The sequence below is a fragment of the Mirounga leonina genome, unplaced genomic scaffold, assembly GCF_011800145.1.
Source record: "Mirounga leonina isolate KUSES-001 unplaced genomic scaffold, KU_Mleo_1.0 Mir_55, whole genome shotgun sequence".
Lineage (NCBI taxonomy): Eukaryota > Metazoa > Chordata > Mammalia > Carnivora > Phocidae > Mirounga > Mirounga leonina.
In genome coordinates, this window is record NW_023270816.1 from 11512872 (window position 1) to 11635964 (window position 123093).

The 123093-nt window shown below is 43.6% G+C and overlaps 3 protein-coding genes and 1 pseudogene across 4 annotated transcripts; 2 read left to right on the forward strand and 2 right to left on the reverse strand.

The window, feature by feature from the left end:
- Nucleotides 1-52429: 52429 nt before the first annotated feature.
- PSMB1 (proteasome 20S subunit beta 1) lies at nucleotides 52430-68739 on the reverse strand. Its single transcript, XM_034992056.1, has 6 exons — nucleotides 68544-68739; nucleotides 65274-65381; nucleotides 61454-61535; nucleotides 58857-58986; nucleotides 53710-53816; nucleotides 52430-52719 (listed from the first exon to the last, which is right to left on the reverse strand). The coding sequence occupies exons 1-6, from the start codon at nucleotides 68654-68656 to the stop codon at nucleotides 52534-52536; spliced, it is 726 nt and encodes a 241-aa protein (XP_034847947.1). The 5' UTR covers nucleotides 68657-68739; the 3' UTR covers nucleotides 52430-52533.
- On the forward strand, nucleotides 68703-75171 carry LOC118001933 (annotated as a pseudogene).
- Nucleotides 75172-78722: 3551 nt separating this feature from the next.
- TBP (TATA-box binding protein) lies at nucleotides 78723-101109 on the forward strand. 2 transcript variants are annotated; one of them, XM_034992187.1, is made up of 8 exons: nucleotides 78723-78894; nucleotides 81507-81709; nucleotides 85537-85928; nucleotides 90525-90612; nucleotides 96272-96363; nucleotides 98079-98246; nucleotides 99450-99544; nucleotides 100030-101109. In XM_034992187.1, exons 2-8 carry the CDS (start codon nucleotides 81656-81658, stop codon nucleotides 100107-100109), a joined length of 969 nt encoding a protein of 322 aa, XP_034848078.1. In that variant the 5' UTR covers nucleotides 78723-78894; nucleotides 81507-81655; the 3' UTR covers nucleotides 100110-101109. The 2 variants fall into 2 exon arrangements, with proteins under 2 accessions (XP_034848078.1, XP_034848079.1); XM_034992188.1 differs by having other exon boundaries at nucleotides 78782-78894; nucleotides 81504-81709.
- Nucleotides 101110-104180: 3071 nt separating this feature from the next.
- On the reverse strand, nucleotides 104181-110095 carry PDCD2 (programmed cell death 2). Its single transcript, XM_034992186.1, has 6 exons — nucleotides 109775-110095; nucleotides 109049-109288; nucleotides 108568-108699; nucleotides 107126-107229; nucleotides 105582-105695; nucleotides 104181-104795 (listed from the first exon to the last, which is right to left on the reverse strand). Exons 1-6 carry the CDS (start codon nucleotides 110055-110057, stop codon nucleotides 104637-104639), a joined length of 1032 nt encoding a protein of 343 aa, XP_034848077.1. The 5' UTR covers nucleotides 110058-110095; the 3' UTR covers nucleotides 104181-104636.
- Between the last annotated feature and the right edge of the window lie 12998 nt (nucleotides 110096-123093).

A 123093-nucleotide genomic window follows, 5' to 3' on the forward strand; every position in this document is an offset into this window, starting at 1 on the left:
ACACACGCAGAAGGCCGGTCTGGCCCACGCGGCCCAGCCCACACGCAGAAGGCCGGTCTGGAGCCTGGAGCCCAGCATGCTCCCTTCCATGCAGCAGCTGGGTAGCCAGGGGGTCTCCAGCCGCCACTACTCAGCGAAGCAGGGCTGCACCTCAGTGTCCTGCCTCCCCCTCCATTGGCAGGCAGCCATCTGTCCTGGAAACTTCTAGGTGTGGTCCTGCCTAGAGGCAGGGAGCTGGATCAAATGAGCTTTTGAGGTTCCTTCCCTCACAAATCCCTGAAGTCTATTCAGTGGAGCCCATGAAAGGTTAAAAATCAAAGCTGCACAGAGTCAGGTTTCCTCATAAAACAAGCGTGAATATAAAAGTGTCAAATGGAAGATTTGGCCTTCACCCCGCCTGCTCCCTGCTCACACCCCTGCCGGCTGCTCTGTGCTTCAGAGGGCTACTCCCTGTTCACACTTCTGTAAACTGCAGAGTTCAATGGAAGGGAGCCATCAACACTTGGCTGAGAAGTGCAGCTTCGCCTCCTCCCGCCCTCTCTCAGCCACAAATGACCCTGAAGAGTGTCTGAGATCAAAGGAGCCAGGGCCCCCTCCCTGTCTCCTGCTCAGTCCCGCAACCACCCCCAGAGGACAGGAATTCACACCTGCTTGGGGCTGGAGTCCAAGGTGTGGATGACTGAGTTGGCTGGGAGGCATCACCTGCAAAGGTGGGTGAGCTTAAGCTTTCAAAGGGTGGCCACCTCCAGGGGTAACAGTGAAGGGGGCCTTCCCACACTTCGGAAGCTGGTCGTGTGGGATTTGCATCCCAGCAGCCCGTTCACAGGGCCTTGGTCCTGCTTTCCACTAACTGTGACCTGAGGTCTGCCCTCCCAGCCAGGAAGATTGCTGCAGTCAGACAGGGAGGAGGCAAGGGCAGCTGGGGGCGCAGGTGCGTCAGCCACCCTGATCCAGAAGAGCTTAGATCTAGTAGCTGCCGGGAAGCCACGTGGACTTCTGCAGACAACACATTTTCTTGAGCTTTTCCCACTCAGCTGGCTTGAGTAACCAGAGCAAGTGAACTGGCCACGTGTGTGTAGCTGAAAGGAAAGCATTCACTCAAAAAAGTGTCTGGGACGGTCCTTGTGGCTCGTGGTGCATCAACCCACAGGTGGATTGCTCTCTTATGAGAGCGTGCCCACACTTGATGCTCAGTAAGTGTTGCATAAATGATTTGATACTTGATATAATGATTCCTGTGGTTTGGCCTCAGTCATGGAACAATAATTTACTAGAAACTCCTGAAAGGGTATTTTATTAGTTGTTTCTGTTAATTTCGGTCACTGCTTTGCAATAGCGTCCGAGTAGCTGGGTCCTTTGCCCCTACAGCTCCACTGGGTGTGGAAACGCCAGCCTCAGTCTTCAAGCTGTTTTCCCAGGGCATACCATTTCAGGAACAACTTGATTTTTGTCCACGCCAAGTGCCCCAGTAAGAGTTGGCATGTGCCACTGACTAGTGACAGAGTTCTTAGAATAAACAATTTTCTATTCAAAATTTGCTACATGGAGGGGCGCCTGGGTGGCTCAGTCGTTAAGCGTCTGCCTTCGGCTCAGGTCGTGATCCCAGGGTCCTGGGATCGAGCCCCACATCGGGCTCCCTGCTCCACGGGAAGCCTGCCTCTCCCACTCCCCCTGCTTGTGTTCCCTCTCTTGCTGTATCTCTGTCAAATAAATAAAATCTTAAAATAAAAATTTTTTAAAAAAATTGGCTACATGGAAAAGTACATACACAGATTGCTTGTTTCTGAGTTTTTCTACACCCTGACTCATGGCTACACCATTGACTTTCTAGCCCATCACAGATGGTCTTAGTGGTTTGAGAGTCAGCTTTCAAACAACTGCCCCAGTAGTCGTGGGTGGGGCAAACGAGCATCTCTCAGTCAGTCACCAAACACGCACCACACGCAGAAGACCCCTGGCCCACGCTTCCATGCCTGGGCCTGGACTCCACTCCACAGACAGAAGGAGAGAGTGTGGCCTCCCCAGTGGTGCCAATCCCCAAGAGGTGCATCGAGGGCTCCCGATGTGTCCCGAAGCCCCATTCCTGCCATGGATGGAGCGAACTGTTCACTCAGACACTTGTCCTCTCATCTCCGTCCCTGGCACAGAGTAGGTGCTCAAAGACTGTTCATTCGAGAAGTGAATGGAAAAATTCATGGATTTTTCCTGCCTGGCCCCTTGACCAGAGGGAAGGACCAAGAGCGGACCGTGGTCGGGTCACAGCTGTCCCTGTGTGTCAACCCGAGACCCTCTTGTGCCGCACTCCTCACCCTGCAGCTGTTGGGCATCAGTGGCCTTTGGTCCCTGTGTGCAGCCAGCCAGACTCGAACAGGTGGGCTGTCGGGCAGAAAATTCCCTTTCCTGCTCCTGGTTCCCAGTGCTATTGTTTCTCCTTCCTTCTGGGAGAACTTGGCTGTGAGCAGAAGCCCTGGACTGCCTCCTCTTTGCTTTCTTCCCGTGGTCCCCAGCCCACAAGAAGAGCCAGAGCCGACACAGGAGGAGCCTCTCCTGTGGGCTAATGACGGGAATCTGACAAGAGGGCCGGCTCCAGCCGACAGAGATGTCCACCCACAGCCACCTGACCAAATACCAGTCCTCTTTGGCAGCTCAGGCATCTACTTTCCAACCCACAAATCAGAAAACAAAAACAAAAACAAAACTGAGATGAGGGGTAGACCATCCTGAAGGCCCTTGGTTCAAAGATCAACACCTTCTCAGGCTACCACTGGGCCCACAGCCCCACCCACATGCTGGCCCTTCAAGGAGGGGCCTGGGGAAAGCCAGGGCTTGGCGTGAGCAGGCTGTGTGACCCCAGACAAACTCCTTGACCTCTCTGATCCTCGGCGGCATTGACACCACAGCTCTCGCCCTTCTGTCCACTTCCTCCACGCCACCACAGCCCGATCACTCTCCTCTACTCGCCATTTGTTATTTCTGTAAGAATTCATTGTCTCCCCAGAGCTACTGAAGTTCTTGGAAGAGGCCTTGGCAAACCCCGCTCAGTCCTGTGAGGTGAACCGACAGGGTGGAGGCCAGGGGCCCTGGGGCGCTCCCGGTGAGAGATTCACCCAAGGCAAACAAAAGAGAGGGAAGTAGATTGTCTACACAGCAGGGGGGCAGCAGGCAGGACAGCAGACGAGAGGCTGGTGGGGGGCTGCGCTGAGGGGGCAGTGAGGAGGTACCGGGACGCATGCGAGCCTCCTTCTTTGGTGCCTGCGCCCCAGTGTCAGTAGCCCCTTGGTCCGCTGGGGTTTATGGCTGTTCTGAGGTGGGTCGCCCGATGGGGCTGTTTGCGTCCAGCCCTGTGGCCACTGTGGGTCCTCCTGCCTTTCTCAGGGTTCCACTGCTCAAACCTCTGCCTAAAAGCGGCTCTGCAAGTCCCCTCAGTTAAAAAAGGGGAGTGATCATTTCAACAACCTGCTCCACTAAGGTTATTAGGGAGTCGAATGGGAATGTACGTCAACGTCCTTCACTGGTGTAAGCCCTGATACAAATGCTGAGTATTTAATGAGACACACATCAGGGCAACTGAGTCCCTGCGGGCTTCATATATTCAATACCATGTGGATTTTGCCCCAAATCCTTATAATTCAGAGAAGTCCTTCTCATGGGTTTTCAAAGGTGGTAGAGAAAAGACCTTTATCTGATAAATGGAAAAAAAGAAAAGTAGATATTTGACTTTGGTGTTTTTCTTGTCATTTTTAATTGTTTTGGCTTATCTGTTCTGTTTTTTCTCCTCTCACATGACCACGTCTGAATAAATTCTGTGATCCGCAGCAACAGGATGGTCAGGTCTGTTCCAGAGGAGCCGGTCCCCCCTTGTCTTCACCAGCCAGGCAGGCCCACCCAGCGCTACAGTCTGGATTGCAGGGTGCCCAGAGTGAAAGCAGTCCCCTCCCTCCTTTTGTTATTCTTCGAAACACCACTGGGAGCTGAGCAGGCCCATCTTGCTGATGGATGACCAGTGCCTGGGACAGAAAAAAAGGAAAAGAACTATTTCCTCTTGTCCCTCATCCTATCCAGAGAGGTTCGGGGGAGCCTCGTATGGTGACCAGACATGGTTTGGGCTTTCTGGGAGACTCCAGCTCAGCCAGAAAGGAAAGTCAGGAGTCTCAGATGGACCTCCCACCTGCCCTTCTGTCAGGCAAGGTCTCACTGGTCACCCTCAAGCTTTAGCTGAGGTTTGAGACAAAGCCAGTGATGTGGTCAAAGAAAGAAAGACTGTGACATGTCAGTTCAGAGCCCAGCTCTGGGGGGTTGGGTCTTGTCCCCGGGTACGGAAAAGGTGACCCAGATAGTCGGTAAACTCGTGGTGGATGGAGGAGAAAAGCATTCTTGCCGAATTCAACCTAACACTCCACCCTTGAACACCCTCTACCTGGTAGAGCACCTGCCATATTCCATTCTTCCGTGACTAAAGACCCTCCCGAGCAGCACTAGCAAAGCCAGTGAGTCCTACACAAGCCATGTTCGTTTGGCATCTTACTGCTGGTATGTCATCTGTTCTTCATGATAAGCTCATGAAATGAGCATCAGTCAAGAATTGAGTTCAGCTGGGGCGCCTGGGTGGCTCAGATGGTTAAGCGTCTGCCTTCGGCTCAGGTCATGGTCCCAGCGTCCTGGGATCGAGTCCCGCATCGGGCCCCCTGCTCCTTGGGAGCCTGCTTCTCCCTCTGCCTCTCTCTCTCTCTCTGTCTCTCATGAATAAATAAATAAAATCTTAAAAAAAAAAAAAAAAAAGAATTGAGTTCAGCGGGCGCCTGGGTGGCTCAGTTGGTTGGGTGACTGCCTTTGGCTCGGGTCATGATCCGGGAGTCCCAGGATCAAGTCCCACATCGGGCTCCCTGCTCAGCGGGGAGTCTGCTTCTCCCTCTGACCCTCTCTCCTCTCATGCTCTCTCTCACTCTCTCTCTCTTAAATAAATAAAAATCTTAAAAAAAAAAAGAATTGAGTTCAGCTGCCCGGAGCAGAAAAGCTAAGTAAACATGAGGGTGTGACTTCTCTTGCACAAGAAGGAAGTGAGCAGAGATAGTGCACATGATGGCCCCAGGGACACAGGTGGGATCTCATCTCCTTTAGAATTCCCCTGTGGGGGAGGATGCTACTTATCAGGGGCCTCTTGGAACGCCAACAGTGTCCTCCCATGTCCATGGGGCGATTCTAAGATCCGTGTGCAGTAGACCTGAGCAGCGGTGTGCCTGGAATCCTTGAACAGGTGATTGAACAGACGTTTGGGAAGCTGTCACTCGGCCCCAAACCATACAGCCAGTGAGGGTGTCCAAGCCAGAATTCCAACCCAGGCCTGTCTGACCCAAAGTCTGTGCTTTTTCATTGTCTGTAAGTGGATACCCATGTGCATACACTCACGCACACCACGGCCCACGCAGACAAAGTCACCTCGGAGACTCTGGATGGCCCTAAAGACCATCAAACATGGCACATCAGCCTCCGGAATCTCAGTTTCTAGACTTTTCTCACTGTTGGGTTGGGCAAGATGCTCTGTTTCTAGCCACTACATGCAGTGGGGCTTGGAAGTCCTCAAAGACCCCCTTTTGTGGTTTAAAGACCCGCCAACACCCGACTTTGAGAGTCCTGGGAGGTCTGTCTCCTGAGGTCTGCTTGGCTTACATGATGTCTTTGATTGTCTTGAATTCTACCCCTTGAGCCCAGACATGTGCTCTGCCTTGCCCTGGCCATTTGAGGTGGCAACCCCTAGTCTAACCCCACAGTCTGCTCTGTGCCCCTTCCAAGTAGCCATCCAACCCAAGAACACCTGCAGGGTTAGGAAGGCTCTGGTAACTTCTGTGATATTGCCCAAAGCATATCCTTTCTCTCCCTTTCCCAGAACTCCTGGAAATATCTGCAATGCAGCAAACTCCTTTCCACAAAGTCGTTTTAAGAAGTAAAACCCACAGAAAATCTTATATAAACCCCCCTCTGCCAAAACGGTGTGGGTGTGTGCGTGCGTGCACGCGTGCAGACACACGTGTGCATGTAGATCCTGTGACTTCCACCTGCTCTACTTCCTGGCCAGGCTGGCAGGTGATACGTAGGGTTGCACCTGCTTCTGCATTCAGGTATCCAGTTTTCTGAGACTCCATTTCAGGTCCCGTCTTGTCCCAGAGCTCGTCTTTGCTAGGCTAGATGGCTCCCTCTGTCCCAGAGCTTTCACAAAGCTAAACAGATCTTTTTAAACTTGATTAAAGCCATACTCCCCATCTCTTCACTAGCAGCCTTGCCTGCCCCCCTCAATGCTGAGTCTCTTTCAAGGAGTCACAAGTAACCTGCAGCTGCTGCCTCCCCTGCACTCCCCCGAGCAGCCACCGCCAGACAGACAAGGACAAGGACAAGGACACTGGCTCCCCTTCTCCCACCCTGTGCTCTGGCCTCTCACTGTGGAATGTGACAACATCCTTTTCAGTCTCGATTTACTTTTTTACATCTAATTTCCAGTGTCCCTTTCCTATGGGAGCAACCACAGCCATGGCATGGCCCACAGGTGGTCAGGAAGGGTGGGTTTAGCTAGAGAATGAATGGGCACAGCATCCCAGGATTCAGCTGAGGGCAGGGAAGATGCTCCCAGGCTGTGAGCATTCCTAAGTCCTCCAGAACAGCACAAAATAAAGCTTTTTGCATAAAAGTTTTTAAAGAATTTTTTATTTTTATTATTTTTTAAAGATTTTATTTATTTATTTGACAGAGAGAGACACAGCAAGAGAGGGAACACAAGCAGGGGGAGTGGGAGAGGCAGGCTTCCCACTGAGCAGGGAGCCCGATGTGGGACTCGATCCCAGGACCCTGGGATCATGACCTGAGCCGAAGGCAGATGCTGAACGACTGAGCCACCCAGGTGCCCCTAAAGAACTTTTTTAAACTGTGAACCCCTTACACCAGGGCTCATGGGTGACTTAGTCGGTTAAGCATCTGACTTCAGCTTAGGTCATGATCTCAGGGTCCTGAGATCAAGTCCACATCGGGCTCCCCACTTAAATAAGTTCTTTTAAAAAAAGTTTATACTTAAAATTTTTATCATGTGTTAAAATAGTTGCAAAGACTATTGTTTCTGGTCTACGGTAAAAATTTATATTTAAAAATAAAACCAGGGGCGCCTGGGTGACTCAGTCGGTTAAGCATCTGCCTTTGGCTCAGGTCATGGTCTCAGGGTCCTGGAATGGAGCCCCACATCGGGCTCCCCCTGCTCAGTGGGGAGTCTGCCTCTCTCTCTTACTCATGCCCCTCCCCCTTACTCGTGCTCTCTCTTTCTCTCTCTCTCTGTCGGAAATAAGTAAGATCTTTTAAAAAATAAAAATAAAACTACTATATCATTATATTAAATGGATCCAATAGATTCTAAAGAAAATATTTGAAACCCAACAGAATTTCCCATTGCTCTTCTTTGTCCTTGAATTCATATTCTCAGTCTCTCCCCAGTGGAGTTTTATCCTAAAGTAATATACTCTTAAGGTTTACAAGTTTGTTTGTTTGTCTTACTAATCACCCCATCTTATTTTCTGTGATTAAAAATATATATAAAATAAAAGTTGATGTTTAAGAATCTGTTATCCGGGGACTTTTGGGAGGTGATGAGAATATTTGGGAAATAGAACTGATGGTTGCACAATAGTGTAGACATGGTAAATGCTGTTGCATTGTTCACTTTGGAAAGGTCAGTATTATGTTACATGCATTTCTCCTCAATAAAAATTAATTAATTTTAAAATTCCCTTGTCACCATCAGCCACTAATTCAGAGGCTTCTCATCTTTCTTTGACTTGGACCTCTTTGGTGGTCTGGTAAACCCTGTAGACCCCTTCTCAAAGTAATGTTTTTAAATGCAGAAAATAAAATACAGAGGATTAAAAAGGAAGCCAACTATATTAGAATGCAAGTTTTGAAAATAGTTTTGTGATATAGTAATGCATGTAATTATTACCACATTAACAATATCTAGCTGCAAGGGGTGCCTGGGTGGCTCAGTCCGTTGAGCATCCAACTCTGAATTTCACCTCAGGTCATGGTCTCAGGGTCCTGGGATCAAGCCCCAATAGGGCTCCCTGCTGAGTGTGGAGTCTGCTTGTCTCCTTCTCCCTTTGCCCATCCTGCCTCTCACATACTCTATCTCTGAAATAAATAAATAAACAAATCTTTTTTTAAAAAGATCTAGCTGTAAGTTCAATAACTATTGTAACTTTGAAGCAGTGATAAGTAGAAACAATGTTTCAAGTTATGTGATAAACGAAGTTCTTTCTGATTTCTCCTGGTGACGAAGTTATAGACACCAATACCACTATCATTTGTTGTTTGTGTATGTGATGCGGGAAATGCTAAATGTCACTTAGAGGTTAGTGACACAAAAATGTAATTTTTTTCACCTGAGTTCATGAACACACTAAGCTAAGAACCCCTATTCTAAGTATAAGAAATTTACTGTCTGGGACTACACCAAAATAAAAAGCTTGTGTATAGTGAAGGAAACCATCAAAAAACAAAAAGGTAACCTACTCAATAGGAAATGATATTTGTAAATGATATATCTGATAAAAGTTAATATCCAAAATACATAAAGAACTAATACAACTCAACACCAAAAAACAATCTTATTAAAAAATGGGCAGAAGACCTGAATAGACATTTCTCCAAAGAAGACATCCAGATGGCCAACAGACACATGAAAAGATGCTCAACATCACTTATCATCAGGGAAATACAAATCAAAACTACGATGAGACCAGGGCACCTGGGTGGATCAGTCGGTTAATGACTGACTCTTGATTTCGGCTCAGGTTATGATCTCAGGGTTGTAAGATCAAGCCCACATCGGGCTCCACGCTGGGCATAGAACCTGCTTAAGATTCTCTCTCTCCCTCTGCCCCTCCTCCACACCCCCCATGCACTCGTGCTCTCTCTCTTTCTCTCTCTCTCAAAAACTACAATGAGATACCACCTCACACCTGTCAGAATGGCGAAAATCAACAAGCAAGAAACAACAGATGTTGGCGAGGAGCAGAAAAAGGGGAACCCTCTTACACTGCTGGTGGGAATGCAAGCTGGTGCAGCCACTCTGGAAACCAGTATGGAGATTCCTCAAAAACTTAAAAATAGGGGAGCCTGGGTGGCTCAGTCATTAAGTGTCTGCCTTCAGCTCAGATCATCATCCCAGGGTCCTTGGATGGAGCCCCGCATTGGGTTCCCTGCTCGGTGGGAAGCCTGCTTCTCCCTCTCCCACTCCCCCTGCTTGTGCTCCCTCTTCTGCTGTGTATCTTTCTGTCAAATAAATAAATAAAATCTTTAAAAAAACCTTAAAAATAGAATTGCTGTACAATCCAGTAATTTCACTTCTGAGTATTTGCTTGAAGAAAACAAAAACAGTAATTCAAAAAAGTGTATACATCCCATGTTTATTGCAGCATTATTTACAATAGTCAAGACTGGAAGCAGCCCAGGTGTCCATTGATAGATGAATGGGTAAAGAAGATGTGGCATATACATACAATGGAATATTACTCAGCCATCAAAAAGAAGACGAGCTTGCCATTTGCAACAATGTGGATGGACCTACAAGGCATTATGCTCAGTGAAATAAACCAGACAGAGAAAGACAAATACAATGTGATTTTACATATGTGGAATCTAAAAAGCAAAACAAACAACTAAAGGCAGAAGTAGACTCATAAATACAGAGAACCACTGGTGGTTGCCAGAGACAGGGGAGTGGGGGGATTGGGTGGAATAGGGGAACAGGATTAAGAAGCACAAACTTCCAGTTATGCAACAAACGTCCCGGGGATGAAAGTACAGCGTCGGGAAAGTAGCCAGTGATCCTGTGGCAATGTCGACTCGTGACTGATGCTGGTGAACACTGCGTCACCATGCTACACGCCTGCGGCTGATGGAACCCTGTGTGTAAACTGTACTTCAGTTAAAGAGAAACAGATCCACTCCGGGTAAAGCTATCATCATATCTGTTAGTACTACATAATTGATCACAACAGCATAAATATGTTATAAATCTTGATAAATAACTGCCATTCAAGATAACATGTTAAAATGTCTGTCTTAATAACATGGCTGAGGCTGGGCATTTTCCAGTTAGTTCCCCTTCGGGGGACTAATACTTATTTCTAAACCGATAGAGGGTTCCCAGCATCAGTTCTCATTTTAGGGATATAATTTTTGAGGCATATAAAGGCATATAAAGAGTGTTACTATAGCAACAGTACTCAATTATTTGAGCCCCTCCAGAGTTATACGTCAAAAATCACATGATAACATACGGGGCGCCTGGAGGGCTCAGCTGGTTGGGCGTCTGCCTTCGGCTCAGGTCCTGATCCCGGGGTCCTGGGTTCAAGCCCCGCATCAGGCTCCTTGCTCCATGGGGAGCCTGCTTCTCCCTCTGCCTCTGCCCCTCCCCCTGCTCATACGCTCTCTGTCTGTCAAATAAATAAATAAAAATCTTTTTTAAAAATCACATGAAAATGTATTATCAAAAATTATTTGTGGGGCGCCTGGGTGGCTCAGTTGGTTAAGTGACTGCCTTCGGCTCAGGTCATGATCCTGGAGTCCCTGGATCGAGTCCCGCATCGGGCTCCCTGCTCGGCAGGGAGCCTGCTTCTGCCTCTGACCCTCCCCTCTCTCATGTGCTCTCTCTCTCTCATTCTCTGTCTCAAATAAATAAAAATTTAAAAAAAAAATTATTTGTAATGCTCTGTCAGTCAATATCAATTGGACCTCCTTCAATTGGATAAAAGAATAGGAAGCCAACTCTTCTCTGACATATTTGTATTTAGACATTAAATACCCAAAGATACAGCAAATGTCTGTTTCTTCCACCTGCTACTCTTTCACTTAGAGGCACTAGGGTCCCCTCCATGGCTCTTGGGGTGGAAAGTGGAGCTCAGGAGTCTGTTTCGCTGGCGCAGATTGTGGAAGATGCCAGGTGATCTTGGGGCCACAGTCTGGAGACACCTTGCCTAGCTCTGAGGTGGTGTAGGGGTTGTTTCTTGAAGGTCAACCTAGAGCCTGCTCCTCTGTACATGTCAATGGTTCTGGAAGTGCCTCTTCCCTGTATTAAACTTTTTTTTTGCTTGAACTGCTTCGGTTACATGTGATGAATATCTGCAGCTGAGCTGACAAAAAAAAACCCTACATTTGCCCACCGTTGGGCCTATTGTGCTCCTACTGGAGGTGATGCCCCACAGAAGGTAAGAATGCTACTGTGAAAAAATGCACTGCTGAGCCTTATCTTTTCTTACCTATAAGACAAAATGCTCAGTGAAAACTCACTCCCAGTGCTCCCCTTTTTGGGAGGGGCATATTCCATGTCCGCTAGCGTTGGGCTGGCTGCTGGCGTGCTTGGATCTGTGGGACCACACCACACCTGAGCCCGGCCACAAAGGCACTGTGTTTCTGCTCTGAGCTCTCTCACCCTCACCCCATGGGAAGAACTTGCTTGGTCTCCGGATGAAACACATTGTAGCCACAGCCTGAACCTGAGCGGACCTAAGAAACCCACAGACTCAGTGAGAAATGATGCTATTGTTGCATGTCAACAAGCACTGGGTGCTACTTAACTGTAGCAACAGTTGGTAAACCCCTCCAAGGATTGTTTTGAGAATAAAACAAGAATGTAGACAGGAAGTACTTACCATCATCATGTATCACAGAGTAAGCACTCAACTATTGTTCTGTGGAAGTTCCCACTGGTTTCTAGCATGGAGCTGTGTGCTCGCTGTTCTCGCTTCCTTTACCAATGTCAGAACTGAGTGTGGGATCTGGCTGCAGGAGCTCTCCTACGTGGTTCCTCTCCTTTTTCTCTCCCACTCTTACACGCCCTCCATCAGGCACACACGTGGCTCAGGCAGCGCCTCAGACACCAAGCACAGAGGAGAGAGCCCCTAGCCCACCGTGCAGTGTCCTACTGCACCTAAGGGGCGGGTCACTTCCAGGAAGGTGCTGGCCCCAATTCTGATGGAGTCTGGAGCCCCGTCAACAGCCCCCGTGAAGTCTTTCTCTGTCCCCATCCCTGCCCTCCGCCAATCCTTCCCGAATGTGTGATCCCTCCTCCTCAGCCGCCCTGTCGCTGATTTTATTTATTTGTTTGCTGAGCTCTGCCACTGCCCAGCTGCTGAGGCTGCTCCAGCTGGGTTCCCAGCCAGGCCTCCGTGAAACGCTCTTAGGGAATCTCTTCCACACCAGCGAGCCCTGCTCTACCCTCCCTCCCTCCCTCTCCAGACCCCGCTGTGTGATTTAATAAACACAGACACCGTCTTGCCTTCTCGCCTCCCTCCCAGGGAAGTTAATATATTTGCCGCCATGGCCTAGCTCACATTTGCCAGTCGACTTCTAATTGATTTAGGAACACACAGCCTCTTTCCACTGTCTGGATAAGCATTTCTATCTTTGGCAAACTGGCCCCAGACATAGGCAAATACGTTAATAGGACTTTGCCTCTCACTCTCTTCCTTCTAAATTTCTCCTGCAACCTCTCTAAGAATAAGGACTTAGAGGTTTGGAATCAGACAAGCTGTGCAAACCCAGACAAGCTCCTGAACCTCCCTGAACATCCATTTCCTCATCCATAAAATGAGGGAAGTCATATGGCCCCTTCAGCGTGGCAGTGAGGACTGACTCAGATGAAGCTGTGAAGAGGGGACTGTGTTTCCTCTCCTCTTCCCTCTCCTTCCTCCCTGCATCTCTCTCTGCCTCCCACCTCTCCCTAGATGGGTGTCTCTGTCTCTCTTTCTGTCTCTCTGCCTTTCCATCTCTGTCTGTCTTTCTCTGTCTTTGTCTGTGTCTCTGTCTCTCTCTCTGACTTCCAACCCTAATAGTCATGCCCCAGGTACCTGCCCCCCATGCGATGGTCTTGACATCCAGAAGATCACATGAAGATCACTGTTCTTACCTCACTCTAGTTCAAGGGCAGACTCCTTTGAATCTGTCCTTGGCCCAAGAGGAGCTGATGGGAACCTAAGGGGACAGCCAGCTTCTCTGCAGGAGCTGGACTGCAAGACAGACAGACAGAGCTAGCTGCTGACAACAGGAATGGAAGCAAAGAAGAGAACACAGCACAGGAACCAGGCACAAGCAGCTGCTTCTGAAGGGTTGCCATCTCCCCTCCTGAGGGTCACCTGACTGCCAAGACTAAGGCCAGGACATCCTCCCACTCCTTCCCTTCCCTGAACCCTTAGAATCTGAAGGCTGCCCCTTTCGCTGGCGATCTGAATGAGCCCCAGTGCTGCAGGTGAGAGGTGTAGACCATTCTGTGCACGGCGGTTTTGTTTCCTCTTCAGCCAGGCATTCGAGGGTCCAGCCTCACTTTGATGTGCTGACACACTCTCTTCTGCACGATCTCTGACACTTGGCTCTCCCTGGAAAGACTCCCCTTCAAAACAGCCATACACATTAGCTTGATGAGATAAGGCCCAAACTTGGAAGAAACGGGATGCCACTTGAAGGCAGTCAGAGAGGCTAGACTTAGATAAATAGCTTGTCCTCTCCATTCAAAGGCTGGTTCGTTGGGACCTCAGAAATGTTTGGGCGACCAGCATTGATTGGATGAAACCACTGTACTTCCTCCTCATTGACTTCTCATCTAGAACAGAATTCGAGAATCTATCAAGAAGCCCCTCTGACCCCAACAGCAAAGGCAATAGAATCATCCATACTCTTCAACATCATTCTGAAGTTACATCTTTCTTTCTAAGGAGAGGGTCCCCAGATGCATATGCACTGCTAGGAATTTTATGCCCGTTGGTAAGATGAGACATTGGGTGGGTGCCTTTCACTGACATAGTAAATGAACAATCTTCAGACTACCTTCCCACCGTCAGGAGGGAGGACAAAGACTCTCAGAGCCTCCCCACCATCAGAAGGGAGGACAGTGCCTAAGCAGGTACACTTTGACCCCCTTTAGCTCTCTGTCCTTTGGTCAGTAACCTAAAGGAATTTTGGGAGAACCCCTCCAGAAACACCCTGACCTGCCTTTCCTGCTGCTGGCTGTCCTTGTGGCTCCTGGCTTCCCACACAGGCTGCCTTGCTTCTTGTCTATTTTCAAAACTTCTCGTGAGTTCCTGGAGCTCCTCACAGCCTTAGAGTATATCTTTGTGTAAATTGCCAGAATTGGTTTCTTTGCTCACAAACTAAAGAATAGAAGCGAATCACACTCTCTTTCTTCCCACACTTCTTGGTCAGGGCATGGAGCGCGTTGTTCATCAGCTTCATTTTCACAGGAGCCTGGAGAAGAGTGTCGTTCACAGCACGGCCTGACAAAGTGCTGCTGGCCTACATCCACCTGCAGTTGCCACCACCGCCCCACTGGAGGGGCGTCTCCTCCAAGTGGCCTGCGGCGCGGGTTGGCATGCACTCGCCTCTCAGGCCCTGCTGCTTGCTGCCATCGAAGGCCATGTGGTCGGGACTTTTCCCTGGGCTGGTTTGGGGAGGCCCTGATATACCACATCCCTTCATGGGGATGGGCATCTGCGCATCCAGAACTTTAAACTAGGAGGCACCCTATAAAATTAAACCAATCTGTCTTTCTGAGAAGTTGGAAGACTAGAGAAGAAACTGGGGAAGTTGAATCTTAACTGGGTTTGGGAGTGAAAGGACATTTGTTTCTCCTTTTTCCATAAAAACTCTTGAAAGATACATTGCCAGCTCCCTCAATATCCTTCTACGAGGTGGAGGGACCAGGACACAGGAGGGCAGAGCAGTCTGGGACCAAGGAACGTGATCTGTGTGTGTGTGTGTGCATGCCCGCATGCATGTGCTCATGCTTGTACGTGTGTGTGCATGTGTGCGAGCACATGTGCACTGCATGTGCACGTATGTGTTTTGTGTTGTGTGCATGTGTATACACATGTCCTTGTATTAACATATTCACACACCTGGCCTGGAGCCATAGAAAACAGTACAGCCTGCAAACAAATTAATAACCCAACTGCAAAATCACTGGGGGGTTTTGTAGCTACATCAACCGATTGTTTTGTAGTTGAAGAATCTCACAGCGAACCAACAGGAAGAGAAGAGGCCCTTAGGCTTGAGGCAGAAGAGAAGGACAGAACAAGACCCAGAGAGAAATATCTCAAATGTGAAATGAATCTATGGCTTCAGCACAGCCTCCTGGAAGTAGCATCCTCATATGGAATGCATGGCAGCTGAGCAGGGCTCTGGCCGGCAGTGCTCATGCCTGCGACCTGGACAGTCAACCATGCTCCTGCTCTTCACGGCAGACTTTCCACGCAGGGACATTTGATGGAACTGATCCATAACCTGAGAGGAGCCACCAGGTTTTTCTGATTTGAGAAGCCTCCTGCACTGCCTTCCACTTCAAAACCAATCATCACATTAAAACGGACAAGCCACTTATTCATGAAAGACCCCCTAAAAATCCTGAAGGCAGTCCAGGACTGGGGGACTCAGAATGCCCAGGGTAGCTGGAGCTGACTTGAATCCTGCCAGGACTCGATCTCTTTACTTCTGAAACATGGACACGCACATGGAGCGCATGCACACATGCTGATCCCGCCCAGGTACCAAGCTTAGGGTCTCCCACTGTATCCAGCCCTCAGAAGCATCTACTGTGTTGAATGATGGCCTAACTCGGTTACAGCCCTATTCAGCTGAAAACACCCAATAAATATTTTCGTTTGAGTGGTCTCCTACAGGAACCAGTAACCAAAATATGGTGCTCTCCCTTCCATAGCCAGAGTCCAGGAATCAAAGAACGGAAGCGAACCATTGTACTTGATAACCCATGTGAGCACTTTTGCTGTCTGTCCCCTCAACTTTGCACTCTGCTGGTTTACAGGGTTTCGTTTTCAAGAGAAGACACAATAATTGTTCTAATGAATTGGAAACTGAAGCTGCCCCCTGGCCCTTGTGTCCTCCTCATGCCTTTGAATCAACAGGCAAAGAAAGAGGCGCTGCATGGGCTGGGTGACTGACCACCAGAGGGAAACTCAGCTGCTGCTGTGGGACAGCAGAGGTGATGTCTGGACCCAGGGGACTTGCCTTGCCCAACGGTAAAGGTCAGTGGAAAACCAAGCAATGCAAAGAAGGCAGGCTCACTGGAGATCTGGACTCTTCAGAAATGGATGTTTGGGTCACCTCATCATGGAAAGAACCCCATCAGGAGTTGAGGGCAGGGCACCTGGGGGGCTCAGTCGGTGAAGCGTCTGCCTTCGGCTCAGGTCATGATCCTGGAGTCCCAGGATCGAGCCCCACATCGGGCTCCCTGCTCAGCGGGAAGCGTGCTTCTCCCTCTCCCACTCCCCCCTGCTTATGTTCTCTCTCTCACTGTCTCTCTCTCTCTCTCTCAAATAAATAAATAAAATCTTAAAAAAAATTAAAGAGTTGAGGGCAAATGGAACACAGGGGGAAAAGTAGAAAAAGAAAATTATTCTGAAAAAATAAATCTGGACACAGACCTTACGCCATCACAAAATTAACTCAAAATGGGTTGTAGGAATAAATGTAAAACATTTAACTATACAGCTTCTAGAAGATGATGCAGGAGGAAATCCAAGTGGCCTTGAGCTTGGAAATGAGTTTTTAGATATTTCACCTAAAGTGTGACCCATGAAAGAAAAAATGGATGAATTGGACTTTATTAAAATTAAAAACTCCTGCTCTATGAAAGATACTGTTCAAGGAATAAAAAATCAGGTTATGGACTAGAAACAAGTATTTGCAAAACACATCTGATAAAGAACTTGTATCTGAAATATACAAAGAACCTGATTTTAAAAGAGGCAAAAGGTCTGAAAACACACTTTACCAAAGTAGATATATATAGACGTCCAATAAGCATATGAGAAGATGTTCAACATCATATGTTAGTGGGGGATTGCAGATGAAAACAACCATAAAATGCCACTACACACCTGTAAGAATGGCTAAAAAATTTTTTTTAGTTGACAACACCAAATGCTGGTGAGGGTATAGAACGAGAACTCTCATTCTTTGCTGGTGGGAGTGCAAAATGGATTAGCCACTCTGGAAGACAATCTGGAAGTTTCTTACAAGGCTAAACATAGTCTTTCCATATAATCCAGCATACGAACTCCCAGGTATTTACTCAATTGAGTTGGAAACTACATCCATTCAAAAACCTGCACACAAATCTTTATGGAAGCTTTATTCATATTACCAAAAACTGGAAGCAACCAAAATGTCCTTCAGTCAGTGAATGGATAAGCACACCGTGACACATCCAGACAATGGAATAGAACTTGGTGTTCAAAGGACATGAACTGTCACACGACAAAAAGCCATGGAGAAACATTAATTGCATATCACTAAGTGAAAGAAGCCAAACTGAAAAGGCTGCATACTGTATGATTCCATCGACATGACATTCTGGAAAATGTAAAACTGTAGAGACAGTGAAAAGATCAGTCGTTGCCAGGGTTAGTAGGAGAGGGAGAGATGAACAGGCAGAGCACAGAGGATTTTAGGGCAGTGAAACTACTCTTTATGATGTAATGGAAGACACATGACATTGTGAATTTGTCAAAACCCCTTAGAATGTACAACACAAAGAGTGAATCTTAATGTAAATAATGGACTTTAGTTAATGATAATGTATTGCTTCATTAATTGTAACAATATGCACACTCATTCAAGATGTTAATAATGGGGAAATTGAGTGGGTGGTGGTGGCAGGGGTGGGGGGAGTTACATGGGAACTTTCTGTTTTATCTGCTCAGTTTTTCTGTAAATCTAAAACTGTTCTAAAAAATAAAGTCTATTAATTTTTTAAATGAGTAGAGCATTGGTGAGCTGTAGAAAAACTTCCCAAATCTGATGAAAACTGTAAGCCACAGATTCATGCAACTCAACAAATTCTAACCATAAGAAGTGTGAACAAACTACACGTTGGAGACATAAATTGCTTAAAACCAATTATAAAGAGGTAATCTTAAAAACGGTCAAGAAAGACCCATAATGTACAGAGGAAGAAAGAATGGCAGGCAACCTCTCATCAGGAACAACGTGAGCCAGAAGACAGCTGGTCAACATCTTTAAAATTTTCCAATAACATTGGCCACCTAGAATCCCTTGCCTCATGAGAACATTTTACAAAAGCAAAGGGCTTTGTAAAATGTTTTTGGATTCTACGAAAACAATGGATTGTGGATCACCACATTGAAAACTAATGATGTACGGTGACTAACATAACATAATAAAATAAAATAAAAAATAAAAAGCAAAGGCAAAATAAATATTTAGACATACAAAAGATGAAAGAATTCATCAGCAGGGGACCTGTGTATGTAAAACCTGCATACCCTTTATTCTTCTGCATGTCTCCATGCTCGTATAATCTCACACAAATACACGTACAGATCTATGTTTGGCCTCTTGTGTGTGTCATTCATTAGCAGTCATGCAATAATTTTCTCCCTTTTCCAAACCCTGCCTTTCTCATTCAGTAATACCAGTGGACATCCTTCACTGTCAACTTTTTCAAGGGTACACAATATTCCATGATACATGCATTCCATCAATTATTCAATTCCTCCTAAAAGAGGAAATCACTATAGTTAACTGTGGCCTAGAGATAAATCACAGAAGAAAAAGAACTATCAAAACTTTGCATTTTCTTCCTTGTTGTTTATACATATGCTTGTATATATTAATTATTTTCCCCTTCTCTTCCACTATTATTTTCCATAAGAATTATTGATAGTGGTTAACTTTAAAAGTTATTTTTCAGATAACAGAATATTTGGGTGGGATTTTGCTCACATTCAAGTGAGAGTATCACCCAGTTGGGACTAGTAACTAATGGGACTTCTTGTCTCACCTTTCTGGGAAGAGGATAGAACAACAGCTTTGGTACAAAAGTTATAGTTCTTGTGCAAAAATGCGCAAAGGGAGTGAATGGAAGTTAAGTGGAAAGGTATGTGCTAATTGCTGACCTGTGTCTCAAAACTCATTCTTTGGCATTCTGTTCTGAAATTGTGTGGCTAAAACTCTACACACTGCACTTCCCAAGACTCCTTTGACAACGAGCCTCTTACAGGGCCCAGCTCTGCTGATGGGAGATCCTAAGGGGTCTGACAGATGGAGCAGGAGAGGAGGGACTCCCCTTGTTTTCCTGTTTGGGTCGGTGCTGCTCCAGACCCAGCTCCATTCACCTCTGCCAGAGGCCTGAGCACCAACCCCAGGGCCCTGCTCTGGGCTCTGCTGTGTCTGGCTGCCTCACCTTCTGCCTCACCCTCTGGAACAGCAGTAGGTTCTTCTTTTAGTTCTTAATCTCTGGGTTAGTTCAGCTTTCCAACACCTATGCAATCAATTCATCTGAATTCCCTGTTTGAATCACCCAGGGATTCACATCACTTCCTATCTGGAACCTGACTAACACAAATCCCACCTCACTTAAAGGAACAACGTAAGACCTGGAGTCTGAGTAGCACAAGCCTATCTAACAAACAGCTTGCATCCCAACCTCAATCAGAGAGCCCCAAGTTCCTTAGCACTGTCTTCCAGCCCGTGGAAGAGTGAAGGAGCATTCACAGGGCCTCCCTAGCCCAGCGCTGGTTGCTGTGGTCCCACCGAGCACTGCCTGCCCATCACAAGACTGTTGTCACTTGAGAATGTGGCCATCCCTGCTCACCTCCAACACTCGTAACAGGTGAGTCTATTGTACTCCAGGTAGGGCAGGTACACTCCAGAGGTGTTGCTAAGAATTTATTGGGGAATAAGGAGAAAAGATTCAAAGTACCTCTGCATTAGCACTCACTTCCCCTCCCCTGCTCTAGTTTCTCCTAGCACTTAGCATCCTGACACACAGTACTTCATTTACTGTCACTGCCAATTAAAATATAAAGTAGGCGAAGGAACACATTTTGTCTGTTTCACTCACTAATGAATTCCCAATGCCTAGAAGAGTGACTGACAGATAGTAGATACTGAATAAAAACTTATAAAATGAGTAAATGGGATTTCCAAACAGGAGAGCAAAGAGAGGCTCACTGCAACATCTATGTTATATCAACAAGGTGTAAACAACATAAATAACAAGATAAGATACATTGAATAAGCTTTGGTAAATAGATTGAGATGCCATGCACCCAATAAAAATAATACTCTGAGCCTGAGTGGCTCAGTTGGTTAAGAACCTGACTCTTGATTTCGTCTCGTCACTATCTTAGGGTCATGAGATCCAGCCCAGAGTCTGGCTCCCTGTTCAACAGGGAATCAGCTGGAAATTCTCCCTCTCCCTCTGCCCCTCCCCCCACTCACACTCCATCTCTCTCTAAAATAAATAAATAAAATCTTTTTTAAAATATTCTGAAAGTTTGCTTGTTCACACAAAATGAGTGGTTCATGATGTACCATTAAATAAAATTTAAAAATTTTTTAAAAAGTGTAAAAGAAAATGTTTCCTGTCCATGATTTATTCTTTTTTTTCCCTAGGAATATCACCCATATTTGCTTTGAGAACCATCTCTGTTCCATTTGAGCTATGTGTTTGGATGGATTGACTCATCATCTGGAGTGGCCCCTTCACTTGAACCACTTGGCATGTCCCTTCCAACCGGCCACAGGGTGGGCACCATACCCAATTACAGGAAATAAGAAAGTGTCCCAAGGCTACTGTGAAAGGGACTTCTCTTTTCCTCAAAAGGAGCCCTTCATTCAGACCCTCTCTACTACGCCAAATGGTATGCGTAATGATGTGGCCACTTTCCTGGCACACTTGGGGGAGGACCATCTCCACTCAGATGGCAGTGTGGAGAAATGAAGAGAAACCAGTTCATTCCAACCACTTGGTCAAGTGAACTCTACCTCTGGATGTTCAGTTTGATAAGCTAATAAATTCCATTACTGCTTAGTTGAATTAGGTTTTCTGTCACTTGGAATCAAAAGAATCTCAAATGATATGTAGGGTTTGATCCCGTTTTGGTTTTCTAAGTATATTTTAAAATATTCAGTCATCTAAACATGCTGTCTTCCCTTCCAACCCACTCCTCAATGTCTTCAAACAGGCATCTGGTTTCATCCCTCTAAAGAAAAAGTTCTGGCTAGGGTGAGCAGTGAGGTCCATTCAAACACAGCTGGAAAGGCGCTCTCCAGGGTTTTGTTACCAGGAGTCGAGTGTGTGTGTGTGTATGTGTGTGTGCATGCACAGAATGTTGAGAGGAGCATAAAGGAAAAAGTTAAAAGTGGTTATCTTTGGTTAGTATATTGCATGTATTTTCTAACCTTTCTAGATAAGCTTGTATTTTCCAGGTCATATTTCTGGTTCTCTGTCCAAAAATATCATTGGGCAGATATCAATATTGATATCAATATATCAAAAGTTTAAAAAGGAGTACATTGACCATACTTTAACCTCAAGAGGACGGTGGAGTACTTCCAGTTTCCAATTCTGTTTGCTTGGAATCCAAATGTACAGAAATCGTAACCTGATTACTGTGGTACTTGGCTGAGCTAACAGACGAGAGCCCAGACTCTGGTTCCAGGTTTTATCTTCCATTTTAGCCTCAGAATTTATGACTAAATTTTACTATTGTGAACAATCTGAGAATCAGGGAAAGAAAATTCCTTTCTTAGAAGGGTGACAATGTCTTCTGAATCAGAAATAGGGACACATGGGGGGCACCTGGCTGGCTCAGTCGGTAGAGCATGCAACTCTTGATCTTGGGGTTGTAACTTCGAGCCGCACGCTGGGTGCAGAGAGTAGTTAAAAAAAAAAAAAACTAAACAACAACAACAAAAAAGAAATAGGGACACATTTTCTCACTAGTTTCATTACACTTGCAAAAATCATGGGGAAAGAGTCTACATCACGGCTCCCCTTGGCTCCCTGTGTTTGGGGGGCACTGGGAGAGACAGAGGGGTTCCAAGGGAAGGCCTGGGGGCTGGGGGTCGCAGGCATCGTAAGCAACAATGACAGCAACATGAACGTGCAGAAATCAATAAGCCGAGCAGGTCTCTCTCAGTAAGAGGAGCTGGGCGGTGCCCGAGACCAGGCTGAACATCTGTCAGGCAAACAAAAAGCCATGAGAAGAACAAAGGGAGGATTATATTCACTCAAGTTCTTCCCGAGGCCCAGCAGGCGACACCCAAGCTGCCTGGCCCTCCTTCCTTCAGATACTGGACATCCATGGAGGGCGTGCTGCCGGGCAAAACCCAACCACAGGGTGCACAGAGGAGGGAGGGGAAAAAAAAGTATAGATGGAAAATTCAGGCAGATCCACACTGTTGGGATGTCAAAGCTTCCCACATGCTTGCTGATTAGGAGTCAAAATTTCCACAGGACCTTTTGCTTTGCGTGTGAGAACATTGATCCCCAAGGACCTTATTATAATCCAGTTAGTTAAACTCTTACCGCACCTCTCTTCTATCCTGAAGGCCAGGAGTGGGGCAGAGGTGGGAAGTGGAGGACCCAGGGTGGGGCTGCTTTAAATGGACAGACCTCTGAGATGGCCCAGGGCCGCAGCCTTAGTAACCAAATGGCTCTCTGCTACCAGGCTCCCTGGCTGCCCTGAGAGGTTCATTCTGCTGTGACCAGGGTGGCTGTGTGCTCTGGAGGCCCGATCTGTCCCCTGCAGCTGGGAGGGTGGCAGCCACCAGCCTCCTGATTGGACAGACATCAAGCCTGAGTCACAAAGCAGCTCAGTAATGAGCCCAAAGTCCCACCACTGGCGTGTAGCCGAGGTATACTGCATTACAGATCTACCAACGATATTAGACCAAATGACATTTATTAGGTGGCTTTGGGGGTCAAGTCTTTACGGATCAAGTTGAGACATACCGCCACAGTGATTTTAAAATACGCCCGCAAATTCCTTGATATCCCTTCTGTGAAAAGGTCGAGTCTAATTCCTCTCCCCCTGAGTGCGGCAGGACTTAGCCACTCATTTCTTATGAACAGAAGGTGGAGCAGTGAAGCTGTGTCACCTCCACGTCGGTCACCCTCTTGGGGAGCGCCAGCTGCCGGGCCATGAGGGCACCCAGGCAGCACTGACCAGCAGCCGCCAGCAGCCAGCGCGGCCGGCAGCACAGGGTTCAGCCACACCAGCCTCGGGCTTCCCACCCCAGTGAAGCCTTCAGAAGACACCAGCCAGCTGACAGCTTGGCTGCCACCTCGTGAGAAACCTGGAGCCAGAACCACCCAGTGAAGCCACATGTGGAGACCTCGAGAGCAAACTGCTTATTATTTAAAACCACGAAGTTTTAGGGTAATTGATTACCCATCAAAACATAACTAATGTATTTGCCTATCTTGAGGTTCAGTGACCGTTCAAGGTAAACTTAGATGCCACCTCCCTTTTGTTGTGACAGGTTTGGCAGAGACTCCGTTTCCTTTCTTCGTAGGTACAGCCTCTCTTGCAGTGAAGGGGGCACAAGACAGCTCTGGCCAGGGACACCATATGTTGAAGGTGCTTGGGTGCCTGAATGAGTATGTGGATCAGGGGCCCACCCTCTTTGTTACAGCCCCCCATTGGGTGCTCCCATTGTGAACCTCACATGGACAAGAAGGGTGCTCCTCTGGTGCTGACAGCCGCTCGCGCCACCTTTTACGGAGGCGCTAGAGCAGAGTTCCCTTTATGTGTGCGCTCCCAGCCGGAAATCTCTATCCCATTATTCAGTCCACTCAGCTGTGGTTTCAACGCTTGCACACTCAGAAAATAATAATAATGTACAATTGCCTTGGGTGAGGCCAGCTTCTCTTTCAGTATCAAGCATCCCGGTGCCTCTGTATGAGCCCTGGCCGTGACTTTGGGGGCATCTGTTGAGTGGATGAATACCCTCAGGCAGCTTCTGGTTATTCTGATCACAGCTTGAGAAGATCTTCACGTTTCAGTGACGTCTCTGAATGCTGGATCAGAGGTAAGGCAAAGGCAAGCTTTTCTAACGGTGACTAGGTAAGCTCTCTCTTTCTTCCTGAAAGGCTCTGATCTCTTCCCCTGTCTTGATCAGGACACATGAGAACACTCCCTCAAATTCTCCCTTCCCCTGCTCACTGGGGCAGCTCCCACAGAAGCGTGCCAGGTTTGCATGCAGGTTTACAGTGCTTATCATGCCCTAGCAGGCCAAAACTTCAGGTGGTCATGAATGACTTCCCTGAGCTCTGTGCCTCAGTGTCCTCATTCGAAACTGGGGGTAAGAACAGCACCCGCCTTGAGGGGCATTGTGAAGACTGGCTCACAGGAGGCACGTACAGCACACAGCACAGAGCCCAGTCCTTAGCAGTCCATCTGCGATCAGTGCTGGTGTTGTCGTTATGATGGTGGGGGCGATTGCTACTGCCCCACCAAGGGACAGAGGGACTTGGGGAGTGCCATTCTCATTTCTCGTGTGAACCCCTCCTGCCTCTTGGCCCATGCAACCCTTCAGCCTGAGTGGTGGGCACAGCTGGCTGGGGCCTTCTTCCCACTCTCCTGTCTGGCTGCCACCTGTGGAGGCCACCTCTGACTTCTGGCCTAGGAAAGGACAGCTGCCCTCCCCCTGGTCACTGCTCCACCCACAGATAGATCCCGAAGCGACAAGGCCCCTCAAAGCTCACTCTCTTTGAGACCGTGGAGTCCCAATAAATGGACCTGGCCAGCTTCAGGGACTTTGGGGGCCCACCCACCCTGTTCCCACTCCACTGCTTGCCCTGGGCTCTAGGCCCTGCCCTTTGTACACATGTCCAATGTGGATGGGAGGGTGGGCAGAAGGAGGACAGATGAGAAGGCCAGTGGAGAGTGAGAGTGCATTGGGTCCAGGCATCTCAGACTTCCGGGAAGATGGGGCTCACTGCCCCTCCTCCTCCACAGCCTGCCCATGGCCACAGTTTCTGCTCTGCTATCTGAACACCTCTCCAGTCTACCCACCACTCTCCACTAACACCCTCTCCACTGGAGCCCACCCCACACTCTGAATCCCTAACGGCTGCTGGGGTGATTGGTCAAAATCACAAATCTCACTCCTCATCCTCCTACTGAAAATGGGTGGTCAGCTTCACAAAGCCTTCAGAATGAGGTCGGCCTTCTTGAAAATGGAGCCCTGGGCCCTCCAACCACTCTCTCCTGATGCTCCTTGGCAGCTCGCCAACAGCCACATGTTCATGGCCTTTTCGTACATCGCCACTCCTTCAGACGCCTCCACTGAGCCCCCGGGTGTTTCGTTTCTTCTCTCTCTTTCCCACGCTTTAAATCCATGCAGGACCTACATGGTTGTTTTCAGTCTATTAATTTTCATTCATTCCTTCATTCATGTATTCAGTCAATCACCATACATTTATCTGGTCCCTTCATACCAGGAAAGAAAGGGGAGAAAAAACAGGCCTCATGTCGAGCATTGTATAGTCTAATGAAGACATCAAGACAAGCATAGAAACAAGCATAGAAAGGAGGCAAAAACCTAGTGCCATAAGCAAACTCTGAACAGATTCTGTAGGAGCTGGGAGAAGGCAGAAAATATGTTTAATTGGCAACATCAGGAAAAGTTTGATGAGGCAGGCATTTCACTCAATCATTCAGTACATATGCACTGAAGACGTGCTAAGTGCCAGGCACATAGGCATTTGGGATGGACCTAAAACAATGAACAGATTTTGACTAGGTGGGGGTCTAGGGGAGAAGCTTGGCAGGGAGGGGTAGAGAGGGAATACCAGGTGGGGTGACCAGTAGGAGCAGAATGAGCCCAACATCAGTTCTCTCCATCGGCTGACCACAGTGCCCTGGCTTTCCTGTCAGCAACTACTACTTCCCTGGACTACTATCCAAGTACTACTACCTCCCTAGAGTACTATCCAAGTACTACTACGCACTTGGATAAAACCGACCCCTGCCTCCAGCTCCAGGGACCAGCCCACATCAGCTTCAGTCAGCCAGCGTAGCTCGTCTTCCTGGTCAGAGTGACAGGTCCCAGGGTGGGCCTATAAGCCAGGTGGGGCCGTGGGGCCAGACACACAAAGGGCAAAACAGAGGTAAAGGGAAACTATCTGAGTGGCTGGATCAAGACTTGCTGGATGTCCCTCTGTTGTTTAAGCTGGGTTTTTCTATAACCTGTCATCCAAAAAGTCCTAACAGATCCAGACAATTTATGGATAAGGCTGATTGATGAAGGCACAGAACTTCTGGTGGAAGTTTCCAGAGGCTGATTGTCTATAGCTGGAGTGGCCCAGGTGCTGACCTGGGCTGAGATTCCCAAGTTCCCCTCCTGTGAGGATGTTCATGCATACTGCTCCCTACCTTGTCTGAAGCGCCCCTAGACACCAGGAAGCCCAGGGCCTGGGCCCACAGCTCTTGTGTGGGAATCTGAAGGGGCAGCTGAGAGTAGGGCAAGGCAGGAGGAGCAGGGGTGAGGCGGTGGACAGAGACAGGGATAACCAGACTCCATGGACTGGTGTGGTGGGAGCAGTCCCAGGCTGAAGCAAACTTACAAAGGCTTTTTCTTTTTTTACTTTTTGTTTTGGTATAATTTCAGATTTACAGAGAGTTTCCAAATACTCTTCACGCAGCTTGCCCTAATGTGAAAAGCATTTCTCAGAACTGAGCCTCCACATTAGCACAACACGTTACCTAAGGGTTGTGTGGTATCTCCTCATGGTTAGACTGGGGCCCTGGGCTTTGGCAGGAACGTGAGGGTTGTGTGATATCTCCTCATGGTTAGACGGAGGCCCTCGGCTTTGGCAGGAACGTGACGTGACCGTGCTGCCTTCTTCTGGCTGAGACGCTGCCTACCAGGTTGTTCCATCTGAGTGAGTCTTTGAAGCTCTACCGTCCCGGGCAGGCAGAGTATCTACTTGCAGTATTTAGTGAGCAGAGGCTTTTAAATTAACCGCAGCCTTGCTTGAGGGAGCCCTCTGGCTCAGACTGCTGCTTCTTGGAGAGAAGTTCTCATGGAACTGGGCCACCCTACACGCTCACCATTCTTCAGAGCCACTTTGGTGCTGCAGAAGAGCTGACAAGAGACAGACCTGGAGAACTGGATCCAGCACCCTGCCCCCAGTATGGTGCAATAGGATGTTCAGTGAAGAAGCTGAGAGAGCCCCAGCCCACCCAAGATCCCCCTGCTGGGATTCCCCCAAATCCTACCTGATCATCAACCCCTCAGGAAGGTGGTCCTTCCCCACATGACCCCAAAGACTCCTTCCCTGACCCTCAGTCTTCTAAGAAGCTCTCAGCCTGTGGACCCATCCTCTCTATTCTGTTCGGTTTTCTGACTTCACTGTTCTCTCAGTTACTGTTATGGAGCCATCGTGCACAGCAGACATGCCCCTCCCAGTCAGAACCAAAGCTCCAGCCTGAGAGGGGGCTGTCTGGGGCAGGATGAGGTACTCCCCTGACACTATCCCTTTTAGGGTTTCCAGACCCAATTCAAACATGGGGGAGGAGGTCCCCCCCACACAGTAACAAGCAATTCTCAGACATCACCACGGTGTCTGAGAATTCAAGCTAATTCTGACACTGTTTATCCAGAGCCAACATCAAATCTCACAGGTTAGGGCTCAGTCCTATAAGACTGTTTTCCACCCCCGACTTCAGATGCCGGACGCAAGCCCCAGGCTCTTACCTATGCCTTTGACTGGCTATAAATCAGAGGTTCCCAGGACCTCCTTCTTAGGTTCTTTTAATTTGCTAGAGCAACTCACAGAACTCAGGAAACACGTTTACCAAAGTATTCAAGGGTGTGATAAAGGATATGAATCAACAGTCAGATGAAGAGATAGGTAGTGATTCAAAGTACAGTGAAGGGGCACGGAGCTTCCACCCCCTCTGCAGGGCACCACTCTTGAAGCCTCTCCATGTGTTTGCCAACCCAAAGCTCTCTGAAGCCAGTCCTTTGGGTTTTTATAGAGGCTTTAGTACATGGTCATATGGACCAAGTCATTGGCCATTGGCTAATTCAACCCCCAGCCCCTGCCCATCCCTGGAGGTTAGGGGTGGCGTGGGGGATGGGCAAAAGTTCCAACCCTCTGATCGATGACTGGTCCACCTGGCCGCAGGCCCTGCCCTAAGGCGGGGTCCAAAAGTCCCCTTCATTAGTAACAAGACACCCACGTCACCTTTATGACTCTGCAGGAACTATGGATGAAGACCAAGTATGTCTGAGAACTTATATTTTGGTCATCTGAGTGACCAAATATATATTTCTCATGAATTATTATATCACAGGTACCAATAGGGGAGGGAGTCTGAAGTACACTCCTGCAGCCAGAGTTTTCCTCTAGCCTCTGGTGGCACTTGTCTACTTGAGTATCCTCCCTATCCATTTCTGTTCCACAACAACTCTCCAGCTAGAGGCTCACTGATAGCCCAAAGACTGCATTTCCTGTCTGCTAGCTCCCATAGAATCACAAATTCCCCTCAAAACCCATGTTGTCTAAGGAGCTGAGGTAGTCTGTCCGTGTCCCAGGCTGTGTAGTACAGACAGTTCCCTGTGAAAGCAGGTGGGGCTGGACCCACTCCAAAACCAACAAGCATTTGCTGAACACCCTGCATGCCAGGCACCGGTCTAAGCGAACAAGACAGACAAAGTCCTGCCCTCTTGACTACAGTCGACAAGGGGACAAGATTATAACCAACAGACATGTGAATAAGGGGCCAGGTGTTGACCACGCAGGCTATGAGCGTAGTGAGGAGGTGGTGTGGAGAGACCAGAAGAAATGAAGGGCATACCACGCAGCACCCTAACAAAGGAGTGAGTCCTTGTAACACCTAAGCCAACACCTCTCCCTCCCCATCTTCTAAGCAAGTCACACGTGCACAGTGTCCCACAGGCCCTGGGGTCCCTGGTGGGAAGGAATGCCCAGTTTCCAGGCTGCTCTCAGTGGGCCTTGCTTCCCTGGGTGGCCCTGGACACAGCTTCCCGCTGGGTGAGAGGGAGCCACACTGCCCCTCTGGCCCAGGTCCTCCAAGCCCTCACTACTGACAACAGCAAAGGGGAAGAGTGTGGGTCCTCCCCATTGAGGCACGACAGCTGGGAGGACCAGCTCGGGCTCTGGACAGAAGGCTCCACACAGACCTGAATACCCCTGAACACTGAGCAACACAGGTTAGAAGAGCGCAGGTCCACTTACACGTGGATTTTTGTTGGTAAGTACAGTACAGTACTACAAATGTAATTTTTCTTCCGTAACATTTTCTTTCCTTTCTCCAGCTTAATTTATTGTAAGCACATAGTACATAACACATAGGACATACACAATATGTGTTAATCGACTCTTTATATTATCAACAAGTAGGCTTTTAAGTAGTTCCGTTGTTGGGAAATCAGAAGTTATACACAGGCTTTTTTATTGCACTAGGGGTGGGCAACCCTAACGCTCACTTTGTTTAAGGGTCACCTGTATTTGGAAATAGTTGGCTAACCCATGTACCACAGAAAGGGAACATGTCAGCTTCCAGAAGCATCCAGGTGGTAAAGCCTCCTGGGCCGCAGCACCAACCCCACAGCCTACTGGAAGGGTGATGTGTGAGGGGCTCAGAGTTCCCCAGAAACAGAAGAAGCAAGCATCTCTCTCCTGTTACCTTTGAAGGCCTTTTCTTTGCCTTCACCATCACCATCACCATGTTTGTGACTCTCTGGATTGCCAGAAAAGCATGGCACCGGATTAGATCTCTAGTAGCCAGATTCTTTAGGAAAAAGTTTTTTCTTTAAACAAATTAAGTTTATTAAAGAGTATGAAAAACAGCAAATGGTTCTGGACACAGGGTCTGTTGAGGCTGAAAGAAATATTTCCGCCGGAGAAAGATTTAGGGGTCTTCACAACAGAAAATAGAGCATAGCTAATATCTGCAAAAAAAGACTCTCATGCTCTGGTATTTCGAATGTTGGTAACTGTTCGGTTGAGTTGGGTTTTGCTTACTTGGTGTCATTCCTGCAAAGCTGTATGTCTCTGATCTGCTCGTCCCCTGGAACTGAGACTGATGAGGAAAAAATCTAAGCATTTGCAAGTTCTTTTCTATCCATTCCTCAGCTTTACTGAGTTAGAAGACACAAAGGATAAGGAGATGGAAGCAGGAGGTAGTCTGTACACATTAACTTCTTACCCAACCAAGGCCCAAAGACAGTGGTTCATCAGCACCAATGTAGGGAGACCTCATTTCAGCCTCGAGGTTCCTTGGCCAGCAGAGAGGGCAGAAAGGGCTTTGTGTCACTCTGGTGGGTGATCCTGCCATACGTGTCCAGCCTGGCAGCTACTGGCAGGTGCCTCACTTACATGACATGACCAGATGCCCGAAGATCCAAGGCCAGGCTCCAAGCTCCCACTCCCAGTTGGCTACAGCCTGGCCTTCTGCATGAGGAGCTGTCACACAGCCAGTAAGGAAGTTCAGGGACAGTGGGTGCTGTAGAAAAGAGGCAAACACCCATCTTGGTGAAGTCAGGACTCTCTGCTCTTCTACTCTCATCAGAGGGGGTTTTTTAAATTTTTTTAAAGATTTTATTTATTTATTTGACAGAGAGAGAGTGAGCACAAGCAGTGGGGAGGGGCAGAGGGAGAGGAAGAAGCAGGCTTCCCGCCGAGCAGGGAGCCCGACACGGGGCTCGATCCCAGGACCCCGGGATCATGGCCTGAGCCGAAGGCAGACGCTTAACCAGCTGAGCCACCCAGGCGCCCCTCTCTTCAGAGGCTTTAAAAAGGTCTCTGGCCTGGGGCACCTGGCCGGCTCGGTTGGAAGAGTGTGTGTGACTCTTGATCTCAGGGTCGTGAGTTTGAGCCCATGATGGGTGTAGAGATTACTAAATAAAATAAATAAACGTAAGGCACAAATAAATAAACAGGTCTCTGGCCATTAAGGTCTTCTTTAAAGTATGGACTTTAGGCTGTACTTATACACAAATATCTTTTAAAGACTTCCTTAAGCATAAAGGATAACTGGAAACATAAGGACTTACTGCAAGAAGCGGGCTGGGGTGGAGGCTCTTGAGGAAAGTAGAGCTGCTGTGCCAGGACCAACTGGTGTCACCAGACGGTGAGCCTGAGCCCACCTCAGACTGACAGGCAGCTGGGGGGCAAAGCTGGGAGAGGAAGAGTGTGGATGGAGTAAGACACACAGGCAGAGGCTCCTCACTTAGGAGGCAATCAGTCAATTCTGATCATGGGTCATTAACTGAAAATAAGGCTAGGAAAAGAGGGAAGAAGAAAGCTAAGCAGCTGCTAATTCAGCAGTTTCCCACCTTAAAATGTTGAAAATAGCCAGATGAAGTAGAAGGCTCCCTTCCTTCAAAAACATAGTAGAAAACAGGGAAGTCTATTTTATCAATATACGTTGAAGAAGGCCGTCCGATGAAAAAAACAAACCCAGAAGCCACAAAGGAAAAGACTGGCAGATTTAACATTAAACATTTGAGACTTCCTTGTGTGAAAAGACCACATAAGTGAAGTTTAAAGAGTGGCAACTGGAATAAACTGTTTGCAAAGTATGTAAGAGATAAAGAATTAACATGCATAATAGATAAATTATTTATATTGGTAGGAAAAAGACAATTAATAGAAAAATGAACAAAGATGGGGTGCCTGGGTGGCTCAGCCATTAAGCGTCTGCCTTCGGCTCAGGTCATGATCCCAGAGTCCTGGGATCAAGCCCCACATCGGGCTCCCTGCTCCATGGGAAGCCTGCTTCTCCATCTCCCACTCCCCCTGCTTGTGTTCCCTCTCTCGCTGTGTCTCTCTCTGTCAAATAAATAAATAAAATTTTTAAAAAAAAAAAGAAAAGAAAAATGAACAAAGAAAATAAACAGGCAATTCATAGAAGACAGACAAAATACAAACACACACACAAGTGTGTGTGTGTGTATACACACACATTTTTTTCCAACTTCCCCCACAACTGACAACTGAGGGAAACAAACTGGAGAAATGTATATGCATTTTTACCATCGAGTCTTGTTGTTTGCAGTAATTATGTTCTATAAAGTCACCACAAACTCTGAATTAGTGAAGACTAAATCATTGTTCCCAGCAGAAATACCAGGGTCAGGTTCCTGTGACCCTCTGGTCACAATATTTTCAACAACCAATCAATATGTCACCCTGTCTTAGGTGCATTTCTATTCAAGACATCTTATTTAATATTTATTGTTGACTCGTGAACATTGAGCTCACAACCAGCAGACCTCTAACTCAGGCCTGGATGAACCATCTACACACGTATTTTCTCCACGAGGCTCATCACAGTCTTTTTGTACTTAGGATCGCTAGACAGCACTTCAGCACTAGGCTTGAGGGCCACTTTAAATGATCACCAATAAACGCACAATCACCAATAAAAAGCACAAAAATGTGAAAACGTGGCACTAACTAGGTGGCAAAAAGGATCCTTCTTTACAGCGAGAGCTGAAACAGGAAGGCAGAGTGTCACCTGGTTCCACCTCAGCTGGGAGCATGCACACGGCTGACTCACTTTCCCCAGCTCTGCTCTTGTCCCTTGCGACCACGGGGTTACAAAGAAGTCTTAGCAAGCAAGCAAATGCACAAATACAGCATCAGTGAGTAATGAGAATTGCCTGTACTCATGAGTATGTGTACACGTAGTCTCTTTGCGTGTAAATATGAATTTGTACACAAATGCAGGCTTCACTGGTTTTTAGTGTATTGCTCTACACTGGTGTTTGTTCCAAACACTGGGACAGAGTTGCTGCCTCCAAACGGTTTAATCTAATGGGAGAGACTGATTATCCTCAAGTGGTATGAACAAATAATTGCAGATGGTGCTAATTACTAGGAACACAATAATCAGTTTGCTGTGAAAAAGAATACTCAGACAGGGTAGCTGAGAGAGATAGAAGCTGATACCTGCGGAGCTGAGGGAAGCTTTTCTAACAGCATGAATACATCCCATCTCAGAAGGGAGACAAGCCTGGGAAGCCAGGAGCCTGGAGATATGGGGTGGCCTGAGAGCTACAGACCCAGCATGCAGTTAGTTCTGGAGAGAATAAGGCTGTATGTGAGTGGTTAGTAGAATTTTGACTCATCATATAATCATGGACTCCTTTTCGGTGAAAAGATATCTCCATGCAGTGTAATATAACATAAAAGCCAAGTATTTCCAGCTTTCTTCAAGAGTAGCCTTCTGATCCCTGAGAATCATCCACAGCTAGAAGATGGAGAAAAAAGGGGAAGGTACACAGGAGCAGCTAGTGAAACAGGAGAAACACAAGGGAATATGGCATCACCAAAGCTAAGACCAGAGGTTGCTTCAAAACAGAAGGCAGTGGTCAAGCAAGAGATTTCTTCATTAGATTTTGCCCAAGTAGATCAAAAGTGCCCTGACGAAAACACTTCAGGGGTTAGAGGCAAGAAAGAAGGAACAGGAAAGGAAGAAGTGGGACCAGCATTTATAGAAAATGTGTTTGGGAAATTTGACTATAAAGAGGATTAGTGTAAGGAAATAGTAGCTGGAAGGGAATTGGGGGCAAGAGAGGTTCTCTTGTTTCCTTGTGATGGGATATACAAGAGCACATTAGTTTACTGGTAAGAATGATCAAGTGCTGGGGCGCCTGGGTGGCTCAGTCGTTAAGCATCTGCCTTCGGCTCAGGTCATGATACCAGGGTCCTGGGATTGAGCCCTGCATCGAGCCCCGCATCGGGCTCCCTGCTCAGCGGGAAGCCTGCTTCTCCCTCTCCCACTCCCCCTGCTTGTGTTTCCTCTCTCGCTGTGTCTCTCTCTGTCAAATAAATAAAATCTTAAAAAAAAAAAAAAAAAGAATGATCAAGTGCTAATGAAAGATCAATTGTACATGACAGAAAAGGGAATAATGGAAGGAAAGACATCCTAGACAATGTGAGAGGGAATGGGATCAAAAACTTCTGTAAAAGGATTGATCTTTGTTAGGAGGAAAGACACTTCTCCAGTTATATTAGGATGGCATAAAGAGTGACAGGTGTAGATAGGGTTATAGATTTGGGAGTAGGAATATGAAGGAAGTCTACTGTGATCTTATAATATTTTTTCAATCATGAGTGAGGCCATCAAGGCAATACTCAACTGGAAGATGAAGTTGGAAATACAGGCAGGGGTCATATTATACAGGACCCCATATGTCATGCCAACGATTGTTCTAGATGCTAGGGAGCTTTTTAAAAACTAATGAAGATGCAATAATAAGAAAATAAACAATTTATTATAAAAATAAGCAAAAGATTTTCAACATTATTAGTCATTAGTAAAATGCAAATTAAAACTACAATGTGATACCACTACACACTTAGCAGAATGGCTTAAAAAAAAATAGTGTGACAATATCATATGTTGGTGAGATACTGAAACAACAAGGATTTTTTCTACCACTGACAGAGATGTTAGAATCATCTGACAATGATTTTTAAATCATCATAAAAATGCTTCAGCAAGCAATATAAATGCACTAAAAATAAATGGAAAAAATACAAAATCTCAGCAAAAAAATAGAAGATATAAGAAGAATCAAATGGAAATTTTAGAACTGAAAAAATACATTAAAGAAATAAAAAATTCAACGGATGGATCCAAGGGCAGAATGGAGGGGATAAAAGAAAGAATCACTGAACAAGAATATAGAAAAATAGAAATTATCCAATCGTGGCACCTGGGTGGCTCAGTCGTTAAGCATCTGCCTTTGGCTCAGGTCATGATCCCAGGATCCTGGGATCAAGCCCCACATCGGGCTCCCTGCTCCACGGGAAGCCTGCTTCTCCCTCTCCCACTCACCGTGCTTGTGTTCCCTCTCTCGCTGTCTCTCTCTCTCCCTGTCAAAATAAATAAATAAAATCTTTAAAAAAAAAAAAAAAAAGGAAATTATCCAATCTGAACAACAGAAAGAAAATAAGTTTTTTTTTAAAAAACAACAACAACAACAACAACAGAGCCTCAGGGACCTGTAGGACCATAGTCAAAGATCTAACATTCATATCATTGGAGTGTCAAAGAGAGAGAAGAAAGAGGGTGGGACATAAAGTACTAAATGATGATGATGATGATGATGATGATGGTTGTTTCCCAAATTTAGCAAAAGATATGTAAATCTATAGATTCAAAAAGTTAAGTGAACCCCAGACAGGATTACCCCAAAGAAATACACATCAGGACACACCATAACTCAACTTCTGAAAATTAAAGAATAGGAAAAAATGTTGAAAGCAGCAAGAGAAATGACACCTTACCTATAGGGGAAAACATTTCAAATGACAGTAGATTTCTCATCAGAAATCAAGAAAGCAACACATTTTTCAAGTTCTGAAAGAAAAGAACTATCAACCAAGAATCACATATCCAGAGAAAATATGAAGGGGAAATAAAGACATGCTCAGATGAAGGACCATTAAGAGAATTTGTTGCCAGCTGACCTATCCTAAATTAATGGCTAAGGGAAGTTCTCTAAACAGATAGGAATGAAGAAAAGAAGGAATCTTGGATCGTTATATAAATAATGTAATAAGTAGAAACACTATATAAAGAGACAATTTAAAAAATTTATATAGACTAATCAAAATGGAATTGTAAAAAAAATGGTAATCTACAAAAAGTTAAGAAAAAAAAGCAAAGAGACAAAACACAGAGAGAACAAACAGAAAATAAAAAATAAGCCGGCAACTTAAACCCTAACATCAACAATTTAATTACTTATAAATGGTCTAAACACTCCAATTAAAAGAAAGATTGGTAGAGAGGATTAAAATGCATAACCTCACATTATGCTGTTTATAAGTACTTCAAATATAATGAAATAGGCAGAAAGTAGAAAAGTTGAAATATATATATTGTGCAAATAGTAATCAAAGGAAAGCAGAAGTGGTTATATTACTATCAAATAAAGTAGACTTCAGAGCAAAGAAATTACCAGAGCCCAAATAAGTCATATATATATAATGATAAAAGGGCCAGTCCACCAAGAAGACATAGCAATCCTAAACTGGTATGTACCAAACAACAAAGCTTCAAACTATATGATGCAAAACTTTTAGAACTGAAAGGAGAAACAGACAAATCAACTATTACAGTTGGAGTTGAGAACATCCCTCTCTCAACAACTGAAAACCAGCCAAGAAGGTTTAATCAATATTTATACAACAGTCCCACCAACAACAAGAGAATACATGTTCTTTTCAAGTGCCCATGGAAGATATACCAAGATATCTGGGAGGGAAAAAAGAAAGAAAAGAAAAGACCTCAAGAAATTTAACAGATTTAGTTAGAAGCATACACATAAATATGGCATGCTGTACATCATTTTTATTTAGATCAATGTATTTGGTTTATTTTCCTTATGGCTTCATCTTTGAGATTTTCCTGTTATTTTTCTTTTTTCTGTTATTGATTTCTAGTTTGAGTCTACTGTGTTTGGAGAACACGTTCTGTATGTCTCAAATCAATCATCTAAGCTCCCATTTCAAGAACCTAGAAAAGAATAAAATAAACACAAAGCAAGCAGGAAGAAGAAAATAATAAAGAGCAGAAATCAATGAAATTTAAAACACTAGGAAAAAAACCATTAAGACAGAAACTTATTCTTTGAAAAGATCAATAAAATTGTCAAACCTTTAGCAAAACAGAGAGAGACACACAAATTACCAATATCAGGAATGAAACAGGCAATGTCACTAAAGACATCAGACATCACATAGATCAAAAGTAACACTATGGACAACTCTACACACATAAATTTGACAATTTAGATGAAATAGACCAATTCTTAAAAAACACAACCTCCCACAACCCATTCAATATGAAATCAATCATTTGAATAGCCCCATAACTCTTTTTTTTAGATTTTATTATTATGTTCAGATAGCCAACATATAGTACATCATTAGTTTTTGATGTAGTGTTCAATGATTCATTAGTTGCATAACGATTAGCTCTATAACTCTTAACTTTGAATTCATAATTTAAAAACTCCCAAAGAAATCCCCAGGCCCAGATGGTTTCACTGGATAATTCTACCAAATGTTTAAAGAAGAGCTAACACCAAATCTGTTCAATATCTTTCAGAGAATAGAAGAGGAGGGAACACTTCCCAATTAATTTTATGAATCTAGTATTTCCCTTATTCAAAAGCAGATAAAGACAGTACTCAAAAAATGAAAATCATAAACAAATATCCCTCATGAATATAGGTGCAAAAAGCCTTAACAAAATATTAACAAATAGAATTCAGCAATACATGAAAAGAATTATACACCATGACCAAGTGAGGTTTATTCCAGAAATGTAAGGCTGGTTCAATACTAAAAAATTAATAATTTAAAAATATAATTTAAATTATATCAATTATATCAAATTATATCATTTTTAATTTGAAATAATTCACCAAATTAACAGGTTCAGAAGAAAAGTCATACTCTCATATCAAATGATGTGGAAAAGCATTTGAAAAAATCCAACACCCATTCATGATTAAAAGGTCTCAGAAAAATAAGAATAGAGGGGTCTTCCTCAACTTTAAAGAACATCTACAAAAAAACCTATAGCTAACCTACTTCATGGTGAAAGACTAAATGCTTTCCCTCTAAGATTGGAAATAAGGCAAGAATGTTTGTTCTCACTACTCTTACTCTACACAGTACTGGAAGTTCTAGCCAGTGCAATAAACCCAGAAAAGGAAATAAAAGGTATACAGGTTGAAAAGGAAGAAATAAAACTATCTGTACTTACAGACAACATGACTGTTTACATAGAAAGTATCAAGGAACCTGTAAAAAGAAACACCTAAAACTAATATGGGAATTCAGGAAGGTTGCAGGATACAAGACAAATACACAGAAACCAATAATAAGTTCTATATACCAGATATGAATACTTGGACACCAAAAGTAAAAATACAGTACCATTTGCAATCACTTAAAAAAATTAAATACTTAGGTGTATGATTCCATTTATATGATATTGTGGAAAAGGTGAAATTAAAGGAATGGAAAATAGATCCATGGTTGAGGGAGAGGTCGCAGGGGATTTTTGTGAGGAGAAGCAACTCTTCTGTATCTGGATTGTGGTGGTGGTTGTTACTAAGTGTATGCATTTGTCAAAACACATACAAGTGCACATAAAAGAGTTAATTCTATTGTATGTAAATATTTTAAAGTGAGTAAAAACAAGAGCCACGAAGAATTTCAAGGAGGGAAATGGTAGGTCAGATTTGCATTTAAGCAAGAACACACCTGTTGCCCTGTGGGGAGCAGAAGGGGTGAGGCAAAGATGTGAAGGCCAGGAGATTGGTGAGGAGATTACTGGAGTCATCCAGGTTCAAGACAAGCAGGGTCTGCACTAGAACTAAAGTAGCAGTGGAGACAAGGAAGAGAAAATTGTTCCCATAACTCCTCGGACCATTGTAGGACTGGGAATAGAAAGATGGATTCCAAGAAAGTGGATTTTTTTTTGTAGGGGTGTGTGTGCATGTGTGTGCGTGCGTGTGCGTGTGTGCGTGTGTGTGAGAGAGAAGCCTCTCATCTAGCAAACCAGTATGCAAAATGGTAACTTACACATGGTGGGTAAAACTGGAGAAGACATGGGGCTCCTGGGTGGTTCAGTTAGGGGTCCGACCCTTGGTTTCAGCCCAGGTCATGATTTCAGGGTTGTGAGATCGAGACCTGTAGGCTCTGTGCTGAGCGTGGATTCTTTCCCCTCCCTCTCTCTCCCCCTGCTTATGCTCACACTCCCCACCTCCTTTCTCAAATAAATAAATAAATGAAATCTTTAAAAAAAACAAAACGAAAAAGCCATATGCTTGGGAAAACTGATTTCATGAGATACTGAAGGATAAGGACCCACAACTAGGATTTTATCATTTTAGTTCAAATACAAGATTATTAAACACCAATTAAAAATGAAGTTTTGGGGTCTAAAAACAGTCACCATATCATACTGGATCATTTACTCCATTTTACACATATGGAATTTTAACTGCTAAACAGAGGCAGAAGGTTGAGAGGAGCTGTTCCCAAATCTCAAGACTGTAGGCAACAAAGTGACCCCAAGGGACCTTAGGGAGTGGCCAGGGGCTGGAGGCCAGCTCAGAGAAAGCCAACAGGGGCGCACGCCTGCTGGAGGGGGGACGCTGATTCAGGAAGGGTACTGGTCAGCTGCAAAGCCCTGTATCCTAACCTTCTGTAGCAGCTGCTGCTCCCTAAGCTCAGAAACAAATGCTTAATTTGGAGATCAAGCTTCTGCTGGGATGGGAGGAGATGCTAGCTCAGTAGTTCCTCAAACTTTCTACACCAAGAATTCTTTTTATCTTTTCCACCCCACCCCCACTGATCCACACAGTGTTGGGTAGGGTTTTCCTACAGAACTGGATTTAGTAACAATGAATTCTTCAAGAATCAAAGACATTTATAGTTGCCAGCCAAAGCTTTATCCAAGAAACCACTAAATTGATGTGATTAACTGGTTCAACAGTATTTATTAAGCAATAATGGTGGACATGGATCTAGAGCCAGGAGTGCAAAGCAGGTGAGGTCCTTGCCCTCTGGGCTGATGGTGGACAACACATGCAGAGTCACCATCTGCAGAGCATCTGCACAGGAGGAGAGAGGCAAGTGAATTAGGAGGTGGGGAGGGGTCAGAGGTGGCTGCCCTGAGCCACAACTTGAGGGATTTGAAGGGTACATAAGAGTTTCCAGGCAGGTTGGGGTGGGGAGGGCTGTAGTCCCCTCTGGAGGGCAGGAATACTATTGAGGTCCTAATCATAATAAATGTAATTCCCCGAGTATGTACTACCATGTGTCAGGCCCCGGGCCGAGCACTTACACACATTAGTTCATTTACTCCTCACTCTGAAGAAGTACCCAGAGATATGGGGATATAACCCCATTTCACAGGCGAGGAAACCACAGCTTCCCCACGTCCAGTACTTTGCCCAAGGCCACCCAGCTGGGAAGTGATAGGATTGGACTCCAGAGCCTACAGCCAGCAACCCTGCAGGTGTCTCTGGGCAACAATAAGCACGGTGTTGCCAGAAAAGTGAGTGGGAGAAAAGGCACCACAAGGTGAGCTTGGCTGCAGCACAGCAGTTCTCAGTGTTCAATGTGGCAAGTGTGTGAGGGGCAGACCACAGCGCAAACCTGAGGAGAGGAGCCCCAGGGGGACTGACTCCACCACAGTTCTTGGGCCCTATTTCATGTAAGTGTCCAATCTCTGTTAGATTTTACAAAATATTGCCTGGACCCCACTCTAACCTGATAGCTTATAAACACCCAGGAGCTCATTGGACACCTTGAGCTCCTCTTGTCGTCCAAGCCTGCCCAGGCTGCTGAGTGAGCCCAGCTCAGACTCTCTGGATGGAAATTCGCATAAATTCACTTCCAATCTGAAACTTTTCTTTGTATCCTCCCTAATTTGACCTCCTGCCACATGCATTTGTCACAGCTATAGTGTGGTAGAGAAATGGAGTGTGGCTGTGGCCCAGCCCAGGTCATTGGCCACATTTGCATGGAATATTCTCCCTATAAAAGCTTATTTTGGACTGTAGTCATGAAAGTGGGATAACAATTCTTTGAGATGGAACTACTCCAAAAGGCAAGATACTTAGTTTCTGCCCATACACTGAGGTCTCATGGGTGACCTGTGTTCCCCTCCAGTACACCAACTGAAGGTGTCTGTGACAGTGAATGGTCACCCTCAATGTCAGCTGGACCCTCCGAGGTACATTCACAAGTTGATGGGACTCATGACATTCCATGTAGTCCCAGGTCATAGAGGCAAGAGGACAGCCCTAAAAGTTAAAGACAGCTTTAGTTTTAGGAAAACAAGGGAGAAGAAGAACAAAATGGCTCAGGAATGATAGTTTGAATTCATCGGCTCTTCCTGGTGGCACCAAGATAAAATATAAATAGGTTTTCAGTGGCTTTACATAGATTGTGGGTGATTGATTCATGGCAGGCTATTAGGGAAGTTCAGGACAGCCAGGCTATTTTGAGGCCAGGCTCTGGGAGGATGCCCTCTCGCGCCCATGAACCGTTCCCTTGGCACTGCCCTCAGGGAGAAGCGCCGGCCTGTGCAGCCCGCGGTCTGACTCAGGGCAGCATTTCCCAAGTCCTTTCCTTTTAAGGCCGTCAGGGATCCGAGTCACCGCCGCCAGCAGGGAGCAGGCGTGGCAGCTGGAGTGTGAGGAGTCATCACTACGAATAGCTTGACTCTGAAGTCTCTAAAAGGGAATCTGGACCACCTGAGCCTCCCAGAAGAGGTACCAGTCACACTTACCCTGTTGCCACTTGTGCCCAGGCAGAGCCACATACAGAAGCTGGAACATGAAGGGCGTTCTGTCAGACATTTCAGCAGGTTAAATGTGTCCCACAGCTGTCACTGAGGCACTCTCCCAGAAATAGTCCCAACACAGCGGTAATACAAATAATGGCAGAGCTGAGATGAGACTAACGGGGCCTTATTACTACCACCCCTTAGGAATAAAACGTGTAAATAAAGGTGCTAACCAAAAGCAAGCTCAGGAAACACTGTCGAATAGAGGGGCTGAACTGTAAGAGGACTCACAAGATCAGGCAAGTGGATCAGATAGGCTGGAAAGTTTGCTATTTGAGAAAGCAAGTGACTTTTTTTTAAATTTTATTTTATTATGTTATGTTAAAGGGACATTTATATTATTGACACCGAGCAGGGTAACAAGATAGAGTAGAAACCATGTTTAAGAGCAAAAAGCAAGAAACCTTGGAAGGAAAGGCCCTGCTGGGAAGCAGCAGCTGAAGGGCTTCCTGCGTAGCGCGGGGGACTGGCGCAGCGAGGAACTGCTCCTGCAGAGGCCGAGTGCCCCCCCAGCCCCCCTCCCCCACGAGGGAAGGGGCATCCGCCCTGCCTGCGGGGGGTGCCACCTGAGAAGGAACCGAAGGCTATCTTATCATGGCATAAACTGAAAAATCAGTAGTACTCTGAGATATGTGTCATATCACTTGTTATAATGAAGATAATGGAAAGTTGAATACTTCAGTAAGTCACTACAGGAGGAAGAGGGGCTGTTTTTCAGTAGCGCCTGTATGTTCACTACGAGATCTTTCAGAAAGCCTGGTAAACTCAGCAGCTGGAGAGAACAGGTCTTATGTTCCAATATTAAGAACAAACATACGTGCTCCTCTCGTTTCTGTGATGTCCCTTTGGTCCTGGGCTTTTGAATCCTCCCCCTCCTTGGCTGATGAGCCACCCTACTAAGAGGTCAGAGTCTCCTGAGTAGTGCTGGAAACTTGTTGATCCATTTCTGCCAAAATTGCCTGGAAAAGTGACCAGTGGCCCAGGTACACTGGTGCATTAGTTTAATAGAAACATCTAATTTGCTCATCTAAGCAATAGTAAGACTCATAAGCGTCTATTGCTCTGTTAGTGGAAAATTGAACTGAATCTGATCAAGCCTCTAAATGTACCAATTTACAAGAAAAGACATTTATAGAAACTACAGAATTGCAATCAGTAATGTCCAGAGAGCAGGGAAGTCAGCAGGACAAACCACCCGGCCTCTTTGACATCTAAATTTCAGGTGAATGAGAGAGAGAGATGTATTTCGCTCCTGACTTGAATGAACTATAAATAGACATTTATGAAACAATCAAGGAAATTTGAACATAGACTGGAAATTTGATTGAGGAATCAGTTAATTTTTAAAGCTCTGATTGTGATACTGTGGTTATATTTTAATATATGGTCATTATCTTTTTACCTTTTTCAGGGCTGAAATATTTACAGATGAAGTTTTATAGAATTTCTGAGATTTGCCTCAAAATAATCTGGGGGGTGGGAAGGATGAAATAGGCTGGCCATGAGGAGTTATTGAAGTGGGTGAGGGGCACATAAGGTTTCACCGTACTGGTCTCTCAACCTCTTTTGTGTGCATTTGAAATGTTCCGTAATAAAATCCATGGATGAATGGATGAAGCAGTGGAGGAATTCAAGGAAAATATAGCTTGTACTTCATAATAAACCAAAGCATGCAGTCACTTCAGATCATAAACAAAGATAAGACCTTGCCCTCTAGGAAAGTTCCTAATTTAGGACAGACACATCAGCACCCAGGCCCACAGCAAAGGCAGTGTCAGAATGAGAGGGGTTGAAGTATCAGGAGGGCCTAGCTCCAAACTGGGTGTAAATTTTGAGCCACTGAACAGCTACTTAGGTTTTCTCTGCTGTAAAATTCCAAAATTATTTTTCTTATAGCATTATGAGGGACACGGAACGATGGAAATTTATTACAGGGATAAGAGAAAGTAAAAGTGCCTCCAAACCTACACCAAACTTCCTGATAAGTTTTGACTGGTCAATGTTTCTGTCCAATTTGTGAAAACTGTAAGAAGGAATGTGACATTACTCCAGGCTTCCAATGGAGCAATTTCTGAGGGAAATTCTCCACCCTTCAGCATCATTTGCCTTGTCAGAATTTTGTAATGTGCGTATAGGTTAAAACTCCTTTCACCTTCATGAAGCCCAAGGGAAGTCATAATTCTCTGTGGTTTTCTCCAAACAACCCAAAGACTGTGTGCACATCTGTCTAGAAAGTCTGGGGTTTGAGGGGCACCTGGGTGGCTCAGTCGGTTGACCGTCCAATTCTTGGTTTTGGCTCAGGTCATGATCTCGGGGCCATGAGATCAAGCCCCCATGGAGTCTGCTTGAGATTCTCTCTCCCCCTCCCTCCACCCCTCCCCACAAGCACACACGTGCTCTCTAAATATGTAAGTAAAATCTTAAAAAATAATAAAATAAAAAGCCTGGGGTTTCAGTTTCACAGTCCGGCAGACAGTTGCTCTGGCCAAGCCACCATCTAGCTGTTCCACAGTCTTTACACACAGTAGGCAGCGCCAGCTGGGCTCATGCCCTCTGCGGGGAGCAAGTCAACACAGCTCCTCCCAACCTTGTCCATGCATTGCCTGAAAATACTTGTGGCTTATGGAGACAGTACTCACTTTATTTCTTACTAATTAGGAGATGATCAGGTATATGTATTGACGTCATCATGGCTGGTTAAAAGTGAGATACTCTGTCAAACAAACTGATTTTTTACTAACTCAAACCAAGTTACCCCTTAGATCTTTTTTTCTATTAAGTTGATTACTATGTTGCATCTACAATCAAAATAAAATATTTTGAGAAGTTTGACAAAAAGGGAAGAGGAGTGGGGCACCTGGCTTGGCTCAGTCAATGGAGCATGCGACTCTCAATCTCAGGGTCCTGAGATCAAGCCCCAGGTTCAGCATAGAGATTCCTTAAAAAAAAAAAAAAGGCAGGGGAGAGGAGAGAAGAGTTATTAAACTAGAATTCTAAACTACAAAGCTTTGTCCTAAAATTAAAGATAAATAAATAATAAAAGTCCATTATGGAGATCCATAAAATAAAGAAAACCACACATATCAGGCTACCCTGCTGTGTTAACGTGGATGTTTTTTCTTCTGCATTATGACATTCATTTTTTCACACACCCATAGTGTGATGCACAAACAATGCTGTATTCTGTTGATTTTCAGTTAGTGTTCTGTCCTGATATTCTGCCATGTTACTTACAAGGACTTCATAGTTACCACTTTTTTTCTTTTTAAGATTTTATTTATTTGACAGAGAGAGACACAGCGAGAGAGGGAACACAAGCAGGGGGAGTGGGAGAGGGAGAAGCAGGCCTCCCGCCGAGCAGGGAGCCCAATGTGGGGCTCGATCCCAGGACCCTGGGACCACGACCTGAGCCGAAGGCAGATGCTTAATGACTGAGCCACCCAGGCGCCCCTGAATAAATAAAATCTTTATTTTTTAATTTTTTTTTAAAGATTTTATTTATTTAACTGACAGAGAGAGACACAGCGAGAGAAGGAACACAAGCAGGGGGAGTGGGGGAGGGAGAAGCAGGCTCCCCGCGGAGCAGGGAGCCTGATGCGGGGCTCGATCCCAGGACCCTGGGACCACAACCTGAGCCAAAGGCAGATGCTTAATGACTGAGCCACCCAGGTGCCCCCATAGTTACCACTTTTAATGGCAGGGTAATATCCGATGTACTGAGTATTTCAAAAACTGCCTAACCATTTCCCAATTGTTGGTTATTTAAGGAATTTGAAACTAAAACACCCTCTCTTGTGACAAGTTTTTATTTACCCAGATGTGCTGCATGTCACCACCAGCGACAGCGCTGCTAACTGATGAGCCCCACACAGGCTGTGTCCATGCCCTTTCGTCAAAGAGAACCAGGAGCACAGCAAGGAGCCTAAGGCAAGGAACGGTTTCAGTGTCAAGACTTCAATCTCTTCTGAGCTACGCTTCTGTCTCAGAAAGAATCAGAAGCACCGTCTCATTTCTGTTCAGCTGGAGGAAGTTCCTTCCCCAGATACCTGCCCTACCCACCCCCACCCCACAAGACCCCTGCCTGTTTTGTCTTTCTCCCCAGCACGCATCACCTGGTAAGTACAACACACTAGAACTCTGTGAGATACACTTTCTCTTGTGCTGATTGTCACACTTTCCCCACTATAACACGAGCTTCCCGACAAGAGGTTTGGAGTCCATTCTGTTCAGGTCCGGACCCCAGGGCCTGGCACAGAGACGGTACTCAGCTGGTATTTAGGGAACAAATGTGTGTTGCAAGCTCATCCCCACGACCCTCAATTCCTTGGCTTGTTCTTGTTATCAAGCCTCAGTTTGCATGTCACCTCCTCCATAACCCCTCTAAAGTAGACACCTGCCCACTCTGTTACCTCACAATTTTGGTTTTCCTCATAGACACCTGAAGTGTTCTGGCTATTTGTTATCTACCTCAAGAGAGCAGGGACTTCATATTTCTATTCACAGCTATATCCCCAGGACTTAGAAAGTGCCTGGAACATGATAGGAGCTTGAAGACTACGGTCAAAATAATGGATAGATTGAGCACAGTGAGTGTCTCAACAAATATCCTAACCCCACCTCTAATAAACAATAAATAAGCAAATTCTGATTTCTCAGAAAAATCATACTTTAGTGTCTATGCTCTCATAATGTATCAGTGCCAGCCCTAATGCTGACTTATATTCTTTTGAGAGCCTACAGAAAGGATAGTTGCGAAGCACACGGGCTCCTCAACACTACCCAGGTTATCCCCGGCCCTGTTCTTGTCCTCTGTGCCTTTCTAGGCCCACATCTTCCCCTCAGAAATGCTGGCCTTGCTAGTGATGTTGTAAATAGCTTTCACAGGGAAACCACAAATGGGGAGGGAATACTTTATGACATGTAAGGCTTTCAGAGTCTCAGTGTCCAGGATCAAGACTTCCCTAAGCCTGACAAGGTTTCAGAGAAACTGTAAATAGCAGCACTCCCAGGAAGCAGGAAGAACAGAGCAGGTACAGTCCAACAGGTTGGCTTCCCGAGAAGCTCACCAACATCTTGGTGTTTGTAGATGATTATTCTTAAAATTGTAAATGAGAAGAAAAGCAGCAACACCAACACAGATGGACCAGCAGTGTCCTCACCTTCTAGGCCACTCCTATGGTTCTCAACAATCAATTCTAATAGTAAATGAAAAACTGCCAATATGAGAGAGTCAAGAACATAAAGGAAATCATAATCCAGTTGTAGCTTTTGAAATAATTAAAAATAAACATTTAGAAAGAAAAACAAAATTAAATAGGGACTCCTAACAAGTCTCTTACAACAGTTAATATTTCAAAGGCAGACTTAAATTCAAATATTTGGTCAGATCCTGTATTATAGCATGTTTCAAACTTTGGTGTAGGAAATACAGTCATAAATAAGGACTTTCCGTTTATCTCCAAGTACGGTAGGTCTGTCTTGGACTTACTTGATTTCTATTCTGAGCAAAAGAGAAAAAAGGCAGAATTACCCGTGAGACACAAGAAAAATACATTTACGTCTTGCCAGTGGTAAATGAAAGCAGTACAGACCATATCCTTTTGAGTCAAAAGGCATTGAGTTAAATGCGAGAAAAGCAAGTCTTCTCTTGGGAGACAAACCATAAGAGACTCTTAACTACAGAGATCAGGCTGAGGGTTTGCTGGAGGGGAGGCGGGCAGGGGGATGCGCTTGATGGGGGATGGGCATTAAGGTGGGCCCTTGCTGGGATGAGCACTGGGTATGTGGGTGATGAATCACTGGATTCTGCTCCTGAAACCAGTGCTGCACTGTATGTCAACTAACTTGAATTTAAATTAAAAAAAAAAAAAAAAAGCAAGTCTTCTCTTGCATTTTCTTGGAGTGTAACAGAACACTACATGAAGCAAGCAGCCTGCTCGCTGGACTCAGAACTCCGTTAATCAGAGATTAAGCCTCATGATTTGTGGATAAATTCGACTATAGCATCCATACAAAATCCTCAACCAAGAATCTCAATGGCATTCATAGACTTGAGTCCTCAGCTCTTCATATGATCAAGATTCATTTGAAAGGAATTTACCAAAGTACAAGAAACAAGAAGCCTTGCTGGTAGAAAACAAAGAAAACCCAGAGAGAGAGAGAGACCAGTAGAATAAAATGAATACTGAGTCTTAAGCTCATCTCTGCTGCCAGTCAGTCGCCTGGGAAAACCCCATAAATTTCTCTTCCAAAGAAATTGTTTTGATTTTTGTTTCTCCAAACCACAACCCTTCTCCCCCCTTTCTCTTTCTCCCCCCACCTCATTACCCCGATCCCATGCACACACCCAGGATCTCCAACATGGATTACCACTTACCAACTTTTTGGTTTATCCCCTCTAGTGTAGATTACTACCAATTTTGCTGGGTTTACCCCCTGTCCTTTCCACTTTGATATGAGGATGATCTGAGATTTAGAACACCAACAAGGCATCCCTCCTTCCAGGTATGAAAGAGGATTTACAGTTAGGCTCAGGGCTCCTTCAAAAGCTCAGCAAAGTCTGTGCACTGGCAGAGCACGGACCAGCAACCTGCTTCCTTACAGATCAGATCTACGGCGGGTTGGCTAGCCTGGGCAAGCCAACACTGCCACCTGGCGGCCCCTGAGAGAGTGATCTCCGCTGAAGAACGTGTGTTGGACCTCTCTCTTCCCTGGACCACAGCCAGCTCCTCTTCCAACCCCACAAGCTTCCAGCAGAATGCTCTCCAGAAGCAGTTCACCACAGAAGAGGCACAAGTTGTAGGTCTGCTTGAGGACAAAGTGGTATGAGATCACACTCTGGATCACCTATACTTCCTAAGTCAGTCCCATGAACATCAATCCACACCACGTTGTGTTTTGAACATTTATTTCAATGAGAGAAAGAGAGCGAGCACGCAGGGGGGGAAGACAAAGAGAGAATCTCAAGCAGACTCCCCATTCAGTGTGGAGCCTGACGTGGGGCTCAATCTCAGGACCCTGAGATGAGACCTGAGCCAAAACAAAGAGTCAGACGCTTAACCAACTGCACCACCCAGGCACCGCCCCCCATGTTGTGTTTTGAATGGAGATTTTCCCATTATCGAAAAAATGCTTTTCAAAGATGATTCCAAGCTCCAAGAAGCCACTCAGACACGAGAACCACATGGACACTAATCTAGTGCTACAGGATAGAGGACAGCACATGCCTGGGAAGCACCTTCAGGACAGAGACGATAGGCACCTGTTCAGAGAGGGTGATCATGGTCCAGGCAGGCAGGGTCTCTCCCTTCGTTGGACATACCCAGACTCATCACCTCCGAAATGCACACACATGCTGTAAGCCCTTCCCTGTCGAAGACAGAAAACAAGCCCCAGGATGTTTAGACAAACCCTAGTGATCCTGTGGGTGAAACTTCCCTTCAAGCCATTTTCATATCCTCTGTCCTGGTGACAAACGAGCTAACTAGCAGAATGCAGGAATGAAGTTCCTGTAACTCCAAGTCACCCTGCCTTCAGGCTCCAGCAGCAGTCCAAATTACCCACGGAATGAGCTACCACCACCTCTGTAGAAGCAACAACATGGGAAGGAACCTGAAGCTCCTTCCCAAGTTTAGGTGGGGCCTGCTGCTGGGAACCCTGGAGGAGGGCTGGCAGGTGAGGGAGCTGAGGCATCAGCCATCCTGCTTTTGTGCCCGCCTGGAGGGGGCATGGGCAGTGCCTGGGCTCACAGCACCTTCAGCTCCTGCCTTACTCTAGCTTCTCCCCAGCTGCTGGGCCAGGTGAGTGTTTAGCCCGGTCCCTTGTCCCCATCCCTGAAGTGGGCTATCTGGAGGTAGTGAGGCTGGCACAAGTGTCCTCATGGCCCAAAGTCACAAATTCCAGTGCTCCTGCAACCTCCGTTTCACACCTGTCATCCCTTCCCAACAGCCTGCACTGTGGAGTTTAGGCTCCAGCACCACACACAGACCAGATCCAGCTCCTCTTAATCGTACCAGGTCAAACCCTGTAATAATTCCCTTATTATTTGTCTCCTAGAAGTTGTTTCCCTGATTGAACCTGTCTGAAAAGGAGTTAAGGGAGTTTTTTAAATTGTGTATGCATCACCTGGGTATTTGATTTAAAATATTTTTAGGGCTCAGTTCAGAGACTACAGTATGTCTGGGGTGCGCCCAGGAATTAGTTTTTAACCAGTGTTCTATGTAATTCTGATACAGGAGATTCCACCAGTCATACTCTGAAAGTCACAAATAGAGGGAATGCAGACCTCAAGTCCGAGAGCAAATTCGTAAATGCTGTTGGCCATGAGGGGCGCTTCTAGGTATTAGGTACAGAAAGGCAGGGTCAAGACATTTTGGTAATAAGGACACTGTCCTGGTAACTGGTCCATATTACTCTCAAGTAGGCTTGCAGTTGGTCTCGTAGCCTGTTCTTTCTGCAATTCGAGCAGAAAACGAGGCTGTGTGTGAATCATGGAGGCCTGCGTGGCACCTGCCAGTCACAGGCTCAGGCAAGCCAGCACAGCCCCACTCGGGAGTTCCATGGAGCAGACTTCAGAGAAGTATTTCTGCCCTTTCTGATTATTAAAGAGAAAACAAAGAGGGGTGCCCGGGTGGCTCAGCCATTGGCATCTGCCTTCGGCTCAGGTCGTGATCCCCGGGTCCTGGGATCGAGCCCCGCGTCGGGCTCCCTGCTCCGCGGGAGGCCTGCTTCTCCCTCTCCCGCTCCCGCTGTTTGTGTTCCCTCTCTCGCTGTATCTCTCTCTGTCAAATAAATAAAATCTTTAAAAGAAAAAGATCAGACACATACACAGCACTCCAACTCACTGTGTGTAAATCCAGTGACAGCTACATCCACAGAGTAAGCACTGGTTTCCCAGCACTTCTAGTAGCATCAAATTCTCAGTCCCTTTCATTCTGTGCAGCAGGTGCAGCAGGCAGAGATGCAAATCTGACATAGGAAGGGAAGTCTTAACGTAATGGCCGTTTTTCAACCAAAAACCAAAGGCTAACCAGAAATTAAACCTCTAATCTACCAAAGTGCTAAAGGGCTGCCTTGTTCAGGATGGGAACTGTGGTTAAATGATCTATAAAAGCCACCCAAATAACTAGAGTCAGAGTCAGCTCTGAAAGGACCCACATGACAGTGTGTCCTGGACAAGGCGGTATTGACCCCAGCCTCCTGCAGATACAGGCCTACAAATGAGACCACACCCAAGGTCTAGAAACACCAGGTTACAAGAATTCATACCTGAAGCTGAGAAAGAGACATCATGAATTTGTAAAACTTCCCTAGCAATCTTTGGAGGTGGGGACCTTACAGAAAATTCTAGACTGATTTATATAATTTTTAAATAGAAAGTTGAATCCCAAAATCAATGGAACATCCTTTGAAGAAAAAATATACCTAGCTTATAAAACTGTAATGATTAATTTAATGTCAACTTTCCCGGATCACAGGGTGCTCAGATATCTAGCTAAATATTATTTTGGGGTGTCTGCAGGGATTTCTGGGTGAGATTAGCATTTGAATTGGTGCACTGAGTAAAGCAGGTTGCCCCTCCCAGTGTGGGCATCATCTAATCTGCTAGGGGCATGAATAGAAAAGGTACAAAGGAAAATGTGCTCTCTGACCAACTGTTGAGCTGGGACAGAAGTCTTCTCCTGTCCTTGGAGACAGGGCCTTACACATCCTCTCCTGGGTCTCCAGCTTTCAGGTGACAGATCAATGGACTTCTCACCAAATTTTAAAATACGTATCTCGGGGCACCTGGGTGGCTCAGTCGTTAAGCGTCTGCCTTCGGCTCGGGTCATGATACCAGGGTCCTGGGATCGAGCCCCGCATCGGGCTGCCTGCTCGGCGGGAAGCCTGCTTCTCCCTCTTCCACTCACCCTGCTTGTGTTCCCTCTCTCGCTGTGTCTCTGTCAATTAAATAAAATCTTTTAAAAAAAATAAAAATAAATAAATAAATAAAATAAAATACATCTCTCTTAGGGTTTTGGTAATTTTAATTAAATTAACAGTAAGACAACAGGAAAACCCCACTGTTATTAATATGCCACAAAACCAATCACACCCTCTAGGTCACACTGTATCATCTGACTTGTTCGACATCAAGGAAATTGCTCCACCATTTTATGGAGTGGAGATAAAATGTATTTAATAGTCATAAAACAGAAACTACTTTAGCTCTATCAAAATTTACGTCTTGAGTATTTTTTTTTTTTCAAAGATTTTATTTATTTATTTGACAGAGACACAGCAAGAGAGGGAACACAAGCAGGGGGAGTGGGAGAGGGAGAAGCAGGCCTCCCGCCAAGCAGGGAGCCCGAAGCGGGGCTCGATCCCAGGAGCCTGAGATCATGACCTGAGCCGAAGGCAGACGTTTAACGACTGAGCCACCCAGGCGCCCCTGTCTTGAGTATTTTTTAAGTAAGCTCCACCCCACATGGAGCCCAACACAGGGCTCGATCTCACGACCCTGAGATCGAGACCCGAGCTGAGATCAAGACCTGAGCTGAGATCAAGAATCAGACACTTAACCAACTGGGCCACCCAGGCGCCCTCGGATTTAATATTCTTCAAGTGTTTATAAAAATTCTTCCTGCTGATGTCTGGCTAAAGCCGATCTAAAGGGCTATTTCCTTTTGTAATTTTCTTCTATTCTGGTTGATGTGAACATTTTTCTCCCAAACAACCATTTCAGACTGCTTAGCAACTCCAAGGATGAGAAATTTTAAGACAGTCCATTCACATTCGTTAATAAAACTGAAATGGTTTTAAAGTTAAAAGTGGTAATACTCCACCCTTCAATATAATCTGGGTGGACTTAATAAATTCCAAAAACACTCCTCCTAAGATGGGCTGGCAATCATGCAACGAGAAGCTGACCGAAACAGTCATCTTTTCCAGATAAATTTCTTGCTCATAAATATAAGGAAAAGGGGCGCCTGGGTGGATCGGTCAGTTAAGCGTCTGCCTTCGGCTCAGGTCATGATCCCAGGGTCCCACATCGGGCTCCCTGCTCAGTGGGGAGTCTGCTTCTCCCTCTCCCCCTGCTCATGCTCTCTCTCTCTTTCAAATAAATAAATAAAATCTTAAAAAAAAAGAAAAAGAAAAAAGACAAGAAAATGAAAGGAAAAAGAAATTCTACTTTCTAGATCTGTCCTGCTTAGAGAACACAAGTTGTAACAAATGATTACTTCAGCCTTTATTTTTTAATAAAACACATTAGTCAAATAGTTCCAAGATACAAAATTAACCAATTCTGAAGTGATTAATGATAACAGCACACAAATCAATCCTTCCTCAGGGGAACAGTCTCCTCCCTGATGCCCTCCTTGGTCACAATGCAGATTCTGAGTGCATCCCCAGTGTATACATCCCTCTCAGCCGCAGAAACGAAGACATCTTTCACAAGCCGCATGGCTCTGTCCAAAGACAGTGGGACATGCTCCACGTTCTGCATGTTCTTAAAACCAACCTGGCGGGACAGGAAACTTGGATGAGGCATCATGTGACAGTACAAAGGTGGTTCCAGCCTCCCCAAGGCCTTCACATGTCTGAGGATTCGTAATGAATAGCTCACACAAATTTGAAATGTCTCCTAACTGAAAAGCTTCCAGACCTGGATGAATTACACATTCCTAAAACCAGACAAACATGCACTGAGACAAAGCTCCCGATCCTGAGAAGCATGCATCATCTAGAGAGGAGAACATACGAAAGCAGAGTACCATTACACAATGTGCTACCATTAAGAAGAAAAAAGAGCCAGGAGAGCCCCTAGCGGGCATAACTAAGTCTACCTGAAGAGAAAGGCTTTGGCAGAAGACACACTTGAGTATAGGAGTGTGAAGGATGAGCCAGAGTCAGAGGGGAGTAACGCTGCAGACCAAGGGTGTGCTATGACCCCAGGCCTGGTGACAGGACAGGCACACCACACTGGAGGTTTGGGTGTGAAGGAGAGTGACGGGAGAGGAGGCAGATAAGCAATACACACAAGTTGACTACACATATATAATACATTTCAGAAACACAAGGAAGGAAGCTTGGAGGCAGAAAGGATGTTGGGAAATACAAGGCCTGAATGCAGGCAATAGTAACAGAAAAGGGGGTAAATTAAAAATGTACTGGGAAGTTAGAATACAAAATTAGATGACAGAAAAATGGTGAAAATGGGGAGAATTCAGGTAAAGATGGCAAGAGAACTGAAAACATGGACCAACCATTGTAGACACGAGAGGCCTGGACATCGCGAGGACACAGGAAGATGCTAGAGCCATGGGAGCAGGTGAGAGGCCACAAGACAGCCAGCAGAACACAGACAGACCAGAAGATTGGGGTAGGGAAAATCAGCAGGGACATACAAGAAAGCCTGGATTTCTCCACTCTCCTCAGCGGGTGAATAGGAGAACTCAGAGGAAAGCACTTTATGCCAATGTCACAGCCAGCGTGGATGCAGTCTCATTACCTGGTTGTCAAGCAGGGGCTGGAGCATGGCACTTGCTGAGCCTCCGGCCTTGAAAGAGTCTCTCTGGTAGGACCCTACCGGGTCAAAGCTATACACAGCTCCCTTCCCTGAAAGAATAAAACAATCTCCATAAGGATGCATCCTGACCACAATCCCAAATCACAGTAAAAATAAATCAAGTTGAAGTGTGACACAGAAGAGACTATGAGCTAAAATTTCAGCCAAATTTCACTGTTCTACCCAGCAGTCTGCTCACCTCCTCTCAGAATTTGATCAGAGGCACACCTGCCCACTCCTGTCTCCTTACATGCTTTTGCCACCTGGAGCTTCATGCTCTCATCAGGCTGACATCGACCACCACCCAGTGGCCTCACAGGCACACTGGTTAGCAGTCACAGGTTCTGCTCTGAGTTCTGCACCAAGCTCCTCACAACATTCCTAAAAAATGAACTAGTGTAGTTCTAGCATAGACTTGAGTTTAAAATTCTCCTACTGCTGAATGTGAACAGTCACAAGGAAGATTTACTGTGTGTTTTTAAACTTAACAGTAAGCACGCTCTTTAGCATCAACACCATAAAAAAACCAACTGATTTAATAAAGGTAAAATTCCAGAAAAACACAAATGCCACATGCAAAAGGTTAGTTCTGCCTAAAATGTAATCACTTGCTTTGTACTACCAGAGTTAAGAATCACTATTGCAAAAACAAAAAATAACAACAACAAAAAAACCCACCAAACCAGAATCTGAATGTACCCATTCTTTTTCTTTTTTTTTAAATATATTATTTATTTGAGAGAGAGAAGAGAGCACATGCACATGAGCAGGAGGGAGGGGCAGAGGGAGAAGCAGGCACCCCACTGAGCAGGGAACCTGATGTGGGACTCGATCCCAGGACTCTGGGATCATGACCTGGGCTGAAGGCAGATGCTTAACCAACTGAGCCACCTAGGTGCCCCTGAATGTACCCATTCTGAACAGTTACAGAGCACCATGAGGAGAAGGATAAATGGGCCTCTCAGGCTCTCCTGAAGGGTGCATACATTGCTATGCCTTTTTCAAGAACAATCTAGCAGTATAATCTATCAAAATGTAAAGGTACAAACCCTATAACCCAGTAATAATCTCACTTGTAGATTAGATCTACCTATAAGGCTTATTTTCACCAGCACAAACTGGAAGGGAAGAGGAAGATGGGACTGCCCCCAGTCCCACAACCACAAGACAATATAAAATGAAGAGCTCTGTAATATGTATGACACAGTTCTATACTGTTCAAAAGCATAAGAAAAAACATACATATTTGTATAAGCACACAAAAAAGTATGGCAAGATAAACTGCAAACACAGTTATCTCTGCGGGACTGGAGGCAAGAAAAGGGAATTGCTTTGTAGGCTTTGGTACTGAATCTGTTACAAAGCACACATGCCACTGTAATTTTTTAAAAAACAAGTGTGTTTTGGGTGTGAGAAATCATGGGTCATTTATGACACAGGTCTTAAAAGTGATATAACTCATCTTGAAAACATATTATATCATAACTCAAACACCTCAGTAGTTAACCTGGGAGATGTGAGATGAGGACAGTTGTCTTCCTATCCATGGACCTCTGCTACCCTTAGCTGTGTGTGCTTCTTCTATTGCAGAATTACTTAACAATTCTCTGCTGAGAAGGCAGCATCTAAGGTGCTGAGGCTGCCCAGGAGAATCCAGGGAAGTGTTTTTGTTGGAAGCAACTATGGGACAAGATCGAGATCCCAGTGCGCAGTTCACTAACCTCAACACACAGAAAAGGGACAGGCAGTACAAAGTGAAAAGAACAAGTGATCTCTCAGGATGCCAACAGGCCACAAGTAAAACGAGGCCCAAGTTTTAACCAAAGGCAGAACCAATCTTAGAAAAACCACACACAATACATTTGAGGAAAAGAAGAGTGGAATAAATTGAAGACCAGAGCTTCAAAGACCTTCCCCTCACTTAGCAAAGGGAAAAGAGACATTTGTAACATCAGAGCAGAATGGCATGAATCTTGACTGTAGACATAGAGTGCTTTTCCTCACCAAAATAACTTTTTTTTTTTTTTAAGATTTTATTTATTTACCTGACAGAGACATAGCAAGAGAGGGAACACAAGCAGGGGGAGTGGGAGAGGGAGAAGCAGGCCTCCCGCCGAGCAGGGAGCCCGATGTGGGGCTCAATCCCAGGACCCCGGGACCATGACCCGAGCCGAAGGCAGACGCCCAACAACTGAGCCACCCAGGTGCCCCAAGAATTCTTAATTTTAAAAAAGCACAATGGCTTCAATGTAAAAAATAAAGTCAAAACAAGTCCTAGAAAGAAATACAGGTAAACCCTGGATGGGAGAGTCCTTTCTAACAAAGTAGGACACTCAATGTCATAAAGAAAAGACCATTAGCCTGGACCCTATGCAATTCAGAAAATTCTGCCATAGCTAGACACCCCCCAAAATGTAAGAAACAAAAAACATTCCTGGGAGGCATCCACTGCATACATTACAGAGTTAACACAGTTAGATGGCATTCTTATAAATTTTTAAAAAAGACTAATGTGCAGATAAGGAAATGAGCAAAGGTCAGCACATAGGTCAGTCTCCAAAAAACTGAAAAGGTCAATAAACACAAAAAAATGCCCAACTGGAGTATACAAAAACTATACGTAAATTAAAACCACAAAATATTAACTGGGTAAAGATCTTTAAAATGTGTTAATTCTGATAGTGGTAAAGGATGCAAAAAAGCCCAGGTACTCATACCCCAGCTAGGAGGCCCTTTCTGAAGGGCAAGCCAGCGATGGAATCAATATGCCAAAATTATATATTCTCTGACACAGCAACTCAACTTCTGGGAATGTTTACCAGGGAGGTACACATGGTTGAAGAAGTATACAAAATTGTATGTACAAGAATGTTCATCATATTGTTTCTATTAAGGAAACTACAAACAACCTAAATGACCTTCAGAGGACTGCTAGGCAAACTATGGTGTAACTACATCCTATGCAAGTCAGTCACTGAATCGTTATGCATCTTTACTCACTGGCATGAAACTACCTCCGTGACAATACATCCCATGTAAAGATGCATACACTATACATTCTACTTACATAGCGCACAAGCACGTATGACCACCAAGATACTTGTAAGCATGTTCACCAGAAGTTTAATAGTAATTATCTCGAAGTAGAAGGTTGGGGTGATTACTACTTTCATTTTTGTATCTTCTTGTACTATTTGAAACTTCTACAGTACTACTGTTTTTGTTACAGAAAAACTAAAGCCATTATTAACGGGGGGCGGGGGGGGATTTTTTAAAGCATGACTGTAAGTAGAGAGTTAAAGGCACAGAGGTCAAAGCAGACAGCTACTTAACCGGCTACCCTGAAAGGCAGCTGTTGGACCCACTGTTCTAAGGATAACCAATGATCCCAGTGTCCTGAAGGACAGCTATTGACCCAACTACCCTGAAGATCTCAATAAGGAGCACTGCTCTCCAGGTCTCCATTTCCACAAGGGAGGAAAAGAGGAAACAAGGTCTCTTGAGACATCAGTGGAGACTCTGGATTTGGGGACACCAGGCTTATGTATAGGCTGTGTAAAGAGCAGGAATGAAAACAGAAGCATAAGATCTGAAAAGTCTCAAAAAAAGGCCTCCTGATTTCTTTTCCAGAAATATCTTGAGAGATGTACACCACCAAAGCAAGGAAATAAACCAAGAAAGAGGAAAGCACAGGTAAAAGCTGGAGTATCTTGGGGAACAGACAAAAAGGACTGCTTTATTATAGGAATTTATAAATTCCTCTAAGAAATAAAAATAAACCTAAAGGATAATCAAAGCAGACCAGAGAAGATCTAAAAAGACAGTTGGAAATGCCTGAGAATACCACCAGAATATCAAAGAACAGGGCTTTGAACTCAAAACAGATCCAAACCCAAACCTGAGGTTTGCCCTTTAGCAGATGTGAGCATTCCTAAATTGGTGTCTCTGTCTCTCAGTAAAACTCAAAGGACATTGTCTGGCCTCCTAAAATTCAATTGTAGCTATTATTAATGTTGCTAAACCTGACTTTATTTATCTGACATTCAAGTCAGACATAATTTAAGTGAAAAAAACGTGACCAGCATGCTGGGTTAGGCAAGGTAATCTTACCTTATCAAGGGTAATTAATTTCTTTTGACTATTTCCATGCTTTACAAAATTTTCTCTTAGTTTTCAAGTAAGGTTGAAAGCCTCAAAATACACTGTGTCAACCTAATTTGTCTACATCTAAATCACTGTAGATAAAATGACTGGAATGCTCCCAGAGGCCCATTAAGACAGAGAGAAAGAACAAAGGAAAAGCCTATGGAACAGAAGGGACAGCAGTAAAAAGTGGAGAGAGGAGATGAGAGGAGCCCAACTCCTTACTATCCAGAAATTTTCCCTCTCAGTTGATATATTTCAATATATTGTTATCAGCCAGACATTTCTATAACTTCTTTTTTCAATGGGCTACTGTAAATGGTGGCACAGATCTGTCCTGAGACAGAGTATCTGGTTTTTGGAAGCAACTGAAAATCAATCCAAATGAGACCCAGTGAAAACCATCAGTGTCCCTGCTCCATTAACAGAGCTTGGATCAAAAATAGGATGGGCATGTCAAGTAACAAGACTGATTTTCTTAGGCCCTCCTGGTTTGACTCTGACAGGAATTCAAAGAGGTGCTTCAGAATGTCCTGAATACACTGTTGGAAATGCATACCTTTCTTTTAAGGCATCGCTTTTTAAAAACATAAGTCAAATACGTTTGTTATGTAGAATGATAATTAGGCTAAGCTTCTCCAAGTCAGCTTTCTTTCCATAAGATTGAAATGCTATTTATCTACTACTGAACTCATGCAAGATCTTCAGAAAATAGTAAAATAACAGCCTGCCCATCAGTCATTATTAGAGCTTTAGTATACAACTTGCAGCGTGCCTTTGGATCATCTCTTTACTTCCCTTTTAGCTTCAGTTTCTTATTGTTTTAATTAACAAATATAAGACTGTTGGGCAAGACAGTGTTTATGGTTCTTTTCAACTGTAGATGGAAACACACATATCTAAAATATGCCACCCCTCCTTCATTTTCCAGAAAGAAAGAATTCTACCTTCTTCATCCAGTCCCCCGATGATGTTGTAAACGTAGTAGGGAAAGAAGCGTCTTGAATAGAGGATTGTAGACAGCATTGCAGCAATCGCCCCGGTAGTCATGGTTTTGTTATTAGAATGCTTATACATCTGCAAGTATTAATGAAAGTAACAGGCATTGAGAGGCAGAATATATTACAGACTAGAATAAGGAACAGTAAAGTTAAAGGGTGAGCAGCTATCTTGGTGAAAGGATGCCTACTTCTTTCGTGATCACACAAATAATACTACCATACCATTTGGGGGGCTATAAAAAATTTTTAAGGGAAAGAATGTTAAATTTGCCCTCAGCTCTCTATTTTCCATGCTACCTTTATCTCAAGAACTGCTCATTCAAGAGCAAATGCACACACATCAGGCATAAGTGTGGTGACCTGGGAGGATGATTTAAGTCCAGCTCTCCTTTACCTCCGCCTCTAGACCAGGGTCAGCACACTAGAGCTCATGGACCAAAACCAGCCCATCAACTGTTTCTGCAAAAAAAGCTTTATTAGAACATAGTCTTATTCATTCATTACATATATCTACATCTGCTTATATATTACAACAGCAGAGTAAATGGCCCATAAAGCTGAAAGTAATTACTCTCTGGCCCTTTACAGGTAAAGTGTGCTGACTCTTGATCAGACCCAGATACAAGCCCTTCTCTTTGCACAGTAGATACCTGTGAGAACAGAAGGTTTGAGGACAGGACCCTTATTCTGGGAAGTGGTCTTGCTCCTTAAAGCATCTATAGTGGAGAACAGAAGTATCCAAAGCAAACCTTATTATGATTTTTGAATCCTAGATTTACTGCAGCCTTAGGGAATCCTAAATTATCCAACAGAGAAATTCTACAAAAATTACAAACATAAAATAAATTTAAGTTCACCAATTTATCAGCCACAGAGCAAGCATCTCTAAAGATTTACTTAAGAATACAGGCTAAAATGATTAGTCAAAATACCAAAAAAAAAGATTAGGAAAAAAATCTTCATTTCATTTCAAAACCAAGCATCAACACTTTAATAACCACACCATTTATGTGATAATGTATGAAAGAAAAATTTCAAGGATTGTGTAATTATGTTGAATTCACTGTTTCTTGCTATATTTTATTAACACAGTACTATTCTGTTGGTCGTGTACTTTTATACTGTAACTTTCATTTACAAAATATGTACCAGGAATCGTATAAATATGTCAATAAATGTATGTCAATGAAGCTTTCAATGTAAAGATTTTAAATAACTATTAACAAGTGATAACTATTGAATGAAATCATTTTTACATTCTAACAAGCAATTTCAAAATTATTCAGAAACAGATGTCAGTTAAATTTATTAAATATTCCAGTACCTACAACATCATTAATAAGTGCATATAATCTCAAGTGTTATTCACAAACAGGCAAAGACAGAATGTGACCACCTCTGCTAACTTCTTCACATTTTAGGTGTCTTTACCAACTATATAAAAATGTGACACATACCGTATAAAATTAAATCCTACTCCAGCCTTGTATTTTTGCCAGCTAAGAGTATGTATTTACTAGTTATTATTACAGATAAAATCCATTTTATTTATTTTTTTTAGAGAAAAAGAGAGCATGCACACACATGCGGGGTGGAGGGGTTGGGGGTGGGGAGGGGAAGGGTCGGGGAGAGAGAAACTTAAGCAGACTCCCTGCTGAGTGTGATCTCATGACCCTGAGATCATGACCCGAGCTGAGTCAGACACTTAACCAACTGCACCACCCAGGGGCCCCTAAAATTCCATTTCAATACAGTCTACATTACTCCTAGCCTACCTCCTTGAAATTACTGGAAGTTACATTATGCTTAATATACACAGGCCACAATAAAAATCCAGATGTGCCTCTGCTTTCATTAAAAGTTGGTATTCCTTTATTCCTCATGCCTACCCATCTAGCACAAAAGACATGCAGGCAGTGACACTGTCAGCCCCTTTAAAAACTGCAGAACAGGTGAGAACGGCTCTTCCTCTCACTTCCTCCTCATACCACCCTTTCCTGCTGTTCCAAGCCCACCCATCACGGGTCAAAACTTCCTCAGCTGGCAGTCAACCAAAGCCTACCAAGGTGTTAGGTGATGACAGCTTCGGTTGTGCCTCTCATCCAAACTCCTGCCTTATCTATTCTGGTTGCTGCCCACGTGTCCTGTTGACTAAGAATGCAATGCTGTAAAGAGGGAAAGCATGTCAGCTGGTGGTATTCCAAACCAAGCACCTGTCTAAAAGTTTGCCTCCTCCACAGAATTTTTGTTTTTGAAGGAAGATTATCTTCAGAAGAAACCCTTTGCATGCTACCTTGAAAAGGGTAGAGAACCTTTATATTGTACGGAGATTTTAACAAAGGGAATATCCTGCAGTTTCACATTATGCTACTTTCATATAGCTGTATTAACAGTATCATTTCATTTCTAGAATGGGCTGTAGTTTCATCAGCTAACCTAGAGCTTCTCCAGCTATTCTGTACAACAGTTCTGCTATATGCTTCAAACAATCTATGAATTGTTATTAACTTTCCATAGCACAGACATGTAACAAAAGCATCTACCTTTAGTCTTGCTTCAATAATCTTTGTCAGGGTCAGACAGTCTCCATGAAAACCGCTGCATCCAATGACTGTTTGGTCTGTTCTGTAAAAAGCACATTTCGGGAAACTGAGCTGGTTAGACAATAAAGTAAAACATGCCTTGGGCAATTTTAAATTTAAAACTCCTATTCCCATTATTTACCCAATGGTAATGGGACCAGTTAGCCCTTTGTTGGCAGGGGCGGGGGGGGGGCATCACTTTATTCCCAATACTAAATGAATTATAGGCAAGATCAAAGACTTACAGAAAAATGAAAGAATGAATGGCCTAAAGAAAACACAGTTGAGACAATCTTGGGTTAAGAGCCACCTATTTAAATATGATACAACCCAATGCCCACATAGAAAAGTTTCATAAATTTGACTATGTACCAATTTAAAACCTTTCTTTTTAAAGATTTACTTATTTGAGAGAGCGAGCGAGCGAGCGAGCAGAGGGAGGGGCAGAAAGAAAGGGAGAGAGAATCTCTGGTAGGCTTCCTACTGAGCATGGAGCCTGATGTAGGGCTTGATCTAATGACTCCGAGATCATGACCTGAACGAAAACCAAAAGTTGGACACTAAACCCACTGAGCCACCCAGGCACCCCCCAGATTAAAACTTACATAGAGAAAAATGATAAAAAAAACCCACAAAACTGTAGTAGATATAACCAAAGTCTAATTTTAACTTCCTTAGTCTAAAAGGGCTCTTATAACGATGGACTCTGAAAAACAAACAGGGTTCTAGGGGGGAGGGGGGTGGGAGGATGGGTTAGCCTGGTGGTGGGTATTGAGGAGGGCACATTCTGCATGGAGCACTGGGTGTTGTGCACAAACAATGAATCATGGAACACTTCATCTAAAACTAATGTTGTAATGTATGGGGATTAACATAAGAATAAAAAAAAATAATAAAAAAAAAAAAGTACATAAAAGGGCTCTTATAAATACCAAAAGCATTAACACAGTGTATCATGGGATGTAATGTATAACATGATAACTACAATTAATAATACTGTATCAAATGTTTAAAAGTTGCTAGGAACAGATCTTAGAAGTCTTCCACAGGGGGGTGGGAGGATGGGTTAGCCTGGTGATGGGTATTAAAGAGGGCACGTTCTGCATGGAGCACTGGGTGTTATGCACAAACAATGAATCATGGAACACTACATCAAAAACTAATGATATAATGTATGGTAATCAACATAACAATAAAAAATTTAAAAAAAAAGTCCTCCACAAAGAAAAAATTTTGTAATTACATATGGTGACAGATGTTAACTGGACTTGTTGTGGTGATCACTTTGCAATACACACAAATACGGAATCATTATGTTGCACACCTGAAACCACTGTTATATGTCACTTATACCTCAGTTTAAAAAAAAAAAAAAACCCACAATGGAAAGACTAATACAGTTATATGAGTCCATAAAAAGAGACACAAGTCACCATAAACATGAAGAGCCTTCATGTTGTTCACAAATCCAAATCTACATTTCAATATATTAGACTGGTTAATAATGCCTAATGCTGGTGAGGTTGTGGAAAATGGATATTCTTAATAAATAACTGGGCAAGAGTATACATCCATTTAACTTTTTAGAAGGGTCATTTGGCAGTATCCAGTAACATCACTTTTACTCCATAATTCCACTGCTAGAAATTCACCCTGTAAATATACTCACTTAAGTTTGCAAAAATATACTATAGGCTTACTTGTGAAAGTGTATGTATTATGTTAATGGCTCCCTAAAACAAAACAAACAAAAAGCACTTAAATGCCCACCATTGCAGAACTGATTAAATTTTGGTATAGCCAAACAAACTGAATTAGGTCTCAAAGATTTCTAAACTTTAATACCAATCTATAAGGAAACCTACACCAATCTCATCAAGAAACATAGCAGAAGTCACATGATAAACTCTTCCTTTCAGAAATTTATGATTCACACAAACCATACCTGTCCAACTAGGGGGACCACTGACAGCTCTGGGAGCATCACCAGCATTTCCTGACCTATCCCTACAACCAATCTCACTGCACTGAGTTAAAGAGCTCCGATCTCCCATAAGGCTGCAGTGCCTTTAGTACCAAGATGGGTGAATAATACCAATAGGGAGCTTTAAGATGCTCTTCCCAAATATTCAGGTGTACATATAAGGAAGAGGAGTTTGCATGCAAAGAACAAAGACTAAATGTAGAGTCTCAAACAGGTGGGGAGGAGGCAAGTTTGGCTCTAAGTCAGCCCCAAAGGGTTTGGGATTAGGTGTATATAGGCAGCTTCAACTCTATGTATGGTTTAGTGCCGAAGATGGATGATAAGGACAGAGGAAGTTATTAATTTGCTATCTATATGCCTATAATGTTTCATAATAAGAAAAAAGAACAGGTACTCCCTTCAGAAACACACACACTAAAGTAGAACATTACAAAGATGAGCAGAACCTTGCGTAAGAATAGTATTTGTAAAGTTATGTTCTTAAATTTTATCTGTGACATTTACTACTTCCAAATTATGAAACCCATGAAATAATTTTTCTTCTCCTAAGAAGAAAAAAGGTAGCATCCATGCACTGTGAAGCAGAGAGAAGGGGGTATCGAAAGATGGAAGAAGAGTACGTAAAGAGGGGCGTCTGGGTGGCTCAGTCGGTTAAGCGTCTGCCTCCAGCTCAGGTCATGATCCCGGGGTCCTGGGATGGAGTCCTGAATCTGGTTCCCTGCTCAGTGGGGAGCCTGCTTCTCCCTCTGCCCCTTTTGTGTATGCTCTCTCTCATGCGCACATGTGCACGCGCTCTCTCAAATAAATAAAATCTTAGAAGGAGAAAAAAGAGCATATGAAGAGAACTGGGAAGATGACAAACATCAACTGTACTCTAGGGTAGGGTGTGGGCTAGCCCAGGACCAGGAAAGAAGACAGAGCCCTCTTCTTTACCTACTCATAACACAGGGCCCTGTCCAAGGGACTTGAACCCCATCAATCCACTCCTATTACAATTCAGGTTTAATAGGCTCTTGTGGACTAATTTAGGAATTAACCACCATTTGCAACTCTTTCCAAAAATGTTAACTACAAACCATCACTTATCAGTGCATATTTCATTTTCATGTTTTAGAAAAAATACAGCTAGCCCATTAAGACTGTGGCTCACAGATATAGCTGCTTAGGTGATGGCTAAATGTTTTGGGTAAAAAAAAAAAAAAAAGTGGGAGATTAAAAAAAATGCAATGGGGCGCCTGGGTGGCTCAGTTGGTTAAGCGACTGCCTTCGGCTCAGGTCATGATCCTGGAGTCCCTGGATCGAGTCCCACATCGGGCTCCCTGCTCGGCAGGGAGTCTGCTTCTCCCTCTGACCCTCCCCCCTCTCATGTGCTCTCTCTCTCATTCTGTCAAATAAATAAATAAAAAATCTTTAAAAAAAAAAAAATGCAATGGATTAACAGATAAAAGAATGCAAAGCTATGTGGTAACATAATTATAGTAAATGCTAACAAGAGCCACGTGATAGCATATAGGTGTTCACTACAAAATTCTTTTACCTTTGTTATATATTTGAAAATTTTCATGATAAAATGTTAAGGTAAAAATATTTCCTGCCAGTACAGCAAATATCATCAAGACAACATATTGAATTATTAGGAAATACTAATTCAGAAAACAGTTTTCTAACAAAAAGGCAAACTAAGCTCAAATACTCAATCTAAAAACTCATGAAATAAACTGTTTAGAAGTGAAATCTCTTACAGCAGTAAGTCATCACAAGATACTGGGAAATGTATCCCTAGAAATATTTACTTACAATTTGTAACACTTGGGGCTATCCCGGGTGTGAACTGAATACCCTTCACTCAATCGAGTGTCAGAAGCAACAATCGAAAAATCTTCTCCAGCGATTGCCAATACAGTACTGAGGAAAAAGAATAAAAAAAAGGAGACACAAAAATGGTCAATAGCACCTCTCTCTAGGGGAGAGTTATCTATAGCATATATTGGAATAAAACCCACTAGATTTAAGCAAGAGCAGGACTCAGATGAAAGATGAAAGATCAAAGGGAAAGGATCCCTGGCCACAAGTCAGCTGGGGGAAAAAATTTAAGTACTCCCTAAAAAACACAAGCCTAAGTCAGAGCAAAGGTCACTTAGCAGAAAGTAACAGAAAAACCACGGAATTATCATAACATCACCAAAAAATTAAATACTGACATTGTGCAAGGTACTGAGATCACAAAACTGGACCATACCCTGCCCATGGGGATCAGGTATAGACAGGGGTACCACAACCAAAGCTCTCTGAGCTCAAAGAAGGGTTTAATGTTTTTCATTTCTTTATATCCAAGTCCTTATCTACCACTCAGTAAACACCCAAACAGCTGTTGGAAATGAATGAATAAAAACCAACTTTTTCTTTTGTTGTTGTATGATTTATGCTAACAGTGTACTGAAAAGGCTTAAAGCATGAATTCCCAAAGAAGTTCGTCCAGTTCTAAATTTGAGTCTCTCACTTACTAGATATGAGACTGTAGGTAAGCTGTTTAACTTCCCAAGATCTCAATGTCCTTATGTATAGATCGGAGATCCTAACAGTAACTACTTTATTAGAATTTTACAAGAATTAAATGAGCTAATAATTGTAAAGCCCTTTTACTTGTGCCTGAAACATATCTGGTCCTCCAGTATTAGCTTGATCGTCGTGGCACAGGTTCAAGACAGCAGAGTGTGATCACTGAGAACCTGGGCTCTGGAGTTACTGGAGACCTGTCCTTGCGCCACTTCCCAGCTCTGTGACCGCAAATTATCCAAATTCACGTTATTGGTAGTAACAGTTCCTGTGTTACAGGATGACCGATAGAGCTGAATGACATAGATCACAAAAGCACCTAGCACAATGCCTCACAGAACACAAGCATTCAGAAAACTTTATCCATTATTTTTACTGAGGTGGGACGTGCACTAAAGCTCTGCAGTGCAAAAGGATGGCACTCCAGTTAATATGGACAATGAATAAAAGGAAACAGGTAATAACCCAAATAATACATTCAAACAACTTATTAAGGTGTTCCTTTCCGTGTAAGCTAATGGAGGAACATAAGGCTAATGTGATGGACAGGGGTCTGACTCCGAAAACCCCTAACTAAAGATTTTGGAATGAGAACAGTTCCATATGCAAAGTGGAGTGGAGTTTTAAGAAGGCTACTCTGACAATAACACAGTATGTGAAATGGGATCAAAGCACTGTTCCAGTAAGATTAATGTAGTAGCACAGCGGCAGTGTGAACTGCAAGAAACGGGGATTGAAAAAAAACACAAACACACAAACTGTAGAAGTTTTTGTAACTACCAAAATGTGACAGAAGTGGGAAGAGCCAATTGTGATGTCCAAGATTTTAAACCTGGTTAAGCAGGATGATGGCATTAATTATGAATGCAAAGAAGAAAAGATGATTGAGGAATAATTAGCTTGATTTTTGTTTTCGTATCTTGAGTTATAGTGACAGCAGAAAATCCAGGCAGAAATGTTTCATTTAAGAAGCCCAGAAGGAGGAACTCATGAGAGGTAAAATTGAACAAACACATCTGGGAATTATCCTCCCATGAATGAGATGTGAGAATGTTTATAATGGGGTTTAGCTACATTTAAAGAGACAGAGTAGAAGATACGGAATTAAGCCTTGCTTTGTAGAAGCAAAGGCTGCCCAAGAGCCAGCAGCAACAAGAACTGAAGAAAACGAAGAAAAGACTGAAGAAAGGTAACTTAATAATCACAAAATCATAACTCACTAACGGTTAAGGCAGTAATGGCTTAAACTGGATTACAAAGGGTTAAAGAGTAATGAGTACTGAATACCCAACACCCTGAAAAGTCTTATACTTTATAACTGCCTCATGAATTGGGTCTAACAACCCACCTTGTCACAGAAAGTGTTTAGAAGTGCAATGGTAAATGCATACATAAAATCAGTGCAAAGAAACGACAGATTCAAGTCTTGGCTCAACCCCACATCTGCTCTATGACTCGAGCAATGTACCTTCTAAGAGCCCTGGCTCCTTTGTAAAAATGGAGCGAATACCACCTAACACTCAGTTATCCTGAGAATTGAAAAAGCTAACTGCTTACAATGTACAGAACGCTTCTCTACTGCTGACTAGCTAGGGAAGATAATGAAATCTGGGTTCAAGAAGTTGAAAGGTACCTGAACTTCAGTGGCAGAAACAAGGCTAAAATCGGAGCCTTCCCCTCTCTTTCCAACATACTTAAAAAGTCTGCATTAAAGTTTCCAATCCATAGGACATGATTACTTAACCTGGTTATCTCAAAGAGCCATCTGTTTGTTTGACCTGGGTGTGCATGTTTTAATGTACAAAGTTTGGGTGGTAAGCTACAACCACTGCTTCAAGAGGCTCTGACCTCTCCATTGGTCCGAAGTCCTAAATGCACGGTCTTCTTACATAACCACCTCTTTCAGTGCACTATGAAGGAAAGTGTTAAAGATAAAACTGCTAGTTTAAAAAAAAAAAGACAACTTGAGTGTAACATGCAAGAACACACATATTAAAAGGTCTCTCTTCTGCCTACTTTCTCCCTGAACTTAAGCTAAACCTTGAAAACAAGCACTGATGTACGAAACTAAATCTGGCCAACTAACGCTGCCTTCTATTTAAACTAACAGAAAATGATTACGTTGATCAGACGTTCTAGCTGCAGACACAAACGTGATCAAGCACCTAACGACACTAACCAATCAATCCTAACTTTTTAACACCAGATGCTAACCCTGTGCCCGCGCCTTCTGGCAAGAGAAACCTACTCAGACCGTACGGAAAGGTTAGGTCTCCCCTAAAGCTCCTCCACACCGGAGCCCAGGTCTCAATGTCCATCTACTGTCTCACTGCAACAAAGAGCAGCCCACGCGCAAGTGACGGGCCTGTGCGGTGAAGCGCTTAAGACCGAAGCTGCCCCCGCAACCCACGGAAAGGGAGGCCTGCGGCTGGAGGGCCAGCGCGGGCTCCGCCGCGACCCCCAACAGACTTCAGCAGGGACGAACGACAGCCGAGGCTCTCTGCTCGTTACCCTCCGTTGAAAGCGTAGGGCGAGAAGCGCAGCCGCAAAGGGCCCGCGGTGCTGTGAGGCTCCATCGCCAGGTCTCGGCCGGGTACCCAGCAGCCCACGACGGTCGACGACATCGCACTGCTGCGGCTTCGGCTGCGGCTGCTGCTGTCTCACGGCGAGATGGCGCCCGGCCGGAAGTCCCGCCACTTCCGGCTTCTGGAGACGCTCCTTCCGGCGCTCTATCTCGCGCCTGTCGTTGCTCCTGTTGTTGGCTAGCGCCCCCTATTGCAAGGAGACTGACAGATTTTTTTTTTTGCCTAAGAAAGGTTCTGCTTTCCTAAGAAAACATTCGAATTCACGCCTGACGGACAAAAATTTTAAAGTCTGACCATATAAAAAAATTGGCAGAACTGTGGAGTAACGGAAACTCTATGGGAGTCGCCTAGCATAGTTGAAGATGCATGCAGTTTATGACCCAGCAATTCCCTGCCGAGGTTTGTATCCTAGCCAGAAGACAAGTGCAAGAATGTTCATATAGCATTGTTCTTCATGGCCCCGAGCTGGAAATGAGCCAAATGTCCGTAAACAGCAGAAGGGATAAACCAATTGAGGGATATGTCACAGCCAAGAGAATTGACTGACTTCACCTAGAGGGGGGACGCAGCAACGTGGATGTGTCTTACAAGGCTGTGCATAAGATACATGTTCCATAACTTACGAGTACACGGTGAGTAGGAAGAGCCTGTTTGGCTGGACTATGGAAGGGAGGTTCTGGCGCTGCAGCACTAGGTTTCTTGATGTATAATCATCTGTTAATCTCCACATGTGTTTATGCACTTCCTTATATGAATATTATATTCTATGATCTTAAAAATAACATTTGAAAAAACAAGCTAACAAGCAATTGGCTCACATAGAGTGGACCACCGGATGCATGTAATTTGGGGACCAGAAAAGATTTTTTGAAAAGTATTCGTTTAATTAAAAGTTTCCCCATGTTTTACTGTAAACAAGGGATAAAACAGGATTTTCTTTTTTGCTATGGACAGAAAATTATTATACTTATTTAGATGCTGTCCTGAATACAAAACATGTATACAACATTTTTTATCCTTAAGGAGTTCACATCCTTACTGATTATATAAAATAGAGTTGATGCTTAAACAACACAGGTTTGAACTGCACAGGTCCACTTAGATGCAGTTTTTTTCGATAGATATAGTACTGTAATGTATTTTCTCTTATGATTTTCTTTTTTTTTTTTCTTTTTTTTTTTAAGATTTTATTTATTTATTTGACAGAGATAGAGACATCGAGAGCAGGAACACAAGCAGGGGGAGCGGGAGAGGGAGAAGCAGGCCTCCCGCCGAGCAGGGAGCCCGATGCGGGGCTCGATCCCAGGACCCTGGGATCATGGCCTGAGCCGAAGGCAGACGCTTAACGACTGAGCCACCCAGGCGCCCTCTTATGATTTTCTTAATAACATTTTCTTTTCTCCATCTCACTTAATTGTAAGAATCCAGCATATAGTACATATAACATAGAAAATATGTGTTAATCAACTGTTCATGTTATCAGCAAAGCTTCCAGTCGACAATAGGCTGAACGGAGTCAAAAGTTATGTGTGCATTTTCATCTCTGTGGAGGTTGGCGCTTCTAGCCCCTACCTCGTTCAAGGGCTAACACTGCAAATGGAGCCAATTACAAAAGAATACGTAATTGTGCTTAAATGAACCATAGGAGAGATGGAGATACTCGGGTCCCACCAGGCATCGGGAAGTGAACGGAAGGAGAAGAAACGAGATGGAGATACTCGGGTCCCACCAGGCATCAGGAAGTGAACGGAAGGAGAAGAACCTACTGATGCTCTTGAAGGCACCTGGGCCCTCCTGGGCAACCTAGTACTCGGAGCTTTAGCAAGCACCCTCAGCCCGCGGGATTAACCTTTCTTTGTATATCTACACACCGTGCATCCTTTTTTAGAAAGAAAAGAGCACCTCTGCACGCCAGTAAAGAGAAACCAGACCCTCTTGCACAATCCCGGCCACTGGAACCAGACCCCCTTGTGCAAACTCTGAGCACTGCGATATTGTCGGCAGCCAGCAGCATCGAGTCTGCACCTAACCAAGAAAGGTTACGGACCACTGCCCTCCCTTTACTGATTACCTGCTCTAAACTCCTTTAAAAATCCCTGGGCCAGGCAGAAACCTTGGAGTTGGCCTTTGGACAGGAGTCTTCTCCCCAGGTGGCGGGCCTCCTGCATAAAGCTCATATTCCTTTCCAATCAAAGCTCCTCTCTTGAGTATTGGTTTTTTTTTTTTTTTTACTAGGCTCCACACCCGATTGGGGCTTGAATTCACAACCCCAAGATTAAAGGTCGGATGCTCTACACTCTACCGACTGAGCCAGCCAAGTGCCTCTTGGGTATTGGCTTTTCAAGCCAGGGGCAGCCAACCCTGGTGTTTGGTGGCAAATTTTGGTGAGCCACCCAGGAGCCAATGCTCCTGTGGCATCCAGATCCCCTGGGGAATCACAAGGCAGAGCAGTTTGGCCTTGGCAATGTGCCATGGCTTCCTTGGTAGTTTCCTGGGCTAGTAACTTGGAGGACTGCAGGAAGTTAGCTGCTTGGGGCTAGCTGGTCTCCAGGAGGAAATCTGAGGGATCTGTCCCTGCAGCTGAGGAGACTATTTTTGTCTCAGGGAAACTCCCTGCTGATTCCCTAACAGTCTAGTAGCCAAGTTCATTTTTTGTTTTGAGTGGAAAGGGAAGGAGCATTTGGGGAAGCTTACAAACTTCTGGACCAGTAAATCCATCGAAGTGCATGCTGATGCAAGTTTCTCATTTGCGAAGCACAGAGTGCTTCTGTTTCATTGTCCATGCTTTTTCCTTTTAGAAAGGCATGGCTTTCGGGAGAAACTAAAAGGGACTTGAATAACAGTCAATTTATTAGGAATTTGGAATAGATCTGATTTGGTGTGTGTTGGTGGGTTGTGTTGTGTTGTGTTATGTCAACTTTGTGTATAATGGGAAGTTCCATCTCTATCCCACCAAATAGCCCACTGGGCCAAATTTTGAGTAAGTGAAAGGAGTATAGCCAGGAACTATGACTGTGAAAAAGATTATCTTTTACTGTAACACAGTTTGGCCAATGTACCATTTAGAGATGAAAGATGGTCACTAAATGGCTCCCTTGGATTCCTTCCTCCCATTCAGTTGCCTCTAAATAAAGGGTCTTGGTTTGGCTCTCTTAGGAAGCTGTTTGGTTCAGTTGGTGAAACTCCAACTTTGGGGAGAAACCAGAAACTAGGAAGCATTCAGTTCAATTGGTGAAGCCAACTTTTAGGGAAGAACAAATGCTGACGGAGGTACTCTAGGCTTCATTTAGTCATAGTCTTGTTTCTTCTGTGTTCTTTCTGAACTTTTGCCCAGGAAGATGGGGAATACTCCTTCTGTTCCCCAAGAAGGCCCACGAGAGCATATTTTATTTATTTTATTATTTTTTTAAAGAGTTTATTTATTTGAGAGAGAGAGAGAGTGCGTGTGCATGCTCTCACACAAGCAGGGGGAGGGGCAGAGAGAGAGGGAGAAGCAGACTCCCCACTGAGCAGGGAGCTGGATCCCAGGACCCTGGTATCCTGATCTGAGCCCAAGGCAACCATTTAAGCAACTGAGCCACCCAGGCGCCCATAAGGACATATTTTAAATAAATGGTGCAGAGAGCTGAAAAGCAACCAGAGAAAAAACCTGTTTTGCAGGAGAGAGAGACCCAGAGACAGACGGGGGTGGGTGGGTGGGGGGGGTGTTACTCTAAGCTTTGAATCTGCCTCCAGCCTTTCTGGTGACACCCTTGCACCTCTGCCTTCACCTCCTGCTCCTCCTGTTTCTGCACCTCCATGGGCACCGCTCACATAGCTAGCTCCTCTACCATCCTCGGTGCCTGGGGTGCCATTGGCTTCTGCTCCTCCTACCCGCATTATCAAGGAGCGAAAAGCGCCCCAAATTGTTGGGTCCCCTCCTTATGAGGTTCAAGATAAAGCACCTCCCAAATCAACATGAAGGGATCCAGGGGCTCTCTGGACTTAAACTGCTTGCCTCAGATTTCCCCCACAGGTGCCCCAGGTAAAAAGTGACAGTGGGCAACAAATTAATGGTCTTTTAGCAGACACAGATGTAACATGTTCGGTATTAAAGCTAATTCATTGTTGTTGGTTTAATTAAAATAAACATGTTTTTGGAGTTATCTACATGGAATATGATACAGATAATCAGCTTTTATTCTACCTGAATTTATTACTTAAAATCATGTTGTGTCTGTTGCAATTTGTCAAAAAAAAAATGACTTAAAAGGATGGTTGCTTTTGTCTGTCTCATAAAGTTTTCATAGGTAACTGTTAAGAACAAGTAGGTTGAATAAATAAAAAGGCATGTAGCTTTCAAAGTCTTTGGTAACCTGAAACTTTTGCTAAGTTAAATGATAAATTGGGTTGAACTCATTCGATATCTAATTCTTTTCCAAATAACATAAAATACTGAAATATTAATTGCTAAACATAGGCTTATCTGTTTCTGGCTTCTTAATGTGGAGAAACTAAAGATATTTGGGTCTGCTAATAAACACAGTTAACTGAAAGATTGTGGTATAAAACATATGTTTTTAGAAATTATGAAATGTACTCAAAAATTTGCCTCCTACAGAATCCTGGTGTAACAGACAGTTCACAGTTGGTTACTACTTAATTTTCACTGGAGACTAAGGTTTCTAAGAGTTAAAATTCTGCTAAATGTAATTAAGACTGATGGAAATAAGGAAAGCAACTCTGTATGTAGGAAAGAAAGAGATGTATAAGAAAGGTATAAGAAATGAGAATAGGGGTGCCTGGGTGGCTCAGTCGGTTAAGCATCTGCCTTCGGCTCAGGTCATGATCCCGGAGTCCTGGGATCGAGCCCAAAGTCGGGCTCCCTGCTCAGCGGGGAGTCTGCTTCTTCCTCATCCTGCTAGTGCTATCTCCCTCTCTCTCAAATAAATAAATAAAATCTTTTAAAAAAGAAGAAATGAGAATATGTTTTTGTTGAGGTAAAAGAAATTAATTTTGTCCTAAAATGAGACTGGTTATTTAGAAAGAAAAGGCTTAGGACAAAATCTGAATGAAAAAGAAAGTTGTAGAAGGTTTGTGAAGGGAAAACTTTGGGAAAGAATTTTACGTGTGCTCAAAACTAAGATGGAAATGAATTCTGCTTTTCTCTCTGTTAAAAAGACAGTTTTCTGGGATTGTTGGTCAGTTCTTGATAAGAAAGTATAAACAAAGTTTTTTTTTTTCTTTTTCTATGCAGAAAACCAAAGTTTCTATGTTTTCCCTTTATCAGGTCTTTGATTACTTAAGAGAACTAAAACTTCTCAAATATTGGACTCTGACTACTGGCTAGCAAAGGGTTGCGAGGGAGGAATAATCCCCAAGAGACACGAACTGGTGAGGGGGCCGAAGAAGGTTGAGAAGGTTGACAAAGATGATGGATTAGAGGCCCAATGGAACTATTGTACTCTAAGTCAAGAAATATTAGGGCGACCAATAGTTGCCTGTGCTTGGCAGACTTTACAACAAAGATGCCCTCATCGAGTTTCTATTGGACAAGTCTTCCAAAAAGGCTCTTGGGAAGGCAGCATCTCACATTAAAAGCAGTAAGAATGTGACAGAACTAAGGCTTTCTGATAATGCTGCCTGGGAAGGGGACAAAGGAAACACAAAAGGTGACAAACACGATGGCCTCCAGCGGGCACGTTTCACCTGCCCCGTTGCGGGCTTGGGGATGCAAGGCCGGCACAGGTTTTGCTTCCTGCGGTGCTGTGGTTGTGCGTTCTCTGAACGAACCTTGGAAGAGATCAGAGCCGAAGTTTGTCGCACATGTGGGGCTGCCTTCCAAGAGGACGACGTCATCGTGCTCAACGGCACCGAGGAGGACGCGGGAATCGCCGAAGAGGAGGGTGGAGGAGGCCGAGGGCGAAGCTGGGGAAGAAAGCAAAGAAACCCAAGGCGGCAGAGCGTCTCAAAGCCGGGTGTCAGTGAAGAATCTCCAGGGCCCTCAAAAATGAAGACGGGCAAGCCGAAGAAACCAGCCTTGATTCCAGAGAGAAGAAAGCCAGCGCGGCTCCCAGACGCGCAGCGGCAGACGGGAGCTCTCCCGGGAAAGTCGGGAAGCCTCTGCGCGGAACCCCAAAGAGGTCCGTGGCCGACAGCGAAGAACCGGAAGCTCACCAGCGCCTTTTCACGACTCACAGCTCCGCCCGGCGCTCCGAGGAGTCCGCTCCTGGGCCACCCAGCCGTCCTACTGTTCCGGAAGCCCTGCGGCGCTCCACGCGCGCCGGCGCCGCCCGGCTTCCGCGGGCAGGTGGCGTGGGCGTGGCTGTGCCCTGCTGGCCGCCGCCTCTCCCTTTGCGTGCTCCCAAACCTGCAGCTTGCTTGTGAGGCGCGGGGGTTCCCGCGGCGCAGCGCCGGCCCTGCCGCCCCTCCCACGGGCTCATGCCCGCCCCACGGCCCGGAAGACGCGTTGGCTGCGCTTTTTGTGCTTGACCTAAAGACTCCAGATTCCTTGGGAAAACAAAACAAAACCAAAAAGCTTCTTAAACATTAAAGGAGCTGAGTTTTGCTAACTATATAACCTTGTGTAGCATCTCTTGTTGCCACCTTGGTTAAGTAGGTAATTAAATATTAAGTGTCATGATAATGCTCCTATTTAGGCCTGTGCTTTAGAACTTTCTGAGGTTTTTAATTTATTTTTATTTACTTTTTTATTTTATTTTATTTTAAGATTTTATTTATTTATTTGAGAGAGAGAATGAGAGAAAGCACATGAGAGGGGGAAAGGTCAGAGGGAGAAGCAGACTCCCCGCTGAGCAGGGAGCCCGATGCGGGACTCGATCCCGGGACTCCAGGATCATGACCTGAGCCGAAGGCAGTCGCTTAACCGACTGAGCCACCCAGGCGCCCCTGAGGTTTTTTAAAACAAGCTTTCCCAGATTCAATTTCTAAGTGAAGTCTTTTCGACTAATTAGGCTTTTTTATTTGGTATGTTAAGTTACTGATAAGCCTGGTTTGAAACACTGCTAGTTCTCTAATGTTTGCTCTTCCAAATTTAAGGAAATTTTCTCTTAAGATATCTGTGAATTACGGAAATATGGTAAAATATCCCTTTGTGAACAAATTTAAACATTTAACTTTTCTCCCTACCCAAACCCTCGTGAATTCAGAAACTCTCAGTATTCTTTTTTTTCATGGCAATTATAATTATTTGCATAAGTTTGATAAAAATCTGTTCTCCTTGTAACAGGACACCATTGGAAATATTGGTTATACTACCAAGGGTTTGACTGGAATGTCATATTTGAGAGAGACATGCACAGAATCAGATATGACTGGGCAGCTTTAAGGAACTAAGGTTAACTTTATAGAGTCAATAAAGCTCCTTAGAGAGGTCAATGGGATACCCTGCTTACAAAGTCCCCAGCAGCCTTACCAGATGAGTCAAGAATGTCACTTTCTGGCAGGTGCAGGAAACCTCAGGATATTTGGGGGACCTCAAGAAGAGGAATTCACCCAAATCTACAGGTATTACAGGCAAATCTGATGACAAGTATTTGGCTTGGCTTCTGGCCTCAAGAGGCTATTAAAAGTTCAATCTAGGAGTGCTTTGGTGTCTCAGTGGCTCAGGTCATGATCTCAGGGTCCTGGGATCGAGCCCTGCATTAGGCTCTCCGCTCAGCGGGGAGTCTGCTTCTCCCTCTCACTCTTACTCTGTGCTCTCTCTCTCAAATAAATAAATAAAAATAAAAGTTCAATCTAGAGATTCCTTATAAAGAGTTCTAGCAAAGCAAGTATTAAAGAATTTATATGGTCAGTCACTATTCTTGCTCAGCTTATGTAAATAATTAGGCCAAGGTTTTTAAAATTGGACTTGTTTTTCAAATGAATTAGTCTCAATTTGGCTATCTTTAGAAATAAGGGTGACTTTAGGGAGAAAAATTATGTTCCAGTAACACACTTTTGTGGATGTTAAATTCTAGTAATGATTATCTTTGAGTGTTTGTTGTTTGCCTATGCTAGACAACTTAAGGTACACTTCAGAGAAACTGTCACAAGAGCTCATGTATAGATAGTCTTCATGCTTGCTTCTCTGTGGGGATAATAACAGGACCCCATAGGACTACTTGAACAGTTGGACAATGGGATGGATTCCCCAACAATTGTATAATTCAACTATCACCTTGACCAATTCTATGTGGTTGGGATGACAAAATTGTTCCTTTAAAGCTGGAGCATACCCCATTCCATGGGATTAACTATGGGCTTGTGTAGCAATAATGGATCAGCCCACTTTCCTTATGATAGGATCGGATGATGCACTTGGGGATACCCTTATTTCCTGGAACAAGTCATCTCCCACTTCCCAGCAATTCCTCCTAATTAGGGTATTATTAAGGCTAGACATCCAACAAAGAAGGCTTCTTGATGCTTTTATCCCCTTAGCTATATTTGTCCCAGGAGCTGCCTCTATTGAATTAAAATTTCAAGTAGAGGCTTTAGCCAAGCATACAGCATCACCTTTAAGCAAACCTCACGCTCAGTCACTCACAAATTCAGAAGGTGGCTCTCTAAAACCAAATGGTTTTTCTTGATAGTTGACTGCAGCTCAAGGAGAACCTGTGCTCTCATTAAAAGAGTATTTGTTGTGTATATGTCCCAAATTACTCAAAAAATGTAACTGATGTTATGAAAGAGTTAAACACATCACCACCATAGATGCCCTAGCTGTAGATCCTTTTACAAATTGGCTAAATTTAACTCCTAAATGGAAACATACCCTATTAAGTACTGCTATATTTCTTGTTCTCCTTGTCTTTGGTTGTTTGACTTTTTGCATCTGTCAAGCAGGAGCTCACCCTATTCATACTAACTTGGAGACACCTTTAGTGTTCCCCTAAGTGGAAATGCCAGAAACAAGATCCCCCCACTCTGTAAAAAAGTCTTTACTCCAAAATCCTTACGTGGTCCCCAATCAGGAGGAAGTAGCTACAGAAGACGACCTTGACCTTTAATCCCACAGATATGGAATGATGAAATTGACAGTGGGGAACTGAAGCCTCCTCTGCCAGTCTGGCCAAACTACTACTCTTTGAGCTTTAGCAAGCGCCCTTAGCCTCATACCCCATGCATTCTTTTTTTTTTTTTTTTTTTTTTTTAAGATTTTATTTATTTATTTGAGAGAGGGAGAGTGAGAGCAAGAGAGCACAAGCAGGGGGCAGGGCAGAGGGAATGGGAGAAGCAAACTCCCCACTGAGCAGGGAGCCCGATGCCAGACTCAATCCCAGGACCGTGGGATCACAATCCCAGCGGAAGGCAGATGCTTAATCGACTGAGCCACCCAGGTACCCCATACACCGTGCATTCTTCACTAGAAATAACAGAGCATCTCTGCACGTCAGGAAACAAACCAGACCCTGGTGCACAATCCCGGCCACTAAGGAACCAGACCTCCTTGTGCAACTTCTGAGTAGCTGGTATCATCGGTCTGCACCTAACCAAGAAAGGTTACGGACCACTGCCCTCCCTTTACTGATTAACTGCCCTAAACTCCTTTAAAAATCCCTGGGCCAGGCAGAAACCTTGGAGTTGGCCTTTGGACAGGAATCCGCCTTCTCCCCGGGTGACGGGCCTCCTGAATAAAGCTCCTCTCTTGAGTGTTGGCTTTTCCGGCCACGGGCAGCTTAACTTGAGGTTCCCTAGCAGTCTCATTGTGGCAAGCGTGAAAAGAGTGCCTACGATGGTAGCAGCGTAAGTAAAATGTAATTGAATTTGTAAACCAGGCTCATTCTTCACTGAGAGCTTACCACGAGCCAGGCACTGCTCAAGCATTTCCTTAATCCATCTCGCAACTTCCTTAGAGGGTAACCGCTATTAGCGTTCCTTTCTACTGACTGAGGCAGAGAGGTCAGGTAACTTGCCAAGGGTTACACCGCTAGACAGTTTAAAAAGTCACCGTTTGAAAGTCCTTATCTTGCCTCCCCGCAGCAAGGACCAATTAGAAAATGCGCCGGTCAGGCGGCCTCCGCCCGGAACTCATGAAAAGCTCCGCCCGCCCCTTCTTCCCCTTAAGCCGAGTACCAAGGAGACAGCGGAAGTGCCCGGGCGCCCGCACTTCCCATGGCCGCCGCTCCGGTGTGGGTAGCTTGTTGAGGCCGAGGCTGGAACTGGCGGAAGTGACGCTATCAACGCGCGCCAGAAGTTTAGTCGGGTCGGGAAGGGGCGCCGGGGCGGGCGCTTAGGCCGCCTGCGGCTTAACTTCGTTTTCGCGGGCCAGCGGTGGTCTGCAGGGACTCCAGGTAACAGCCCCTTTTGCTTTTCCTCTTCTCTGAGGATTCGCGCAGGGGCGACCCCCTCAGCGAGGCCTTGGGGCCATGGCGGGGGAGACGCCGAGTGGGCGCAGGCCGCGGGGGGAGGGGAGCGGGGACGTTCCTCTGGCTCGTGCCGCCGCTCGGGCCTGTACCGGCCGCCCACCCAGCCCGGCCTCCTGCCCGACGCCCGGTGCCCTCGGCGGGTGTGCTTCGGAAGCGGCTTTCCACCCTTGGAGGGCCCGGGACAGAACAGCCCCGCACATCCCAGAGCCGGAGTCGCCCTGTCCTGCCGTCCTTGTCTCCTTGTCGATGTTGGAGGGCAGGTTCAACGTGGCCGGTGTCCACCTGCTTTGCTACCAGCCGGGGTGGTTTTATTACAGAGCTGTGCTTGAGACTTGCACGTTTTGTCAGAGGCCAGAGATTTCAGGCACGATAGAGCGTAAGGTGTAAATACCCAGCTCTCTGTCTACCAGGCCCTAGGTTTCTAATTTAAAAGCCTAGATAGGCTTCCGTGCGAAGAAGAATGTGCTTGGAGGCGATACAGAGTTGATGGATTCTTTTCCCTTATCAGCGATTGCCTTTTAAAAATACCAGATTTGGTGCTTCAGTTTCCAAAATGGGAACACACTCTGCAAGCAACTCTCTTTTTGACGGATAAGTTAGTTTTATAGGATAAGTTCCGAGTAATAACTAAGTATAGTAACTGCGGTTTAATGGCGAGGAAAGATGGTCCGTCCCATCACTGGGAGTGAGAGATGAGCTCTGAACAACCATAACATCAGGCCCCAACCTAGTGCCTCTACACCTAGTGTAGACTTGAGTTTGCCAAATGGGGTCTGGAGCCACCAGTTTCTGGATAAATCTCTTGTCATGTTTATGAGTGCTTTAAACCCCACTCTCCTTTCTTGCCTCAACCGTAGCAGCGACTGCTTTAAGCTGAACTTCCAGCCTCCAGTTTTATCTCTTCGAATTCATCCACACTCTTGCCAAAGTAGATCTGTTCACGCTGCACTTCAAAATCTTGTCACTGCTCTTTTGCCAGTGTAAGAATGGGTAAAACTCAAAAGCAGTGTGACCGCACTGGTACTTGGTATCTCCTCTCTTAAGCTTGTTGCTTGCATACTGCATGCTCTTTCAGTCTTTGTCCTCTTACGATTGATCTTTTGCCTGAAATTCTGATTTGTAAATTTCTGCTTACCTTGCTAGACCCAAGTTAGACAGTGCGTGCTTTGTGAAAATATTCCCCTTCAGAAACACTTGGCAGTTATTCTCTTTCCATAGCATGTATACGAACATGCTATGGAAAGAGAATGCGTTTATTGTATGCGTTTATTCATGTATGTGTTTATTCTTGATTACGTGCTATATGCAAATAGAGATTGCGAAGATATTTGCTGGATTCTGCATTCAAGAACTTAGCATAGTACACCTCTGTTATTATAGCACTTCAGTTTGGCAGTAATTATTTGCATACCCTTCAAATTGAACTCTGATGCTAATGACTATATCCTCATCATTTTCATATTTGTAGCACTTCTGTTATAGGATAACAATTTTAAAAATATACTTTTTTTATATCTGACATTTTCTGAAACAGACTGTTCATTTTTTCTCTCTCTCTCTTTTTTGGTCTTTTACAGTGATGGGTATGTAGGATATATGATTTCTCTCATTCATCCAACAAATATCTGAGTGCTTGCTTTGTACCAATACATGCTTGAAGATCATATGTGTCTTTGATATATCAGCAAGTTCTATATGTGACAATATCTTAGATGATAATGTTTAAACTGAAATCTAATAATAATAGCAGCTAACATTTATCCTGTGCTTAGTATGTGATAACTAGATGCTGATCTTGATGTGTTAATCAGCCGGTCCTATTTGATTCAGTCAGTTCTTATAGCAATCCTCAGCAAGTTAAGGATCCATCTGAACGAAACTCAACAAAAGGTCTATCAGTAGTCACTTGGTTTTTTGGTCTAAAAGAAATAAAAAATGTGTAGCCAGTAAAGAGCTGATGAGTTAAGGAAAACTAGATAGAGCACAGTTTATATTTACAGGTTTTAAAGAGATCAACTAATAAAACATGTTTTATTTATTTTGGGGTCTGTAAAGCTTCTATCACAGTGTTCTATTAAATTAGTAGATCAAAAAATGATCACAACAAAGTGTATTGGATCCAATTCAATATTTATTGAACTTACACCCAAGACATTGTGGAGGATATAAAATATCTAATAGCACTGTGTATACAGTGCCCAATAAATATTTCTACTCAGATATGACAGTTTGCTTAGGAATTTGTTTTCCCTGAGTGTTTTTCCCCAAAGGTTTTTAACGTTGATTATGACACCTTAATTTTGAACATTCTAAGTATTTAAATATGTAATGAAACAATTTTTGTTCTATTGACAGTTTTACGTGCAGTCACAATAAACATGGAAAGAATAACATTTCAGCATTATAAGGTTAAAAAAATATATTCCTAAATAGCTTCATTGTTTTTTTTTCCAGTTTTTGTGTAATCATGGAACTGGTTTATAAGACTACAGCCTGCCTGTGTTCTTATATTAAACTTTGAACTTTTTTCAAAGCAGATTGCTGTTTCTTGGTGTACATGAAGATAACGCAAACAGTTGAGGAAGTTGCTAAGAAGCGTGTACTGGGGATGCTCTAGGAAAAGACTGAATGCCGAGGCGAGTTCTAGTCCAAAGGTATTTGATTTACCAAGAAGAAAGTGAACATCATGGATCAGAACAACAGCCTGCCGCCTTATGCTCAGGGCCTGGCCTCCCCTCAGGTAATACAGCTGGAGGGAGGGTGTAGATGGCACAGAATCTGCATTGTTAGAGACAGTGTAAAAAGGAAGGAAGGGAATTTAACCATTTATTGTTGAAAATGGATTTATATGGTTTCAAGTTTCTCTTATTCTGTTGAGAAGTTCTGTTAGGCTTTGAGTAGGCATGATAGTGTTAAATTTTGGGAGTTTATTTGGAAGTTAAAATATGTATTTGTCTATAAATCTTAATCTTTCCATAAATGTTTATGAAACGTTGATTATCGGTTCTCTGATTTTGAAAGTAACTCTAACCAAATTATTTTCTGGTTTTATCTTTTTTATGTTTAAGGTTCCAAATAACATGCCTACTTTTATTTTTTATTTTTCTTAAGATTTTACTTATTTATTTGAGAGAGAGAGGTGGGGGAGCGAGAGGAAGAGAATGTCCAGCAGACTCTGCACTGAGTGCAGAGCCCGACACGGGGCTCGATCCCTTGACCCTGAGATCATGACCTGCGCCGAAACCAAGAGTTGGCTGCACAACTGACAGCTCATACCCAGGTGCCCCAAAACGTTACATTTTTTTTTTTTTTTTAAGTAGATATGGTATTTGTGGGGTGCCTCGGTGGCTCAGTCAGTTGGGCATCTGACTCTTGGTTTCGGCTCAGGTCATGATCTCATGGGTCGTGGGGTGGAGCCTTATGTTGGACTCTGGGCTTGGCGTGGAGTCTGCTTGGGATCCGCTCTCCCTCTCCATCTGCCCCTCCCACTCGTGCTCTCTCTCTCTGATAAATAAATCTAAAAAAATATATAGCCTATAAGTCAGAGAAAGGCAATTATCATATGGTTTCACTCATGTGGAATTTAAGAAACAAAATAGAGGATCATAGGGGAAGGGAGGGAAAAATAAAATAAGATGAAATCAGAGAGGGAGACAAACCAAGAGATTCTTAACTCTAGGAAACACAACTGAGGGTTGCTGGAGGGGAGGTGGGTCAGGGGATGGGGTAATTGGGTGATGGGCATTAAGGAGGACACTTGATGTGGGGCGCCTGGGTGGCTCAGTCAGTTAAGTGGCTGCCTTTAGCTCAGGTCATGGTCCCAGGGTCCTGGGATCAAACCCCACATCGGGCTCACTGCTTGTTGGGAAGCCTGCTTTTCCCTCTTCCACTCCCCCTGCTTGTGTTCCCTCTGTCGCTGTGTCTCTCTCTGGCAAATGAATAATAAAATCTTAATCCCCCCAAAAAAGGAGGGCATTTGATGTAATGAGCACTGTGTGTTATATGCAACTGACAAATCATTAAACTCTGCCTCTGAAACTAATAATAAACTATATATTAATTGAATTAATTGAAACTAATAATACACTATATATATAATTAATAGAATTTAAATGAAAGTTTTAAATAACCTTTAGATATAATTTTCATAAAATGAAAACACCCATTTTAAGTGTTTCAATAATTGTATGTATCTGTTTGTATACACCTGATCTGCTAATCCATAGCTAAAGATAGTTTTGCCTTGCCTAGAATTTCATACAAACTGAATATCAGTATGTGCTTTTTTGTGTCTGTCTTCTTTCCCCAATATTACATTTGTATGTCTGCAGATTCCTTTTTTTTGCCAAGTAGTACTCAGTTGTATGGATGTACCACATTTTGTGTATCCATTCTCCAGTTGCTGACATTAGGGGGGTTTCTAGTTTTGGGCTATTATGAATAAAGTTGCTGTAAACATTTGTGAACAGGCTTTGTGTATACGGTTTCTGTCTCTCGGGTAAATACTTAGGAGTGGGATTGCTAGGTCCTATGGTAAGTGTATGTTTCACTTTACAAGAAACAGTCAAACCATATTCTAGTTCCCCCAGCAGCATGTGAGAGTTCTGGTTGGTCCACATCCTCACTAACACTTGCGGCCTTAACTTTTAGCCATTCTAGTGGTTGCTTAGTAGTATTTCTTCGTGATTTGAATTTGCATTTTCCTGATGACTAATGATCTTGAGCATCTTATCAAGTGCTTATTGGCCAATTACATGTCTTCATTTGTAGAATGTCCTTCTCATCTTTTGCCCATTTGTTTATTGGATTATTTGTCTATCTTTTATTGAAGTGGAATTGCTCTTCATGTATTGTGGATACAGGTTTTTTCTCAGGTGTAGGTACTGTAGATGATTTCCCTCAGTCTGTGGTGTGCCTCACTTTTTAATTTTCTTTACTGATGTCTTTCAGAAAGTAGAAGCTCTTATTTTTTTTCTGAAGTCCATTCATCAGTTTTACTTCATCGTTAAGTGCTTTTGTGTTCTAAGAAATCTTGGCTTACCCAAAGTCTTAAGGATTTTTTTCTTCATAGTTTTAGCTTTTACATGTATGTCTGTGATCCATTTTGAGTTCATTTGTATATGTGACATAAAGAAAGGCAGACTTTTCAAAGTAACACAACCTGAATGTTTTCTAGCCAATATTTTATAGACCTGTTACATGCAGTAGAATAATGCCTATAATCTTAGGGCTGCAGTATACTTTTGATCCTCCTCCTCTCACATTCTTTCTGCCACTATGTTGGTTAAACAATTTAACGTAAATATCTTAGACAGTTTTGGTTTCTGCTTTCTGCCAGATAAAGTGGGAAAGGATCATGGCTCTCTTTTGGATCTTGCACCCATTTGAGAATCTAATGAAAACTATGGATTCCTTCATGCAGAAATATTGGATATAATTTTTTTTTTTAAAGATTTCATTTATTTATTTGACAGAGAGACAGCGAGAGAGGGAACACAAGCAGGGGGAGCAGGAGAGGGAGAAGCAGGCTTCCTGTGGAGCAGGGAGCTTGATATGGGGCTCGATCCCAGGACCCTGGGACCATGACCTGAGCCGAAGGTAGATGCTTAATGACTGAGCCACCTAGGCACCCCAATATTGGATATAATTTTCAGAGGTCCACAAAGTCACTGCAAGCTCTGCAAGCTCCATTGGCTCCATGGATTTTGGTGTTGGGTGAGAGCACTGGACTGGGTCTCAGGAAAACTTAGCTGTGATTGTGGCTTCTCTACTAGTGAGATCTGTGGTCTTAGGAAAGTCATTTAGCTTCTTCTGCTGGTGTCAGTTTTCTTGTTCTTAATGTGGGATGAACAGCATCTATTTTTCCCTTTACCAAAGGGCTATTTTGAGACTCATAAGTTAATAAATGTAACAGTGTCTGGAAAAGTTAAGCATTTGGAAAAATAAATTGATATTGTTCTGATAGATGCGTTGGATTTTCTTGATTTAAACTTTTTGGAGAGCAAATGATCCACCTTTTTGAATAGTAGTCTAATAATTGTCGTTATTGTTATTAACACTTCAGTGTTTTCTAGTGCCTGTCATTGCGTTGAATGAGTTAAGTGACATCTCTAGGGTAAGCATATATATCATCCAAACTTGGACAGATCCGTTGAGAGTGAACAGGGAACTCCCCAGGCAGTATACTAGGGTAATAGTTTAAACACGGACGGGCAGTCACTCCAACTATTTCCTTTATTCTAACGGTATTAGAACATTATTATCCTGTAGATATGCCTGAAGGGCTAAGCAACTTTCTCGAGTTTTCACATGTAGTAAGTCGCAGGGTTGGATTTCACACCTAGGTATGTATAACCCCACATACTGAGGTTTTACCTACTATGTTATGGTGAAGAGGAAAGTGATATGTGTAAGAACAGCAAATGCCTTTCTATTAAGGCGTCATAACGCCATTTATATTGGGAAGGCATCTGTCCTCATGCCTCTCACCTCCTCTTCTACCACACAAGTGCCAGAAACACCCAATACCAGCTGGCCTAACTATACTGTTCTCCTGACTTTGCACAGGGTGCCATGACTCCTGGAATCCCTATCTTCAGTCCAATGATGCCTTACGGCACGGGACTGACTCCACAGCCTATCCAGAACACCAGCAGCCTGTCTCTGCTGGAGGAGCAGCAAAGGCAGCAGCAGGCCCAGCAGCAGGCACAGCAGCAGGCCCAGCAGCAGGCCCAGCAGCAGGCCCAGCAGCAGGCCGTGGTGGCGGTTCAGCAGTCGACATCCCAGCAGGCAGCCCAGGGGGCCTCGGGCCAGACACCACAGCTCTTCCATTCACAGACTCTCACCACTGCACCCCTGCCAGGCACCACTCCCCTGTATCCCTCCCCCATGACCCCCATGACCCCCATCACCCCTGCCACACCAGCCTCCGAGAGCTCGGGGATCGTGCCGCAGCTGCAGTGAGTACTGTGTGTTGTGTCTTCCCCCTCGCCCTGGAGGGGTGCCTCGACTGGGTGCTGCTCTTCTTTGTTTTCAGGTGGATTGGTTTGTTTCAGGGTGTAGTACCAGTGGTAATTGTGTGTCAGCATCTGCTCTCTCTCTCGCATGAGAAGGGGATGCTAAGCTGCCTGAGGGATTGGGTCCCCTCAGTAAAAGGCTCTCATAACATCTTCAGACATTTGGTGGCTTGTGTTTATAATTGGGGCCAAATACGTAGACACAAGCTACCAAATTGTTACAGACATTTTCCTGAAGCTGATTTGCTGACTCAAGCCTTATGTAGTCTCCTTCCCTTGTGAAGTTTCCGGTTTGGGGGGAGGGAAAATTAGTTACTTAGTCTTTGTTAGTTCATAGTGGTCCTTGTTTGTCTTCATCGGTTATTATGAGGGCTGCTTATAACTCTTTGGAGAGCTGTGTCCTTTCCACAAGCTGAGGATGTCTGTTCTTGTCCTAAATGGACTTTTCTCCATAAATGAAATGGGTTCTCTATGTGACAGCATTGGGTGCTGGGTGGGTGGGATGGGAAAACAATTCTGGAAAACATAAAATATTCTCATGCGATGAGAAGTACATAGCTTTTGCTTTTAGGAAACGGCCAAATGGAAGGGTCATTTGCAATAACTACATCATCCAGTTTTCTTTTAAGCCACCTCTGGTCATTTTTAGGACTAATAATATTTAATTGTGGATCCTGTTATCCAAATCTGGCCTTGGGTGTTTGACCTGACACAGTTTTAAGAATCAAACAGTTTTCATTTTACTGATTTAGAGAGATAATCACTTGTGAATTCACCTTTGTCAACACCACTCCCTGTTTTGCACGCTTGTCTGGGTCTTATGGGCATTTAAGTTTGCACCTTTGTTTAAATCATCAGTTATAACCACTTGTGATGGGGTGTTTGTTTCTTGCTGGCACCTTAAACTTTCTGGTATTCTACAAAGCATCTAGTCAGCCACATTACTGAGTTTCCATATCCACTAAGAGCCCTTCTGGGTGGGAATTTCAGTGGCCTCTAAATCTTACAGGCTTATGAAGATTTGGGTAAATAATTAATGTATAAGAATACATTTTTAAGGGGCTGGCTGGCTCAGTTGGAAGAACATGTGACTCGATCTCAGGATTGTGAGTTCGAGCCCATGTTTGGTATAGAGATGACTTAAATAAATAAACTTAGAAAAGAAAAGAAAGAAAAGGATTCTGGGGAGATGGCAGAGCAGGGGAAATGCCCTGGACCAAATGGCTTTGGTGAATTCTTCCAGACATTTAAAGAAGAACTAACACCAATCCTCAAACTTTTCCAAAAAAATTGAGGAGGGAATGCTTCCTAACTCATTCAATGACTATGCTGACACCAAAGCCAAAGACACTGTAAAAAAAAAAAATCTACAGACCAATATCCCCATGATCATTGATGGAGAAGTCCTCAACAAAATACTAGGAAACATCATTAAGCAGCATATTATACACCATGACCAAGTGGGATTTTTATTCTTAGAATGCAAGGGTGGGTCCGCATACAAAAATCAACCAGTGTAATATGCCACAACAATAAAATGAAGAAGAAAAGTGATCATCTCGATTGATGCAGAAAAAGAATGGACAAAATTCAACACCCTTTCGTGATAAGAACATAACAAAATAAGAAAAGATGGAGACTACCTTAACATAGTAAAAGCCATATGTAAAAAATCATAGCAAGCCTAATATTCAATGTTGAAAGATTTAATGCTTTTCCTGTAAGATCAGGAACAAGGCAGGGATGACCTCTTTCTCCACTTACATTCAACATAGTACTGGAAGGTCTAGTCAGAGCAATACTAAGAAATAAAAAGCATCCAGAGTAGAAAGGAAGAAGTAAAATTACCTCTCTTTGCAGGTGTTATGATCTTATACATAGAAAATCATAAAGACTCCACCAAAAAAAAAAAAATGTATTAGATATAATAAGGAAATTTATTTAGAAAAGTGGCAGGATACAAAGTTAACACTCAAAAATCAGTTGCATTTCTGTACACAAACAGTGAATAATATAAAAAGGAAATTACAAAAGCAATTCCCTTAACAACATGAACAAAAAGAATAAACCAAGATTAACTGAGGATGTGAAAGATTTAGAATGAGAACTATAAAACATTGCTGAAAGAATTAAGACCTAAATAAGTGGAAACACATCTCATGTTCATAGATTGGAAGATTTAATATTGTCCAAATCTTAATACTACCCAAAATGATCTATGTTTTCAGTGCTATCCCTATCAAAATCCCAATGATGTTTTTTGCAGAAATGGAAAAACTCACTCTGCAATTCATATGGAATCCTAAGGGACCCTGAATAGTCAAAACAATCCTTAAAAAGAAGAGCAAACCAGAGGACTGACACTTCCTGATTTCGGAGCTTACTACAAAGTTACAGTAATCAAACAGCATGGTCTTGGCATTGACACACACATATAGACCAATACAGTAGAACAGAGAATCCAGAAATAACCTTTGCATATATGGTCAATTGATTTTTGTCAAGGGTGCCAAGACTGTTCAATGGAGGAAAGATAATCTTTCAACAAATGGTGCTGGGACAACTCGATATCCGCATACAAAAGAATGAAGTTGGGCCCTTAACTAACACCACATACAAAAACTAACTCAAAATAGCTCTCTGGTGGTGACGACCTCCCCATGAAAGCATGCCTCTTGCGAAGGACCTCCTTTACCCGTTCCCGGAAGAGGAGAAGAGGAAGTACAAGAAGAAGCACCTGGTGCAGGCCCCAACTCCTCCTTGATGGACGTGGAGTACCTGGGATGCTACACAATCACCACTGTCCTTAGCCATGCACAAATGGTGGTTTGGTGTGTGTGTTGGCTGCTCCACTGTCAGCCCACAGGAGGAAAAGCAAGGCTTCCTTTAGGTGGAAGCAGCACCAAAAGCACCAGGAATCAAGACGAGTGGGAAACTATCCCAATAAACGGGGCACCTGGGTGGCTCAGTTGTTGAGCGTCTGCCTTCAGCTCAGGTCGTGATCCCAGGGTCCTGGGATCGAGCCCCGCGTCGGGCTCCCTGCTCTGCGGGAAGCCTGCTTCTCCCCTCCCACTCCCCCTGCCTGTGTTCCCTCTCTCCCTGTCTCTCTCTCCGTGTCGAATAAATAAATAAGATCTTTAAAAAAAAGAAACTGTCCCAATAAACAGATTTTGGATATAAAAAAATAAAATAAAAACTAACTCAAAATAGATGAAAGACTTAAATGTAAGACCCAAAACAAAACTCTGGAAGAAAACAGGACAAAGGCTTCACGACATTGGACTTGGCAGTGTTTCCTTGGATGGGACACCAAAGGCACAGGTAACAACAGAAAGAAACAGATCAGTTGGGCTACATGAAAATTTTAAAAACTTGTGTATCAAAAGACACTGTTCACAGAGTAAAAATGCAACCCTCAAGGTGGGAGAAAATGCTTGCAAATCATGTAACTGATAAAGGATTATTATCTAGATATTTAGAGAACTACTAAAAACTCAACAACAAAAAAAGAGCCTGATTCCAAAATGGGCAAAGGACTTGAATACACATTTCTCCAAAGAAAATACATGACTGACCAATAAGCACATGAAAGGATGCTTGACATCACTAAACATGTAAATGCAAATCAAAACTGCAGAGAGATACCACCTCATACCCGTTAGGATGGCTACTGTCAAAAACAGCATATAGTAAGTGTTGGGGATGTGGAGAAATTTGAACCCTTATGTACTATTGGTTAAAAAAAGAGAAGAAGAATACCTGTAGCAATTATATGACTAAATTTGTGGTAGATGTACCACAACTTACTTGATTCAGTTTGTAAGGAGAGAAATGCTAAAGGTAGGTGTGTATATAAAATTGATTGGGAGAAGACAGATGATATAGAAATGAAAACATTCATTGGGTTGATCATTCTAATTGGTCTTACCGTTGTGTATTGAGGTACACAGCTATCCTCTTACCCAACCAAATTGTGAGCCATCAAGTTTTCAGAGTATTGCATTTTGACAGGACAGGAAAAGAATCAAAAGCAGCAATGAACTAGAAACAATTGGGGATGTATTTGCAGTCTGGAATCAGTATTTACAGGACAGTGATGTTCCGTGCCCATCCATGATGGTTTATGGGCAATTAGTTTCATTCAAAGGGCATATAAGGGCTTCACAAAAGGCTAAGGCATGGCTCTAGGGATAGATGGGTGTAAATCCTGACTCTACCACTTAGGAACCATGATTATCTGGAGCAAGTTAACTGTCCCATTTAAGCCTCAGCTTCATCTGAAAATGTGAGTATTAATAGTTACTACTTCATAGTACATTGTTAAGTATCAAGTGGGATAACCTGTGTAAGATGCTCACCGTGGTGTGTGGTAAACAATAAATGTCAACAAATTAAAAAAATTTAAAACTTAAATTGGTTTAAATTAAACTAATGTAATTAAATTTGTTCTAGTAAAAGAATCAGATTTCTAGATAATTATCTAACATCTCAACCTATAAAAGTTAAATAAATGATGTTTTCTTTTCAAATTTCTTGCAGAAATATTGTATCCACAGTGAATCTTGGCTGTAAGCTTGACCTAAAGACCATTGCACTTCGTGCCCGAAATGCTGAATATAATCCTAAGGTTAGAGCAATTTTAATGTATTTCAAACTATAATAATACAGGAATTTATTGTTAAAGGTCCCTAAACCAAAAGATGTCATGCTTATGTTCGTTGACACCAACAAAATGAGGAATTAAAGCAAAATGTGTATCTTTTTTTTTATCGAATAGCTACCATGTGAGAGACCCTAGAGTCATGGTAGTCTACAAGTTAAACTACTAAAATTTATGTACCCATTGTGATGGGGATCCTGTGACATTAAAGAACAAAATATGTGGTATGGTTTCATTTATGTTTTGAAATTGATGTAGAAGGGAATGATACGTTCTCTGGAATTTACTTCAAAATAATCCAGTTGGAGAATTGGGGAAGGGCACTTGGGTAAAACAGGATTGGCCAGAAGTTAATAATTTTCAGAGTTGGGTAGTAAGTACAAGGGAGTTTATTATATTTTTCTGTATTTGTATAACTTTTAAGCTTTTTATAATAAAAAGATTATGAGGTAAAAATACAAGATTTTTGATGTTAAGATGGCAGCTTGAGTACATGGTAAGACTCAGCATTAGTAGATAAGCTATTTTTTTAAAAAATAGTAAATATTTGCATTCACAAATGAGTGGACATTCTTTGAGGACTAGACCAGACAGACCAGGCATTTGAGTGTAGAAGATGATCAGATTGAAGACCTTCGGGACAGGGCCCTGCAGAAGACAGTTCCCCTAAAGTTGAGAACGTCTATTATTAGCATGCAGTTAACTTTCATACATGGGGAGCTGATAGTAAATTTATTTTGTCTAACAAAGGAAGAATAAGGTTTTATATAAGAAAGAAAAAAGCAAGCAGAAAGAAAAACTCAAGAATTTAACTGAATTATATGTGACAGGCTGTCTGTGTAATGTGTGTCAGTGTCTGCTTAGTGCCTCTCATTTTTGCCAGGTTAGCACCATTTCCTTTACCGAAATCTCCCATGTCCCCCCTTTGGTTAAATTCCCAGTCTAGGTTGCCCATGAGGGTTTTACTCCTTTTCTTATTTGGTATTATTTGAATGTCATCTTGAAAGAGTGGCCAAGTGGCAGCATTTTAGCACCGGATATTTGACAGTGGAAGAGTAGCAAAGAATAAGAAGCATCTTAAGTATCATAAGAATTAAGTGAAATTCACTTCATATATCCAGTTTTTGTTTTTGTTTTTGTTTTTGTTTTGTTAAGTTTTCTTATGCCTAACCAGAAGAATTAACTCCCAAGAATCAGTTGGGTCAATTATAAGAATGAAGTCTTCTTCTCAAGTGATTGTTCTGTTCTGCGTCCCCCCTCCCCACCCCCAATATTTATCCACTTAACTAGCAATTGTACCAGTACTACTTGGCTGGCCAATAAAATAGTTGAGGACAATTTTATTATCTGACTCTGTTTTAGCCAGTGAATTTATGATTGTTGGGGGAGTGGTTTCATTTGTTTTTTGAGCCACAATCCAGGAGCTCCTGTCTTAGTTCAGGAACTCCCCAGTCAGGGTAGAAATCTCATACACAAAGTGAAATCATGTTCTTGTACCACATTTTGCGAACAGCACAAAATGATTAAAACCAAGGGGAAGAAGTGAGAGAAAGAAAAGGCAGTAAATATACAAAGTCTGTTGTCCTGTCCTTGATTCAGAGAAGTCTTGGGAGGAAGCTGTATTTTCAGGAGTCATCACTTTCTGGAGGCCTTTTAGTAGATTTGGGGTTAGTCTTCAGGCAGAACCCATATCCATTTGGATTCTGAGTACATGCAAACTGGGGAAGGTATCCATGCATCTATTCCTGATGCTTGAGAATAGTATTTCAGGGAGGAGAGTCTGAAACACTTTCTTCTAGACAGTTTGAAGCCGACTTCCACTGATGTCTCTTTCCTGTTTCTGTCTGCCTGTATATCACATGGAGATGTGTGCAGTGATGTTTCCTCTGGAAATGTAGCTTACCTGTAAGTGGGCACAAGACTTTGTATATGACATGGGTTTGACCAGTCCAGGTTTCCCATGCTATCCAGAAGTTTGCATTAAGTCACTTTGCTCTTATGAAGGACCTACATTAGTACCTGTTTTTGCTAACAGAAAGACATCTGAGAATTTTTGCTTTTACAAAATGGTAATTGTTTCCTCACTTTACTCCATTTTAGCGTACAAATGTTTCACAGGAATACTCCACTTTCCAGTAGCAGGGGAGACCTGTGCTTGACAAGACCAAGATACAGCAAATTAGTGGACCATTAGTGGTAGCCAGGACAATTTTCCTAGGTCTTTCAGGAACAGTGTCATAGGGTGAGAATTTGTGGGGATTTTGAGGTGTAACTCACCTCATCATTAGGGCTAAGAATGTAGGCCAAGGAAAATAAAACTCTTTTTGGAAACTTGGACTGTTTTAGCATTGGCCTTTAAACAAAGGAAAGCTTCAATCAACAGGAGAACTACAGACACGCTATTACTAAGCATATCTAAAGTTTTTGGTTTGGCTACTAGGTCACATCTAAGTGAGAGTTCAGAGTCTTGCCCTCTATTACAGTTTTTGTTGGCTTGTGAAGCAGCCTTTTGAACTTCTCAAGTTAAATATCCTCACCAATATTTCTGTAAAGTTTGAATCAATGTACATATTTGTCTTTGTCTTTGCTGGTGGCTTTTTGTTTGTATGCACATATGTGTGTGCACATGCCTAAGTATTAAAATTTGAAGATGATTTTGAGTGGAACCAAGCCATTTTGAGATATTTAAATAAAACAAAGAGAAATACAATGACTAAGTTTCTGCCTCCCACCTCAACTTGAAAACTATATATATTATTCTGTTGTCAGTGGTGGCTAACGCTAGTAAGAGCTGCTGTTTGCATATAGGATAGTGAAGCCCCTTTCCCTAGAGTAGGGTGTAATCTTACAGTGGATGTTGCCTTCAGAAGTCTGATTCTTCTAGTAAGTCACCAATTTATGTTTAATGATTTGAGATACTCAAAGATTGAAAACTCTTATTTTCCTCATGACATAAACCCAGATCTTATTGACTATTAATATTTACTCATGAACCTCTACTAAAATAACTATTTTAGTAGAATGAGCTGTTGTAACAGAGTGTTTCATAACAATATTTAGAAGTTAAACTGTATCAGTATAAAGTATACCTTGATTATGTTAAATATATGAATCATTATTGAATGAGGATGTCTAGGATGTATCATCAGGGTAAAACAGTCAGAATGAGGCAGGTTTAGATTTATTTTGATAGTTTACTAAAATAGTTTATTTTTTTTTAAGGGAAGGGAAGTAAAGTAGCTGGGTTTAGATTGGAGCATTATTTAACAGTTATATAGGAAGCAAAATAATATTACAGAAGTGTAGGGGTATGTTTGTCAGCTGTAACAGATAGCTAAGTTGGATGGATAAATATTAGCTGTGGGTTGAGAAAAATGTTAAGTAATGGTCTTGGAGTGAGTTTCTAAATCTCTAAAACATAACCTTGTGTTTTATATACAAGTGAGAAAGATGTAGCCTAGGTAGAAATGTCCAAGATAAAAATTGCTGTAATAACTGGCCAAGAACAAAAATGACTCATTTAGCTATTGAGACTTTTTGGTCAGCTTGGTTGAGCTAATTAAAATATGGAATATCAAATGTGGCCAATTATTTTAGAACCCCTTCTTTTTATGGTACAAGAATAAATCTTTATGTTTACCCAGTGGCCACTTAGGAAACCACAAAGATATTTCGATGTAAAAACAGTTCTTTTTTGTTTTTTTAATTTAGAGTAAGAATATAAGAAAAAGGAAAAGTCAGAACTTTTAACTTTTTTCATCATTTAAAGCATTTTACCTTTGACTTTGAAATGTAATATCAGCATATTAAGTAAAATATATATGTAATGTTGAATTTGTGATGTTAATAAACTGTAACAATTTCCTTAATAAGAAGGTACAATATTTATTACCTATTGTGCCTAGGGGTATAGTCTTAACTGTTTATATTAGTTATTACCTTTAGCCAAAGCAAACCAGTGTTGTTGCTTACAGACACAAGGAAAAGTAGAAGGTAGATGACCAAGAAATGTCTCCATTGCTGTCTCTCCATCAGTGCACGATATATATCCCTTCTATAATTGTTTAAAGTGGTAAACATATATATCAACATTGTCCTTCCACCAAGAAATTGAATGGTTATTTATATAGCAATAAAAACTGTTTATTGACCTGTGTTTTTATCTTTAAGAACTTACCTAATATTAAAAATTTTTTTAAGTATTTGTCTAAGATCCCAAGGTAACTAAGGTCTGGAAGTAACCGTTTATCCATCGTGGCAAGCCTGTATAATGTGTAGCATTAGAATAATTAATCTTTTATTATTTTATTTACTTTGAATACATAATTTTACAATTTTATAGTCTCCAATGCAGTGATACTCTTTGATCAATAAAACCAGTAGAGGGGATTTAGGAAGTGCTAAATGAGTAAGCTTTTCCTGGGACTCATATAAACTAGAATATAGTGCTAGGAGTTTTGCATGATGGTAAAATCTGAGGGAAGACAGCAGTTTTAAACTAAAATTGCTAAAGCAGTCTAATTTGTTAAAGGGTCATCTTGATTAGAAATATATGAATTTTTTCTTATGTAATTACGCTAGTAATGGAGGCCATTAATTCAACCCATGGCTGAAATACGTTCCCCTTGAGTTACAATGTTAGCAATAAAAACATTGTTAAAACTTAAAAAGTAGAAATTAAAGATAAAAACTTTTTTTTCTTAATTTGTAATTTTGTAAGTGTTAATACTTTAATACTGTTTCTAGAAGCCAGTTGGAAACAGAAGGTCATTTTACTACATACTGGTATGTTTGTAATCTGATTTACTCCCTCTGGAGGTAGAGGTTTATCTTATCTATTTGCCGGGCTCCTGGGTGGCTCAGTCGTTAAGTGTCTTGCCTTCGCCTCAGATCATGATCCCAGGGTCCTGGGATCGAGTCCCACATCGGGTTCCCTCCTCGGCGGGAAGCCTGCTCTCCCTCTCCCACTCCCGCTGCTTGTGTTCCTGCTCTCGCTATCTCTGTCTCTGTCAAATAAATAAATAAATAAATAAATAATCTTTATCTATTTGCCAAAAAAATCATTAATAAAACAGAAAAGTTACAGTTTAGAAGCTAGCAAATCTAAGGTAGGAAAGAGACACTGGTATTTATTAAGGATGTAATAGGTAAGGTAAAAAATTTGAAAATATATTTTTTTTATGGGGGGCAGGGGCAGAAGGAGAGGGAGAGAGCGAATCCCAGGCAGGCTCCGTGCCTAGCGCGAAGCCCGACGCGGGGCTGTATCCCACAACCCCCCCCACCCCCGCCCCGAGATCATTACCCGAGCTGAAATCAAGAGTCACTTGCTTTACTGAGTCACTCAGGCACCCTGCAGATATTTCTTGTTGCAATGTCTGAAAGAATACACAGATCTTGGCTCAACTTACTTAGTAGTTACTGTTTATTCTGCTCCCTGTGCAAAACCATGCATGCTGCATGGTGATGTAAGGGAACCCTGATAGGAACATATGTCAGATATTATGAGAACTCTGTGTGTAACAGGTCCTTCTTATCAGTTGTGATGTTGTTTGTCATTTTCTTGTTCTCCTAAAGGAAATCAGCCGTTTGGCATGACCTCATTAATGATTGTTTCTGACCATTTTAGCGATTTGCTGCTGTAATCATGAGAATAAGAGAGCCCCGAACCACTGCACTGATATTCAGTTCTGGGAAAATGGTGTGCACAGGAGCCAAGAGGTAGGTTTAAGGAGTTTATTCTCCTGGTCATATATTATTATGATTATTCAGTTGCATTTTATGTATGTTTGATGAAATGTAACATCCAAGCTATTACTAAGGATCCCTTTATGTAAAAAATTCTACATATAGCACAAATTCATCCCCAAGTGAAAAAAAAAATTGGTCAGGAATCACAGAATTTCAGAGCTGATGGTGTGAGAGTGTACAGATCTGCTTGGTCCTGGCAGTGGGACAGTACCATGTGTGTTGGTTACGGATGCCTGCTGCCCCTTGTTGTAAATAGTCTGCCTCATGAGGGTCAGGGTTATGCAGGTCTTAAGGATTGTACCCTTTTCATAAAATGGCTGTTGCCTACATTCTGCATCTGTTTGGAGTGATCCGGTCTATGAAGGTTAACGCTCTGGATCCTTGACTTTAAACCTTGTCTAACGGACTCCATGTAATTGGTAGAAGGCAAAGGTTGGGGAAAGAGTAGATATATCAGCTTCATAAAGCTTGAACAAATGAAGTAAATTAAACTTTTAAAATAAAAGATAATTCATATGACTTGGAGTTGTCCACACACGGGGCGGGGCGGGGGGCGCTGTGGATGCTTTTGCTTATTGGATGAAGGGAAGGCTATTGTTGTAGATATTGTGGTTCCCAGTCTCTGAGTTTTTTTCAGAAGGCAAGATGTGGGTCTATCCCTGGCTTTCACATAAGTCTTCATTTAGGAGACTTGCTTGTTTCCCCTGGATGGAGCATCGAAAGCTTCTGGTTTATCAATAAATGCTAGATGGTTTTTTCTTTCCCAGACATGCTTTTCTTTCTTTTTTTATTATTTTTTTAAAGATTTTTATTTATTTATTTGACAGAGAGAGACAAAGCAAGAGAGGGAACACAAGTAGGGGGAGTGGGAGAGGGAGAAGCAGGCTCCTTGCTGAGCAGGGAGCCCGATGCGGGGCTTGATCCCAGGACCCCAGGATCATGACCTGAGCTGAAGGCAGATGCCCAATCTGCCGCCCAGGTGCCCCCCAGACGTGCTTTTCATGTGCACTGTTTAGCTCTCTTTGTCCATTTGCTACACACTGAATAGTGTGTATCTAGTTTATATCAAAATAGGAAGCTGCAAATAAATTTATTGTCCTCAAGAAAAAAAAAATCATTGCATGTATGTATGCTTAATTTTTGTCATTCCTGATCCCTGCACTTGAGAGTCTTTTGTTCATGATGGTTTTATTGCTTTTATTTTGCTTTTCTTACATAAGCTCTGTATTACTAAACCATAGTTTTATCTAACTGATGAGTTATAAGAATGGATGAGAGATTTGACGTAAAAGAGGACAGAATTAGTATATGCATTAGACAAGTATAAATCTCATCACTATTTTCCTATCAAAATGAAGTTGTTAGTTGTTAGTTTTCATCTCAGGATTGTGGGCTAAAATACAGTAATAGTAATGATAGTGGTGATGATGAGATACTCCACTTTTGTAAAACCTGGGCATATCAGTAATTTGGTGCAGGCCTGTAGTTTTCTGTCAAGGACATAGGAGTACTTTATAATAAAATAGTTAATGTCTTTTGTTCTTTTCTCTTACTGGAAGGGGGGTGACATTTTGTACTTTTTTAAAAAATAACTTTTCTAGTTTTGACTTTTTATAAAGTTACTCATCTGAATAATTATTTTAGGTGGCTTTGACTACGACTATCTGACTTTTTCCTTTCCCTAGTGAAGAACAGTCCAGACTAGCAGCAAGGAAATATGCCAGAGTTGTACAGAAGTTAGGTTTTCCAGCAAAGTTCTTGGACTTCAAGATTCAGAACATGGTGGGGAGCTGTGATGTGAAGTTCCCTATAAGGTTAGAAGGCCTTGTGCTGACCCACCAACAGTTTAGCAGGTGAGTCTGAAATGTATTGCCTGTGGTAACAGTTCATTTATGATCTGTGTAAACATTGTTCATGATAAAACATGTGCAAAACAGTATGTAAGCGCAAATGATGTAGTGACAGATGTATTTAATGTTGAAGTTTCTCCCTTATGTCTTGGAAAATATATTATTCTCACCATTCTCCTACTTCCCATTTCACTTATTGACATCTATAACTCACCTTGACTGGGATGAAATTGATACCCTGTTATTTTACTGCTCAATAAATGCATTTTAAATGCATGAATTAAATCCACAACCTCACCTATCAATTTTTATCCCCAGTTTTTTTAATTATTTCTTCTAGTGAACATTATATGAGCTCTACCTGCAAAGTATAAACTTGAGTGAAATGAATATTCTTTCCTCTTCTTTTCCCTGCCACTTACAAGGCCACTGCCCACCTCTCCAGCCTTTCTGCTCCCTGCACCCCTCAGATTTGCCTGGCCCCTCTTGGGCCAAGGCTTTTGTATAGCCCAGTTTTGTTTTGTTTTGTTTTGTTTTGTTTTTTAAGATTTTATTTATTTGACAGAGACACAGCGAGAGAGGGAACACAAGAAGTGGGGGTGGGAGAGGGAGAAGCAGGCTTCCCGCCAAGCAGGGAGCCTGATGTGGGGCTCGATCCCAGAACCCTGGGACCATGACCCGAGCCGAAGGTAGATGCCTAACGACTGAGCCACCCAGGCGCCCCTAGTATATCCCAGTTTTATACCTGGCACCCTCTTGTTCCACTTTTCACCTAGGAAACTTCCACTTGCATTTCAGATGTCCACCCAAGTGTACCTTCCTCAGAGAAGCCTGTCCTGCATTTCCCACTAGGTTAATCACACATATCGTAACTGGTTCAGTCTGTCTGAACTGGGGAAATGAGGCTGCTGGGGTTCGAATCAGACTTGCCACTCACGACCCTTGATAAGGGTCAGACACTGCAGAGTATTAATCTAAAGGTCTCGTTTTTACAGCAGAAAATCCAGACTCATTAGAAATATAGAGTTTGTTAGTCTTTAAGTACTGATGACAGGTTGCCCTCACTGTCCTTAAGTTCTCTCTCCTTTGGGTTCACCTCCCAGTGAGTTTGTGGTTTAGTCAGTATTTTCCCTGTGCAGGTCCTCATTTTACCTAAAGTATGGGCAGATTTTAATTTCTAAACTGTTTTTGCCATTTTCCTCCTAGTTACGAGCCAGAGTTATTTCCTGGTTTAATCTACAGAATGATCAAACCCAGAATTGTTCTTCTTATTTTTGTTTCTGGAAAAGTTGTATTAACAGGTAAGTTGTAACAGGAAGTAGTGTCCGAAGGTTTGAAAGAGTTTCAAGAACAGCATTTTCTCAGTGCTGAGAAGTAATTTCAAAGACTGGGGACAGGTAGCTAGCAAGTGAGATGCCTTTGCCCCTTTCTTCTCCTCCACCCTAACACTCTGATGAGAAACATATCCACCAGGGGGAGTGAGAGCAGGGAAATCAGACCACAGCAAGACCTGTAGTGGGGAGAGCAGGGAAGGTGGCCATTACATTGGTTAAGAGATGGCATTTTAAGGTGGAAACCCTTCTGTAACTCTGAGATTCATCAACAGTGCCGTTTGGAGACAATAGGGGAAGGTTCAGAAGAGCTTGCTTAAAGGCAGCAAGTGGGAGAATAATGGATGAGAATTGTGCTTATGGTTTTAAAGTAATTTTGTTTTAAAGTAATTTTACCTCTTTAACATGTTAAGAAAAGCTATTTCAGACTCTCTTCTCCGACTTGTCTTTATTAGGTGCTAAAGTCAGAGCAGAAATTTATGAAGCATTTGAAAATATCTACCCTATTCTAAAGGGTTTCAGGAAGACGACATAATGGCTGTTATGTACTCCTGCCTCTGCACCCACTTGTTTTTAAAACAAATCAGTTTTGGTACATTTAAATGGTGGTGTTGTGGATGGCCCCGATTTGGTGAGAAGATGGATGTTCTGTGGGTTGTAGCAGCCGGTGAAGCTCTCCAGCGTGCGTTCCCCGTAGGGATGCCGGGAAGCGGTCTTACTTCTGCACGGAGAACTCACAGCGCTGTGTAAGTTGCTCGTACTGTGCTCCTGTTTGTGCAGCGCTGCCCGTTTATTTATATTTAGATTTTAAACACATACTGCTGTCAGCAAGTTGGTTTGAGGTACAAAACTTCAAGTGTTAAAGCCACCTCTGCAATTGATTGGACTTTTTCTTTTGTTTAATTTCTTCCCCATAAACCACAGTTTTTATATTTCTACCAGAAAAGTAAAAATCTTTTTTAAAAGTGTTGTTTTTCTAATTCGTGACTCCTAGGGGTTATTTTTGTGCCAGACACATTCCGCCTTTTCAGTATTGCAGGACAAAGTAGCCGTATTAATGAGAACGAATGGCTGTACATATTTTTCTTCCTTCAGAGTACTCTGTACAATAAATGCTGTTTATAAAATTGTTAGATGGATGTTATAAATGATACCTTGTAAGATTTGTGTGATCATACTGTTAAAGCTGTATTTTAGATATAATTGCCTGGAACCATTTCAATGTGTGCTTGCTTGCTCGTTGTTTGTTTGAATCAACATTGCATTGTATGTCGCAGTGATAATGGATAACTACCTGAAAATTTAAGGTTGCTCATGAAACATGGATTTATTATGTTCCATATATCGAGCACCTCCTGTTTCCCAGATACATTGCCTGTAATTCTCACAAAACCTATAATTCGGTTTTGTTCCTCTTTCCCAGGTGAGCAAACTCCGGCCTCAGCTGCGGTATTTGCCCCAGGGTACATAGCTAGGGAACGCAAAACCAGGCTCTCGGCCAGAGTCCTTCAGTATTAAAGCTGGGTATGTGTACAGCCTGGTGAGGTGTTTGTTTTTCTCATGAATATTACCTGGACATTTGTAAGTTCTTGGATTTTATTGTTTGGGTTAATTTGTCAAAGTATATTTTCAAGCAGTTCAGAAGCACATAATCAGAAAGGAAGAGTTCTTTCCTTCTCTCCCTTCTGCTTACTTCCCCAGGTATCCCCCAAGCCCCGTTCTGTGCAGCTTCTTTCCTTCTGGGCTGCTTTTGATCCCAAATTTAGAAAATACTAAAGCATTTTATATTTTATAGCTTTGCTTTTATTTTCAGTCAGTATGTCGTGGAGTCTGATAGCATCACAGATGTACAACATCTTTTACGTACCTTTATGTATTCACCTGTTTCCTTAATTATCAGCAGTGTTTCAGCTGTAGGAAGCACCCTTATATGCCTGTTTGTGGTTCAGTGCAGACATTTCTGTAGTGAACATGCCTAGGAGAGGAGCCACTGCCATCCATCGGTCCAATATTATCTCCTTCCATCTGAAAAAGAAGTATCTTTCCACATGTAGGTCTTCTCTTAGTCAAGTTTTATAATTTTTTTCACATAGGGCTTATACATTTCATAAAAGTTAATTCCTAAGTGTTCTCTGGTTCCTGGTATTAATGTAATTTTTCATTACCTTTCAAGTCTTGTTGACATATTTATCTTATTCCCAATCGCTTTACGGAATTCTGAGGCTTTCCCCTGTGAAACGGTACACACAGAAAACCTAACAAAACAAATATTTAGCAGAGTGTATTACTCAGTAGACATCTGCAACCATCACTCAGAACCTTGCCCGTGTCCCAGGGGCCTCTCCTTCTAGTGCAGCCACAACACCCCCGGACCAATAACCATGATCTTGAACTTTGTAGTCATTTTATAGTCATTACCTAAATTACTAATATGGGTTATTCTTCCATTTAAAAAAAAAGTTGCTTTTCTGCCTGTCTTACTCCTTATATTCCCCCTCCCTGTCTTTTCCTTAAAATGTTAGGCCAAATTTACAGCTGGTAGTTTCTTACAGTATGTGTTTTGCTATTTTCAAACTCATGGTGTAGTTCAGCATGTTCCTGTGTTCGATTTCCTGCAAATGAGCAGCTACATCCAGAGGCTTCTCATTGATCTGTGAATTCATTAGTGGGTTGCAAATGATGAAATTCTACTTATTTTCCAGTCGTTCATTGGAATACTTTTATAAAGTGATACGCTTCATATAGCAGGATAAATGCTGCTTTCCCTTTGAAAGTTTTCGAGATTAAATACCTCATGAGTTCACATTGATATATCCAATTCAAATTCAAGACTACGGGGGTTTCATTTAATCACTTATTTTTTTTACACCGAGAATCCTTAATTTTTAGACACACGGAATGATGTTAGAAAATCCCATGGTCATTTACTTAATCTTACGTTATACATGCAACAGTCTTAGATTGCATTAACACCAAGGTGATTATCAAAAGCACTTAAACATACTTATTTTGCTGTTATCTCTGAATTGTCAAGGGATGATGAGACCAGCGTTCGTGTCTAATAAAAGGAGGGGTGAGCAGTCGGGTCAGGCAGCGTCTGAGCCAAACAGAAGTTTTGGTGGAGTACGTGGATGGGCAATAGTGAATGACATCCTCTACAGGAAGTTACTGGGTGAGACATGATCATTTTAGGATGTTTTTAAATGCATCTTGGCATTTCCAGAAGTAACTGAGTTGCTCAATGTTTTTATGTAAATTTTTGGTTTTAGGTTATTTTTATTTTGTATTATTTTTCATATGATGGATTATTTTTCAACATGGATGCTAGTTGACATTGTGACATTTTCTTTCTGTTGATTTGGACTAGTCTGTAAGTGGAAAGACCCTGTGAACCCTCACCCCAATTGCCAGAACTTGGTAGGGATACATACCTAAAGGATAGCTTGGCTGGTTATTCCCAACATACCTGCAAGAATGTCCACAATCATCTGGTGATGTCTCCAAACAGACCCTAATGGGTTTGCTTAAAGTCCTTAGCAGTCAGGGCACTATTCTGCTTTGGAAAACTTACTATAACATCTCCTGACTTTAAGAATCATTTACAATTGGCAATGTGAAGACCCCACACTAGTCCAGTTTTCTAGAAGCCACTGAGCTTCCTACCAAGTGTTGATTCTTGCCACCAGATGATGACAACTTATAATGTGTCCTCCAGTAGCAATGGGCTGTATCACCATAGTTGTAGGTCATTCTCAGACTTCACTCTTGCAGCTTGAAAACTGTGACACTATCCTCCCTCTTTACAGGTTGTATTTAAAAGTAGCCTAGTAACAAATCTCCCCGTCAGAATTCCATACTGGTTTCCCATATAGAGCTATGTTTCACTGTATTTCATACACATATCTCTATGAATAACATATATACCTATAATGTGGGCTAATAGACCAGGACTTTCTCATAAAAATGTAGTAAAATAACCAGGTAGTCAGTGACATTAATAATGGTGTTATATGCAAGAAAGATGCCCTTATGGGAGAACATGAGCCAACTTGGATTAGCTGTTGGTTTTTAAGCACTGATCAACAGCAGTGTCCCTTCAGGCCTCCTTCAGTGCTGGGCAGGCGTCACTGGTGTTGAAAGAACTGGGAACTGTCACAGCGTAATCGTGAAACACTAGGGGCTGGAAGGAGCCTTAGCACGGTTAACAGATTTAGCTGACCTCAGGGCCAGATTTCCCTAGGGAAATTCTAATGGCCAATTCCTGCCTCCTTACTTGGGTTTACTCCCCATGTGTACACTGGCATGAGATGGGGGGCGGGGGAGAGAGAAAGACCATCATTCTTGCCTTGCATCTCTCATCTGTGAGCAGTGCTATTGGCAGATCAAGGTCAGTTGTGAAGTAGAGCTTCTCTTCGAAGTCAGTTATTCATCACATTCACCAGCCTACTGGGGTTTTGTATTTTTCCAGTGTTCTGGACTTCCATGTGTCTTAGAGCCCATGACAATGACCTGATTACCAGTCACGTCTCTTTGGGTTTTACCCAAATAGTTTTCTCTTGGTTTTAACATTGCAAATGTTAGGAGGAAAAATGCTCTGAGTAATGGATTGTCTTAATGAGGAAATCAACCCATTTTTATTGTAGAAAGAAACAAACACATAGGTAAAATGATCATTTCATAGTCCCACCATCCATAGTTAACTAGTTCCCACCGAGTAGGTATCTTTCCAGATTTCTGTTGACATACATATGTATAAATACTTTTACAAAAATATGAACATACTATGAATATCTTGGTGTCAGTTTAAACCTGTATCTTGTACATATAGGTTTATATCATTAAGAGTGCATTACCTTCTGCTGTAGGAATTCACCAAAATTTCTTTAAATACCTGGTCACCAGACAATTTTTGTTGCACTAATATTTACACATTGTAAACTCACCTAAAACAACATCTTTGTACCTTTGTCTCTGCTATAATTATTTCCTTAGGATAGTCCTAGAAATGGACTTGCAAGGTCTAAGAGATTATGAGCATTTTTAAGGCTTTACAACATTGTCTTTAGGGTGTATTTGTTATATCTTGCTTCCAAACAAATTCCTCTGTGTAGCCAATCCCCAGTCTACAGCTTTCAGCACAGGTGAAGACAGCCAGGACACCCCAGTCGACACTCCTGCCCAGTCTGTCGGCCTTTAGGTGGTTGAGCAGCTGAGGCATGACCTGAGAAGAGGATGACAGAATTAGAGCCCTGCGCTGAGGCAGGGAGCACTGTCCGCTTTCAACAGACCTTCCTTGCCAGGGCGATTGCAGGGACCCCGGTCTTTTAATCTCCAGCTTTGACACTAAGAACCAATTACTGTTGGATATAGTCTTCACAATTCCTTTTTTTTACCCTCAGCAACAAGTATTACCTACCACTCTGTAAGGTTAGCAAATCCACAGTTCAAGAACATCTCTACCCAACCCAAATGGATTGTGATCCTAACAATTCCTTTTGAAAAACCATTTCTCTTAATGATTATATCCATCTGTTTTCCTAACAAATCCACAAACTAAGACCAAACCTCACTAAGGCCTCTAAAACGCTCCTGTCACAAAGTACAAAGACCTTAATTGCCATAACAAGAAAAGAAAGAGTATTTAAAATTACAAGGTAATAAAATGCAGACACTAAAAATAACGATGTAACCACCCTGGGAGGTGGGAAGATGGTCCAGATGGTATAAGAAACTACATTTAAATCCTCATTATTGCACGTGCCAGTCAATGGATAAGGTCTAAAAACTAGTAAACTGACAAGTTACCAGAAAAAGCATGTTATTTAGAGAACTACCAGATAAAACTGTAGACCGTTCCCTCCAGGGAATAAGCTCTTAGGTGGGACAAGGCACTTTCTGTAGTAACAACAGGACCCATGTGCATATATTACTTCGGTAAAGTTTTGGAGCATTTAATAACATAACTTAGGGTGATTACACATATTAAAATACTCATTTAAGGTCATACCTGGAATTCAAATGTTCTCTTGGCACCACAGGGGCAATATGGAATATCCTTTTCTTGAGGGATATTTTCACCAGAGATCCAGATGGGTGCAATCCCTCTGCCGTATCTGAGAACCTAAAATCAACCAGGACCATGTGCAAATCACCAACATCTCACCTAAATTTCCAGTGGTAGCACGTGATTGGATAATAATCTGGAGAGCCTTGATGGAACACTCATCCGAAACACAGTTTATACTGTTCCCCCCCAACTCAGACCTGGCACCGTTAATGCTTTTTCAGTGTCATCAAATCAGTTATTTTAGCTTATCTGACTCAGGATATCAAAATCCTATTTCATACATGGTAATATGGTTAGAATCTGAATCCTAGGGAGTATTTTGTGAGGGTCCCACTATACTCCTGTTTCTCCATTACCAGTTTCTAAATCCAAAATGCAGCCCAGAGTCTGTGCTTACTTTCACAGATAAAAGGAACCTCAGTTAGGGACCAAGGGTGTCTGGGTGGCTCAGTCGGGTTATGCGCCCAAATCTTGGTTTCAGCTCAGGTCATGGTCTCAGGGCCATGAGATGGAGCCTCCACACACTGCATAGAGTCTGCTTGTCCCTCTCCCTGTCTCCCTCCCCCTGCTCAGGCATGCATGCACGCTCTAATAATAAAATCTTAAAATTAAAAAAAAAAACTCTTCCTTTGCTCCCCCGCCCCCACTTGTGGGCGCTCTCATATATTATTTTCATTTTAAAGAATTTTAAAGGGACAAATACCAAGTAATACACAGTTGTTTAGATAAATACTACAGAGATAAATCATCAACAGAGTGGCTTTCCTATGTTTTGTTAAAAGCATATGCATTGCTAAAAACTACCTTCACAGTGTTTAGGACCTAGGTCTATTCTTAAAATATTCTTCTCCTGGATATTTATTTGACTCAGTGACTGCTTTATAGGAGTTGAGCTGAACTTTCTTGAGTGATTTAGGTTTACGGTGAATGTCTTTAAGGGGAATGATATTAACAGAAGAACAGGGATGAAGAAGGGAAACATTTGCTGAGCAGTTATTATGTACCTACATTCTTCCTTCATCCTCACAACTGACCTCTAATTTTTTCACATTGTAGATGCAATTACCTCAGAGCACTTCGTTTAACTCTAGGATCCAGGCTTCTTCCCAACCCCAAAGCCCATTTTTTTTTTCACAAAACCAGTGTCTGTGTTAACATGTCATGTTGGTTTTACAAGCAAAAGGTTCCTATTGGATAAATGGGCAAAAATATCTGTTCCTTTCTTTCTGCCACTGGTGCAAACTTCCTGTATTACAGGCAACATCTTACTCATCTGTCTCGGATGCCTTCTTTAAAATACAGACCCTACGTGATAAACAGTATAACCTGTAGTTTTTCAATAACTACTGACAGGATCAGCAGCCTATCTGTGTGAAGGACTCCTATAACGAGACTAGCTTTATAGTAGTTACTTCTCACGGACTGTACCCCAAAACCACCACCTGAAAAGAACACAAGAAGGAGTTGCAGGAGTTCTAGTTTACCTGTTCTGGCTCAAGGGCTATTTTAGTTTTAAACTTCTGGAAAATTTTATCTTCCTTGGATTCAAGTTTTGCCATGGAATCCAATTCTTCCTCAGGTGCTTCACCTGAAAAATATCAACACAACCATTACAGCAATAGGACTAGTCCCCATGACTTGACATTTCCTACATGCTGAGGGCAGGACATTTCAAATAACCAACTTAATGTTAAATCAGATAGTGAAAGCCAGATGTTCCCAAAGGCTTTCCCTATTTTAATTCATTATAGTGTTTCAAGACCATCTGATTTTCCAGGTACCCCACTTTACTGGACAGGTTCCTAGTGAGTGCTTCTCTTTAAATCTTCAAATGAAAAGAACAGACCCAAGTCCTGGGTTTAAGACTTGTGCCCGGTAGATGACAGGACACCCAACAAATGCTGAACCTTTTATTTTCACTACTGCCCTTAAGCTGCCTGGGACTGCCCTGGTTCTTCATGTCTCACACATGTCTTTTCCCAGCTGGTACACTCATTCAGCCATCACTCACTCACTGTGGACCTACCAGCTTGTTCTCTGCACACTCCTGCACACTCCTCTCCTGGAATCCCAGCTGTCTGAACCCCTGCTGTTCGCAACAGGATTTAGTCTGTGTTACATGTACCAAAGTATATTTTTGATATCACCTGAATATGAACTATAAACCAGTAAGCTGATACTGTAAAGTCTGATTTAGACTCTAAAACACAATTTTGTGGTAGTTAAGAGTTCAAATTCTGGAGTCAACAACATGGGAGCTCAAACTGCAGTTCTAAAACTTTACCAACTTTGGTTACATGACCAAACAAGTTACCCAGAAAACCTCAAATTCCTCACTTCAAAATGAGGTACAGTTTCTAACTCACTGTACTGCCTTCAGGATTTCAATGAGATCATGCACACATAGCCCTTGATGCAGAATAAGTGCTGGATAAATGTTGGCTACTAATCCTTCGCTTAGCTATCTGGCAGGCCTAGGCACTACATTAGCGTACCATTATCTAGATAACCTGTAAAATTGGGTATCTGAAATTAGCTGATGAAACATTTAAAGGGCCCCTGTCACCCGCCAAACACTATGCTAAGGGTCTCACATATTCTATATTGATCTGAGAAACAGATCTTGGATCTAGATGAACTTACCAAGTTTCCAGCATCCTGTGGAGGAGCCCTACCCAAATGACCACCTGGATACTTACCCTGACATGTCTTCATCAGAACCAGAATCTATCTGATATATATGCCACGGAGGAGAGGTACAGGAAGGATACTGTCAAATGACAGTGTTTGAAAATCATAGGCTACAGACTCCAAAGTGAGTTGACTTCCTGTCAGTACCTACCTCTCTTTTTGACATACTGAGCCTTCTCTTTCCAGCACTATATTTAATCACTTAATGAATAAAGTTCTAAAAGTGACTCCTTACCCATGCTCCCTGTAATTTCTGATTCATTTTCTTTTTCAACAACTTCAGATGTAATTTCATCTTCTGTTTCTATTACAATTTCAAATTCTGGAAAAAGGAAGCTGTGGTCTGGAATTGTTCCATCCAAATAATCTGAAACAAGAAAAGGTAACTAGCATCACTACTAATCCTTTAGGTTTAAAAAGGATCCAATAATTTCCCATTTCTAAGCTATATTCTATGCAGTAACCCTAGTAAATTAATACACGTGGTTCCAGCAATTTAGGTCATAAATTAAACATCAAAATTAAAGCAAGTCTGGGGCATATCTGAGCAGGCAAGACCTCACAGCTCCTCTTTCATAGAGGTGTTCATGTTACCAGTTACTAAAATTTTGAGAAGTATAATACCTTCTCTAATCTTAACTTTTATCCTCAAAGCAAAAAACTTGGGTTGACAGATGCTTTGAAACTGAGCTAAGACTTAAAAAGAGTTGACTCACCCGATTGTGTACAAGCCTGCTTATGCCCAAATCTCCAGTCTAGAGTCTGATGCTCCTTACTGCAGTAATGTGCCTTGTGACATCTGGAGCATGTTTTGGGGCCTAAACAGCCGCAGACCCTGCAGAGATGAGCACCAGACTTGAGCTGGAGGCACACAGACTCTCCCGTCTCTGGAGGATCCTCACAAGGTGGCTCATAGGAGTAAAAGTCATTTTTCCTGGGCAGCTGATTTCTAAAAACTAAGAGAAAATGAGAAACGTTGTAAATATCGTAAATAATACAGCAATCCAAATATTCGAGCCTCCAGTCCACACAGGACTGAAAAGACACTAAATTCTTAAAAAGAGAAATAGAAGGAACTTTTTTATTTCAGGGATCTTATTTTCTGAAAGGGGAGGAAAAAAAACGTGCACAAGCACAAGAAACTAGTTGGGTACCCACAACAACCTGAATCGGGTCTTTGAGCTTGTTCAAAATAATCAAATAGTGAGACTCACAGTTAAGTCACACTGACTGCAGAAATTCGGAAACACTACGTGGGCCCAGCCTTCTAGAAACCAATCTGTATTCTGCTGGTATAAGCGCGCACTCTCCGCACCCACTGGTCAACCCAGAAGCTGGGGCCCCGTAATGCGCCAGGCAGCGCGGCGGCCGGAGGCAGGGCGGCGGGCGCGGGCGCGGCGCGGGACCACCCCCCACTGGCCCCGGGCGCGGCGGCCGCTCACCGCGCAGGCCGGCGCAGCACGGCGGCGCCCGGCAGCAGAAGAGGAAGAGGCCGCGGTGGAAAGCGTCGGCACGGTCGGGCAGCGGCGCGTACAGCTGCAGCAGGAAGGCCAGCGGGCGGCCGCACAGCGCGCAGGCCAGCTCCTCGGGCCGCGGCAGCCCGGCCGCGCCCAGCCACGCCGGCCGGCCGCCCACCTTGCTTGGGAACTGCTCGCTGCGCAGCCGCCACGCCGGCGCCGCCTCCACGAAGCCCAGCTCAGCCGGCCCCGCACGGGCGGCCGCCATAGAGCGAGGGGAACCGGGCGCTCCCGTGGTTACGCTTCGCGGCCGGAAGGCGGAAGTTGGCCACCGGAAGGCGCGCAGAACGGCGTTTGCAGGGGGAGGAGGCGGGACTAAGGAAATGGCCGGACGTCAGCTCGCTGCATGCGTCCCTAACTTCCGGTCCCGTGAGGTGGGGGCGGGGTTAGGGTTTAGGGGTTGGGGTTAGGAATTTACTGTAATGAGCCCGGAAGAGACGTGTGTATGTTCACCAACTCCTTAACTGTGTCCTTAGTTTTGTTTTTTCCTCCTCTGCCTTTTGGACATGGCTGCCTTTGTCACATCAAACACTGAGAGGTTTATTTTTTTAAGTAAAAATTGCCAAAGAATTAAAATTCTAAACGCAACAAGTCTGAAACTTCGCACTCTCCAAAGGAGCCCTTGTCCCCTGCTCCTTTTCCTGCAGCCTCCTCCGCCTCGCACGTGGCACGTGGCGCCGACGTGGCACGTGGCGCCGAGGCTGCACGAAGCGCTGCTTGGTGGGCCGGGCCTGCGCCCCTTCTGCGCGGTGAGGATGTTATTGGCCGTTTTTTTGTTTAAGTCTCAGTGAGACGTGAGCAAGTGTAGCTATGGCCCGGATGCTCCTATTTCCAGTAATGAGTTTATAGCAGAATAACATCTAACGTTTCCTTTCTTGTAAAACCTAAGAACAATCTCTTTCATCTTAGTGTTACCTCTGTGCTGTTATTTTGTTTCCCAAAGCACATGTTCATCATTCTTAGATTCTGAAGCAACTAAATTCAGTTCTGTTTTACTGAAGGGAAAATAATATGAGAATTAAAAAAAATTTTTTTTAAAGATTTTATTTATTTATTTGAGAGTGAGAGAGACAGAGCATTAGCAGGGGGAGGAGCAGAGGAGAGGGAGAAGCAGACTCCCTGCTGAGCAGGGAGCCTGACATGGGCTCAATCCCAGCACCCTGGGATCATGATCTGAGCTGAAGGCAGGTGCTCAACCCACTGAGCCACCCAGGTGCCCCCAAGAATGTTTATTTTAAAAAACTAAGTTCTTGAAATTGAGTAAGCCACATCCCTTATAAGATAGGGTATTTGTAGATGTGAATTGTGTTCTGAGGGAGAAAAACTAGTTTCTTCTCGGTCTGTTGAAGTCAGGAAACAGTGTGTAAAAGCAGATTGTGGAGGAACGTTCTGTTTCACTCCAGTGACAGCCTGCTCCAACTGAGTTTTACTCAACAAACATTTCTTTCCAGCAGTGGAGTCCCAGACTGCTTAGAGAATCCAGGGACTTTTTACACCTCAAGTCTGTGAAATACTGTTTTCTTTTGTGACACCCATAATCCAATCATATGAAGATGAGAATGCCAGAGACCCTCCTTCAAAACTGAAACCCATTTGGGAGATCTGTTTCAGTTCCAACTGTAGATCCCTCTGCGTTTTATTAATTACTGAACATTTTTTACTTGGAATCAATGTATTATGAATTCTAGCATATGTTTAGTGGACGAATGTTCAAATCTCTCTGTGTCCTTCTTTCCCCTGACTTACTGTCAGATCGGTTGTAGCCTATGGCTCAGCTTTAGTTCCTGTCTTTATTACAGTGGATCTGAAAACATCAGTTTTCATTTCAGGGATCAATACCACCTCCACTCCTCCCTCTTCCTAAGTCTCCAAGTGGATGTTTTTGGCCCTTGTGCCTCCTTCCCACCCCTCTGCTGAGGTACACATCTCCCCTCTGGACGTAATCTAGCAACCCCCAAACTGTTGTCTCAAGGCAATGGATTTTTTACGAGTCTTTATTTTGCTGAGGTTCAGCTGATGCCCCTGTGACTCACTTCATCGCCCCCTAGTAAAGGGAGCAAGCTGGCAGGTCAGTTCCTATGAGTCAGAATATCTGCATTGAATAAGCCCAGGCAAGGATGAGTCATTTTGCTGCTGAACACATGTGCTCCCGCACTGCCATTGGCGTCAGATTGCCTAGGCACTAGACTCTTCCACCTGCAGAAGGGAATTTACAGGGACCACTTAATAATTTTAGATCTATAAAGCGCAAAAGATATTTTCCCAAAACACTGAGGAGAAAATGAAGCTGAGCAGAACTGCACGGAGGTCACAACTATAGGACAGTCTCTCATTGTGTGCTCTTGGTGGGAATGGCTGGTTTATCCTTTGGAAGCCACCCAGAACAGGGACTCTTTGGGCCAAGTCTCCACCCATCCCTGGATGAAAAATTGTCATATTAGATATCCTCACCTTTGCTTAGGGTCTTTAGTGGTTTTGCTCAGCCATCACAGCTCCAAATGCTCAGCCAGACATTTGAATCTCCACAATACAAATTGGACCTTTCTTTTGGAGTCTAGTTTCTCATTATTCTCACTTGATAAACCTTATTTGTTGGACAGTATCAGGGTCATGGTTGAGGGTCAGGGTCAAGGACAGGATCTGGGTCAGGATCTTGGCCTGGGTCCAGGTCAGCCTCACATTCTGGGTCAGAATCAAGGTCAGTGTTTAGATCAGGGCCTGGTTCTGGGTCAGGATCAGGGTTTTGCTTGATCATAAGTGGCCCCCTTCCCTGTCTTTGTCTCTTCTCTATTTTCCTCTCTCTCAGCCTCTAGGATGGACAGGACTGTCATGGTCACATAAGCATCAGGAGATGGTCTGGGGAGCATAGTTTTTATACCCCTCAGTGTTGGGCTCTAAAAGCAGAGTAAAATGTGTGCCCTGGTCACTGACTTTCAAATCCAACTCAACCAGCTTTGCGTAGTGGCAGTCTCGTAGCCAAGGAGGTTTATCTGAGGCACGATTATTGCTAATCAAATCCAACTCAACCCAAATCATGGGTTGTGGATGGCCTCAGAGGTCATGCAGGATCCTCCCACCCTCCCACCTGGAAAGGGTGCTTCTGGCCCCACTCTGCCTGGGGATTCCCAGGTTCCAGCACAGGGCACTCAGTAGGTATGTGTGGATTTATATAGGATGAGGTGTGGTGGCCTACCAGCCCCTTTGTGCAGCTTTCTTGTGGGCTGGTGGTGCCCTCCTGGCACTGGCTGGATCCTTCATCCCATCCATGTGATCAGCAGTAGACAATGAAGTCTCAGACAGAACAGCCCTTGGCCTCCGACCATCCAGGCAGGCATCGGTGGTCCTCCAGGTCAGGCCAGTCTGGATCTTGACAACCTCCAGCCAGTTACTGAGCTGACTTTGCTCCTGGCAACATAACAGGTCCATAGACGGTGTAGACAGCTCCTTGGGATGTTTTCATTCCCAACGTCTGTGAGGTTGAGAAAAGTGCCTCCTCCTTCACAGCCTCTGAGCCTGCTAAGAGAGGTAATAATCCTCCAGATACAGAATGTGGCTCTGGCCACAGCAGCCAAACAGCAGACTGGCCCTGCAGTCCTTTGGCCTCCGGGTTATAATGTAAATATTTGAAATGCATACTTGTTAGGAATCAAGGATGTAGGAACAACTGTGTCTCCCAGGGGGTAGTATCTCACTGAGCCTGCGTGGTCTCAGAGAGCCTCATGCATGACCCAGGGTCTGTGGCCTTTGAACAGTGTGCCAAGTGTGGATTCCATGCTGTGGAATAATCTTGAGCCTCCCACTGCTTCAATGAGCAATCATTTACTTACCAGCCTCACATTTGGTCTCTGCTCTTTGTAAAGGTGAGAGAAGAGATTGGAAAATGGGCCAGTTTGTTCTTTGGGGATGGGTGATTAATGGTGTGATTAATGTGTGACTCCTGGGCTCCCTCCTCCCAGGGACACAAGTGAGGTCTGTGTGCCTTCCAGTCTCTGGGATGTGAGGACCCAATGCCCAGGGCAGGAATTTCCCTTGAGTTTCCCACCAACAGCAAACTTGCTTTTTCAGCAAGTGGAAGAGTGTCTTGCCATCGTGGGAGAACAGCAAGAACACTAGATGGGCGGCTGCAAGCCCCTGACCCTAAGAGACCTCTTCCTTCCTTGGGCTTCAAATTCCACAGCCGGGCAGTCAGCCACCAGTGATGTGGAATCCGTTGCCTTACCAGCCCAGCATCCATTCTCATGCTCAAGTCCAGCACTTCAGCTTGTCTTTGGGAATCACATCTCACCTGCCTCCCATCCAAACAGTTCCAGAAGGCAGACCCCACTTTCCACCCACCTCAGAGATGGACGTATGATCCAGGCCTACCCAACCCCTTCCTCCATCGGCTGGGTGCTCTGATGGCTTCAGGGATGAGAATGTGAACCAAGCCAGGCCAAAGACACTTAAAACCATGACTTTTCATGGAACTCCAGGGAAAGAGAAACCCTTCCCGGTAGAATAAATGGATGGTGAGTGGGTGTCAGCCTGGAGTTGTGGGAGGCCCCAGATGCAGTGAGAGAGACTGTGCCTGTGAATGGGGCCACCCCAGAGCACTTAGGATGGAGGGTTGGAGAGGGTCCAGGTCACATTGTGAGAGTGTGAGCCCCTGGGCCTGCCAGGTCCAAACCCACTCTTGTCTCTTGCAAGTATTAATGTATTTCTACCATTAAAAAATATTAACTTCTTTTAGTTCAGTAAGTGTGTCCAGTCCCTTGCCAAAAAAGAGCTAGGTGACACCATCAGGATCAATAATCCCTTAGACTCCCCAGGCACGGTGTCCTCACTGGGCAGGGCATGGCTGGGGGAGAGGAAGACAGTGAGTGGGGTCAGGTCTCAGGGCAGCTCCAGAACAGTTCTGTCCCTGTTCCTTCTCTATCCTGGGAGAGGAAAACCCCAGACCAGTGAGGGGAGAACCAACCAGCAGGAGGAAGAGGCCCTGGATGGCTAATTGGTCTGCTTGTTTTTTCCTTATTTTAGGGTCCATTTTGTTAATGTGCATTTTTATTAGGAAATCACCCATTTCCTGTAGGCTTCCAGTCTGAAGCAATAGGTTTCTCTTATTTGACCTTTAATGTCTACTCTCTTTCTCTTTCTTTCTTTCTTTCTTTCTTTCTTTCTTTCTTTCTTTCTTTCTTTCTTTCTTTCTTTCTTATTTTTTATTTCATTATGTTATGTTTTGTCACAATTAATGAACAAATATTGATACATTATTATTTACTCAAGTCCATACTTTATTCGGGTTCCTTCTGTTCCACCTTTTCTGGCTCCAGGATCCCATGCAGGGCACCACATGACAGCCTAAGCTCTCCTAGGCTGTGACAATCCCTCAGACTTAACTTGTTTCAATGACCTTGACCATGTTGAGGACCATGTTCAGGCATTTTATACATAGACTTGCATTGGGATTTACTTATTTTTCTCATGGTTAGACTGGGGTTGTAGGTTTTGAGGAAGCAGATCAAAGAAGTAAAGTGCTCTGTAATCACTGTACAACAAGGGAACACTTGTCACTGTCCGTGACCATGTTGGTCACCTGGCTGAGGCAGTGTTGGTCAGGATTCCCCGCCATGAAGTTACTCTTTCCCATGTGCGTATGGTGTGTCTTTGTGAGCAGGAAGACACTGTGCAGAGCCCACACACTTTGGGAGGGGGAGTTTGTTTCTCCTCCTTGATGGGTGGCTGAGTGTCTACATCTATTATTTGGAATTCTGTTAGGACAGGTCTATTTAACCCCAATTGTAAAAACCTGTGTAATCTGTTAATAAAAAATACAACTGAGTAATTTAAAAGATCACACTGGCTTTATTGAACAATTCATGAATTGGGCAGCATTCCATCTAACAAATAGAAAGGACCTCCTTTGAGCTGCGTGGAAGGAAAGGCTTTTAAAAGCAGACAGGGAATTGAAAAATGTAAATTATTAGCAAAGGATGCACTTTTTTAGGCAAGGTCACCCTCCTAAGGGGAACAGAAGGGGCCATTCAGTACATTTTCCAGGTTGACTGGTTAAAGTTTACATGGAGGTGGGGGGGTGTGAAACTGAAGTTGGGTTAGGAAGTAAGTCCTCGTTTGCTGACCTGGATCTCTTAACATAAGTGACTCCATTTTGGGCCTGTGGTTTCTTTTTAACAAATCATTCATTTTTACTAGCGCTTTCCATTGGCTCCTGTTTTCCATTGACATAATTCCATCTTTCTGGTTTTTTTCTTGGTACTTCCTTACTTTCTGATACTTCGAGGTTATCCTGGCTCCTACATTTACTGTCTCAGTCCCAGTGTCAGCAGTTTCTTCAAAGAAGCCTGGTTCCTTTTATTAGAGAATGGTATTAAAGTGTCACCTGTAGGAATTGAATGTGCTCAGTGGACAATGCAAGGCAATATATGCATGTATTCCCACCTATGTAAACACACCTAATTAAAGATTTCCATGTGGAAATGTCTGTGTCCATATTAAGCTAATGACGAGTTTATACTGATGTCTCCAACCTGGTCTGTCATCACATGGATATTGTGATTTTCTCCCTTTGCTGATGTGTAACTTCCTACTCCAACAGTGACAAACTGGCTCTCACCACCTGCCATTTATTTAATTCACTGCTCCATTCCAGATTACGGATGTGGTGTTTTCAGATCTGTTAGCTACCAGCCTGATGGGAAAGAACTTTATGAAATAGAGGTCACTGGGTACGTATAGTACATTTTTCCTTTAGTCTACAGATTCCACTCATTTCCAAAGTTACTTAGGTCGGCCTATTTTGCCATACAACCTGCAGTGAGTGTTTTTTCATACATTTCCAATACAGTTAGATTATTTGTCATGTTCTGTATTGCACTGAAGAGGCAGAAGAAATTTTGCGCATTTCAAGGTTCTTCCAGCTGGACTAGGAATTACATTGACATGAGACAGATTAATATGTACATGTGATTAAATGACCAAGGTAGGCAGGTTTTATACTTTGTGGATAAAGAGAAAATAAATCTGTGAGGAATTCACAGAAGAAGGAAAACAACCTTGGGAGCTTCAATTAGTAAGAAGTTCTAAACAGAATTTGAGCTGGGGTAGTAAATTAGTCAAAAGTAACAAGGGTTGTTTATGCAGCCTTCTGGGCTCTAAATTTCCCATCTCTGGTGATTAGGAAGTCTCTTCAACTCCTGGTACAGGGAGATCTTCACGTGGAAATTGATTTCCTACTTGCAGGGGGATAGAGGAGGGTTTTATTGTCCCTCCTACATAGACTGTCTCTCTCTTTTTTTTAAAAGATTTTATTTATTTATTTGAGAGAGAGAATGAGAGAGAGAGCACATGAGAGGGGGGAGGGTCAGAGGGAGAAGCAGACTCCCTGCCGAGCAGGGAGCCCGATGCGGGACTCGATCCAGGGACTCCAGGATCATGACCTGAGCCGAAGGCAGTCGCTTAACCAACTGAGCCACCCAGGCGCCCCATAGGCTGTCTCTTAAGTAGCTTTTATTTAAAATGATCAGCATGCCAAAGTGGCACATTTGGGGCAGTCTACCTTCGGCCCCAACATCCCACATCCTAAATGTGACACTCCCACATCCTAAATAACTTGAGTAGGTTATGATTTACTCTTTGAGATGTGAAAATGTTTGGGTTTTGACAAATGCACAGTGGCAGGTATCCAGGACTTAAATATCATGCTATACTTCAAACTCCCCACCCCATGATCCTTTTGTCATCTCTGTAGTTTTGCCTTTTCCAGAACGTCCTATAAATGGGGTCATACAGTGTGTAGCCTTTTCAGACTGGATTTTTTCACTTAGCAAAATACACATAAGATTCATCCAGGTCCTTGTATGGGGTGATGGTTCAGTCCTTTTTTATTGCCCAATAGATTAAGAGGAGAAAAAAGAAACAGAAGTTTAATAACATGCATACGTTCTGTATTCATGGGAGATACCCAGGAAAATGGAGTAGTTCCCCAAAGTGGCCCAGCCATCACCCTAAATGCCATATTCAGCTAAAGACACAAAGATTTTGGGCAGTGGGAAGGCCAGTTAAGGGACATTATCAGGCCAAGCACAGTAAAGGAGGGTATGGCTGTTATGCAGATTTAAGTCTGTGCCTTTTCCTTTGGTAAGAGTGTCTTGAGATTTAGTCATTCTTCTAATCCTGGTACAGACAGGGAGATACCCTTACAAATGGAGCTTTCCTTTATAAGTGTACATTTCACTCACCAAATGGCAACCTCTGTTCAGTTTTCAGAGATTCTCCTCTGTCTGCTGAATCTTAAAATTAATCATCCCCAAATAATCCTTGTGCCAAAGAGGCATATTTGGGGTGGCATATTCTGCTTTCTTCACATGGATGCACCCCAGTTTACTTATGGATTCATCTATTGAGGTACATCCTGATTTCTTTAAGATTTTAACCATGAGATATAGAGCTGTGTGCATAACTGTATGAGAGATTTTGTCTGGAAATAGCTTTTCAAAGCAGTTGTTTAAATACCAGAAGCATAATTGTTGGATCCTAAGGTGAGACTTATTTAGCTTTGGAAAAAAACCTGCCAAACTGTCTTCTGAAGTGGCCCTACATGCATTTCCCCAGCATGAAGGACAGTTGCTGTCAGTCCTCACTTTCTAGTAATTGGAATTTTTGTTTTTTGTATTTAGCATTTCTAATAGGTGTGCAGTGTTCTCATTGCCTTTTTTTAATATTGTAATTATTTATTATTTTTTAAAGGTTTTATTTATTTTTGAGAGAGAGAGCCCATGAGAGAGCATGAGCACGAGCATGGGGTGGGGAGGGGCAGAGGGAGAAGCAGACTCCTGGCTGAGCAGGGAGCCCAACGTGGGACTCTATTCCAGGACCCTGGGATCATGACCTGAGCCAAAGGCAGATGCCTAACTGACTGAGCCACCCAGGCACCCTCATTGTTTTGTTTTTTAAAAGATTTTATTTATCCATTTGAGAGAGAGAGTGAGAGAGAGAGCACAAGCGGAGTGAGGGGCAGAGGGACCCCAACCCGGGGCTTGATCCCAGGATCCTGGGATCATGACCTGAGCCGAAGGCAGATGCTTAACCAACTGAGCCACCCAAGCACCTTGGTTTCTCATTGTTGTTTACATTTATAATTTCCTAATGATAGAGGATGTTGAGCATATTTTTTGTGCTTATTTATTATCTGTACATTGTCTAGGCATCTATGCAGATATTTATCCATTATCGATTAGGTTATTTCCTTTTTGTTGAGTTCCAAGAGTTTGTTTGTATCTTTTGAATACAAATCCTTTTCAGATATGTGTTTTGCAAATATTTTCTCCCAGTCTGTGGTTTGTCTTTTAGTTTTCTGAGTGAAGTTCTTCACAGAGTAGAAGTTTTAATTTTAGAAAGTTCATGTTATCAATTTTCTTCTTTTGTGGACTGGCCTGTGGTGTTGTGTGTTAAATCTCCTCACCAAACCCAAGGTCATGTAGATTTTATGTTTTCTTTTTGATATTTTTGCATTTAACATTTTTCTACAATTTTGAATGAATTTTGGTATAAGTTGTAAAGTTTGTATCTGCATTTCATTTAATTTCATGTAGTTTCCGATTAATTTTTCTTATTTCTGGAGATGTCAGGGGATATTGGGCTCGATTTAAGTTTGGATTTCCAAAAATCCAAAATAAATCCAAAATGTAATGGATTCAGCTGGGCCCGGGGAGGGGACAGGTGCCTCCACTGAACCGAGTGCACCACATATTGCACTGCCTCCACTGCCCGCAGGGGGGCGCCCGAGCCCAGCTCCCCGACCCGTGGGGGGCATGCGCGTCCCTTCTGACAGGAGCCCGACCTCCTCGGGATCCTCTGTGCGGGCCTGGGGAGGATATGGGGCTGCGACCATGCTGACAGGACCGGCGGTGGAGGACAGGACTCTGCGGGGGCTTCTGGAGGACGTGGGGCCTGTCCACAGTGATAGGACCCGGAGTGGAGGATGTGGGGCCGTACCCATGCCGAGAGGAGCTCAGCCTCTTCAGGACCCGCTGTGGAGGCTTCAGGAGGACGTGGGTCCGCGTCCACGCTGACGGGAGCCTGGCCTCCTCAGGACCCTCTGTGGAGGCCTGGGAATGATATGGGGCTGCGTCCACGCTGACAGGACCTGCTGTGGAGATTGTGGGTCCGCGTCCACGCTGACAGGACCGCCGCGGAGGTCGTGGGTCCGCGTCCACGCTGACAGGAGCCGGGCCTCCTCAGACCTGCTGTGGAGACTTCAGGAGGGCATGGGTCCGCGTCCACACTGACGGCAGCCGGGTCTCCTCAGGACCCGCTGTGGAGACTCTGAGGACGTGGGGCCGTGTCCACACTGACAGGAGTCCGGCCTCGTCAGGACCCTCTGTGGGGACTTCGGGAGGACGTGGGTCCGCGTCCACGCTGATAGGAGCCGGGCCTCCTCAGGACCCGCTGTGGAGACTCCGGGAGGACGTGGGGCCGCGTCCACGCTGACGGCAGCCGGGCCTCCTCAGGACCCGCTGTGGAGGCTTCCGGAGGATGTGGGTCCGCGTCCACGCTGACAGGAGTCCAGCCGCGTCAGGACCCCCCGGGAGTAGAAGGTGAGGAGAAGCCGCCTGAGCCGGGACTGCGGGGGAGGGGGGTGTGAGCTCCCGGGACCCCGCTGGGGAAGGGCGCGCTGTGTAGATGCTGGGGCTTTGTGTGCGCTGACGTGGGGTCCCGCGCGGGCCTGGGCGCGGGGCTGGCGGGTCTCCCCTTCCTGAGCTCGGATCCGCTCCGAGGTCCCGGGGTCTGTGTTTATGGGCCACTCGGATTCGGTTCCTGGGGCTGCTCAGACAGTCTGCAGGCAGGGAGGGGACACCCGCCGCGGGGCTCGTGCTCCTTCCCGCGTCCACGCGGTCAGGATCTGGGTAGGGCTCCGGCTCCGTCTCGGAGGTTGGCGTCTCTGCTTCTCTGGGAGGTGCTGACGTGGGTGTTCGGAAGAGTAACCGACTGCGGCGAGCCTGTCCCAGCAGCACAAACGCTCGGTCTCCGCACTCAGACCCCCAGCTGTCGTTGGCTCAGCACATTTCCCACCTCACACGGGGCGCTTCGGTGCGTTGGACCCCGAACAGGGACGCCGTCCCGCGGAACCGGCACAGGACCCTAAGTGCGGAGATCATCCGGTGTCCACACTGTAACCCAGCCCGCAGGCCCGCTTCCACGGTCACCACCTGCCCCACTGTCTGAAGCGTCCTTTTCCACTCGCGTCCAGTTTTCTTCTTCTGGAACTGCTCCCGACACGTTGCCTTATGCGGGTAACCTTGGCGGATGTAAAGAGCAAGATGGTTGCAATCTGGCCTTTTCTGTCTGGCTTCTGTCACTGCGGCTGTTTTCAGTGTCCACCCACGCTGTGACCTGCCTCAGTCCCTCATTCATCTTTTCACTGCGACTAAACATAATAATATCGACCACTTACAACATTTCAGGTGCACAGTTCTCTGGCCTCAGCCGAGTTCCCCCGGTTGTCCATCATTCTCCAGCACTCTTTCCTTCTCCGCGAGGGGGACTCTGTGCATGAGACACCAGCTCCCCATTGCCCTTCCCCCTCGGCCCCTGCAGCCACATTCTACTTCGTGTCTCAGGATACTTCCTGTAAGTGGGATCACACAGTGTCTGTCCTCCTGTGACTGGCTGATTTCACTCAGCGAAACGACTTCCAGGGTCAATCCGTGTTGTAGCCTGTGTCAGAACTCCCTTCGTTTTTAAGGCTGAATCGAGTTCCACACTGTATATGCCACATTTTGTTTATCCATTCATCCGTCAGTGGGCACTTGGGTTGCTTCCACCTTTTGGCTGTTGTGAAAATTGCTGCTCTGAATAAGGGCACTTCTACTTTCAATTTTGGGGGGCATATATGCTGCAGTGGAATTCTGCGTTCAATATTTTGAGGAGCCACCCTATTTTTTTCTACAAATGAACCATTTTTCTTCATTCCTTCATAGGGCAGAACAAGATTGCCATTTATGGATCTACCTCATTTTGTTTATCCTTTCCCCATTGAAGGACATTTGCATAGTTTCTGGGTTTTGCCTATTGTGAACACTGCTGCTATGAATATTTCTGTACATTTTTGTTTGTATCAGTGTTTTCAATTTTGGGGGTATACATCTAGGAGTGTAATTGTTGAACCATATGGTAATTCTACTTTGATCTATTTGAGGAAATGCCAAAATATTTTATACGTAGGCTCACCATTTTTCACAAGCAAGGTGTAAGGGTTTCAGTTTCTCAACATCCTTTCCAAAATTTGTTATTTTAGTTTTCTTGATTATAGCGATTCTATCGTGTGTAAAAGGACATCTAACTGGTTTAAATCTTCATTTGCATAAAGACTAAGGATGCTTAACATCTATTCATGTGCTATTCACCATTTGTATGATTTCTTTGGAGGAAGGTCTATCCAAGTCCTTTGTCTATTTTAAAAAATGGGTTGTCTTTTTGCTGAGGAGTTGTAAAAGCTCTTTACATATTCTGGGCAACAAACTCTTATTAGATAAATAATGTACAAATATTTTCTTCCATTCTGGGGGCTTTCTTTTCACTTTCCAGATAGTATCTTATGATGTACAGATTTTTATTTTTTTTTACATTTCTTTTTTAAGAGTGAGTGAGAGAGAGTGTGCGAGTGGTCAGGGGCAGAGGGAGAAGGAGAGAGAATCTTAAGCAGGCCCCACACTCAGTGTGGAGCCTGACGTGGGCTTGATCTCATGACCCTGAGATCATGATCTGAGCCAAAATTAAGAGTCGGACGCTTAACCAACTGAGCCACCCAGGCACCCAGAACAGATTTTTAATTTTGAGGATATTATTTTATCTATTTTTTTCTTTCCTTTCTTATGCTTTGGTGTCAGATCTAAAAGCATTGCTAGATCCAAGCTTATGAAGATTTATCCCCATTTATTTCTTCTAGAGTTTATAGTTTTACCTCTCACATTTAAGCCTTTCATTTATTTTGAGTTAATGTTTATATGTGGTGTGAGGTAAGGGTCCAGTTTCATCTCTCTGTACATGGATAGTCAATTGTCTAGCACCCTTTGTTGAAAAGACCGTTCTCTCCCCCAGTGTAATGTTGCCACCCTTGTCAAAATTCAGTGGACCACAGATGAAGGGGTTTATTTCTGGGCTGTCAGTTAAATCCCACTGATCTGTATGCATATCTTTTTTAAAAAACTATTTTATTTATTTTTAAAAACGTTTTAAATTTAAATTCA

What these genes read in the sequence shown, in the direction of transcription:
- PSMB1 (XM_034992056.1), bottom strand. Translation starts at nt 68,656, where the DNA reads ATGTCGTCGACCGTCGTGGGCTGCTGGGTACCCGGCCGAGACCTGGCG. An exon ending in AGCCCCAAGTGTTACAAATT is followed by an intron (nt 61,536 to 65,273) that starts GTAAGTAAATAT and finishes TGCTTTTTACAG; the next exon opens with AACAGACCAAACAGTCATTG. An exon ending in AGCCCCTGCTTGACAACCAG is followed by an intron (nt 52,720 to 53,709) that starts GTAATGAGACTG and finishes CTGTCCCGCCAG; the next exon opens with GTTGGTTTTAAGAACATGCA.
- TBP (XM_034992187.1), top strand. Translation starts at nt 81,656, where the DNA reads ATGGATCAGAACAACAGCCTGCCGCCTTATGCTCAGGGCCTGGCCTCC. An exon ending in GTGTGCACAGGAGCCAAGAG is followed by an intron (nt 96,364 to 98,078) that starts GTAGGTTTAAGG and finishes TCCTTTCCCTAG; the next exon opens with TGAAGAACAGTCCAGACTAG. An exon ending in ACCCACCAACAGTTTAGCAG is followed by an intron (nt 98,247 to 99,449) that starts GTGAGTCTGAAA and finishes TTTTCCTCCTAG; the next exon opens with TTACGAGCCAGAGTTATTTC.
- PDCD2 (XM_034992186.1), bottom strand. Translation starts at nt 110,057, where the DNA reads ATGGCGGCCGCCCGTGCGGGGCCGGCTGAGCTGGGCTTCGTGGAGGCG. An exon ending in GCAGGCTTGTACACAATCGG is followed by an intron (nt 108,700 to 109,048) that starts GTGAGTCAACTC and finishes TTCTTGTTTCAG; the next exon opens with ATTATTTGGATGGAACAATT. An exon ending in AGAGAACATTTGAATTCCAG is followed by an intron (nt 104,796 to 105,581) that starts GTATGACCTTAA and finishes TCCTCTTCTCAG; the next exon opens with GTCATGCCTCAGCTGCTCAA.